The sequence below is a fragment of the Pseudopodoces humilis genome, chromosome 6 (assembly GCF_049639895.1).
Source record: "Pseudopodoces humilis isolate 2021_Gansu_Grassland_sample_001 chromosome 6, ASM4963989v1, whole genome shotgun sequence".
Lineage (NCBI taxonomy): Eukaryota > Metazoa > Chordata > Aves > Passeriformes > Paridae > Pseudopodoces > Pseudopodoces humilis.
The window spans coordinates 56522190-56659848 of record NC_142205.1 but is presented as its reverse complement, the minus strand read 5'-3'; the positions used below and the strand labels follow the sequence as shown (position 1 = coordinate 56659848).

At 37.6% G+C, this 137659-nt stretch overlaps 1 protein-coding gene across 1 annotated transcript; it reads right to left on the bottom strand.

Moving 5' to 3' along the window:
* Positions 1-21286: 21286 nt before the first annotated feature.
* HHIP (hedgehog interacting protein) lies at positions 21287-90421 on the bottom strand. The gene is made up of 13 exons (XM_005525607.3): positions 90155-90421; positions 83073-83268; positions 75754-75910; positions 74756-74957; positions 41496-41647; positions 40896-41069; positions 39951-40094; positions 38953-39074; positions 36774-36897; positions 36283-36413; positions 35611-35692; positions 24850-24998; positions 21287-22514 (listed from the first exon to the last, which is right to left on the bottom strand). Exons 1-13 carry the CDS (start codon positions 90419-90421, stop codon positions 22321-22323), a joined length of 2094 nt encoding a protein of 697 aa, XP_005525664.2. The 3' UTR covers positions 21287-22320.
* Positions 90422-137659: the final 47238 nt, after the last annotated feature.

The window sequence follows — 137659 nt, the reverse complement described above, 5'->3', positions numbered from 1 at the left end:
ATATGGATCGATATGGATAAGAGAATCTCAGTATGTGAATGTATTTCATATTTCTCTGGATGTTCTTTCTACTTGTATTGAAATTTCTTATGCTTATTGCCTTATTTCTTATTGTTTATTGTTTATGTTTACTGTACCTTCCACTACATGAAGAAAAGATCCTCAGAAAATTCCATGCAAAAGAAAAGTGTACAGTGAAACTTCATAAAAAAAAATAAAAATCCACTCTTTAAGTATAACATAAGATTGAAAGAATCTACATATTTTGGTATTCAAATTCAAGGAAAAAGAATCAATTAGTTTTTGGTGAAGGATGGAGGTGATTTGGTTTGTGCTATGAATTTATAGGAACAATTATCGTATTGCCTTCAGAAGTCCTTGGGATCTTTAGAAAATAAAGTCATCCTGTGGAAAATTGCATACTAATGTAGAATTTAGACTCAGAAGATTCCCTCTTCTAGGTAGCTGAAATTGGCTGTTATTTGGTCTCATCTGCTTTCTTCAGTCCCCAGCTTAATTTTCCCAGCTGTTTCCTCAGGCATGTAAGTTATGTGTGTGTCTGTCTTCCTGTTTAGCAGTGAAAAGCTCTTTTCTCATCATCTCAGTCCTTTACTTATGGTTAGGGGAAAAGGAATATCTGATATTGGAAAAATGTTCTTATACTGGAATAATGTCTCATGCAGGTTCCACTCTTAGGCAGACAGCAGAGAAAGTGCTGCATTTGACTTTTCCTGTTTGCACATTTTTCTGTACTCAACTAATTTTGGAATTAGTTCAGGGTTTATTTAAATGTTTTTAGTCATGAATAGTAGATATTCTAGAAATCTTCTGGTTAAATTGTAAGCAGAGCAAGTTTTGCAGGGAGGGCAGAGGAGGATGGGTGGTTTGCAGTGAGAGGAATGGAGAATGCAGAGCAGTTCTCCCAGGCAAGGTAGCAGAAGGTACCAGAGCAGGTCTGGCTGCACCTGGATTGCAGGACATGGGTACAGGCTCCACTAGGTGTCACGTTTCTGGGGACTTGGTGACATGGTGTTGACAACACATCAATGAAACTAGATGGACCTTTTTTTTCTTTAATCAATATATAGCCTGTGTTTTGTGCTTTTACATGTGGTCAATTCTGCTCTCGGAGTGAACATTATTAATCCCATATTTCCTTCCCTACAACGGAGGTGCATTTCCAGAGCAGCCATGCATTCAGAGTGTGTTCCTATGATTTGGACTGTAGTGTGCTGTTCAGATGGAAAAGTCAGCTATTTTAATATCTGTAATGCAAACCTCCTTTGCTTTACAATCTTCGGAGGCTCCATAGAACTTTAGCAACGCTCCATTTTAGCTTTCCTTCATTTAGAATCTGTTTGAAACAAATGGCATATGCAATATAGGATAAAGAGATAGCACAATGGTTCTTGGTTTGTTTTTCCCTCAGAGTTTTTAAAAATAGAATAATGGAACCATTTGAATTGGAAAGAACCCTTAAGATCATCAAGTCCAAACATTAACATTAACACTACTGAGTCCTCCACAAATAGTTCTTTCATTCTCTTTTACCTTTAGGTCATTCAGTAAATCTTGCATATTGCATAGGAATTATTTTTATATCACTCAAGTTTTCAAAATTTAAAGAGGATTTTTTTTTTTTTTTACTAAGTTCTAATGGTAAGAAATTTGGGGCTTACAATTTGCAAACTAATCCAAGTAGAACTACTTGGCTTTAAGTATCTTGTTGAATCAAATCTCAGTGCTAAAGTGTCCTACTGTCTTAAATATGAACCTATATCCACTATATTGTTTTGAATATTTAGATTAAAAAAAAAAAATCAAATTGAATGATCCATGATATAAGAATGTAATTAAATAATTACCTTATGCATCTTTTTAGGGAATTCTGCCTCACTGCAATTGTTGATCAGATAACTGGGCAGTAAGTTTTGTTAAGCAGGTTAGCTGATGGGTGGTCTCAAGGATATTAATATTAAAAGATAAAATCAAAGAATAGAAGCAGATAGAGTGAAATCAGTTAACCTCCCACTCTGTTTAGAGAAGGATTCTGTTTCAGTAGAGGCTGACTTTTTAAAGACCGTGACAGCTTTTGGATAGCTCAATGGGCAAATAGTTCGTGGGCATAGGTATGACAGACTCCCACAGATGTTTAGAAAAGCCTCCTGCTTCACCTGGGGTTTTGTATTAAACTTACTGAGAAGTGTGGTCAGGTGTGCCAGCACAAATGAATAAATATCTCAAACTTTTTCCCGTAAGTCATGCATTTGTGCTCTGGGGAATCTGCAGAGTGGCGTGGGACAGGCTTCTGCAAAGAACAGGGTTTGTTTACAGGTAAAGAGAGGTTGTTACATAAAATATGTCTGTGAGTGGTGGATGTTCCTACAGAGCTGAGGATGGAGTAATGGCTGAGATAATGCAGAAAAAGAAGTAGCTATTGGATAATACCAGCCATGTTTTTCCACACCTGCCGAGCGCTATTTTAGTGTATCTTTTTCAAACCTAGTGGTTGTTATTCAGAATCTATATTCATAGTCTTCCAGTAATAGAAATGGTTTGTTTCTGGACTTCAGACTAGTCAGTGTTAAAAATCAGATTCAGATTCATTGTGCCAGCTTTATTTTTGCTTCCTTTTCTGCAAGATGTAGCTAATATTAATGATATATTTAGAGAATTAATTGGCCCTTTCGAAGTTATCTGAAACTTTGGGTAGAAGGTGACATAAAGGTATAAATTTTGAGTGCCAAGATTTAATTTTAGAACATAAAATTTGGCCCAGAACTTTTAGCCAAGTACCAAGAAGAAAAAGAAGAGAGACAGAATAGTTTTGATGTCAATACTCTTAGAGAATATTGCTTATTTCTGGTATTAACAGCAGATTTTCCGTGTAGAAGGCAGTGTAGACTTGCTATTAATTTATCTGAATAAAGCATCTGTACAACAGCTCTAGGAGCTATTGAAAGGTAATTAGTTAAAGCTTAATTTCCTTCTGTGGCTGAGATTTAGGTTTGTTGGCCAATGACACTGGAAACGCTGTCGCATTGGAAGGATTTTTGAAAACTCTCTTGCTCTTGCAAGAGACCTGGAATTTACAGAGGTTTTGTCTTGCTTCTGGAATCTGGAATAACAGTCGCATTTTGAAGTGATGAAGGGTATTTCTGACAGTCTCCAAGAGCATCCAGTGTGAATCCATTTCCTGACTAGTAGCCTAAATTGTTACAATAATTGGTTGTATTCTGAGATATTGTCTAATTATTTAATTTAAGATGATGTTAAATACACAATTGTCAGAAAGTTATTTTGCTTCAGGGAAGTATAAAGGCTGTGGAAATACAAAATATCAGTTGTAGATATTCTCCATGTATCAGTGAACTTTTGAGAGGAAAACCTGGCTCAGAGTAACTCTTGCATTATTTCTTATGTAATTTGATAACTTTCTCAAAAAACATACAAATCTTAATGTTTTCAAAACATTAAAAAGAATCTAAGCATTCAAATTCCTTCAGTATCATTTGGAATGGAATGGAATAATAGAATCAATCACAGAATGGCTTGGATAGGAAGAGACCTCAGAGATCATCCAGGTCAGCCCCCTGCCATGGGCAGGGACACCTCCCACTAGACCAGGTTGTTCAAAGCCCCATCCAACCTGGCCTTGGACACTGCCAGGGATGGGGCAGCCACAGCTTATCTGGGCAATCTGATCCAGTGCCTCACCACCCTCACAGTCAATAATGTTTTCATAATATCTAATCTAAACCTGATATCTCTTTCAGCTTGAAACCATAAATGGCTCATGATTTGCAAGGCTAAGGCTGCAGCCAGTTTCTGTAGTTGTCATTCTTGTGGACAAAATTTTCAGTTTAAAGTTTTCCTGAAGTATGAGTAGGTATTCTTGATTTGTTCTACCAGTTGTTTTCATGGTGGATCCAAGTTTTTACACAGCCTGGGATTAAGTAACTAATTCACTAATGGCTTTGGGTCCACCTTTACCTGAAATGATTGACCACAGATGTACCATCATGCTTGGGTCTAGTGATTTTTTTTAATGAATGTAGCGTTAGTACAGAAAGAGGCCTAGAGGGTTCAGTATTTTAGTGAAGATTGTGAGCCAGGCATCAAGAGAATTTAAATTTTATTCTTAGTCTTGGAATGTGATAAATCTGGCTATTGCTGGGGAAAAAACCCGTCCAAATGTGGTGAATATTGTGTCAGTTTTGGAGTACTTTGTTTCACAATTATTGCTTTCTTAAATATTTATCTAACAAGAAACATTTCTTGCTTTGCCAAATGCCTTTCCTGCAATAGAAAACAGTCTGGAACGGCTGAGACAGATCAGGATAAAGCGTTGGTAGCACACCTCTAGCAAAAGCAAGTACTCTTGTGTCAAATTATCTTGCAAGGCAGGAATTGATCCAGAGTTGATGTAATGTTAACTCAGGGCAGGAATGCAAAGTTAACTGAGGAAGTTGCAACATACCTTGACCGTTGCTAAATTAATTCTTCTTGTGGGATATTTAATTTGATGTGCATCACCTTTTCTTCTCTTTGTGAGCGAGTTCAAAGTAATTCTGAAGATTTAAGATACTCTCAAGTGGTTGGAGTGAGTAATTTAATATTTTTATATGTTTAATTCAATTAATGTAGTTAAACAAGAGATATATATTTAAAGTAATGGTAAGAGCTGGGGCTATTCAGCCTGGAGAAGGGAGGGCTCAAGAGAGACCTGAGAGCAGCTTCCAACACCTAAAGGGGGCTGAAAAAGAGCTGGAGAAGGACTTTTCACCAGGGCATGGAATGACAGGGAGAGGGGGAATGGCTTCAAACTGAGATAGGGCAGGTTTAGATTAGATAATAGGAAGAAATCATTTGCTGTGAGGGTGGTGAGGGACTGGAACAGGTTTCCCAGGAGTGTTGTGGATTTCCAATCCCTGGAGGTCTTCAAGGCCAGGCTGGATGGGTCTCTGAACACTGTGGTCTAGGGGAAGGTGTCCCTGCCCACGGCAGGGGGTTGGAACTGGATGATGTTTAAGGTCTCTTCCAACACAAGCCAGTCTATGATTCTGTGATAATCAACCAACTAATCAGGGCAGTACTTATTTGATATCGTACTAAAACTTAGCTTGATAGGTAACGTAGCCAAAAGAGAAATTTCTAATGCATGAATGCAATTCTAAAAATCTGGTTTCTCGTTAAATACATGATTCACTTTCTGGGAGTGTCCATCAGTATCTGCCTAAATCAGTTCTGAAAGCAAATTGCCAGAATATTTGCAAAAAATATTTGAATGTCCTGAGCATAAATACAGTAAAATCCTTTAGACACTTAAGGTTTTAGGTACAATATTTTTCTGCAGACTAATCCCAGTGTATTCCTATCTATTTACTGATGTAATTTCTCTTCTAAAAGTTGTGTTCAGTGACTGGGGCTGTGCATGTTAGGATAGAAATCCAGGCTATCTTCTGTCTGTTTCCAGTTCCACAATCTTTTTTACTATTCTATCCTGTGTTTTTCACTTTGTCCATGATGAGGAGGTCAGAAAGAGCTAGGAAGAATCTCTTCTGAAATAAACAGGAGAGAATTTAATACAGTATTAATAACAATAATTACAAAAAAAAAATTAGAAAGACAAGTTAAAAAGAGGAGCCTTCTCTTCATAACTTTTCCATGGTCAGAAGAAAATGCAAGGCTAGTCTTGTTCTGCATTCTTTCCTAGAAGTTTCAAAAGGTAGTACAAAGGTTGCCCAAATTCTTTTACTTCTGAGAAGGCCTGTCTTTTGTTTCTGGGGTAGATATAGTAGGAATTATCTTTGTTCCCAAAATTTATCTTTGTAGCTGCCTAAAATGAATCAAATCAAGTAACCTGTGAAAATCAATCAGATTTGCTCTGCTGCAATAACTAACTTGGTTATGATTTGCAGAGAGCAAATCTACTTAGTGGCCTAATATGTTTTAGGATGTGGACTTCAATGTTTCATGGATGCAAAATGCTGAATTATGGACTCTATATAAACTTATTTTCACAGTTTCTTTCCATATTTAAAGAACACCTCTGTTTGTTTTTCAGCTCAGGAATATGAATTTCATTCACAAAGTTTCTTCTGTCACCATGATCGGGATGAGTTTCAAAGTCTTATTTTTACTCAATGTATATTCCCCATGTGCTGTTAATGAAGTAAAATTGGGTAATAACATGTATCAATTTATTTTGAGATTTGAATTAATGATGTGGAAATGTTGAGCTTTTCCCTATATTTGCTCTGTTTTTACCCTTTTTTGTTTTGAAAGGATGCAATTATTCATTTAAAAAAAAAAAGAGTAAATTGTCACAACTAGTTAAAGCCTTGTTTTGATTAAACAATTTGTGTAAATTGTAGCACTTGCTGCTCTGTGTTCTGAGCCTGCTGTTGCTTTCACTGCTAGCTGAGACTCCAATATTTAAAATGCTCCTTTTCTTTTTTTCATACATAAAAATGTACCTCCAGCCCATCAAACCATTTCCTTGGGAAGTTGTGGTTCATGACAGCATGACCAAGTTAGTGTTCTAACCTGGAAATGGAAGGAAAGCAGAAGCTGAGCTGTTAGAGAAGCACTGGCACAGCGAGAGATTACCCCGTCTCATTTTCCCCAAACCACATTTTTCTGGAATTACACTTCCAGGAGAGTCCCCACCCAGGCAGTCCTTCTCCCAGATGAGGTAAAGGAAGCCACCATCAAGCTGAGCTGGGAGCTGTGTTAGGCTTCTCTGAGCTGGAAGCCTCTCTTCATTACATCACACCTGGCTGTATTTCAGAGATTAATGAACGGCATCTTGTCAGGTTTAATATATCGCAGTGCTTGGGTTCACATTGAAGATGTAATCATAAATTCCCTGAGCTGTGAACTACACCTTAAGGACTCGCAGGGAGTTCTAAGAAGGCAAGAAAAAGAAATGACTATAAACTACAGAGTGTGCCAGTTTTGAGAGAAACCTGCAGATTTTCTAGGACATTAAGTTTCAAAAGAAGGATTACACACAGACTAAACAGAGTAGAAGTCATAAAAATTTAAAGACATCACAAAAATAAGATCCTTTTTAGGTATGACAGAATACTAAAGGAAATTTATACTGAATTATACCACCCAAGCAGACCCATTAATTAACGTAATGAGAAAATATGTTCCATTTCCATGGACCCAAGCATGTCAGGAAGCATTTGACACTTTTAAAAGGGGGAGAGGTGAAAGCATGCACTGCACTGCTCTTGAAATTTTCAGGTTTTAGCTTATCTATCCACATTCATGTTTGGGCTGCTGAGGCATTAGGATATGTACTAATCAAGAGAGAGAAAGAAAAAACTACTGCAAGTGACTGATATGCCTAAAAAAATGTAAACACATTTATGCTGAATAACTCAGGATACTCTTGTATCCTGAACGTTGGAGAGGTTGTCACGTAATATCACGGGAAGGCAGGAATGAAAAGAATCTTTTTATTGTCAAGATATGATTCTGAAAATATTATATATGTGAAATTTAAAAATCCATAAGCAGATGCTCTGTGCTCATTCCAATGGCTTATACTTGTAAAGCTGACAAGTAGGGCAATTTGCAGGATCAGGAAATAAAAGCCAGACATTCAAGTTTGTTCAGACATCATTTTTCTATGAGAAGGATTTTAAAAATCAGGTTCTAATTCCTTTTCTCAGCGTTTTATTCCATTCCTCTTATTCAAATATTCTCCTGTATATTGCTTGGAAATTCTTATGGTCATTCCTTGATAGAAACAAGCTGAAAAAATCAGTTTGAGCTTTAGTGTTTTTTTAGGATGTGAAACCCCTTGGTCCATGTTCTTTAATTTCTTATCTGTGGTGTAATGGCCAGTTGATGCTGAGAACGGGACATTGCAGGTAGCATCTTCTGCAACATGTCTTGTAATTTTTTCAGTTTGAAAGCAGCTCCCAGATGTTCTCACACCTATTTAGTTTTTGATAGATGGGACTACCCCTTCCAGATGTATTCTTAGACTTAATATGCTGAACCATCTACATTTTTGAGGCATCACTTTAATATATCTTAATAAATACGTGTTTTGTAGACATATAGGTGATGCTTAAGGATCCTCTAATTTACAAATAAGTATAATTTTTATGCATGCAAAATTTTAAGAGTTAAACACACTAGTGTATGTAAGTGTGCACATCTGATACAGCACATCATTGATTTTTGGGATTCAACTTCATTCCCTTTCACTTGGTGGCAGGATTTGGGCCTGCAGATCCCTTTTCTCTTTTGTGCTGAGCAGCTTACATGCTGTGTGTGCAAAACTGTGCTGCAGCCAAAATAATACTTGAAATATTTGGTCACCAAGAATCAACAGAAAGAAGGCCAAACCTTATGCTTTTGTGACCAGATAAAAAGCAGGAGGTAAGTAATAATAGCTAACCTATCTGTGTGGTTGAAGTGCAATGTAGCTGCTGTTTTATAACAGCAGGAAATAGAGGCAGAAGATGCAGGAGAATTGTACATTTAATTGAAATAGGTGAAAATATTTTACATGGGCAAAATCCAGTTTATTTACTTCAAACATTATCCTATAGTGCACTGGCATTTTATAGGAGTGCTGATCACTGCTCTGATTATGTTAATCAGAATATTTGCAATGCAGAGAATATTAGTTTGTTTAAAATTGCTTGTATTTTATAGTTGTTGTGGAAAGTTTATCAGCATTGTCTATTTCTGGGGAGAAATTTACTGAGGACAATGTGCTAATAATCCCATTACATATAATTGAAAGAAAGCTCTTCCTGAGCAGGCAGTTTTCAAAGCAGTCAGAGCACAGAATCTCATTTGCTTCTTTTTACTCTTTATAAAAAGGTTAATATGAATTATTAATTCATCTCTATTAATTTGAGACATCGTTTTCTGATCTCTGGAAGATTCTGCTTAAATGAGTAACGATAGTGAAGATGAGCCTTCTGCTGTGTCTGTGCTGCAGTTAACAGTGACTGCAGCAGAATACATTTCCAAATGAGGGGTCTGTAAGCACTTTAGGATACAGCTCGCAGGTAAAACAGTCCTTCAGAGCTTCACATGCTTACCTGGGATGTCTCTTTGCTGCCCCAGACTTCCTGATGCCACCACTGGGCTACTGCTCATACTCCAGCTGACTCAAAGCTGTCTCCGAGGCCTCTGTTCAACTCAGTAGTCACTCAAAACTTCAGCAAAGACTTGTCTTCACTTTCATTTCCTTTTATAATACAGAAAACACTTCAACACTTTCTGTTACCTGTTCAAAAGATGTATGAAAGTATTCACATAATCCAGCGGGGTGTTAATGTTTCATTTCCATAATCTGGCAAATCTTTTGTTTTGAGCTTTCCATTGGAGTGTTTATTTGTCAGGGGACTGAAGCTGAAAGCTCACGGTGATAATCACGCTCCACTGAAGCCCATTGCCGTCTGAACTTGTCTTCCTGAAGTCGCTGTTCAGCTTCACCAGGTTTTAATCTCATGGCTTGGTGTGCTGGCGTCTCTGAAAGGACAGGCAGAGCTCCTGTGGATGTCAACAGATCTGGATCTACTCTGAGACCTTCTTCTGGCAGGTGGATTTTGAAAACCAAAAATTTGTAGCTCTCAGGTGGTAATTTTTGTGTTGGCACTGTTTTCTTAGCGGTTCATGTGGTGGCTTTGTGTTTTTTTTGTTTAGTCTTCTCTGCTCTGTAGATCATAGAGTCACAGAATAGTCTGGGTTAGGAGAGACCTTTGAAGGCCATCCAGTCCAACCACTCTGCAATGAGCAGTCAATGAATGTCTTCAGCTGCATCAGGCTGCTCAGAGCTCTGTCCAGCCTTGAGTATTCCTAAGGATAGGGCATTCACAATTTCTCCAGGCAACCTGTGCCAGTGTTTTACCACCCTCTTTGTGAGAAAACTTCTTCCTCATGTCTCATCTAAATTGACCCTCCTTTAGTTTGAAACCAGTGCCCCTTGTCCTGTCACAACAGGCCCTGCTCAACAGTTTGCTCCCATCTTTCTTACAAGTCCCCTTCAAGAACTCAGACTCCAGCAGGGTCTCATCAGAGCCTTTCCTTTTCCAGTTGGATCAACCCCAGCTCTCTCATCCTTTCCTCACAGGAGAATCATCCCCCCTGTCATGTTTGAATCCCTCCTCTGTCTTTTCTGCCCTGGGGTCCCCAGAGCTGGATGCAGCACTGCAGGTGGGCTCTTACCAGAGGGGAGGAGATGCTCTGCCCGTGCTATGAAATGGGGCTTTTATAATTTGTGAAATAGTAATAATTGTAAAAATCCCTGATTATTCCCTGTAAAAAATACTTTGGGTTTTCCCCTTAATTCTTTTACAAAACTTATTGGAGATTTCAGAGCTGCTGTGCCCCAGAGAGGACCAAGTGAAGAAGTGTGGAAGAGGCAGAATTGTCAGCGCTTCCTGCTGCAAACAGGCCAGTTGTAAAAGCAGAGCATAGAGGCAGAAAAGGGAGTTTGACTCACCTGGAAGGAGGCACTGGGGCACTCAGTCTTCCTTCCTCAAGTATGTATATCTAAATTGCTTAGCAGGACTAATTCAGTGGGCTAATTTAAACTTTTCAAATAAGCTTTCTAGGCCAGAAGATTCTGACTGTGCTCTTCCCTCTCTTCTTTTGATCCGCTGCTTTTTATCACCTCTGGCTTTACTGTACCTTGGATTCAACCAAAAAGACTGCAGTCAAAACAATTTCTTGGGAAGTAACCAGAAGTCAGATCCACCTCTTTGAGAATCATAGTGGTGTTCTTATCGTTAAACTGGCACCACCACCCATGAAGTTAATTGAGGTGCTGGCTAGGACTAACTTTTCAAGATTCTCCAAGGTCTCAAGCAAGCTTTGGCAGTTTTATGTCTTATCCTGCATTGCTTTTAGAAGGAGATAATTATCTATTGCCATGCTGTTTGGGTACTTCTCAGAATGTGTGCCAGCTAGAAAAAAAATTTAGCCGTATTAAAAGAAACACAGTGAGATCAGGTGCCAGGAGATTTAAGTGGTACTGGAAGTTGGGTAGATAAAATTGTTCTTTGGGGCTCAGAAGGGTTTACAGGCCTGGGACACACTTTGGGTAGACATCAGCTTGAAAACTGCTGTCTTCTTGGAGGAAAAAGTATTCCTGAACACAGCAAAACAACCAAACCAATCCTGTCTAATCTGTGTTTGATACAAATCAACACCAAGGCTGTGGGCTCAATCCCTGTATGGGCCTTTTCCTGGAGAGCTGGACTCAGTGAGCCTTGTGGGTCCAATTCAGAATATTCTGTGAATATTCAGTGCTCCATCTGGGGTATTTTTGGGTGAATCTGCAGCACTGCTGCCTGAGTATTAAGTGAGAGATTTCATTTCCAGGCTAATAGGAGATGTGAAGAATTTGCAAGACAATAAGCTTAAAAATATTAAAATGCAGTTTATCTGCATACTGAAAATCTGGTAATTCCATAGAAGTTCCATCAGTAACAAAAAGCTGTAATTATAAATGCAAAGTAAAAATGATTCTAGTAATTTATAGGGGCCTCCTAGACATGAATTCATCTTACTACTAAGGTATTTAAATAAGAAACCTGAGAGAATGCCAGACAGCTGTATTTTTTGGAATAATTTTAATAAGTTAACATGGTAATGAGTTTACTGGTTCCATCCTATTGCCCATACTGAAGTCTGTGCAACTCAGTCACTTCCGTATAATTTTTTCTTGCAGAACCATCTTAAAAACTGCCTATTGTTTTATCTTTTCACTGCTTGTTTGCACTGATCTAGAACCAAATAGCTCTGAGTAAGTGCAGAAATGATGCATGAGGTTTTAGCATGCGTGTGTGGCTGCAGGTTTGTGTTACAGATTTAATAAGCAAGATATACATATATATATACAGATAGAATAAGCTATATATATATATATATATATATATATATATATATATGCAGGCTGTACAGCTATGCATCTTGGAAACCTCAGGGTTAGGCTGACATAAGTGCCTCTGATGGCTTGCTAGCTAAGATCTATCATGAGGCTCTCTGGGGACGAATTTCTTAAAAAAATAAAAGTGGGTTTGGCCACATTTATTTGATATTACATTCATAGGTGTAAAATAGCAGTTTATAGTTTCACTTGTCCATTTCCCTTGCTCTGGACCTGCCTCCCTGATCAAGAAATTCAATAGCTATTAAAAGCTGCAGCTGTACTAACAGTCTTATGCTTTATAGGAGGCATTTTGCAGCTATTACTTTAGAACAGGCGTTCTGTGCCAGTACAGATGTTACGTCCACCTTTTTCATAAGCGCTTTATCTGCACCATGGGCATTGCATTTCTAATGTTTGCTTGAAATTGCTGAACATGCTCTGTAGCTGTAATTTATTTGGGCTGGTGTAGTTTAAAGGCCTGAAAGCTGTGTCTGCACCTGTTCTATTCATCCGACCAGGAAAGCACGAATTCCACTGCAGGAGAGTTTGTGCAGGTTGGATCTCTTCTTTATAAATCTCCTGAGCCAAAGGCAGCCATTTGATTCACGTGTATGCTCCCTTTCCCTGAAGTGGAAATAGCTTGCATATATATCACAGAATCCCAGTTTTCTAACACTGAAAGGAGAACACACCTCCTACTCTAATGAAGGACAGGCATGCAACTCCTACATTCCCTCCCTCGGTCTATCTCTGAGTAATCAGATGTGCATGGTGAAAGGGAAAATGTGTAGAAGCTGCTCCAGTGTGTACAACTGGAGCAAACTGTGCTAGGTTAAGGACACCAGTTTCACTGTGGGAAATGTGACTGACACTTCTGAGTGAAATGCGTTTAAAGTGATGTAAGATGAGTGAAAAGGAAAAGCCGCTGCTTAGCCCGATTCACCTCCTGACAACGCTGATATCAGTGAATTCGTGCTAATGGAAGATAAGCAACAGTTGAAGATGACTGAAGCACTGACAATGTCTGAAATTTTGACTATTGAATGTTGAATCAGTGTAAGAGCCATTCATTCAACTGTTTTAGCCCAAAATTCTGAAATTCATGCAAAATCCAGGAGTAGTCCTAGCTCTGAAAGACAAAAAAATAAACAAAAAAAGAACTTAAAAAGCCCTCAGAAACCACCCCAAAACAAGCAAACAAGGAAGCCACTGTTGAGTGAGGTTTTCCGAACCAAAGCTATGTCCCACTTTGCCCAGTTCTGCCAGAGACGTATGTCATCTGTAGACATGTCATCAAATATGACTCAAACCAACCCTTCCCCCAAAGTAAATAAATCCAACCACATAGACCGAAATGACTCCTTGGCATCCTAGAGATTCTACCCTACTTACTTGTGGTGCATTTTTAATTCACAGTTAAGCCAGGGGCTGATCCATTACTTAGTGTTTTCATTAAAGTAAAACAGAAAAAAATGCACTTGTGCTATAGTCAGTCTCATGAAACACTTGTAAATAGTGCAACAGAAGGGAGAAGTAGCATAGCTGTAAGAAAAATAAAGAACCAAGGACTTAAGGAACAGATCTGTATGGGGAAATAAAAAAAAAGGCAATAAAAAGACAGAAGATTGTTCAAAGTATATATTTTGGGAATAGTTATTAAGTACTTAATCAAATATATGAGTAGTAACTTTATTTTTAACATTATATGTTCCTGAATTGTGCATTCAGGCTTTGGATTCCTTTTGAAAGTTCTGATGGCTTTTGGCAAACCACACAAGCCTTGTTCAAGAGGCCAAGGATACCTCCTTTGGTAAATCCAAAAGCAAATTCAGAATTTGGCCCTTCAGGTTTAGGATACCATCAGAAGCTCTAGGTAGAATTACAGTCCTGCTGTACACAGCTGAGTGTATATAATTCTCTAAGTAAAATTCATGTCTTATGTGTTGTAAAAGGAATGAAAGGTAGCTGTTAATTCCAACGCTTGTAAATATGTCAGTGGGTTTTCATAATGTCTTAATAAATTACAAGAACAAACCCAGTGACTCATGATGTCACCAGAACTACATGCTGCACTGTATTTATTGTAATTATGTACAAAACTCACAGAATTCTTTTTACTCTCTACGTTAATATATAGGTCCCACTGAAAATCAGAACAATCCTCATGGATTTCTTCATTGTTTATTTGCCATCTTTCAGCTGTTTTCTCATTTTGAGCACTTCTTCAAATGAAGAAAATTTTCAAGACAGTATGTTTAAAAGAACATTTCTGCAACTGCTGTATTTATTCATTGAAAAGCTGAAGTAAAATACAGTTTCCAAATATCCTCAAATTTGGGTGAAGTTCAAATTTTCCTTGGATCCTAGTTCTCTGGCTGGCCACCAGCCCATATCACTAATGCTATAGCTAGCTAAAAAATGGAAAAACAATTTCATGAAAATTTCAAGATTATTTTGGCTTCAATCTGAAACACAGAGATAGCATCAATATTGTAGAGTTGGTAATGCTTCATTCTCTAGTTTAAGAAATAAACACAGGACAGCCTAAAGGCTTTAGGTAAGTTAAATGTGTAAGACTAATTCAACAGCATTTCACACCACCAAAGTAAACTTGGTGTGTGAAGAAACCCTTGGCTCTTTAGTGCTCCCTATCCCAACTGTTTTTTTCTGTCCCAGATGGAAGTGTAGTTTGCATTTAAGTGTTGTGATGATTAATTGTTCTCTTGTGTGATAAAACACAGGGGGTTGGATGTGTGGAGCTGGCCCTGCTCCCATGTGCACACTCAGGTGTTGAGCTCAATGGAACAGAACCTGGATGGGGAGAAAAGGACAGAATTCCACACTGCATCCATGTTTTATGGCCCTCATTTAAACCACTGGAAACGGTGCCTCTGGAAATAACATACATTGATTTGATGATGTGCTCCTCTGAAGATACAAAATAAACAACAAATAAATGACTCCAATGCTTCTCCCACTGTTGTTGAACTAATTCTCTGAGATAGATGTACTTCCAAAGCCTGTGCATGAAATCCCCTTGTTCCAGCTGCACGTCTGCCCACATACTGCTTGCCAGGCAACAGGTATCTTTTCAATATGGATGTCATAATTTTCTGTCCAGGAAACGCCGTTCCAAACTTCCCATTCCAAAAATAATAGCAGGGTTCACTCACATTTTATGAAAGCATCTTAGAATTTATATAAATAAAACTAGAGTACATTTCAAAGAATATATAAAATGCTGGCGTTTTGCTTTTACTGCAAAGATCAAAGAGCCGATTAAAATTAAAATTTCATGAACATTAAATTATGCATTTAGTCATAAAAAATATGAAAACAAAAAAAAATTAAAGCAGCAGGTGTACCTTATATAGTAAGATAAAGTTTAATATATTTTATTAGCTTAAGGGACACAGAATAACTATCTAATCAGAACTTCAGGCATGCATTTACATAAATATATTAAATTAAGAAAAGAAATTATACACTTAAACATCCTTTTGTCTAAAAAAAATCATTAAATCCACAGATTAACAATAAATCCAGCTCTATGTATTTATCACTTCCAGATACAACTGTTCCATTTCTCAGATATTACACAAATACATTTGTTAGAATTTATATGCATTATACATATATTATATATTACATAATAGTGTGTATACATACATGGTGTTCAATAATATAATAATAATTTGTATTTTTTATAGCACTTTTCATTTGAAGAGCTCAAAGCGCTTTACAAGGATTGATTTCACTAATTTTTGGATGGGAAGTGGAGGCACAAAGATGCGATTATTTCAGGTTATATAGAATTTGTGACAGACAGCAACTGAATTCTCTTGTTGGGAACTTCAGTCCTGCTGTCTCCCTAAAAAGAAATGCACATATAGCATATGGAGTCTGTGTAGGTAGACTTGCAAGGTCTCAGACCAAGAAAGCACTTAATTATATTAATAATGTTAAGCACATGACTTCAGTGAGGATCATATGCTTAAAATTACTCCTGTGCTCCCAGCTAGATCGGTGCCTGTATATGCTTAGTAGTATAATTCAGCTTACTGAAGATGCTTAAACCCAATTTGAGTGATATTTTCTAAGCTATTTTCCCATATATTACATGTACATATAGTACCTGACAGCTACTATGAAATAAAACTAGTTGAACAGGGGAATGCCACTACAGTAATGTTCTCAAGTGACAGAAGTTTGTTACTTCCTTTTCTGCTTGGCTCCCATTACAACTTAATTGTTCTCAAAGGGGAATTGAAGTTTTAATTCTGCAGTATATTTTGTGGGGGGCAGCTAATAGCATTTCTGGATAATTCACAGGGTAGGGTTACTGCTTCTGGTACTAATGGAGAGCACTACAAGCTACAGCTGGTGACTTAATACCAGGTGGTTTCTGGTCTCAGTATGTCTTGATATGAATTAAGTTCATTCTGCACACCAGTTTTGACTGCCTAGAGCATTTTCTTTTTAGCAGCTCCTCCTAGGAACACTCAGAAAATGGGGTTGTTTGTTACTGCCTTGTGATGCAAAACACCCTTTTGTCCTACTGTAAAATGTATCCTACATAAAAAAAAAACCCTGTCTCCAAATCAGCCAACTCTCTCTGCCTTTTTTCCAAGAATACTGTGAGCACAGCCATTGTGTATATTCACATGCTTTAGCTGATGCTGCCTTTCTGAAATTTCCTGGGAATTTAAGCAGTTTTTCACTTAAAATATTTTTTTACTTCATCACAAAATGAAAATAAATAGGACAATCTCACAGACCACAGAAGGACCTTTACTATACGATGCACTGGACCCTCTTGATAATGTGTTGATGGAAATGAGGGAAAGTTGTTTTTTATCAGTAGAAATAAAACTCTGCTCCGGTAATGCAGCTTGCTGTCTATGCAAGAATGTCTGAATGTCAATTTTGTTTATGAAAGCCTGTCTGTGTGCAGTAGAGAATAGATAAAGACACACATTATTTGTATATAAGCCAGAATATTAAATGTTTGTGAATGTCTGTAACATAGAATAATCTTTTTCATTACTTTTTCATGACTGAGGGCTCAGGGGAGCAGGTGAGTCACTGTGAGCTTTCACATCAGCTGATTGCTGGACATTTAAAAAGTATCAAGAAGTGAGGTAGATTTTGTGTAAATGCTGGCAATACCTATAAGGAAACCCAGGAGGATTGGAAAGCTCTGCTGGGCTTTCTGCAGGGCTGGGTCTGCACTCTTAGTCCACAAAACATTGGTCTAATGCTGCAGATGCAGACACAGAGAGGTCATGTGTGCTCTGATGTCTGAAGTTAAGATCTTCTGCCAGCTAAGTGGATATCTTTTAAGGACTTAATCCTACAACTAATGAAGTCAATAGGAGATTATCAGTTGACATCAATGGGCTTGGAGTCAGGCCCTGAAAGATTAAAGTAATCCTGTACTAAGCTTTCAGGTGGCTTCTGCTGTTTCACACCTATATCCCAAAAAGTACGTGCCTTATTTCACTGAATTATTCTGTTGTTGAAAAGAACAAATTTTTCAGCAAAACAGTCTTAAATTTTTTTCAATGTTTCTGAAACATTTTGTCCCAAAACTACTTAGGGAAATATTTATTTATCAGGTTTCTGTAGCCAGAACCCAAATTATTTGGTACAAATTTTCTGCAAATTTGAATTGAAATAAATTTAAAGGGTTGGCTGCATTTTTTATGAGAATGTTACTTTATTTTTTTTTAATATTGCAAAATGAATATAATTAGTTTTTATTTACCACTTGCCTTCTTCCTATTTTTTGCAAGACAAAGGACAACTTTTAAGTTGGACAGAAGATCAAAGTGGTATAACTCCTAAATGAACTGATACATAGATAATCTCAAGGATAGTAAATTAAAATGCATTAATATCTTTTAAGAATTTACATAATTATGGAGAAATTAGCAGAACAGGCTATCCTTGGACTTGTTTTTTCCATGTAGAACTAATCTTACAAATGCCTATTTCATGGATGCAATTAGAGTTACATGTATGAATACTCACTTTCACCATAGTGCAACTTTACACCTGTGGAATTGCTTGTTCATATTTTTAGTGTCTCCATTTTGCATAATTTTACAGGAAAAGGTCCTTGTTTCTCAACCCAAATTAGAGAAAATGTGTACTGAAAAGCTACATTTCATCATGCCAGGGACATCATTCTGGTTTTCAGCTAAGCCGTCTGATCACTGGTCACTGCAATGGGTAACTTTGTGATAAGCACAATAACTGAAGTGATTTCTGCCTTCCTCCAGCTTCAGTCTGTCTGTGTCTGAGCTGTGTGAGGCTGGTACACCTGAATTGTAAATGCACAGCTAAGACACAGTACTTGAAGTCACTATAAAATAACAAAATTCTGTGGAATGACCAAAAGATAAAAGCCTCAGCCTGCTTGGAAGATTTTGATGCACACATTTGTCAGGCACTTTCAAAAATAATAAGCCCCTGCAGCAACCAGGGATTTCTGATGTTTGCTGTGGGTCTAGAAAGGAAGGAGCTGCAAAACCAAATATGGACAAGTGAGTGAAAGAGGGAGATAGATACACAGAGGTGTCATACCAGTGATACAGAATTTATATTCTTATTTATACCTGACTTCCACTTCGTTTAAAATGAAATAGAATAAAGTGCGAGGACTTAAAGGTAAAAAGGGTTTGGATCTGTGTCCCTGTCTGTTAAGAGAAGAAATTTATTCCCAGAGGGGGAGGCTTTGAGTTAGTATTTCTTATTGGGCACAGCAGAAAAATGAGTTTACTGTTTTTCTGAAATGGAGTGAAACAATTTGGAGCTGATTTTGCATAACATCTTTTTATCTATGGAGTAAAGATGTTTCTCCTTATATTCCAATAATACGCCTTCTTTCTGATCAGCAGCACTTAAAAAGAGAGAGATGAGTTTTCTGTCCCAAAATAATGAAGCAGGGGTTTAACACTAGCAGGCATCAGGGAGAGTCATGTTTCTTGCAACAGGTACATTTGTTCTCCTTTAGCAGCAGAAAGGCTGAAAGAATGCTTGAAATGTACAATGTGTTGGGAACAGAGAGGCAGTATCTCCGAATAAAGGAAGAAATGAATGGAATAAAAGATTAGGAGAGAGACACACAGAGACAGAGACAACTCAAACACATACATAAAATCCCTTCTGGAGGCCCTTATCTAATTGCCTCATTTATCTAGTTTCATTTATAAGCTCAGTTTTATTCTGGGACACTCTTGGAGGTTGTGTGAGAATGGCTGCAGAATGACCTAACTGGCAACAGGCTTTCTACAGACCCTTTTTTTTTTTTTTTTTTTTGTATGCCAATTCTCAGGGCAATTACTGCAGTTGCCCTTTTTATATCAGCATCTTGGGTGGCTAGGCCTGGGGTTTGCTCACTCTTTTTAATAGTATAATTTTCTTTTGATAAATAAGCAACTAGGATTTTTTGTGTCTTTTTTTGGTTTGGTTTTTTTTTTATGAGAATACTTCTTTTCCACTGGGAATTCCTATGAAGAAGGATGCCTGCTTTCACACAATATAAAAGATGATTTAAAAATGAACCAAAACAGTTTCACAAAGTATCTCCCCTCTCCCCCTAACCTTCACTTAGATTATATCTTAGTTCTGAAGTTTTTATGGAATGACTCAGAGCAGATTTTTCTTTTTTTTTAAATAAATCAAACTGAAGAATTTTGCTTAAATTTTGTTTAATTTTGAAAGTGATTTTCTGGAGGCAGCACAGTCAATGTGAGTTTTTATCATTGATTTGAATGAGGCCTGGATTTAGTTCTTAGCTCTTACTGGAGTTTTATTTTTGGATTTCCCTAGTAAACTAAATTGTATTTATTATTAAGATCAAAACTCCGAGATCATTGCTTTCTGTTCTCTGCATGACTGTGGCATATATATAGTATTGTGAATCTTCAATTTAGGTGCCATCTGTGGTATGTTTTAAGGCATTAAGCAGTGAGAAAAAGAACTATCACATCTTCCCAGCTGGTTGTTGAAAATAGCATGTCACAGTGGAGTAAAAGTTGGGTTTATTTTTAAATATATTTCATTGAAGAAAGTGTTAAAGATGTTATCTCTGTCAGATATTTAAACTGAAAGTAAAATACTTCAGCGGCTTTCTTGCCTTGCTGATTATGAAGAGTGTAATAAAACCGTGCTGTGTGACAGATTTAGACAGCTGGCTCATTCATGAGAAGTTCACATTTTTGTCACCCACGTTGAATAAGGAAAGATTAGATGCTAAGGTCAATTTACAAAAATGGTTGTCAGGACATTTTTTAATTGTAAAACTTTTTGTGATGGAATTCAGGGGGAAGACTAAAGGCAGAAAGCAGAGGAGACAAAGAGCTGCTATTAACCTACAGATGCTACCACAGGGTTCATTTTAAGATTGGTCACACTGCTTAGCCAATGAAGTGTTCGTGTGACTATAAGGGACCACCCTTTTCTGGGGTGAGAGGGCAATTTGGTCTTCATGCTCATTTAATCCCAAGATGTCTTTCAATGGACTGTCAGTTGAATCTACATTGTGCAAAATTATGCATGCACTTTTTAATGCAGACCATTGTTCTCTGAGCACTTAACCAAGATTTCTCAACCAATTTCCATTTGGCATGAGGTCACTCGAAACCCAGGCAAACATATATGGAAGGCGAATGTAATTGTTCCTCGGAGCTGGAATGTGTGAGACACAGAAATGCAAGTATCAGATATGTTGTAATTTCAGATTTAATACTCACTAAATGAACACCGATAAATTTCTATAAGGGAAAATTTGCTGCATGTTGCTGGCCTGGAGAGATGATTTTACTACTGGAGATTGACACGGTAAAAGTCTTTTAGATATGTTTGGCTAAAGTGTTGTCAATCTTTGATGCATGAGCAGCTACTTCTAAGGACCACAGGATGTGCACACTGGGGCTGCTCTGCTTTCTTTTCTTCGGCAAGATTTTGTAAAAGCTGCAGTAGGTAGTTTTCAGGTAGTGCAAATAAACCTGATAGTTGGTAAGCAGTGAACGAAGAAACTGCAATTAGAGCTGGAGATGAGGACACCAGTTCTGCAGATACACATAATTAATTTATACCTTAGAAAACCTGACTACAGCATGTACACCACATTTATTGATATATTTACAAAGACTGGGTTTACTGTTGGCTCTCCAAGGAACATTTAGAGCTGTGTTTGGCAGGAACTGCTGTAGGTTTTGTACAAGTGACACTGTGCACAGGCAGCACGCGCTTGTGGGAGCTCTCGCTCCGGGACGCCCCATTCCATGTGGCATTGGCAGAGTCTGCCTGTGTATCACCTCCTACATTGTCCTGCTACAGTGGAAATCACTTTATGGACACTTTTAACACATGCTGTAATTTTATTATGGTTGCTGGGCGTCTGCTTTTTTTCTCATCCTGTGTAAATGAACACAAGATGACACAAAGGTACATTTCTAGATTAGATCCACAACACGGTGAAGTGTGTGTTTGCTCTCTCTTTCCCAGTCTTTCCAATTAAGTTGGTGAAAAATGTAACTTTAGTATTTTACAGGACATGGTAAAGCTGTCTCATCTAGGTGATTTCTATATTATAAAAATAAAATAAAATAATATAAATATGTAACATGAACCCAGTGCCCATCGTTAAATAAAAAATATGATAAAAAGCAGACCTTCTAGGATGACTGGTTTTGAAATATGCGAATATAATTTAATTTTTAAACACTTGAAACAATCTTGATATTAAGCTGCGATAACCAGATTTTTGCATCTATGCTAGATAAAGAAATAACATTCTGTAATAGAGTTACATTGATGAAAGTGAAGGTTACAGTCTTACAATGAATTGCCTAGATAGGAATGCATTAAGCAGTTCTGAAATATTGTCTCATGATGGAGTTCAGTTTACCTTAGAAACTGTTACAACTGGATTTTATTAAGTCCAGCAGTTTATACAGCGATGTTTGGAAACTGCTTTCTCACTGCTATAATCAGATAGGTACGGGAACGAGATTTCTGGGATGTCAAAGAATCCATTAAGACATCAGGAATAGTCCTTTGACGAAAATGTGTTTTACAGTGGAATTGCTTCGTAAACTATTTCTCATGAAGAAATAAATATTAAAAAAAGATTCCACTCTCTGCAAAACCGTATTTGTGATAGCGGCTGCGTGTGTATGTGTGCGCGTGTTGGATATCGGGACGTCTGTGGAGACGTGCAGGAATATTTACACACATACAAGGGATTTTTCTGCACAGTGGTGGGTATTACACTTAAATTAATAAAGTAAATCAAATCACCGGTGTTTGTTGCAGGATAACAGTCTTTCAAAAATGACAGGATTCGAAACAAATGCCCGTTGAAAGTGGAGTTTCCAAATAGTCCCAAGAAACTATACAATATAGCTGGTTAGATCCAGCAAATAAGATGTCATGTCTAGGATCTGATCAAGAATACCTGCCCTTGTCACTCTTCGGATGTTTCTATCCACTTGTTCACACTGGGGGCCCAGATAGCCTTTTTTACATAAGCATTTATTGGGCCTTACACAGACACCTCCATGTCGACAGGCTGGGTCACATTTTGCTGTGGGTGAAAAAAACAGTGATTTTCTAATTTGTTTAGAACATCACAAACAACAAAAAAAATTATATAGCACACATTCATTTAGAGCTTTTTTAACCTTATCATGATAAAGTATATAAATTAAAAACAATGTAGAAAAGGTGAAATTTTAGGAGTGTTGAAAGCATATTTTTTTAAGTTTTAGAATATTAGGGGGAAGAAGTAATTTTGTTTATCTGAGAATGACAGCCAGGAAAGACTGATAAAATCAAATAACAGATTTTTTTGAAATGCTCAATTTCCATATTCAGGTTTCATTTAGGACTCTCAGGCAAACTCCTTTGTATACTCAAAGTTCTGCACTACACATGAGACTTAGCAAAGCAAAGCACTCCTTTGGCTCTTGAATCACTTAGTGCTGGGACCAAAATTGAATTCCTGTTGGAGGAAAAAGAGCCAGTGCATTTTTTCAACCTTTTTTATCAGTTATATAAGTTTCAAAGTTTTCCTCTCTCTTTAGCAGATGATTTATCAGTAGAGTTCTAGATTAATCAGCTTGCTTCAGTTTTTCAAATATAGCTCCTGTTCTAAATTGTAGCCAGTGTCAGCAAAATTAATAATAAATAACTTTAGTTGTGGAAGTATTTTCTTCTGAGGTAGTCACAGGACTGTGATATATATAATGTATATGATATATCTTTCTGCAGGTGTTATGCTACTTAATGTTATCTATTGCAATGAACTTTAATATGGATTTATGGATATTTATAATACACTATAGAAACACAGGTTTTCTTGATTTTATCCAAGAGTTTCTTAGCTACATGAAAAGGAAACTCATACCTCATAAGGTAAATGTCCTTATTTAAACTATAATAGTAGCCTGAGATTCAACTTGGAACATCCCTATTAATTTTTGTGCGGGATACAGGGATGGAAGTTCCTTAGTCTACATATTTTCTGTGGCTTTCTTGCTCATTGTGTCCATCAATTCATCTATCATAAAGCTGTGATTTTTGAAACAAAACAGGTTATTCAAGACCCATTTATGTTCATGTTGGAGGCATTATTTATTTTTAAGTTCCCTTTGGACAAAGGTTGTAGAATGGGCCTCATCTCTAAGTGCAGGAAGGCTCTGACAAGTGAGAACAATTGAGATATTGGGCCACATTACCTCATCCATTTCTCTAACCTGCCTTCATTGCTGGGTTGTAGATGGTCAGCTCATGAATCTTTGCCAGCAAGATACTTTATTAGTGATTAATTAATTTAATTTCATTCCAAAGTCACTCCTGCTCATCACTAAAAACCTGGAGGTTGCTGAAATTTACACTCCAGCCTATAAGGATTTCAAAGCTGACCCTGCTTCACCAGGGTCCTTCTAAGTACCTTTCCAACCTGAATTATCCGTAATCCACCATGGGATCCTTGTTTTCCCTTAGTCCTTGCTATTTCTTTGAGTTCTACTGCCACAATATTAAACATCTCTTTTTGTGGGCATCTGGTCAAACTTGCTGACTAAATACACCCAGTCAGAGGACTCTGCTGATGCTGAGGAACAAAATCTTTGTCATAACATTTCCTGCTTCCCAGGCTGGCTCTGGAACATCTGCCCTGGCCAAAATGACGCAGCTCAGACAGAGCCACAGCTTCTGAGACAGTCATGGCACAGGTGTGGCACTCCAGGCTCATTCACCTCATCCCATGGCTGGCACACCCATCATCTTAGTTTGATCACAGTCACTTTTCCAAGTCCCTTTTAAAAGCTAAAGCAACAAGATAGGACTTGATGAAATCACTGTAATAATGGATCACAATAACGTTGATTATTAGCTGTTTTGTGATGTGTTGTACATAGAATTCTCTTTAACAAACTGGAGCCATTTCATTTGGTAGGATCAAAAGCAAGAATGTACCAAAACTAAAAAATCTGCATTAAATTAGTGAAGTGCGAAAGATGCAATGGGGACCTGCAGTTCTGATCTACCATCTTTCCTGACAAGTCACCTCTCTTTGACACTGACAGCGATAATACTGCAAGTGGAAGGACATGTATTGACTGCATCTCCTTTCATTTGAAAATCCTGGTGGAAAAAAAAAGAACACTGTTGTCATGTTTATGCTGTCAATTGCATTCTGCACTGCCTCACAATGCATTAGATGTTTTAGCAGTTGAATTCATCTAAAGACTTATTGTTCTCCTGCAGCTCATGAAATCAGTATTTTCTAATGTCTTAGAACTGAAGGCCAATATGTTGGTCAATATATACTGGAAATTTCTCTGAGCAAATAATTAAAAGCCAATTATGACACGTCACTGCTTTTTTCACTTGTTGCTATGAATCTGTATACAAACCAGTTCTGCAGAACTCTCCTTCCCAGCCTTGATTACAGCAGCATTTTCCTGTGGGAGTGCAGTGCCCGTTCCGACAATGCCTTGAGCATTCAGATGTCAGTATCTGTGCAGGCTGAGCTGTTCTTTTGCATTCTTCAGGGACTAAAGGCCTGAATTAAACCATACAAACCAAGCAAAGAGTTAAAAGTTGGGATCAAGAAGAAAAATTCTGATTTTTTTATTGAAGGCCTAATTCTCTGCTGTAGTATTATCGGTGGGAGAAATCATAAGATTTCTTTTTTCCTCAGAAAAAGCAGTAAGCCCAGAGATGATATGCTACAGTGCAGAAAAATACAGTGCAATTTGCTATTATTTCATGTCACTGCCTTCAGAGATCTTCCACAATATTAAGCAATAGTCCTTGAGAATACTTGAAGCATGAATCTGCCAAAACCAGCTTGCTGAAGGTTTATCTTCATAAAGCTGCCAGTTTATCGCAGGCAGCATCTAATGGTGTTTTTTGTTTGCATTTCTAGCTGGTCTAGATTTCCTCTAAGAAAGGGGAAAGAGTAACCTGAACAAGTTTTATGTCACGCATTATGACTTGTAATAATTTTGCAGAAGTGTTTCCTCTGTCTACAAATTCAGTTTTAAACTGCCAGCTTTTTTTTTATCTTTATTTTTATTTTTATTTTTATTTTTATTATTTTTATTTTTATTTTTATTTTTATTTTTATTTTTACTTTTATTTTTATTTTTATTTTTATTTATTAATATGATGATATTCCATCATATCCATGGAATGATACTTGGATTGTGCATTCTGGATGCTTCTTAAAGCACCTGAGCATCAGAAAAGACTTTTTCACTCTGAGAGTGACCAAGCACTAGCACAGGTTGCTCAGAGAGTTGTGGAGTCTCCATCACTGGAGATACCCAGAAGTTGTCTGGATATGGTCCTGGGAAATTGGCTGTGGGAGTCCCTGTTTGAGCAGGGGGGTTGGACCAGGTGCCCTCCAGAGGTGCCTTCTAAACTCATCAGGTGATTTTGTGGAATGTATGCATGAAGGAAATTCTAGTTCAGATGACTTAAAAAATTTCTGACACCGGATGTTTTGGTTAGGATGATAGAATCATCTGAAGGCTACAGGTTCCCAGTAGAGGTACCATGTTTTATCTCTGCTGTAGGTTAGTTGCACAGGTACAAGTTTGGAAAAGAATGTCATGATCTCCCAAGTGATCTAATCAAGTAATTGAATAGGAGCATCATGGAAAATTAAGTTAATTAGTGGCAAATACAAAATTACTCATTCCCAAGAAAATTGTCTTAACTACTACCATACATACTAAGCTTGAAATGAGCAAGGAAAAAATTCTAACAGTTTTGTGGAGAGCTTAGAGAAACCTTGTCTAAGAGTCCAGCTAGAATCCAAACAAACCAAAACAAAATTCTATGAAATTCTACGAAATTCTATGAAATTCTATGAAATGAAATGAAATGAAATGAAATTAAATGAATAGAATAGAATAAAACATTGTTCATTATACTGACATCAGTATTACCACCCCAAATATATGCAAACAGCTGGAGTAGCAGCTTGTGCATGGATTACTCCGTCACATATTACATTCCCAGACTGACACTCCTGTGCAAGAGGAAAGGATAGTTTTTGGGTTCTGAGAAAGAATGGGTATGACGGAGGTGTGGAAAATGGTGACAGAAGAAAAAGAGGAGAAAAATTTGGCATTCTTGTTTATCTCCCATTTCAACATCAGAAGAAACATCAGGGAAAAAAAAAAATAAGCTAAAGAAAATACAAGTTACTAGCTGAACTCATGGCTACTGAGATATCAAAAGATATCCGAAGCCCATGTTCTGCTAGGATTTTAAGTTTTTGTGCAGAATGAGACCATTCAAAGTAATATTAGATAGGGTAAAAATATTTTTTTTAAAAGATAAGCATTCATACCTTAGTTCCTCATTAGCTGACTGGGCTTACATTTCCCCCTCCCATTTTGGCATGCATCTTGTTAATGGTCCACTACAGGGTTTCTTGCATTTTCCTTGAAACTGAGTGATACAGTACAGGCCCAGAGGTTTGTTTCAGCATAGCACTTTCTCTGCCCAGTCTTAATTACTACCATGATTATTTAAACATCCACACACAAGAACTGGTTCCCCAAAGATGTTAAGGACAGAAGGAATGTGTAGATGCTTCTTTAGCGTAGCATCAACCCCTGATTTCCAAAGCATTTCTGAGAATCAGACTGAAGGTCCTGTATTATTTAAGGGCTTCAAAACATGTTTTGACACCTTTGGTGCAGCATATTTGAAACCCTTTCAGTTTCACTGTTTACATATTTCCACAGCTGTCTTTTAAGTAGAACACATTATTTTTTTCACCTGTAAAAGGAATTCCAGTTCTGTAATGAGCAATGAGTGTATTACATATGATCTGGTTAAGAAAGTTCCTACACTTAAAAAATCATAAGCAATATTCACATGCAATGCTGTTTTGGAAATGGTTCTAGAAAATAATATGATTTTCAGTGGAGACTTGTTCAGATGTAAAGTAAAAAGATCTGTCTTCTAAGTCCTACATCTGGAAAAAAAAAATCTACATTTGAAATTATTTCTGTATAGCCAACTGCATAGGATGCAACATTTTCTTTCTATCTATCTATCTATCTATCTATCTATCTATCTATCTATCTATCTATCTATCTATCTATCTATCTATCTATCTATCTACCTATCCATCCATCCATCTATCCATCCATCCATCTATCCATCTATCCATCTATCCATCTATCTCATTATTTAAAGCTAATTAATTTCAAGTTACTTTAAATGGGAGACTTGTCTTTCTCTTGCTCAAACACAAGTACAGTACAGTGTTTAGCAGGAAGCATAACCTCAGGCTCCTGGAGCATCTCTTGGAAAAGAGCTCCAGTGCCATATCTTCAGCAAAGAATGACCTCGTAAGTCACAAAGGTATTTTATTTGGGAAGATAATGATTTATTTTATTCATAGATGTGAAGTATTTGTCTATGATAGTGCTATAATATATCTCTTTGTATGCAATTAGGAAGGCAGAAGTCACACTTCTTTGTATCCAGCTGAGCATGGCTGGTCACTTTTATGATTTAAAGTTTTCTGCCACTCTCAGTACTTGTGAATATAACCTTGCCTTTTATTCTACCATCAATCAAGAACTTGCACTCATCAGCCTTGGATAATATTTATTAATGGTGGGGTGGAGTAGCAACAAAGATGGAAAAAATTTTGGTTGGCAGAGTTCCTTAGGAGAAGAGGAATACAAATGCAGCTGTAGCGGAATCCTCGCGTGTGAGAACCGCCGGTTTTCCTTAGCTGTGCTCTGGGAAAAGCCACACTTCTTTCTCAGGATTCGAGCACTGCTCTGGGACCAACACGTATTGAGAGAAAGCCTCTGCCCCACAGTGCTCATACTTTGCATTCTTAGGGCGTGGAAGGAGTGGAAATCTTCAGGCTCAGCACAAGTTGAAGTGACTCTCACAAAGATAACCTGAAACTGACTGTTGGGAGTTGATCTCTCCCGCACTTAGACAGGACCATGACTTTGTTTATATAACCAGTGCTTCGCTGTGTCTCCTGACATGGAAAATGGAGGGGAATAGATGGAGCCACACTCTGGGCTGGAGGAAACTTTTTTCCTTGTATCCCTCAATCTATAAAACTCTAAAGAGTACAGCTTGATTGCTCTTACAGTAAGCACTATTTGGTTCGCAGAGAGTCAGCCAAAAATGTAGCTGATAATGACTATTTATATGGTCCGTACAATTCTAGTTATCTTAAAGAGCTGTTCATATATACAGTACAGTACAGTATATCTTGCTTGTTAAAACAGGCTTTCATGAAACTGTATAACAACTTTAAATGTATGGAACATGGAGGAAAAGTTGTACTGGGGGCTGGGGCCTCGCTGGATCCCTTTGCTGACGTGTGCAGTGAGCTGGGAATTCTTGACTGTGCAATGCGTAAAATAATTTTTGCTGCCTTACCATAGCTAGTAGAAGAAAGCAACCTCTACTGTTTAGAGGCATATAAAAGTCCAACATGCTTTAATAGATTAAAACTCATCCTGGCATAGCTCAGGACTTCATGCTTTCTTTATGGCATCTCTTTGCAGCTCCACTAAACACATAGAGAGATTTAGTTGCTGTATGTGCTATCTGTAACTCGGACATGCATAAATCAACACAAATGGAGGGCCAAACTCAGCAGTAAAATAATGGTACTGAAGAGAAAACAATTCCTCAACCAGGAGTTTGACACAATATCAAAAATTTCTACTTCCCTACTAAAGTGAGGGGGAAAAAAAAAAGGCAGACAAAATTCCTGGATGTTCAGATTCAAACAAGAGATGTTGCTGTAGAAATCCTGACACAAAATAAATGGAATGTTATGCTTCAGCTTTCTGCACATAATATTTAGGTATTGGAAATATATATTCTATATATATATATATTTGTGTATATATATGTATATATGTATATTTACATATACTATATTTGTATCTATATAAATATATATAAAAGATACACTTAAGTATGTCACTAACATTTGTGCATTAGTTGTTGAGGTTTTTTCCTTTATAAGGGAACATGTCAAGAAAAAAAAATTTTGTTTCACTCCTTGTCATAACCTAAATTTACTACTTGTCATAGAATAAATATAGCATCTCTTCAGGTACAGCTTCTAAAATTAAAAAAGTATACCTTCAGTCCTGGGAGAGATGCCAAAAGCTCGTTACTTGTCTCCAGATTTACTACATGGGAATAATGTGGAAAAAACTCACGGCTTTTAAGATTTAAACTCAGCAGCATATCAAATTTATTCTTATATGGTATACTTGTTCATGACCTCTAGTCTTAAGAAATTCTGTCATGTTTGAAAACTAGTCCCTAGTGAAGCCTGTATCAATGTTAATAGCTAAGAGGTCAATGCAACTGCTAAACAGTTTGTATTACTGTCAGGGTGGTCATGAAAACAACACCTGCTGCATGAGCACTTGGCAGCTGGGTCAACAGGCACTGTGGGAATTTATCAATTTAGGGGGCCACTTGCATAACACTTTGACTGATGAATTGGGAACGACTGGCTTACTGGGCTAAAGCTGCTCTATTATGTGTGACTTTCTTTAGGATGGCAGAGGCTTCCTACAGGCTCCAGAAAATAAGCAAAAGATAAACTGAGCTGTTTTTTTCCTTATAAAGTGATAAAAAGTGAGAACTCCTTAATAGCCAATGCTAGAAAGACTTTAAGAAAAGGGAGAAAAAAATATGAAACCAAAACAAAAACTTTTACAGTCAGTGAGCTGTGATGTGATTGAAAAAAATCCTTAGGTTTTTCCATCGTGGTTACAAAGGAGTTTTTGTGAAGTGCTTCTGTAAAGTGAAACTCTCTAGACTGGTATTTGCAAAAAGCTCTAATTTCTCTTTAGTGTCTCTCGTGGGAATAGTAACTACATGTGGGTAGGTAAATGAGATAAGAATTTTGCATGCTCCGGCTAAACTAAACAAAATTAGACATTAATTCTGGCTTTCCATTCCCCCAAATGACTAAGGGATAGTAACTTTCTGAACAGAAAGAAATCATATGGCCCACCTGGGTTGGTGAGGGCATTCACCAACAAAATTGGCTCCTTCTACAGAGTTTCCAGTAGGAGCTTTGGAGTTTATCTACAACCCATCAGAACTGAGTATATTGATGCAGATTACTTTAAAATTGTGTGTTTCCATTTCCACAGGAATTAAAGTCTCAAACAGAGCTTCACTTTCATAAATACTTTTCTTCTGTCATACCACCAAACACTCCTGACTCATATTAAAAAAATCAAATCACTAATGGTTTTCTAAAGAGCCTGAACAGCGTCAAAATGAGGTATGACCTAGATACTGTCCCTTCGTGTCTGAAATCAGTCTGTTTGGAAATGCTCTCCGACAGCGGAAATCCCGGAAGGTGATGATGGAAAGGATGATAAGTGGAATTATATACTCTGGAGGGGCATGAAAGAGGAGTGAGATGGTTTGAATCAAGTTCAAGTTTCAATCCAAGGGGAAGCAGCTATTCCGGCTGTTGATATGAAACACATTGAAATCCAGATCTATAAGGTGTTACAAGGAGAGGAAGAGGAAATCTTCTTCTGTGTGCCGGAACACTTAATGAGGCTCTGCCCTCTTCCATAAAAATCACCTGCTGGCTTCAGAGAGCCATCCTGCTCAGAACAATTACTCATGCCCTTTGGAATCACTGTATGGATGGTGGCAAACTCTTAAAGATTCACGCTTAAATCTTCACAGCACATCTTTTAAAAGGAAAGCTTTCGCATTGTCTGTCATTTCCAGACTCTTCTCTGGGTATCTTTCCTTTTATCTGTAATTTCCTTAGAAATTAAAGTGATCATATTATAAGCACTCTAAAAGAAGACTTACAAAGCCTCTTTATGGCTGTTTTTCCAACACCCAAAGTTTATTTTCTTACTTTTTGGCCTAGTTATAATGTTTAAATTACAGACTGTGTGGACCTATCAACAGATCTTACTTATTTAAATATCCATTTTCACACCTGGTTTTCTCCTCTCATCATGCTAGAAAAATGATTACTTTTCCTTTTCTAATGTTTTTTTCTCCTATTTTCTCTGTTGTCAACTAACTGGAATCTTTTGACTTCTATACATTTTCTACAGCACTGCTTACTCGGTTGTTTTTTCTTTTCAATTCATCAATACTTTTGTGATTGATATTATTGTGTATTTTTAGAAACAGAAAACATGACAGAAAAGTTATGAAACAAAGTAGAAAACTAGAAAATAAAAATGTTTTGGTTTTTGGCCACAAAAACAATTTATAAAATCTTAGTATTTGCATTGACCTTCAGGATGTCTGGCTAGCCCTACATTTTAGCTGTGAAGAACATAAGTATTTCTCCCTTTATTTTCTCACTAGTTCCAATCCCTGGAAAGTAGTGGTAACGGGTTTTTTTTAAATAATCATCAAACAATGGATAAATTTTTCAGAGACAGTTTTAACTTAAGAACTTCTTAACTGCCAGTTTAACTAATGTGCTCAGTGTTAGGTTTATGTGCTTGTAATTTTTAATGTTTCTCACATGTCCTCCATCCTCAAAGCTAAAGATGCCATTGGCTATACTCATTTCTCTATGGGATTTTTGGTAATATGTAGAATACTTATATTTTGCAGCACTTCACATACTTAGGGCTTTTTTTTTAATCATGTCACTGTCTGTGAGCTCTCAGGCACTAATGTATCATTGTAACAACCTTTTTACAAAGAGAAGGATTGTTTCTCTCCATGCTTTCAGTGGGAGTCTATTTAGTTATTGATACAAAGTATTTGGAAGAACCAAACAAAAGTTTTGCTGTGGTCCCTGGAATTCTGTATTTCAAACTGCTTTGATAATTGTGGGATTCAGAACTTCTGTGTTGATCATGTTCATCAATTTGTCATGTATCACCTCAGTTTAACACCTCATTTCTGTTACACTTGAAGGATTGTTTTAGGATGGGACTTTCCCATTGCTGAGCATTGAAGACCAATCCAAAGAGTTCTCTGGATTGCCCTCATCTTCTGATCACCTAATGTTTTAACCTGCCCACTTAATTTGATTTTTTTCTATATCCAAGTAATAGATTTCTGTCTTAAGCCATATTTGAGACAAGAAAAATAGGAGTCATGGTTATGTTTGATTATGCAGTGCTTTTCTACAGGACGAAAGGACGTGGCCTCAGGCTGAGCCAGGGAAAGTTCAGGTTGGACATCAGGAAGTATTTTTTCACTGAAAGGGTTTTTAAGCATTAGAATGGACTTCCCAAGGAAGTGGTGGAATCACCATCCCTGGAGGTGCTCAAGAAACACCTGGACATGGCACTCAGCGCTCTGGTTTAGTTGACAAGGTGGTGATCTGTCAAAGGTTGGACTTGATGATCTTAGAGGTATTTTCCAACCTTAATGTTTCTATGATTCTGAAAAGATCAAAAGAAATAAAATCCTTCACCTTCATATAATGTGTATTTTTTAAAATGAAAGAATAGTTTTGTAAGCTTGCAGCAGCTTACAAATGACCACTAAAAGAAGAAGGATGGGTTTGCATGGAATTGTTAATTTCCAGCAAGGGGCTTCTGCAAGGTATGATAATTTTGTTTTTCTACGCTGCCTCAGGCATAGAAGATTCTCTTTAGAGACCTTAGAGACCTCTTTAGACCTTAACAGGTCCTCCAGGGGCCACCTCTCACAGGGGTTTTTTAATGAGTAATGAATTTCTAAGATATGACAAATCAATAGTTTCATGATTTTATTTTTACCTGCTACTCGTAGTTCACCTGTAGCATCTTTACTTTGTGTTCTACAAAGCTTAGTGTGGTAGGGTTTATGTGAATATTCATTGTATTGGTATGGTGCACACCACAAGGAAAAGGAACAAACTATTAACATGGAAAAGAATGTTATTATCTTGTAAATAACAATATTTTGTTACTAAAACTTCACATAAGCATTTGTCAAAGCCATGGAATTTTTAAGTTGTTTACATGGGTGGTATGAACTTAGCATGGAAGGGTAAATACATCTGCAGTGTGCTATTGTGGAAGTCACTCATTATCCTTCCCTTAAAAGCTGCAATGGTGTGAGACTGAAAAACAAGAAAACTCAAAACTTTGCCTGAATGAAAATTATCCCATGTTTCTGAGAAGTGTTACCAAAAACTATATCCCTTTGCCACAGTCTGTTTAATTTCAACAGTGTGCCAATTTACAAAAGTATTTTATAGTTTTCTGGTTACTTTCACCAGTAACCAAACACAGTCTTGACCCTTTTCCATGCATGAGAACAGCCAACCGTGAGGCAGCAATGGGAGGTCTGGCCTTTCAGGTATGTCAGCTGAAGACCACCCTACTGGAAGAGGTAACAAGAACAAAAACCTGAGGTCAAACAAGGCAGCCCCATGTAATTAGATACTAATAGTGGATTTAGGGTGTAAAATTCACTTAAAACCATACACCAACAGACTAAACAATCCCAGGAAGAATGGCAAGTTTTGTTCTAAAAAAATGTTTTCAATACCAGAAAGCATAAATAAAACATACATAATAACCTTGACTGACAGACTGCTCCAACCTGCAGTAACATCTGCTTACGAGCTATTTGCTGTAGTTTTGGGATAGTACAATTATAAAACACTAAAACTCTGCTACCACTGAAATTCTACTGTAACTTATAGTACAGTGTGCATCCAATGTCATGATTTTCTTGTTGTATTCCCTTGTTATCCCACTAACAATGTTTAGAATTTTTGTTTGACAAGAACATAAATTCCTCCCTTAACAGCAAAGCCAAAAATAGAAGTTTGACTGTATCTGATACTCGTGGAGGAACATGCTGAAGTAGATGCTGAACAAATAGGCAGCTCCTTTTGTAGGGTATGATGGGGTCAAAGTAATTATACAAGAAACTTCATTTCTGTTGGCTGTCTCATTTTGTGTTGACTTCTGATACTTTTGCAGGATGGATGTGCTACTTTTACATGTCACAACTTGGTCTGATAGAGCAGCAAGATCCATCATGAAGAACATGGTATTCCCCCAGCTAAAGTGAGTATCTCTCTGCTAGTCATCAGCTCTTATTGCTGCTGGGGCCCCTGAGTCATACTGGAAACTGGTTCTTTGCAGTCCTTCCAGATTCCTTAATATTTTCATACCTCCAGCTGCTCTGCACAGATCATGTCTTGAGGAACTTTGGTTTGATAATTTTCATTTGTCCTCATTTTACAAATGGTAAATTAGTCTAATTTATTAGAACAGTCCTATCAATTCCATGTCTTATAAATCACTTGAGTGGGATTTATAAGCTTTGGAAGCAGTTCTTTAAGAACTGTTAAAGAATTTCTTGTATTTCTGGCACAGAGTCCAAGGACAGAGGATTTTCCTCCTTGGTGCTCCAAGGGAGAGACAGGTGATGGAAGGGGTATGGAAGGATGTTGAAAACTAGTAAGCAGTGACAACTCACACCCTCTGAGAACTGAGTCCTCTCTATTATTGTCCATTGGTGGTATCTCCTGTACAACAGAAGAAATGTTTGGGAAAGACTGAACCTTAGAGTACCTTACAGCTTACTTATGGCCAAACTGACACTGGCTAGGACTGCCAAGTTATTTTCTGGATTTGCTTTTTAGTACACAGAGCAGGTACTGTCACACAGTGCTGATTTTTGGAGCCAGCTGCTGTTGTGCACTGTCCCACCACAGCAGCAGGTGAGGAAGCAGCAGCACTGAGGAGAATTCCAGCATCTGCCTTCCACTGATGCTGCAAAACTTTTTGTTGTACTTACAAATCATTTGGCTTCAGAACTACCAGAAGCATCTTTTACCAGTCCATATGGTCCCACATTAAGTAAGTCTACTTCTCTATGAAAACATGTTAAAAATATACATCGAGGTGGGAAAGTGGGCAGCTTTCAGCACAATGTCAACCTGTAAAAATTCCCAGAAGTTAGTGCTGGTTACCCCTCTGTTGTTATGACATTCACTTCCTATGAGACAGTGAATCTATTCTGCTTGCTTCTGCTGGAATATTTACTTTTAGGGAGCCCCCTGCATAGAGAATTTTCCTTTTTATTGAATGTCAGTATTGCATAATTCAGCCACATGAAGAGAACTGCAGTTACCTTCTGGTTTTTAACCTACTGAAGGAAAGGCTGATCCCAAAGAGAAGTGCAGTACTCACCTTTTTGGGTCAACAATCTTGTAGAGTTTTCCACTGTGAGGCTGTGTCATACTTTTACTGCTTGATAATATGTAAATCTCACCTGTTAGGGAAAACAGTGCCAAAAATTACTTCTCCTTTCCTAAGATGTTAAATACAAGACTTTTGTGAGCTGGTTGTATTTGCAAAATGAGATTAAAAAAAGTTCAGAAGAAACACTGAAATATACAACAGAATCATTTGCTAATTGAAAATTTATATAAGTACTTTCCCCAAATTGATGCTAAAATGTGAAAAATATTCTATCATAAGAGGTTTTTTTTTCCATGTAGTATAAAATTGCTTAACAAAATTAAATTGGTGTGGAAAGGAGAAGAGGGGTAAGTCTGCTCAAGCAATATCTTTGCCCCTTAATTCTGTAATGCTGGAAATAAAAGCAAGTATTTTAGACATTGTGTCATAGTGAGTGCCACAGTTCACAGCATGTGAGTACACACTAAGGACTTTTGCCCCTTCCAGCAGCACATTCTCTTCTCAATTCTTCCTACATGGCTTCTGAGGTATAGCTGAGAGCAGTGTAGACAGCTTTGTCAAAGACAGCCTTCTTTTTAAACATTTACTATAGTTATGAACAATTCAGCAGGAATTACTGATAAGCCTCTTTAATTTAAGAACAATTCTTTTAGTATTTACCTAATTCATCTTCTCCAAATCCCAAGACAGGGCCTGAAAAGAAACCTCTACATGAGCCGGTGTTGCCAAGACAGAGGGGTTTCTCTTGCCACTGTTTGGTTGCAGGACTCTGTTGCAGTGTTAAAAAATTTCTACATTCAAAAACACATAAAAAAAAGAAAAGTTATATTACATTTTGAGCAGAGAGTTTTCATTGTCCAGATAAATAAGTAAACACTCGCTGCAAGTAGCTTCATGGATACATCTGTGCAGCTCCTTGTCTTAAGACTTCCTGTACTTTTTTTCCAAGGATTAGGTTTGTCTGTATGTCACCATTCATTAGAATGCTGTGCTATTTTATTCCCAGATCTAGAATCTAATCTGCATTACCACACTGCTAAACTGGCAAAGTGACACAATACACAAGACTGTTGGTGTGGCTTTTTACAGGCAGCTGGGTGACTAAATACACTTCACATGCATTTTTAAGAGTGAGTCTGTACAAAACCTACCCATTGCGGTCTCCAAACACATAACTTCCATAGAGCCTCTCCGACTGGCAGCCCCGATACACAAATCCACCAACCAGGGACCCACTGCTAAACGGTTTGAATTCTAGAAGTGAGGGCTCACTCTCTGAAAAGGAACTACCATAGCATTAGATCATATGCATTTTCACATTGATGAACATTTAGGAAAATCTTACTGCTTCAAGAAAAGAGATTAATTCCATTTAGATACTCCTCAGAATTCAAGATGTGCTGCCAAAAATGAGACGTTAAAAAGAAAATCAGAAAATTACAACAAAGTCTGTTTGTGAAACAATCCATTAGAGATTTCAGAAGGAGAGACTATTATTGCTTTCTTCCATGTGCACAAGCTGGGAGAATAAAACTACATAAAGATTATGCTTATTATTTCCATTGAAATCCATGAGATTACTGCTATTAATTTCTACATGTCAATCCAGTCTGCAGACTGGATCTCCTAAACTTAAGGAACAAAATAACCCCCATTCACTGTAGAGTCCAATGCAGAAATTCCAGTGATTTTCAGTAGAATTAGTTTTGAGATCCTTTCAGTGGTTTGAGAAACTTTCCTAATCACAGTTTTAAACATGGTATGTGTGTTATATCCCACAAAACACTACTATTACTGGCTGTATCTTCTCATGGTAATTTATTTTATGCTGCTGTAGTAGTTGCAACTACTACATGTTTTTTCCCTTTTTTATTTCACAAAACCACAGAGTTTAGTCCTATCAAACAATTCTTCAAGGAAGTTTCAGTTTACATGTTCCTATTCATGCAATCAAATACTGCTTAGGGTACAAGCTGGCTATATTTGACATCCTAGCTGCATAATTTTAAAAAAAGCCAAGGCTAGGAGACTGTTTTTAATAGGATTTTTTTTTTCAGTCAGGGGGATATCTGCAAGTCTTTGATAAATGCATTTCCCAAACTGTTTTACATGAGTTAGAGCTGAAATTTAATGGGGGAGAAAAGGATGGTGAACTCTTTTTATTGAAGCCATTGACCCACAGCCTAGTATTAATATTGGCAAGCTGCTATGGATAGACACAATATTGCTTAGTTTACTCTGCAATAAGGATGCAGTCAAAATTCCATTGGAGCAGTGGTTAACCAAATATTATTCTTTGGTTTGGCTTTTATAAAAAGGACTCAGAAAATCCATGCAATAACTGAAGTAGTACAATTGCATTATGCTGTTGTGTACTGTTGTGCCAGCCAGCACAGCTGCTTTGCTTTTAGGGGAAGTACAGGTGGGAGAACCTAGGGATGTGAATTAGAAAGGGAAATGCTACATATTCCAGGTAACAGGCCAGTTCTCAATGCCTTTACACACCGTTGGCATTTATCACATGTTACCATCAGGAATTTACAAGCTGGTAAATGGGCAGTCAAGACAGGTGATAGCCCAGAGGAAGTGTCACCTGGCTTGCTTGAACTAGGAAGGGATCTTGGTGAGCATCAGTTAAACATCAAACTAAAATTGTGACTAGCAATTGCATCAATTCAGAGTGAGCATGAAGCATGTTAATATTTTTAAGTCCCTAATTGAGGGTATTTATCTTTTTGTAATCTAATCTAAACTAGCCATTTATTATGAAGTAGTAGCATAGTGCCTTTTTCTAAGTTTTTTATTTTTAGTAATATTTAAACAGAGCTCAGTCATTTCCCTGTTTGGTTGTGGTCTGTTGTTGTCTATCTCACTTTTTCCATTATAAGAGGCACATTACATGAGGTTTCCATTCTCTGTCTTAAAAGGTTATTTGTGAAAGACTAAGAATACATTTTCACCATTTCCTGATATTCCAAAATATTCTCTTTATGAGCCAAAATATGCAGCAACAGTGAGATCTTTGACAGACTAGCAACTGTCAAATTTGTTAAATCTTATTTACATGATATTCTACACCAACAAGAACAAAGTTGAGTCATTTCAATTTGGTTTTGCCCTGCATCTTTTATCCACTTCTACATCTAAGTTTTCTCTTGAAAAGACAGAACTTTTCACTTCTATCTCAGATAAGTTATCTATCCTATCTATGCAGTAAGTTTCCTATCATGGCTATACAGGTATTTACTTATTCTCTTCTGCTTTCTGTTTATTATTCCATGGACATAGAACCTGACTGTTGCCAGCAGCTTTACACTGGATAGAACTTACCATAGTCTTTGCCCTTTATTATTTGTAAGATCCTTGCTGAAGATCTGTTCTTTCCATTTGAATCTGAACAAAGTATAGTTAAATTGATGTTTACATCTGTTGGGTGCCGGTCCACAGCACACCTTTAAAACAAGAGAAAAAAAGAGAAAATCCATGAGGAAGTTGAGTTCATAACTTATAATTATTAATATATTTTAAAGTGCCATTGTTTCTTTGTGGTGCCTACTCATTTGAGGGACCAACTTCATGCTGAGCCAAAATACCTGAGAAATGTGTTAGATTTATGTACAGGAGACAATACAACTTTCCCACTCCTACACCATTCCTAGGTAATGTAAAATCAAACTATTTTTCCCTAGTAATAGACTGTAGTCTGTACTATAGTGCCTGAAAAGAATAGTGCCTTAAGCTAAATGAACTTATATAGTGTAGGAATTTTGGACTGTTAAAAAGTCCAAGAATCAAATCCTTATCTGAACAACTTGACTTTCCGATGTTTTTCAAACCATGACTTTAAATGTCACTTCAGTACTACCAGCCACCTAATTTGCTGAATTATGTGTTGTTTAGTTAAAGCATTTTTCTCCTCCTTGCTATTGTTTAGATATCACCAGATGTTCTCATTTGTTTTCCACGTGCCTTTCTTTCCCAGTCAAGATTCCCATCTCAGCTGCACTTTACCAACTCTCTGCTTTAAGCTCTTTTCTTTCACCAAGGTAGTAATTTATTACTAATTAAAACTAAAAATCCTGTACTTTGTTTCTGTCATTTTGGGCTTGACTTGTAGTAGCTGTGCATGCTCTTCTCCTTCCCCTTTGCCAATGTACATTTGTTTCTAACTGTGACATATGTGTGGAAGTGGAGGAGTGGAAGATTCATAAAGTTCACGAGTGCTTTTGTTATTGAAATATTGCTGCCTGACTGTATAAAAAAAAAAAAACCTGGTTGAAAACAGTGTCTGCTCCAGAGTAATTTCAGTTTGATTGAAACTTACTTACCGGCCTGGATTGTGGAGTCCATGTGCAAAAATCTCAGGAGGTTGGTTTGTGCTATTGAAGTGTGGGTTGCTCCGTGGGATGGAATAAGGCACATTGCACAGGTCAGTATTGACATCGAGGCGCAGTACAGAACCTGTAAAATCACTGAGAGAGTTGGAGGGTAAAATAGTTGGGTTTTTAAATGCATTTTACTGGTAGATTTAATCCATATAATAGCAGAGTGAACCAGCAAAATAAATGACCCACTTTACTGATTAATCATGTAGAGATTGATTTCATGGTGGATGCAAGTCCAAAGAAGAGCAGCAGAGCCTTTCAAAGATTTAGTTGGGTGAATATCTTGCCAACTAAAATGCCTCTGACCATGTTGTTGGAAAGCAACTTGATCATAAGAACAACTTTCCAAACATCAAAATTGTTTAGCCCCTCAAGTATAAGGCTATTAACTCTTTTATACTGTGTCATCTAGAGTAACTATGAATATAATTACTTTGTAATTACGAAGCGCTTTTTGCTCATGTTTTTGATCCTACTCTTGAATTCAATGATTTCTAGTGACAATACAATGCAAGGACTAATTATATAGAAAGCAAGTGAGAAAAAAATTGCATTGTTTGAATGGAGATGTCGATACCTTTTTGTAAGGATTCAGAACTTTCTCATTATATGAAACATGAGAAACTAAAATGTTTTAGCTTACATTTGTGGTTATGATGGAGGAAAGGAGAAGAAGAGCACCAAAACTCTTTTCATAAACATGTGATATTTAAATTAATTCCATTCCATTAATTTAAAACCAAGTACTACAAATGCCCTCTGGTCTGGGTTTTGAGAATATCCTTATACTTAAAGAAATTAAAAACCACAGGAGCACCTGCATTTCTGCTGAGTCAAAGAGGCCTTTGAGCACAATAATAGAAGTCTCTCCACTGGTAGTTTTTGTACCTTAAACCATCCATCTCCTCCATGTCATCTAGAGTGATCATGCCATCTCCAAGAAAAATGTACAGGAAACCATCTGGGCCAAACAACAGCTGTCCTCCTAGATGTTTTCGATGTAGTTCTGCTACTTCTAAAAACACTCTTGCTGTCCTCATGTCAACTTGGTGTGGATTTTTCCTGCAAGTTAAAGATATGAACACAGTTTTCCCAGTTCACTATCATTCTTCTTTTTGAAAATACAGTTGGCTCATTCAAATAATACTTTGAGACGTGGATGTTGTAACTTGGTGGAAAAATGCCTAAGAGTTATTTCTGAGAAATTTCAATTTTCTAGCATTCACAATTTGCTGCCTATACACAATAAGTAAGAAGTAATTATAATTAAAAAATTACAGAATAACTGAAAAGAAGTCTTAATAAGAAAAAAACAGCATACGTACTTTAATTCCAAAACTACTATTTGAAATAAAATCCACAATAGTTTTTCTGCAGGTGCCCAAGTTTATACATTCTAAATCTCATATTCATTTTAGAAATCAGAAATACTAAAGTGCAGAGGTTGCTGAGAAATAGAGTTTGTTAATTTTAGATTTCTACTGATACCTGGATACTGTGTACTCCACGACCCTAAGGATGTGGTCATGAGGTCCAATAGCCCACCGTTCTTGGTTGGTGGTATAAGACACGTACAGCTTTCCATTTTTCTTGTAATTGGGGTGGAATGCAAGGCTTAACAGTCCTCTTTCATCTCCTCCCTGCAGTCAAATGAAAAACACAAAGAATTGTGAAGTTAATTATGTTCTTTATTGTGTTTCTGCTGGAACCAAAAAAAAAAAAAGTTTCTTTCTTGTGGATAATCTTTGCCCAAACTCTTTTATTTCTTTCCTGACTACTGCACAAAAAGGATTATAAAACATTTCACTTTGGGGAAGTCTTTAAGAGTTAGAACAAGACAATTGCCTTCTGTAGTTATCTATGCACAAGTCTGTTACGCCACTTTTGTGGAGTGATTTGTGTGTGTAATCTTTGGGAAGCCATGAAGACAAGTTTAAGTGCTGGGAAGGATTCTTTGCTGGGTTACTAGGTTGCTTGTAATTCGTAGAAGACGAATAAAAAGGTCTATAATCAGCAGTCACTTGTAATCCAAGTATCCAAAACCTAAAACATAGTGCTGGCTGCCAACTCCCACTGTCTTGGCAATATGTTTAGAAAACAGTTAAATTGCTTGTGTAATATGTAAACCTTTGTTTTACCCTGGAGGCAGCAATATCAGTTGTCACAACTATGGTGGTCTGTTCATCATAGCTGGTGTACTGTAGGTAATAAGCAGCCTTGGTCTGTGTGCAGAGAAACCATAGCTTTACATGTGGTCCCTCACTGGAAAAGTTTTTTGTTATTTTTTTAAAAAATAAAAATAGAAAAATCTCAGAACAACTTTCTTTTGTTATTACGTTTGCCATGAAGATTAGTACAGTTATATGTTAAGCATCCAATCCATTTAATGTACTGTGACAATGCAAATACCCAGTGAACTTAAATAGAAGGCTATTTTCTTTTTGGCTACTAAAAAGCTTCTAATAATGTGTGTACTATTATTATGCTTAAAACTGTGTTTGTATAAATGAAGAATAAAACTTAGATTCATTTGTTGCTCTTGAGGCAATAGAGAGAGTGAAGCTGAGGCACGGAAATAAACACAGCACATAGTTAACAATTCAAATTCAATTAATATATGTGATTATTCACAAGGTGATACATATTTCGGGGTTTGTCTCAGGACTTGCCAGCCCTTCAAAATTGGAACCAGTGACTCTCTTGTAGATTCAAGTGCTCCAGCTCTTGATAGCACCCATAAGGAGACGTTTTTCAACTCTAACCACACCCAAGACAACTAATTAAGAAATTTGAAATTATAAGAGAGAATGAAGCTTTTAAAATGTATTTGCACTTCAGAGTGATGGATGGGCCTGTCTTCCTGTTGAAAGTCATCCCACAAAGGGCCTAATTGGGAAAGAGCACAGCTTTAATTTATTTTAATTCAACATGATTGCTGTACTTCCTTTTTAATCACAACCACCAAAGAGAAACCTGAGTCAGAGATGTAAATAGGTCAAGAGATTTCCATACAAACAGATTTGTACAATGAAATCTGGATCCTGCTAATTTAGAGGCAGACAAAATTTGCTAGTTTGTTTGTTAGAAAAATTTAGTTTCTGGGGGTTATCAGAGAGGTTAGTTTTGAAAGTCTAGTTAGAGCTGCCAAATCAGTTGCAGTCATCATGGATGAAGGGACTGCCAATCCAGCTCTTTCTCCCTTATGAGCCAAAAATAATTCTGCAGCTGAGTCTGAACTGATTGTAGATATTATTGTTTGAGTTTCTAAGAGTTTTGACCAAGTTGCTCTGATAAAGTCTGAAGCAAAGGGAGGCAAGTCAGTTGCTTTGGGAACAGGAAGGCATATTTCAAAGATTCCTGATGAATGATTCTATCTGTTGTGCCCAGACAAAGACAGTCCTATTTCTTCTCCTGAGAGATGAGTTCAACTCATTTAAGGGCCCAGGAATGTCAGTGAGTCATACTAGGTCTGCCATGCAAGGTGAGTTATTGAAAGTATTAGTAAGAAAAGATCATTTTGTTACTGAGCTGAAGATTTTATTTAGTGCTCAATGCCATGGCAGCCGTCTCAGTGTGAAAGCGAAGTTGTTGAAAGCGTAAACAGGTGAAAATTAAATTAAGAGCTTTTAATGAAGTACACATGGAGCAAGAATTTGAAAAATGAACGAAACATGGGACCTGCAAGGTAGTAACTATGGCAAGTTGCATTTGTAGGATCAGGCCATGACTTTTACTCATTGCTGGCTTGCATGATTGTTAGAGAGCAGTGTACCACTTGTAGATTGTTTCTGTTACTTCTTGAAAAGCCACACTGCTGTTTTTCAAAGTCAGACACATTTTGTCCTAAAAAATCTATTCTGCAGTTAATAAAAGCTTTGTGAATAGCCCTCCAAGAGACTGAAATCAGTGCAGCATCAAGCCATTAGCTGGCTCATGTTCAACTAGAAATCCAGATGAGTTTTTCCATATTTAGCTTTCCTGGTTCTGGAAACTGATTCTTCATGTGTATTTTCAACTTTATCACTAACTGGCGAACCTGCTCTTCCCAACAAAATCACTGCCACAACGTCTATAGCTTTTGAAATGCCCTTTATGTGCCATAAAGTATATAGTTTTCTGTAGTGTTGTCTAATATGCTATGTGGTAGATGGAGAGATATCCAGCAAAATCCCTTAGGAATAGTAATTTTAGTATTATCAAACCAAGCAATTAGGTACAAAATCTCAGATTTTCTCTATGGAATATTCCTCACTGTTATTTTTTATTAATGGACTTTTGATGTGAAACCAGCATCCCAGGCTTTACAGCCTTTCTTGTGGATACCATGTGTCAAATATCTGTATCTTCTTGGCAGCTTAAAAGGTTATTGACATCCCTCTCTCTGGAAGTTTTCCTATAGATCAAAGCAGCACCAACAAACTGTAGATGACAAAGCAGCTTGTATGAGATTCTGCACTGCACTATTTGATGGAATAGCCATTAATGGTTGTCAGTTGTATAAGGAAGGGCAAGAATGAGACAAATCTTTGTATTCCATTGGGATGTCTGTTGAAGACAAAGAATGATGGTTGGCTGAAATGAGTATTAATTACTTAAACATACTGTGGACTGGGGCCAATGTGGAATTTGTGTCGTAACTAAATCAGGCAGCTCCCACTTTCGATGTCTGCCTGTGCTGCTCTGTAGTTTGAACGCTCCCCTCTCCTGTTCATAGCTGACACCTTCTGCACCAATACTACACTTTTTTCAAAACTGATTTCCTTTGGGCCAGGAACCTTGGACCTTTAAACCCCAGTTGGGTTTAGTGTAAGACCACAGCCACAAAAATAATTTAATCAGAATTCCGCAAAGTCAATACAAAGCCAAGTAAACATTAAAACAAAGTGTTTCTATATTTTTCATTTTTAAAGAGCTGTTTAGCTACATGATGTCAGTTCTGAAGGTATATTGCAGCAGTATGTGTTCTCAGCTGAAGGATATTTTTGGTACTTTTTGTGTTTTAATTTTTCTGATAATATATTTACACTTGTAAAAATGTTAAACAAGTGCACAAAATGATCCACTTTGTATCTTGACCTAACACTAAGAGAAGTAACTTGCATGTGAATACTGGATGTGAGGTATGTGAATACTGGAATTTTATAGAATGGTGCTATTTTCATGTAACCACTACTTAGAAGTGGGCTCTGCTTCCAATTTGTGTGCTTTCAAACGTACTCTGGTATACCTCTGATATTATAGACAGAAGTTTTATTATATTATTAAGATATTATGCTTCTTCTGTAATACAGAAACATATGCTGCACTTATTTTTAAGACATGCTGCCATTTAATTATGTCAATATATTTGTTATTACATATAATAAATACAGAGAAATACACAGGAATGCTTTAACTGGTATTTAAAATTATTTAATTTTAAATTGATCATATTGTAAGTATGACCCTTAATTACATATCCTTAGTAGTAATTAATGCTAGTAAGCAAAACCAGACATGACCATTTATTTCCATTACTCTGTGTGGCTTAATAGTAAACAATGTAGGTAGCATATGCCAAGTTTTCCTTTAAAATTGCTTTTGAAATGCACTCTTTATTCAATACTTATAAAACAACGGTATTTATACTTAGCAGTACTATGTATATATATATGGTATATAATGGTATTTATACTTGACTTTTTTATCTGGACAAACTCACTCTCATGTTAGAATGGAGTAACAACCTTTTTGAAAAGGGGTTGTGCTTAAAATACGCAAATTCAACACTGACTTAAGATTTTAACTGTAATATCTTTGTATCTTTTTTTTCGTCTATTTTTATAGTGCAAATGCTGGGTAAGTTGTTGAAGTAATATAATCACCTTTAATTTAGTTTATTTCCTGCTTAATAAATAGCATAAACAATATGCCTTACCAACTAATCTTATGGAGTATTATTTGTAAAAAACATGGGTGAAGGGTAAAATCTCTTATCAGGCAGAACCATCTGAACTCTTCAGAACAAGATTCAGGAGGGCTGAAAATCAGTGTCAGGTATTCTTCCCAGTGGGAAGTGTTTGCTTAATTGCCATGTTTTGGAAATTTGGCCCCAGCACAGGACAGAAACGTGACTCCAGCAGAAGCAGAAGCCTGCCAAGGTCTGCTGCAGGGGTACACCCTGCCCTTCGAACTGCACCACCTATTCTGAGCTCCCCAAGAGGGAATTGCCCAGACTGGTGGAAATAGAGCAAAGACAGAATGAAAGGAGCAGAAGTTGTCTGGGCTGCAGGCAGGCTGCAGGAGTGGAGCTCCTAGGAGACCTCTTGGGTGTTGAGGACTCCAGTGCTTTGCTATCTGTGGGGCCTGAGGCCTCTGGCAAGGGAAGGATTTGTAACATAAGACATTTACCTTAGGGGAAAATAATTACAGTGATGTCATGGCTCAGTATGGTCTACATACTAGACCCTATCTCCAAAGCATTTCCTTTTTCCTCTTGTGTTGCAGAGCTTCACTTTTTTCCTTGTTTATAAAGGGCTTTGCAGTTATCTAAAGATTTTTAAAAAAACATTTTAATTTTTTTTTACTAATTTCAACAAATGCATTATTTAATACTTGAAAATAACTTTAGGTACAGGAACGCTTTACAATTAAATTTATACATGAGAAATACTTAAAGGGCTGTACTCTGACTTGGAATTTAAGCACAAAACCTATTGAAGTTATAGATGCTTTCTATTCAGTTAGGTGCAGAGCAGGATTTAGCTGAAAATGGCCAAAGTGCATCCAAGTTTTCTGTTCTGATGTTTGATAGGACTAAAACTTAAAGCCTAATTTTTTTTTTCTTCTTACTTCTGTTGCAGCAAAGACAAAATTTTGACATAGGGGGATATTTTTTTTTCTTTTCCTTACCTTCACAGTCCTTTAAAGATACCAGTCACTAAATGCAGGACCTTTCACTTCTAGTCCTAGACCTCTGTACTTATTTTTTTTAATTCCTCAACTCCACATTTTGCTGTTCTGCTGGACAAGTCTTTAGCTTAGTCCAAATGATAATCCTCATCCCCTGACAATACAATTATTTCTTCCCATCCTCCTAAAGAAAGTACATGAAACTTATAAATGCAGATGCCAACCCAACACAAACCCACAGCTTGCCTCCTTCACACTTCTCTGGTACAACAGGAATCCTTCTTTCACAACTCTCCTAGTTATTGGTTGGGAGCAGCTGAAAGCTTTGAGACTGCCCAGAGCCAGCCAATAATTGAGAGGTTTTGTGCAGTGACATATGGCTGTGAGTGTGCTTACAAGGAGGTGGCCATGAGCCCATGTGAGGTCTGCATCTGGACTCAGAAACTTTATGTACTGCACTGCTTTAGGAGAATTGGAATAACAGAAGACAGTGGAAATCAGTCCCGGAAGAGGGAGATTCAAATAAAGACCAGATGATTATTGCATTCAGTAAAGCTGGCTCAGGAAGGTGTGAATTACACACTTTCCTGCACCACAGAGGCCTCTTGAGCTGTAAGCAGCATTTATCCTCTGGGAACACAGGTGGTGATTCCACCTCTGTCCCCAGCTGGATTTATTTTCAAGGAAGCTTTACATTCCACCAGCAACTCAGTGAGTGGTTCACCAGCGGAGGCCACTATGGGAAGGTAAAAAATAAGCATGCTCCTTCTCAGTTCCCTGGCAGGCCTCCACTTTCTGGTCTTTTATTTATTTATTTGGCATATCTGCTCTCCTACACTTTTCCTCTTCAGCATTCTTCCACTACAGACTGTCTTTCCCTGACAGGTTTTCTGCTGCATTGGTTTGAGGTCCATTGTGCTGCAGAATCAGCCTTCCAGGAAAGTGAGAAAGCATCCTTCCAGTGAAGGAGAACACAGTAAGTGTTTAGAAATTTACTGACCGTGAAAATCCATCATTAATAGGGGGGAATAGACTTGATGACCTTTGTATTTTTTCCTCCTCCTTTCTGCTGCTCTGAAGCTTTACCCACCTTTCCATGCCACTTCTATGATAAAGGCAAATTTTACAACTCTCTTTCAATGGGCAGTCCAATAAAATTGGCTCAGATGATGCCCCACAGAGAACAGACTACGTTCCATTAGTATTCACAAATACATGACATGATGACAAGACACTAATAAACCTTTCTCCCAGTCAACAAAACTGTGGCTTTATCTCTTCCAATCAAGAATGACTGTTTAAAACTTGCACCCTATTTTGATGCTATCTGACTTTATTTTTCTGTAAACACACAAACAATACAAATTAATCTTATTAGTGACTTGCTGTTCTACCAATGCTCTAATTTGACTATGGTTCTTTCAGCCATCTGTTCTGATTTTCTCCTGCTCTCCTTCCCTCACTATGTATATAAAACTTATCTTTATTTTTCAGTAGCACTTTCAATACAATTTTTCATTTTGTTTAAAATACAGATTATTAATGGCAGAGAGTTATCAAAAGACTCTAAGAATTACAATTCAATACATAAGTTGCTTTTTTTGTGGCATGGTATTTCAGCCAATCACCGCTGTCCCTTTTGTCCTTCCTATGGATAAAAATATGCTATGGAAAAATAAAAACCCTGCTACCATGCAGAGGTCTTCTTGAGATGCTAATTTTAATAAATGTCCACAAAAAAGTCTACAGCGCTTTAAATGAGCTATAAGACTTATTTTCTTTTCTGCTGAGAGAGGGAAAAAAAAGGATGTATGGTGACACAGAGCAAATTTGACAGTGCTTATGTAAAATGAACGAACCTACAACAAATTCTATACTCCGATAATCGAAAACAAATTCATGCTGTTTTACCGTGACCACTTTATATGGAAATTTAGGGATATAATTCAGAACAGAATAACAGTAATTATCATACTCTCTGCATTAAATTAAAACCAGAAATGTTGATCTGTCTAATTGTAGGCATTAAAATAACTAGTTTCAAAAAAAGAGGGATGCAAATGGGAATATGTCATGATGACATTATTCTTACAAACAATTCTGCCTTTCTCCTTTGGCTCTCAATGCTGAACTGTCACCTATTAGAGCAGATATTTGTTTTTTCTGCTTGCAAAAGGAATGGTACATTCACATGAGCTATGTAGTTCAATATTGTGGGGCTGGGGGAGAACAGAAAACCACAGCCAGCTTGAAAGGAAAAAAGCTTTAGATTTCTGCTTAGATTGGTCTCCATGTCCCTTAATGTTGTCTGCATGCTAATGGATATTAAAACTTGGTCAGCAAGTGCCAGAAGTTGCTAGCAGTTTGCATCTTGCAAAAGAAATGGTTAAAAGAACTTTGAAAAACACCCCTTCAACAGGTTACCTTTTGTCAGAGATTAATAAAGGGCTACAAGCACTTCATTCAGTCCACACCAGTTGTATTTCTTTGCCAAGTATTACCATGATAATCATTCATATTTGCAACACAGCCTGGATTAAACTGTGGCCTTTATGAGCTCTATCACTGTTTTGAGAGAAGAGTGAGTCCCATGGCTTATCAAATTGATGCTCATCTTCGCTGTAAATAAAAAGGTAATCTTCTTCATTGGAGGTTATTTCTTAAGCAAATTTCTGGCTTTAGTCACTAAGGCTCTGCAGGTATTTAGGAAAGGCTTTAAAGTGATTTCTGCAAGGTATTTCAAACCTCCTTCTTATTGTAAGAAACTGGAAAATTGCATTATCTGAATGGTTTTTAGTAGGGGATTGAGAGACAATTTGAAGGATAGAAGTTCAAGTAGCATAAAAACACAGGAGACAGGAAGGATAAAAAAAGGTTTATTGCAATTGATGCTTGTATTCCACCTATGATCTTGTCTGAGGTTCTCTCCTGAAGGCAGAGACCCCATATAGAATGTGAGGCTTTGCCTGCAGGCCCCGAAAGATGAGAACATATCACCATTTTTCAGACACCAAAAAAATGTGTGTGCAAATCCTAGTGATAAAACAAATGCTATTCTGCTCTCTAATATCCAAAGAACTTTTGGACTCTGAAATATGGATGCATGGAGAGGCATATTTCAGCCTATATTTAGTATCAGCATTCAGCATAGTTTTGATAATAACGTGTCATATCTTCAAAGCAATGCTGGTTGCACGTGCTGCTGGTTTTCTCAGTAATTATTAAGCAAAACATAATAGGCAAAGTCAGACTTTGTACTTGGAAGCTCTGTAGACATACAACAGCACTACTCGATGAAGGCTAGACCACTCTGCTATGTCTTCTTACTTCGGGATTGAGACTGTTTACACCTATGTTCTTTGGCCATTCGGCTGTTCCAGAAAGTAAACAGTACTTTTTTTTTTAAATGGCACAAACGCGAACATTTAGATGTCCAGCATCTGCTATTGAGCTTTAAGCTTCCACATATGAGTGTGAGCATTGGAACTGTATTTGTTATCTAAAATGAAACTCCTTGAAATATAATGACTGCATATTTTGGAGTCCTGGTACAAAGGCAGCCAGAAATAATCCAAAAAAGGCTATGATTGCATTTTTTTAACAAAAAGCATGCATGTGCATCATGTTTGTACCTGGGTCAGAAACACATTTTAAGCAATGAACCCTCACTTTTCTGAAAAGGTACTGGATGGGAGCTGGGAAGAAAAATGCATTTGAATTCTCTGATACTGCCCAAGGACTTTTCTCCCTGGTTCTTTGCCAATCCCATCAACTTCCCAGTGCCCCAGGAGATGAGCAGCCCAAGGGCAGAAAGGCCAGTGAGCAACTTACTTACACTGCTGCAGTTAAGCTTGGCTTTAAATACTGCCTTAAGCAACCAAATTATTTTAGTTCTTTCAGTAAGTCTTAAAAAATATATGTATTTTGCCAAATACCTGAAAATGAGTAAATAAATCCAGAGATATCCAGATTTTTTTCCACAGACATTTTGCGGACACCAGAGGAAGCTAAAATAATCAAGCATTTTTTGTGGATCCCTCATATAGGTCTTGTCTTTACCTCTCAACTAAAACAGTGAGAAAAATATTAATATTTTGAAGAGAGATGTGAATATTTTTATGAAATGTGCCAAGTGGAAAAACCAGGGTGGTGGAGGATATACGGTTTGCTCTCCATGACTAGAATCTGTATATAAGAGGAGAATGATGGCAATCCACAGCCGTGTTGACAATTCAGACATACAGGAAATACCCTTGTAGGAAACTAATACCATCTGGGTTTGGCCCAAGATGTGTGAATGAGAAATATGTTTCTTGTTGAGAATGCAAAGATAGTTTTGGACATTGCAAAGAAGGAATGTGTTAAGCATGCACAGTTATAAAAATGAAATAGGGTGAGGCACTGCATGCATATGGAATAATTGGAGGAGTATGTTTGTGTGCGTCAATAGCCGATGCAGACATAGAACTTCAGAACTCATTTGTCCTAAGACAACCATTAATTACTATGAAAAATGTCTTCAGTGCAAATGGCTGGAAGCTCTCTGAATAAAGACAGCGTTGGAAAATGTTGATTTGTCCAAGTCCCTGCTTTCCCTGATGGAAAGGGAGGTTTGCTTGTCACACATGTTCTATTTGGGGGGCAAAAAGTGAAATAATTCTGAAATTCTTGAAACATACTATGTTAATATGTGTAAAAGTGGGAATTTTGATTATTTCAGTGAGTTGTTTTCAGTTTAGAAAATAGTTTTAGTTAAAAGAATGTCAACAGTGAAATGAAATATTTCATTTGGCCCTTTCTGAGAACCTTTCAGTCCACACACTTGGTGAGAGTATGTTTTCAAAATCTCAGAATATTCTCACTGCTCTCTATCCTGTTCTTGCATTAACTGTCTGAGATTTTAGTGTCTGTTCTTGGCATAGGAAGGCTCTCTGGTTTCTAACGAAGCCATTGCCAGCATTCTGAGGTTCCTAAGACTCGCTGCCTGCGGGATGGATTTTTGCCTCTCCCTTGACACCCTCATCTACTTGTGAAAGCCCCAGAAGTGCTGATTTTTCTGTTATTTGTGAGAATAATGAATGCCTTGCATGGATAGGAAAAAGTTCCAGACTCTCTTTTGGGTGCACATTTGCCTTCTGCTCCAGACTAGCCTTGAGTACTATCACCCTCCTTCTAAGTTCAGGCTCTAAATGCTCTTTTTGAAGAAAATTATTGAGAAAATAAAAGAGAAAAAAAAAAACAACTCCGGATTAACCCTCTTCCAGGCTTAAAGACATTGATTTTACAAATTACCTGTTCCTTAGTTGAGCAATGCTCATCTGACAATAGTAAAATGGCTGTTGTTTTATCTTGGTCTAATTTGGTTTTCAGCAGATTTTTGACATATCCAATTTCTCACTGTTAAACACTCCTGGAGATATTTATTTAACATGTATTAATTGTTTTAGTGCTTATCCAGAAGACTGAATGCAAAAAAGAGAAAAAAATAATTTTCATTCTTTTATTTTCCATTCTTTTTTAGTAGTCATTGAACTTGCATAGCACCTGAGACCTTCAGACAGGATTACCAAAGTCTGTTGAACCAAATGTTATCGAGACACTGAAGGCACACCTTTGGGCGTCTTTGAGTGATGGGCAACCTATGCCCATCACCCTCACAGACAACCTGTGTCTCCTCACCCTCACAGTTAAGAATCTCTTCCTCATATCCAATCTAAAACTGCCCTCATCCTTTGCTAGGCTGGACACACAAAGCATTGCTTTCACTTGCACCTCCTGTGGAACGTGCACATCTGCCTTGCACATCTGCCTCTCAGGAGAGGATTTATGACTGTGCAGGGCTTGGATTTTTCCAAGCTGTTTATGCTTATGTGTCATGCACATTTTCACTACATACACTTGCATCCAGCATTTAGGTGAACACAGTTTTCCTTGGCCTCATAGGTTAAATTCTCATCAAATGTAATTGTTTTTGTAGCCTCAAAAGTGGAACATGAGTGGATATAAACAGTGTACACATGTTTGATTTGCATATCTTAAGGCTTAAATAAATGGTCTTTGAACTATCTAGAAGGATTTATTTTATAGTAAAGAGTAAACTAATGTTGTTATGCCTGCAAAATTCAATTCCACTGTTGGGGAAAAAGGGTTTTGAAAACTGCATTTCATGTACGTGCCCTGTATATTTTTAAAGAACTCATTAAATTATGGTTGTACTATGTATTTTAAATATTGACATTTCTGAGTGGGGTTTAATTTTTATTCTGCCAAGTGTTGTAAATTCCTGTTTTGGATTCTGAGGATTTCAGTGGAGGTGGAAAACCACTAATAATTTCTTCTTGTTCACGCAACTTATATTCACTTGCATGTTTTAACTTGAGGCAGACCTTTTCTATTGATGCTGATAACACTGCTCTGGGTGTAAACCAAACTCTTTTGGAGTTGGAAAGACTAAAATTTCCTCTAAGTAATGGCAATGATCATTACCTTAATATAAAATTTTGTTTCATAAGACCCTCATTCAGCAAGTACTTAGGCATATGCCCAAACTCCACTGACTTTTTTTCTAGTGCAAAACAGGATAACAAGAGGCAGCCAATTCTCTCCACTTCAGCGTTTACTTGATTTTTGGTGTCAGCAAATGAGATTTGATACAACGTTGATGAGAGGATTTATCAATCAAAAATGCTTCTGATTGAGGAGAAAAAAGGTACTGGAAAAAATGGAGAATTTTCTCTTAATTAATCTTACCCTGAGATTTCATAAAGATTATTTTGTGGTCTGTAACTAATGTGGTGGTTATGCAGCTAAAGGCATTATCTTCACATCATTATAATGAAACATAACACTGGTATCCTTGACTTTATTAGCCAGGCTTCATTGGTATCTGACATTATATATTTCCTATTATAAATCTAAATAAGAACTTACATTGACCTGCATTAGACCAAACATTAAACAATTTACTAAGATTAAAACTTTAGGGAAAAAAAAAAAAAAGAAAGAAGTCTTTTAGACCACCAAGAAACAACCATAAATTTAAGGAAATATGAGGTTTCCACCATGTGACTTCCCCTGCAGAGTTATGCAACAGACTGCTGTTACTTAAAGGTCATACATAAAAAATTTATGGTACATTTTTTAAGAGATTTATGGTGTTTCTATTTATACAACTTATATGTCAACAATTTAAAGGTATAGTATACTAAAATAACAAATGAAACTCTAATCACTTTGAATCCTTGATAAAACAGAATGCTTTAACGTAAGTAATATATAAAAGAGGTTTAATAAATGTATCTATATTAACTGATATGGTATGTGTGATGTAATGATTAGGTGTTTATTATCTATTACAGATCATTTGCTCATTTTTATCCTGAAAATCATTTGCAAATGGGGCTGGTTAGGGAAGCATTCCTTGGAGCATAGGCCCATTACATGGTGGTGTAGCTCTCTTCAGAATTGCTCTGCAAATCAGTCTCAGAACTAACTTTCCTTTTGTGCTAAGCTGAATGATGCCATTGATACAACCTAGACCTCTTGTTTTGGGATATCTCTGAACTCACATATACATCATTTACGGAAGATGTTGCTGGATTTTCTGGAAGTAAAATTTCGTAACGCTCTATGATGGTACCAAACCTTAGTTATTTGCTGAACTTTATTTTCTTTGCACTGGAATGAAGTAAGAGCAGTTAAGACACACACTCAGCATTGCTAAGGCAAGAGGGTGACAAAGACTTAGAGGGGGCAATTTCTCAAAAGCCTTACTTTGACTCAGACATGGGATTCACATTGTGAGCCTTCCCTTTGCTCACCTAATGTAAGTATATCTATGTGGGAGTTGGGACTGACAATACATCACTTTATGCCAGAAGTCAGAGCCAAATATGCAGATCTGGCAGGGATTATTGATGACAAATTCATCCTTGAATTTTGCATATTAAATTAATTCATGAATATGATGGCTCCACTGGGGCACAACATTTAAAGTACCCTTAAGTGTGTAAGCACTGTGGCACCATAAATATTAATTTCTCATGAAAACAACTCTTCACAGATAAAGGTCCTAATATATACAACATCTATGAACATGCTCAACCATAAACACATTGATAAGATGACTGCATTTGAGGTCAGCCAAAAACATGGTGCTGAACGGGGTAAGAGCATTTGGAGAAAGATACTAATAGTCATGGAGATTTGTGGTGTTGTGGTCCAATCTTATCCTCAGTAAAGAGCCCAGGAATGCAGTCTGGTGGTACTGACCTCCTGAAAAAAGGGAGGGGAATTCTCCACAATTCTCTGGCTTGCTGTGCCACCCACCAGGTTTCAGTTGTAGAGTCCCTACTGACTTGAATCATCATATCTCATCCCTTGATGACTCTCACAGTATTCCTATAGGGATGCCCTTTATCTGGGCTTGAAGAATGTTTCTTGCCTTGCCTTGGGAGACTCTGTTTTATTGGTGTCCTTGGCTGCTGCTGTCTCAGGATCTGAAGATAACAGAGTGCCTGAGCAGCCCTGCAGAGCTGGAGCTGATCCTATATAAGAGGTCCTCAGTAAAATTACCCAACAAACCTTTGCAAAAAGTACTTATGCAACCCTGCATTACTGGGTTTCTTCCTGTAAAATACAGCTCTGCGGGAACTGTGGATTTTGGATATTGCCAAGGTTGTGGCACCCTGTGATTTGTCTTTGCTGACTGCAGGAACATATCGCTATTCCTAAGCTGGTCATCACCCCTTCATCAGCGTAATTCACTCCCAGAGTAAGAAACTGTTATAAAGAAATTAGCTGCAACTCTTCCAGCAGAGTTTATAGGTTTTTTAGGCCAACCCAATAAGCAATTAATTTAAAAGAAGATGTGATCATTTCCTATCTTTTATGAGCATTAAATATTTTTTTTCTTTTTGACAAAAAATATTTGACCTGCCAAAGAAGTAGAATAAGAGCTGATAGTATCTATGGAATTTTAAAATATTAATATCTTTTATAAATAAGAAAATCACAAAGTGTTAGAAAAGAATAACAGATACGGCATTTTAAAAGATGTTTTTCTTTATAACTCTAAGTCTAGAGTTTCAGAGAGAAAACACTAATAAAAATTAGTCAGTCATCATTATGATGTCATTCTCATAATTTCCCTTGAAGTAAACTAGCAAGTACAAATAATATTTGTAATGTCTGACATCATCTATGTAGCTTTCCATATGCTCAGACTTTGGGTTAAATTTAGTGATGTTTCCCATTTGTTAGAGAGAACACCTTCTGGGTGGAATGGATTTCATTAAGAAAATTTCTCTGAAGTTAAGCCATCCTTGTAACTTGTTTGAAACAACAAAACCAAACCCCAAACAGTCCAGGAATGATAGGAGTACAGCAGTAGCAATTTGTCAAAAATGTGATTGTCTGTAAGAACCAAAGTTTCAGTCCCAGAGTCTCAGAGCTCAAATGAAGAAAGGAACCATGTTCTTTCTTGTTGCTCTCTTCTAAAAGAAATAAGCATCATCATCATAATTGTTTTATGTAGAAAACTATTTTCCCTTCCATGTGACAAATGCATATTTATCACAGTTGGTCTGCAAAGACTTCTTGGAATCAAACTTAAAAAATGCTTTAGAGGAGTCATGGACTCATTTTTTGTTGCTTCAGCATGACTGGCTCATCCTGTAAGCCTTATCTTTAGATAAATATCTACCAGTTGAGTCAATTTGCAATGGAATTATTGACTGGGATTATATCTTTCAAGTCATCTTTTAAAGGTATGCAGTACACAAATTATATCGACCAATTTAATCCAAAGACCCGTGACAGCTTTTTCAAACAGTCTGTTGCATTACTTAATATAAACTTGAAATTTAAGTAAATATTATTCATTATTCCTGATTTTGTTGTTGTTGTTGTAAGACTTGGGCATCTGTTTTAAATGATGTCATTATTTACACTTTTGCATTTGAATGGTCATTAGCTAAATGTGACAGTTATTCAAATTCAAAGTAGAAAAAATTACTGGTGTTGTCAGAATATTGTAATACACTGATCTATTATTCCTTGATAAATGCCAACATTTTCTATTACCCTCCCTCCCCACCAAAAAGGAATAGGAAATTCACACATTTGCAATCTATATTTAAGCACTGAACAGAACAATTCCTGAAAGAAAAATAGCTAACATAAACATAATTTCTTCTTTAGAAATATGAGGTATGTAAAAATTAGTAGAGCCTCACTAAAGCTACAGAAACCATATTCCCTTAGGAGAAAAAGAACAGTAACTTCTGAAAAAATCATAGTTTGCTATATCTGAGGAATAAAAATGTAACTGCTTAAACATATTTAAAAGTGCTAAATTCACTTCCTCTACAAATTCATAAACTCAGAAATATTTCCTTTGCAATTGTTCTTGGAACTGATAGAGGAAAATCTCCCAGGGACACACAAAATGTAATAAGTGTAATATGAAAATTGCCCTTTCTGCTCTGAAGATTGAAACAAAGCAGACATTCTCCAGAACACCAGCAGGTTCCCCTGCTCTCTGCCCATATGGGCTCTTCCCACAGTCTCACTGCATGAGGGACTTATGAGCCTCGTCAGAGCTGACTGTATGGAAGGAATGCGGGCTCAAACATTTGCAGGCATGCCACAGAACCTCAGCAATCCAGTCTCTTGTTAATTACGACTAATATTTCATTATGTTGTGGAATTTTCAGCTACACAGCCATGTGCACACATCTTAGTATGTTGTGTAGCCAATGCTTGCAATTAAATTACAAGTCTTGTGAAGTATAGGAGGTGTATCGAAAGCTGAAATTAGTAGAATAAAGCACTGCAAGTAGGTTTTCAGCTTTTTAATTTGAAACTGTCAGACTTTTTGATTGCAGGAAGAAGTCTGAGAACACAAATCAAACTAAAAAGTAAGGAGGCAGTGAATTTCCACTCCCCCTGTATTCAAATGGGCTTTGTAAGCATGTGGCTTCTAAGCCAATCTCATGATTTTGGAGTCTGCCTCATGCGTGTGTGAATGGACAGGATTGAAGGTACTTTACATGGCTTATTTAAAAATAACATCCTAACCCAAGCTATAAATCACAATAAGTATTTAATGCCTTACATATATAATAAATATTCAAGTCTAAGTATCTGGTTACAGCAGTGATTAAGAGTTCTGAAAATCAACCCCTTAAAGGACAGTCTTCAGTGGAAATAGGGTGAGTGGTGATGCTTCTTTCATACCCTTCAATGCACATCTGCAGTCCACAGCCATTAAGTCAACAGCATCACAGCATCTATTATTTCTGAATTCTGATGCACATCCATACGCTTGATAAATTTCATTTGAATACTGCTGTTTGAGGAATTTGAGCAATTCTTAAGACAGAGGGGAGCCAGCCCAATATGAAGTTCTAAACTGTACAGTGTTAAAAGCAGCTTGATGGGTTTTATGGTGGGAAGAGGGACTGGAGGATAAGAAAGATATCTCAGGGGGACTATCTCTAGATTCTAGTTTTTAAACAGAGACCTTGACCTTCATTGTGCTGGGGAAGAACTACCTCTGACTGGATAGCCCAGCCAGAAGGAATGGCTCAGAACTTCAGATAGAGATTCCTGCAGACTTTTTCTTTCCCAAATCCCATTACATTTTCAACAATGCAGGCAGGGAACTGATTGGCTGGGGACAGCTCTGCTGAAAGGGAGTGCAGGGTCTCAGCAGACAGCAAATTGAACATGAGCCAGCAGAGTGCCCTGGCAGCGGAGAAAACCAGCCACAGGCTGGGCTGTTTAACAAGAGCACAGGCAGCAGAGAAACCCATCATCCTCCCTTCTCTGTGCACTCAGGAGGCTGCAGAGAGAACACTGCACCTGTAGCTCTGAGTTCTACAGACCCTCAGCACCAGAGTGGTGTCACTACACCACAGTGAGTCCAGTGAAGGGGGCTGGGGATTGGAACATTTGCTCTCCTCTCTGGAGAGGCTGCCAGAGTGGGGCTTGTTCAGCCCAGGGAACAGAAGGCTTTGGGACGCTGTTCTGCAAGTGAGGTAGTTAAGTGTGGCAATGAAATTAGAGAATGACATCCCCAGTGTAATTGTTCTCTGTGAGAGTCTGTGACTCTTATGCTCTTAGGGTTTTTGGCAAAACATTTTTGTGGCAGGTATTGCTAGAAAACCCTAATTGGTGAATAAACAGCCAGTTCAGGCATCTAATCTAAAGATTTAACCTATCAAGCTACTTGTTATGTTGTTATAGACTTTTTTTCCTTTTCTTTTTCTGTTTTTACTAGAATTTCTAGTCTTGACCTGATAATGTCTTCCTAAGAATCAGGAAAGGAATTCTGCACTTGATTAATGAGAGGGACTACCATCTGTAATTTGCATATCCTGGATAATGTCCTTGATCTATATAAAGCAATGAGTCCCTTTTACCAAACAATATTTAATTTCATGCAGTAGCATAGCAGGTCTCTGTGAGCAAGGACCATTGACTTTATATGTGCCTTTGAAGCTGAATTGATTGTATTATTGTATATTGTGACCAATGTTTTGTAATTTTATAAGCTTCCACAGAAGCAGATCTTGACAATTCCTAGTTACTGTTGGAAATGCTTTCTATTGCATCCATCCCTGATACAAACCAGCCTGTACATGTGAGTCTGGTAGCCAAATTAGTTATTAAGTCACCAAGCTTTGCAGCATACCTCAAGTTTCACATAAAAGCTAATTTTGAGATGCTTGGCTTTGTCTCACACAGAAAACAAACACTAACACTACGTTATTTCTGGACAAGGAATCTGAAGCAAAGATTAAAGGTGGTTTTTCTATAGGCTACCACACCAGCAGACATAGGAGCTACCTGCACCCAGTTTTATTGACAGATGGCCCAATTCCCTATCAGGAAAGCTACACGTCTGCTGTATTTTTAGTAAACGATTGGATGATAAATTACAGTAGCAGAAAAGCTACAGGCGAATACTTCATTAATTGGTGCTGAATCAAAACTATCAAAGCAGCAGCATGTAACAGACAAGTGATTATGTTTCTCAAATGTCATTCCTTTCAAGTGTGACAATTCAATTTGTTAACTTTTTAATTTAAGAAGAAACAGAATGAAAAGGCAATATTGCCTTTTCTGAAATGTATTACTTCACCTATTTCTTCTAGATCTTGTTTTTTTCAAATTAAATATATTTTTAGATGCCATCAAACAAAACCCCTTTTCAATACTATTTCATTCAATTGTGTCTTGCTGTACTGCTGAGGATGCTGCTGAGTTAAATATGGACAGTGTTCATTACCCAAATATCTCTTTTAGATACTGCTCAATACTTGCTTTTTATAGTTGGATAGATTTTGGTCACTGACACTTCTTATATTTTTTCCAGGATAGAACAGAATAAGGTGAGAGAGCATTTTGTGTGTTGAAAGATTCTTTGTTATATTGAATTACTGCGGCATTTCATTACTTATATTAAAAAAAAATTCTTTAGACTTCCTTCCAAAACACTCAATCTTCTATCACCAGCACATTCTGACACTTAGTTATGAACTTTTCAAAGTAACAGCTGATTTTCTGGAAGCAATACAAGATTACACATTTTAAAATTATTTTAAAGATATGGATTATTTATTTCTTCTATTTGTTTTTCACTCCTAATTTAGAAGTGTACTAGAGATGTCCAGAGTCATCGGTATAGTGCAGTTCTTGCCTGAGTGCAGTCAGAACCACAACAGGGTGTTTTTATTGCATGAGCAGCAATTTCTCATACCACTTTCTTAAGAAACACCAAATAAAAACTTCTAGAAAAATAAACTACTTTTTCTTCATTATCTTACAGATTCTTTGACAGCGTTCTGTTTGTGGCAAGAAATTAACATATAAACAACATGCTTTTTTTGCCCTAATTTCACAATCGTCCTAATTTTTCATCTAGGATTTTTTGTTCTCCCTTTTCTGTTATTTACAGGATGACCTTCAGAGCCCTTTTAAAGCCAGACTCAAAAGATGAAATTTTGTATGAAGAAATAACACAGCTTCATTACCTTAACTAATCAAAATTTCACTTGCTTTAGAGCACTTATTTTCAGGGTAATTCATGTTGGTGCTTTCCATGATTTCTCTTCTCCCTCTTTTTATCTTCCCCCTTATCATCCTACAGGTGGGGAAGCAGCAGATGTTAAACACCAACTATAGGATTTGCTTTTCTCAGTTTCTCTTTCGGAAAGAAATCAAGTTATATCTTTTGCTTTTATACTTCATTGGTCCACCTAACCAGCCTCTGCCAAAGATCATCACCTAGCTTGAGGAAGTTCCTCTATCATGAAGTCTTTAAAAATTCTCTGTATTTTCCCCTATTTATCCTTTAAATTTCCTCTCAAACCTCAGAATGTTGTTCTACCATGAATATTTATGGGAAACTCCTACTTACTCTGTCAGTGAAACAATGGCAGGATATAACCCTTAACTCTGGTGTTCTGAATTTACACTCTGCTCTTAGTGGCGCTTGAGTTTGATTTCCATTTTATTATGGGATTATTATTTTTTGGGGGCCCGAACATTCCCTTGTAGCTTGTAATATTTCTCACCTTCTTGATTCCTGATTGTTCCAGTTATATACATATTTTTGCCGAGTCTAATAAAGTACTTTTAAAGAACCTCCATGTTGCTTCTATGGATTTTAATTTCCTAACTTTCTCCTTCAGGCTATTTCTAACTTCCTCAATATAAAAATCTTCCTTTTTTGAAAAGTACTGTGATATTATTACCTTATGGTAGGTTCCCACGGGAGGATGTTGAGCTTAATTATATTATAGTTGCTTTTATTTAGTGGCTTGACCACATTAACTTCCTGAATCAACTCATATATTTTGCTCAAGATCTGCATCAAGACTAGATTTGCCCTTTCAGAATTCCACAGAAATTGTGGTACATTACAATAGAAAGTCCATGATGATGCCCAGTAATGTGTCTCAAGTAATCAGTTGTTGTTGGGCTAAGATTCAGCTGAAAACAAACTTTATGGTAGTTCTGAAAAGCAGATTGAAATATGGCTTGTCTTTGAACTTGATCCACTGCTTCTCTGAACTTATAAACATGTCTTTGAAAGAATGTACACTGTTTTCCTGATTAGAAGTCCCTTCTCTTTTTTCTTTCCATTACTCATTTATTTCAGCCCTAGTTTTAAAATCTATCTCATTAGAAAAGCATTCTCAATAACAGAAGTTGAAACAAATATAGACACGTGTATCCTTGTTCAACACAGAGCTGTTACTATTACATGTTAAGAGAACACAATATTTGGTCTGTACTAGACTCAATTTCTTTATTATTTTAAATCCCAAACTGATAATCTTAAATCTAGCTTTTCTTAAATTTTCCAAGAAATAAATATTTGCTTCATTAACGTTATAATTTGTGGTTCACATTTTGAAAGAAAGCTAAAAATAATGTCTGAAATAGTGTGTCTTTCTGACATAAACACAGCTAACTTACATTTTTGCAGTTTCCAGGATTGTTTCACTTGTACAAAGCAGTAAAAGTATCCTGCTCTTTCCATTTTTCTTGTACTATAAGAACCAAGAAAGCAGGAATTTGTTTAGCTCATTGGCTCCATTTATCCTGAGCCAAGACCATGATCTTGGAAACCCTGTAACTTGGCTGAATACAGTACAAAGTTCTTTGCAAAAAAGCCAGTGCAATTAGAACAACACAGTGTATGTTCAGTCTCAAAATTAAGACGATAAAGTTTCAAACAGCTAGAACTGAAACAAAGTATCATGGACCCAGACCTTTAATAAGTTGAACACAAATCCTAATTCCACTAGTTTTTGATCAAATGAAGAATTGTGCGCTTGAGGACAGCATTAAGAAAACACTATTCTACCTTTTCGTAAATGGGCAGAATTCACACTGAAAACACTGAAACATAATGGAAGAAGTGCAAGTTTTGTGCAGTCCAGCCTTGGGAGCTTCTCTGAATACTGCAGACAGAGTGATACTTTAACACAGCAATCCCCTTTACACTTTCTGCTTTATCACTGCTTACTGCTCAGTGGCCATACACATTTGCTGACCAAATCAGCACATTGAAGATTCTGTCTTAAAACCTAGTGCTTCAGTTTTGAAGCTGGTTTTGGTTTTTTCCCCAAAACCTCCACTTTGCTGCATATTTAGAACTTCTAACACATGCATAAGACATTCCCTTCACTTTCATGAAATTATCTGTAATTTCTACTTTGATGAACTACAACTCTTAAGGAAATCAAATAAATAAAATTCAGTACCAAGGATTATAGTTCATTATGTTTCAATTCACCTAAACTATTCATGGGCTGTTGAAGGTTCATTTTTGTTTTATTGAATAAAGGAATTCCAGGCCTTATTAAAAGTAACTTTAGTTCTGCTCAGATTGAGAGTAGTTTTCTTCCATGCATTTTGTTTGGTTTTTTTTGACCATTCATATAAAGCAATTTCAGAAGTTACTAGGTTAGTAAGGAGCAAATTAAGTTCACTTCACTTAGACATTTGCTACCTTTTTTTCTGCAGAAAGAACACTTAGTCCTGGAAATTGAAATATTTATTCAGATGGCAAAATAAAATAAAATAAAATTTATATACATTGATGAGATGTATATGCATTTTATACAAAATAGGCAATTATGTGGATTGTATAGAACTATATTCCTTTTGGTTTTTTATTTGTACCATATAAGTTTAATATACTCTTTTAAAAGAAAAAAAAATTTAATGGACCATATAATTTGCAAGGAGAATGAATCTGTACAAGAAGTGTAAAATGTTGCAAGTTACAAAATGCTGACTTACTAAACTACAGAAAAACCACAGTTCTCAATGCTTCTACTTCAAGGATGACATTACTTTTAAATTAAGTAATACATTTCACATTTCTTTACCAAACATTTGTAAATAAAGGATTTGATCCAATTTTACCTGCAGCTTTCCCAGCCCCACAGGCCTTTGGAGAAACATGGATCCTGTCTGTGAAACAGTTTTGATTCTCCCCGGAAAGGGAGAACTAGTGGAGGGGTAGAATCCCACAGGGGCTGGTTTCTGTGAGGCAGTTCCCTAATATTCCCCACTTTTGGGTTTGTCTGCCACTTCAGACTGTGGACATGATGTTTGGAACTACCCTGGTTTTGGCAGGGCTGTGATCTGTAAGTCACTGTGGGGGCAAACTGGAGTAATCTTGTAGGTGGCTTGTTAAGGTTTATTTGATCTTCTGGCTTATTTGCACAAGCACACACCTGCTTGTTACATGAGAGCACCGACTTCTTGCTCTTTCCCTCAAAAAGTCACTGGAGCAATCCTGTCCTGATAATATTGTCCTGTCATATCTTGTAAGGCCATTACAGGGACGGAAAACAGCAGCAATGGAAGCTGTCACCATTTCACATCGCCTCTCTTCTGATCTGAGATTCTATTGATTTGATGAGATCTTTAAAGTGCTCAAGGTTTTAACAGCCCTAAACATGGTCTGCTGCTTGATAAAGAGAGTCAATAGTGCTTGGTCACGTCTTCAACCAGGCCTCTATGAGGTGTACAGTTTCATTTTACATTCATTACTAACAATTAAGCATCCAGTTTGCTATGGAGAGGTATCTATTTTCTTTAAGGAAGAGCTCAAGTAAGCACTTTTCTTATATGGTTTGATATTAAAAAAAACTCTTCTTATTTACACTACAGCATCACTCAAACCCATGCATCTACTACTACTTGTGTGTTGTCCCTGGGCTGCTATAGTGATTGAGAATCCAGCTGACGGAGATTCACCAAATTTTTAAGAATGCCAAAAACATAAAAGTTTTTTTGGGTGATTTACTCCCTCTTTTATTTCTTTTGAAGGCATTCAGTTAGCATAAAAATAATGATTATTACATAAATTAAAGTTGTTGCAATTCAGCTGTAGGGATTGCAGTCCAAAGCCAGTGAAGATAGCTCAAGGTTTTAAAAAGTATCTGCTGTAAATTGAAAACAAATGGTTGAAAGTATTTTTCAAACTTCTCTCCCACAGATTGTATATTCCATTTTCCAAATTAAATCTAAGAGAGAATATTACTTTATTGAGATTTATGGAATAATTTCTTTAAAAATTCCAGCAATATGAGAATGTAGGCAGACACTGACAATGAAGAAAAATAAGTGTCAGCTACTAAGTGGTTTCATCTTTTGGAGCTTTTTATGTTTTTGGTAATGGGAAAAATTAGTTCTGACTGCTTTTTAAAGCTAAAATTATATATAAACCATTAATTAGGGGCAGATCATTTGTCCAACTTTTACTGCAAAGGGGATAAAATGGGTGGAAAACATGATAATATACCAGTGCTCCTTGGAGGAAGTGTTCCTCCCTCAACCCAACTCGCTGATCCTGTCTAAGGAATAAGACTTAAGAGCTTGTGAGAAAGTGTGTGTAAGAGGATATAAAGGAAAATTGTTCTGTGGCATCTGGGAGAAATATATATATAAATAGCAGTTAGGCTGTATTAACTATGAAAGTAAATGTGTTACTCAATTTTTCACCTCTTTCAAGACAAACACAGGACCCTTTTTCTGTGTGGCACAGTACAAGGGATGTAACAAAAGGAAATCATAGCTCTGATGGACAGGAAAGCACAGAGAAGAAGTCCCAAGGACACAGGACTGGTTTTGAGAGCTCCAGTACGTCATGGATTCCCCGAAGGAGTCTTAGGACCTCATTACAGTTTTTGGGGTGTCCAAGAGCTTAAAGGGATGATGAATCCTGGAGCCTAAGTGGATTGTTAAACCTCCTCCCATTAAAGAAAAACATGTGGTTGAAACTATGTTGGCTAAAAACCATGGAATTTTCTGCGTAACTTTATTCCTTCTTTGCCATTTTGTGTTGGCTATCATGATCTGCCTGTTATATTTCAGCAAACGCAATAATTTCCTTTTAATTAGATAATTGCCATGTTATTCATTGGTTTTGATCACTTCTAAATTCAGCTTTTGGTTTTAACAAATGTAGTTTCAGAAGATGATGGATTTTTACATTTTTTAAACCGCTAAATGTTCAGAAAGGATTTGTACACATAACAAAATTAAAGTAGGGATTATCTAGCACTGTGTGTGGGATAGAGCTATAATCTATACAGAGCATGGAAAAGAAACTGGCATTCTCAATTGCACTGCACACATCTCAGTAATAACAGGGTATGAGGCATACAATTTCATGGAACACCCACAATGAAAATTATTCTTTCCAAACAGAGAATTGTTTTGGAATAAGTTAGGTTAATTGGCACCATGGGATTCCTCTCAAGGAAACACAGAACATTAAAATCTACACATGTGCATGTAAAATGATAAAGTATTATCTTCTTTCCCCTCTCAGCTCTTCAAATCTGAGACACGCTACCCAAAATCAACAGAAACTATTATGTTTTGTTGATTCAAATTTCCTCAGAATAAACTGGCAATTCTTCATCTGGTCAGTTTACAACCTGAGAGGCACGGCACTGCTCCACAATTGCTAGCTTGACTATGGCTATCTAGTGCAGTCTCTCACACAGAAATAGAGGCCTCTAGAGCTTTTGGCACATGCTTTTTAGATAGTAAGAAACTTTATTTTCAACAAAGCTATATGGCGCTAAGATACAATCTCTTTCAAAGGCCTGTTGTGCCCCTATTAGGATTAGAACCAAAATCTGCAAATGGTTAATGAGAAATCCAGGCACATTTCACTGTCATTATACAATCTTTCGTTAAAACGCAGTATCTTACAGCTTCTGAACACAGTTAAAGTACATTAAGTCCTCACAACAGTAATATCACCCTCTCTAAAAAAAAAAGCTACAAAGAACTTACCACTGATTAAGAAAAAGTCTTCCTTTTCATGAAGAGGGCTGAATTCTCATGCAGACTGTTGTGCTATGTGCATTGTGTCTGTTTTGTTACTGTTAAAGGCTACCAATGACAGTCTACATGGTTTATCTTTAAAATGTCCTGATTTTTTCACATTTGGCCATTTGCACACCTTAACCATTATTTCTTTCTGAGTTTTCTTCTTCAATTATGTCAAGACATTTCAAAGCAATTAATTGTGGTGCCTAGTGGGCAGGTCACAGGTGAGGTGTGGCCTCAAAAATTATGTCTGTTGTGCCACAGGTCTGACTGCTGGTCTTCTGACCTTTTGGATGAGTGAGAAACCCCCATGTCCTGTGACCTGACATCACTTCACCTGCAAGTCCTGTGCTGAAAAATAGTCTTCATCACTTCCCTCTGCAGTCTCCAGGAGAAACCTGAGGTCTGTCATTTTTGCAACACAGGCAATGTAGTGTTTCAGTTTCTCACATGCTAGAGTCCCCCTTTTCATACACTGAAAGAGGAGTTCAGGACACCCAAGAACACCCCAAAATGTATTACTGTTATATGTCAATGATTTTATTCACTTTTCCCCCCTACCTGGGCCTATGCACATATCTTACATGGATTTACCACTTCATTACTCATAGAAGTACAGGAGCAGGACAGCAAATGGAATGTTCAGTTTGCACTCAGCACTGGTGCAATTAATTGTAGAATGGAATTAAAATGAAATTTTGGTTTATTCATCATAGAATATATATCATAATTATGTTCTGCGCCCAAACATTGTTATTCTAGGGGACTATTCCTATTCTTCATATAGAGATAAGAACTTGGTCTGGTAGAACAATGAGGATATACTTTCCAGAGTTTTCATAGTTTGTTTCTGAATAACTGAAGAATTGCAGGCCCATTGGGTTGAACAACGAAGAACTTCAGATAGGATCTCTTAATTATCCTTCCAGTGCAGCCTGGAGAGAAATACAACTTTCCCCTGCTTCCCTTTCTCTCCACACATCAAAATAATCCCTTTTGGGACTAATTGGTCATGAACTTAGTAGCCACTGTAAATTCAGCTTTCAAGGGAGCAGAGAGCAAATAACCTTTGTGGAAGATACAAGCTACTGCTTAGTGGAGGAGAGCACAGCTTGTTGTGATGTCAGGGCAAAATGTTCAAGAAAGGTTCATTGATTTCAGCCTCATCAGAGGAAAATAAATTGAAATTGCTGGACTTGTATGGAAGGATTAGCATGAATTATGTGAATGGTAGGTATTCTGTTAGTAACATAAATCCTGTAGGTATCAGTGGACAGTGTATATGTTAACACAGATCTGCTCTGTGCATCAACAAATGCTAGAACAAATGTACACATCCAGTCAAGAGGAATATGTGAGAAGTTGTATCAGTGACAGAACTGAGCAATTCAGCAAATAACACAAACAATCTGATTCCCACCCTAAGTTTTAAATAGATTTTATCCCTGGCTTACTGTAGTTTTCTGTAGCCACTCCTCATTGCAAAGACAGCACAACCTCTTACAAGCTTCTTGGAGCAGGCTTTTGCAGTGCTGGAGGCAGTGGAAATTTAAAAAACAAAAAATATTTGATTATATGTTGAATGACCTGAGTAATACATATTCATGTGATTAAATGTTACAGAGTCATGGAATCATTAACTTTGGCCAAGACCTTTATGTTCATTAAATGCAACCATTAACCAGCACCACCATTTTTTACCACTAAACCACATCCCCAAGTGCCACATCCACCTGCCTTTTGAACACTTCGGGAGTGGTGATTCCACCACTTCCCTGGGCAGTCTGTTCCAGTATCGTGACACAAACATGAAGGCACATTAGATGTTTCACTAGATGATCACAGTAGATGATGCAGTAATCATGCATCAAAAGGATGCCTGTGGTGACCAGAGGCTCATTTGATCCTGAGAAACTCTGGAATAATTGGCTCAGAGCAGCACAGTTAACATATTTAACACCTGACAGTCTACTGCCATATTCTTATACTAAACATATGAATTGCTGTGTTCCACAGCAGTCTTCATGGCATCACAGAAAATTCCTACCTGAATCACTGGATCACTCATTAATTAAGATTCTGCAGGGCTGAAAGCACTTGTGCTCTGATATAAAAACTACCAAAACACAGTAAGAGAAATATCTAACTTTAACTCATCTAAAAGCTGAGCATACACTTAAAATAATTGTCAGATATTTCTGTGGAGGTTTTTTTCCCCCTGCAAAGATAATTGACTGCTAAAATATTTGTAAAGAATTAAATGGAATACAGCATTTAAAAAACTTTGGGAATTAAAAAACACACATAAAGTAGTCTTACTAATGTTAATTTGAAAGCAAGATGAACTAAAAAGGTGACTATGGCTTAATATTTAGGGGAGTTTCTGTTTAAGTGTTTCTGACAAGGAAAAGCAATCCTAGATCACAGAAGGTGACAGAGGTTGAGTTTAGCTCATATGTTTTCAACAGTGATCTCTGATACCATTTAACTAAGATTTTCTGTCCCTTTTCCCTTCACTCCCCTGTCCTGCCCTTTCCTTCCTCAGAGACTTTACCCTTTATCATGGCATCCCCATGAGATGCACGAGAAATATTTTATTACTAGCTAAAAATATATATATAAATAACTGAATCTCTACACAAGTGCAAGTTGTAATTGCATAATGGCAAATTTAAGGACACCCATTTTGCAGGGGTTTCTTCTCTCAGCACTGTGTGAGGCAAAGTGCAGCAGAGTGCAGCCGTTCTTGCTGGCTGCACAATTTATGACCCTGTAGCCAGCAGATACACACCAGAGCTGCACCAGAGCTTAGACACAATGAAAAAGAAAACAGAAAAAAAAAAAGAAAGCAATAAACTGGAAATAGCCTAAGGATCAGAGATGACAAGCAACTGAACATGAAGCCCTGCTGCAATTCCTACCTAAAGAGCTTGTTCAGTCAGTGGATTTATAAGTAGAAAACTACCTTCTAACTACAGGGACTTGATTTTACCACTGGCAGCAGTAAGATGTAAACTTGGCTACTTTGTACAGTTCTGAGGTCCTTCGTTTTAAAAGGATTTGGGGAAGTTGAATGATTATAGGGAAGGACCACAAAAATGATTTAAGGACTAACATTTGCAGCCCTAGAGCTACTTAGCTTTTCAGAAAGTATCATGAAAGGTGATTATAGCATTTAATTCCCAAGAGAAGTGGTAAGCTCCTAATTTTTTTGTTGTTGCCAAACCATACCTTGATGCCTTCCCTCCTGAACAATATATTTTAGACCAATATATTTTAGACCAATACAGGTTTCTGGGCTCAGGAGAGAAGCAAGTAAGTGAAAATTGATGTAATAGGTTGTGCTACATTTTATGGTGACTGCTGCTAACCTAAAAGTTTCCAAATCTTAGGAAATAATACAGTTAATAAGATAAAATACAGTCGCAGGAGTATGAAAAGTTGGAGAACTGCTACAACATTGACCAATTTTCTGTAAGTTAGATACAATCTTGAGTGCAAGGTGACTGGACTGATCTTGTAATAACAGCATATTCAGCATTGTTGCACCTCAAGAAGTCATTAAATCCATGTGCTTGGAATGTTTTGACACTTTTTTTTTCCCCCTGCTGAGTGCATTATGGGATGAAATCAGATTTGCATGATATTATTGGAGCCTTTAATTATTTTGACTAAATTTTGACAGTAGATTCAGACACATCAGGTCTAAATTTTCTAAATAATTTATTAAGGTCTGCTTAAATGCCACTTAAAGTGTTACCATTATTATTTCAATAGCTTCTCATTTCAACTTTCTACCTCTTTTCTACTTGGCAATAGTTTAAAACAGAAAGAAAATACCAGTAGTGAAAATCAGACTGAAAGAAAAAATGGGTTCTAATATTTTCATTAAAAGTTTGTCTTTGCAACATAATTTTGAAGGAAGAATGGTAAAATGTTGCTCTGCAACTAACAACTCTCTTCACCACAACATAATGGAGCAGTAAATAACCAAAACAGGGAAGCAGACTTTTAGTTTGGGTATTTTATGGGTTTTTTTTGTGGTTTTTTTGGTTTTTTTTTTTGGCAAAAGGTTCATTCTTTTCTTCTTCCTGAACTGCTCAGGAGAGTTCACAATATTAACGGGTACTTTAATGTATTAAGAGATGGAATGAGTATTTTCTCCATTACAGTGGGCTAGATATTCCTAAATAGTTGAGCCAGGTGCATGGCCTAGATTTGAGTTACAGGTCCATGTCTCACTCATGTCCTTGCTCAGCTTTGAGGCAAGACCAAGGTATGCAGCTTTTTCTTGTCACCACATTCCTGACATAGGGGAGGAGGTGACAGGAGGGGGTGGGCCAAGTACCTGATCCGTGCACACACACTACAATACTTATGTAGCCAGGGTGACATAAAATGCATTGAAGAAGGCCACAGATGTTGAACTAGCTAATTATTGATTTATCCATTCATGGCTTCCAACAACTAAGTCAAAAAATACAAGATCAAAAAAGCATTCCTGCTAACTGTGCTGTCAAAGAATTTTAGGAATTAGAAGATGTGCAAAGAAAAATTGGTTCTTAAGCTTTTTTTTTGTTGTTTTTTTTTTAAACCTTCAGGAATCCTGCATCTAATGTTCTCTTGAGTAGGGCCACCAAGAAGCACAAGTCACCATCATCCATTCATGGAATCTATCTCTGTTATGAAATACTTCTCCACACTTGTGCTAATTCCTTCTGAGATACTAGCAGTGGATAAAATTATCGCTGCTCCTTTTTAATTTGAACTCCTTAAAATTAAATAATGCAACTGTCAGTAATTGTGTTGCAGCAACAATTTTCAAGCAGAGAACCTCAGTGACTTCAATGAACATTAAAAGCCAATGGACCAATAAAACTTAGGCAAAGAATTGTACCACTTCTTACTTTCTATTTATATCCACAGACCTTCCCAGGAGTGATGGACAAGAAGCAAGTCCAAACATATTGATGTGCTTTGGGCAGCAGGGCCTGTGAAGAAACCCTACAGACTTGCTCACAGCAATGAATTTCATCAATACAGGGACCAGAAGATCCATTAGAGAAACAAAAAGGCATCTTTTTAGGAGGGAAACATGAATTATTGTTATACAATGCAATCACCTCTCTTCCTCTGGTTTTTGTATATTGTTTTCCTCCTTATCTGACTGCCAGTGCTGTAACGAGTGAAAGATGTTAGTGAGATCAAAACTAACCTCCAGGATTATTTTTATGAAGGAAATATATCACTTCAGTTTCTTGGTTATGGCAGCCTCAAGATAGTTGAAAGTTGATTCTTTGGAACAGATTTGCTACTTTTGACAATATAATGATTTTATCACTGCTAAATTTCCTCTTGACATTAAAAAAGGAAGACAAAATCAACCATCACTTTATTATTCCATCTATTTGCATTAAAAATATGTTACAGGGACAGCTGTCTAAAATTCTTCTCAGAGGCAGCAATTTATATTACCTTTGATTCAACCACAGCTGCATTATTAGCATTAGCATTGTCATTATCAATATTCTAATTATTTACTGCATACAACATATGTCTCTAAAAGTCTGAAAAAGTATTTTTGATGTTTCAACTATTGTTGGACTTAAGTATTTGTTTGTATTTCAGTACAGAGAGAAAATAGCAGAAGCTGCTGTTTTCAGACACTTGAGTATAAAAGAGAAAACTTTTACACTTCTTTTTAGGGAAAAAAAATGTTTCCCTTTTCTTTCTATTATTGCTCTGAGGCTGGAAAACAGGAGAGTGGTTTTTGTTTTCTTCAAAGCGTGTACATCCAAATTCTGGCACTATACATGTTTCCTGAGTGAGCACAGAGGACACATTCCATGATGTTTGCACTGTGCAAGTGGATGCAGTATTTTGTTGAGGTTTTTTTTAACTGTTGACTGTTCTTCACTGCCTGCTGGGAAATCATCTATCCACAGAGTATTCTCCATTACTGATTTCTAGTACTGAAGTGTGTAACAGATAAGTAAAATCAAATAATCCATCAAGTAGTGACAATTCTGCCATTGCCACAGTGATCTCCCATCCTTGTGGGTAAGAGACCATGAACAATGAACAAGGAATCAGACTGCAGAGGATAAACGTAAAAGTGTTTAAGAACCCTTGTTTTAAAACTACCATTTTGCTTATATGGATTTTGGGGTTTTTGATTTATTTATTATGTTATGTAATGTACTCATTCTACAAATTCTTTACTCTTTCTGTTTAAGAGCTGGAGTCTTCCTCCTAGGCACATTTCCTTTTTCCTTACCTGCAAAGTACATGAAGCCTCCGTTCTTGCCAGCCTGCATTAAACACTGCAATACAATTATCCTCAGTCACTGGACTGTTATCTCAGGGAATTGAATTAGACTTTCTAGCTTTGACACATCAAATTATTTACACAAAATGTTATAGTTGAAACAGATCCAGTGTAGAGCATTACATAATGGTTAGAACAGTATAGATTAAAAAGATCGTGTCACGGATTTAAAACAGAACTAAAAGTTGAATCTGATCCTGAGGGTACCTGTTGAGAGTCATATCAAGCAGGTTAGTGGCTGTTCAGAAGCATGGAAAATCAGTTTTCCATTTAGCCATGGGAAAGGTTGAAGGTGTAAAAGTTTCCTTGAGAAAGGTTTCTTTGGGACCAATAACAGTTCTGTGGAAATTTCACTGTCAGTTTTCCAAAAGTACAAGTGATCAGAACTTTTGTTTAAGAAATACGAAACAGCCTTAGATGATTGTTCAAAAATACCCCTGACAAGTCCCTTCTGTTTGGATATCTTGAATATAATGATTATCTGCAAGGGCAGAAAGGGAAGCATTCAGCGAAATACATAAAATGTTTTTTTTTCCTGAAAAAGGTGCAATAAGTTTCACTACTCTCTTTTTCAACACACACTAAAAACCTCTGAGATTTTCTCTCAGAAAAGTCTAACTGGCCTCTTGCTCTTCTAGCTGAAACAAAATTATCGTTACCACGTGCTATGCATTTCAAATTGATCTATTTTGTCACAGTTATTATTTAAGACCCCTCTGTCAAGAGTATGTCAATATAACTTTCATCCATGAAGACTTTTTGATACATGGTCCTCACTGCTCTAGGCATAACCTGATTACAGCTTAAAACTTCTTTATATATCTGAATTCTACTTGCATTACCACTCTGAATTGTGACAAGAAATCAACATGGAACAACACTTGACAGCATACCAGAAGTAAAATGTCTTTCAATAGACTTACAAGTTTTCCATTGGTACTTACCCCATAACCAGATGTAATTCCTCACCTCCACCTTCCAACATATTCCCATCAGTGTCCATTCCCCACTCACTGGCCTGACCATGAAAGTGTTCCCAGTGAACAGGATGGAAGCTGCTTGTCCCAGCAACCCTCATGTCTGAATTTAGAGGGTCGGTCACTTTTATGTGCCCCTCCAATACACGCAGTTTTAAAGCAGGCTCCCACGCAGGGCAGCTTGTGCTACATTTGGGGTCGAGCCAAGAGGTAATGAGCACCCCTGTTCCTCTCCAGGGCATCCCTGAGCATTCCCAGGACCCCTCCTGCATCCAGCTCCCTGGGCATCACCGAGTACCCAGAGGGCAGGGGAGGCCCTAAGTCAAACTTGCTCCCACTGGCACCACAGAAAAACTCATGAATTCAGTGGGATGGAAATGAGCCCAAAGGATGAAAATACAAAGATATTGCTGTGGAATGCTGGTGCTAAATAGTTTCATTTGAACCTAAAGTGAGGAAAAAAAATGAAGGGAAACAAAAAAGTTTGTTAAGAGTTACAAGATGCTGTTTTCCCTTCTGTTTACAAGTTTTCACTTCTTTGCCAGGAAGAACTGAGGTGTCTCTTGTCATTACTCCTTTTTGTTATTTAAATTTAATTAATTCCTAAAAATATTTTTCCCATTTCTCCCATATACATGCTAAAATATAAAAAGGTAGAGGTAAATATAAAATCCAACCTTTATTCCACTTTGAACAAGCTTGTGTATATCCAAAAAAGGCTCCTTGAGTATGTCTCCTTCCGGAGTAAAAATCTTCACGTATCCTTCTTTCTCAAGAATAAAGAGGCGATGGGATCCATCCCCACAATGTACTGCTCCAACAGGTTGCCTTAGTCCGCTCACAACCTCCTGAATACAGAAGCAGTTGTGCTTGTGTTTTCTAAAGAAATTTAAAGAAATAGTGAGACGTTTCTTCTTTCTCGTAACCATGACACAAAAATGCCCCTAAAAGATAAAATTATTGCTCTGCAATGATATTAAAAACAGGTTTATAATATTTTTTAATATATTAATGTGTATAAATTATTCCCTTGAATGTATGCAAGCACATAATACAGAAAATCACCTTGAACTTGAGGAAGATTTGGTCTGCATACAAAAAACAGAACATTAAATAAACTTAGATCCAAAATGTAGAGCAATGGGAGGGAAAAATTTTTGCAAAAAAGAGAATAATTTAGAAATACAGAATTTCTACTATAAAATAAACACAGTAAATTTCATCACTTGGATAAAATTTGGCTTCTAAAATCCATTTAAAAATAATTACTTATGGAATAATCCAATTATTTTCACAAAAAAAAAACCCACAAATGAAATAAATTGAAGATCATGGCATAAATATTTTACTAATAAACTTATCGTAGTTATTTAGTAATATTAAATTTAGGTACAGAACTACGAATGATCCACAGGCTGGATGATAACCAAGATCCACAGGGTGGATCAGAGCAGGATTCTAACACCTTTTCAGCCAGGCAAATATGAAATGGTACTGAAGTGCTGAAGCTTGTGTAACTTTCTCTTTTGACGTACACTAGCAGCAGCAAAAGAAAGTCACATCTGGAAAACACAGCTGCTCAGCATAAGCACACACTGAGCTGTTTCACTGGGAAAACCACAGGCTTTTCTAGGGCTTTTTTTTTTCAGATTAAACAGCATTTATCTTTATGAACCTGCTGATCTCTTCCTCTTTGTCATATTCTTCCATGTGGTCCAGGGAGTTAGAAGCCGGCCCTCGCACTTGTTTTCTTGGAAAATCTGGAAAGCACACACCACCATCTTTTCTTGCATAGTAATAGCAAAACTCATCAGCTGTAGTTTGGAGGAAACCTTTAAAATGCAAAAGAGCATACAAATATTTAGTGTGTTGTCATGTCTGCAGTTTTGTGTCATCAAACTCAGATTACAGTGGAAAAAGAGGTCATTTTAAACAAAGGGCTATCTGCAAAAAAAGAGTTTGCCCTGAGTAAACAGAAATGTATAAACACAAACTGAGCATTGCCTTTTCCAGTTTATTCATCTGTATTTGTATTAAACCTCATTTTCAGTGTGCTTAAGCTTCATTCAAAATGACACAACAGTTCTCTCACTAAAATATTAAGAGACATAGCTCAGAGTTGAGGCTGTGACACACTTCTCCCTAATTTTAACCCTATCAATCAAGTGCAGTATCTGCTGTAAAATAGCTTGAGCAGCTTCTGTTTAACTTTTTTAAAATAAGTGATTAGTTCAAAATATCAGTGAAGACTCTGGTAAAAGCCATGCAGTGAAGATTTTGTGGACTGCTGCCAGCAAAGGACATTGGCTGGAGAGGTGAGAAGTGGGAAGTAGTGCTGAAAACTGCACCGTGTTGACACCCAGCTGGCCTCTGGTTGACTCCCAGCATTAAAGTAGCTGAGCAGTGTCCCATGCTGGAGTCTACTTCCTCAACCCCATCCCCTGAAAAGGGGGATATGTCTCATGCAGCATTGGGTGAAAGGTGGTCCTTAGGTTTTAGGTTAAAATGGGAAGGACTTCGAAGACCCAGAGAAAAACAAAGTTGATGAAAGGAGAGCCTTTAAAGAAAAACCCTGCCACTATTGCTATTACTTTCTTGCATTATGTTTAAGGACATTAAAAGAATATGTATTTCTGTTCACAAACCTATTTCTAGTAGTTTCTATCCAGGTTTTAATCAGGAGTATTAAATCTAAGAAGACAGAGTCTGGCTGGTTATACACATAGTCTTTTACCAGAACATTGTTAAGATAATATGTCTTAAGTTACCTTAGTTCCTGTTTGCATTACTGGCAACTGTCTTAGGATGTACTATAGTCCAGGACATAACTCATAGGATACACAGAATTAGCACTTAATTGGAATTAGAGGCCTAATTTATGCATGGCTTTACCACTTGTGAATAATGCAGTAATCCACAGATCTTGGCCATAAAACCTCTGGCTTACAATGTACAGTAAGAACTGATCAGGGACAGCTGTGTTTCATTGGAAAATGCCAATTTCTTACAAGCAGAGCTTTTTCAGAAACATTATCAGTTTTGACAAAATTTTACTTAACATGATGTTTCTGGTCCAAGCTCAAACTTCTGGTCTAAATGAAAAAGACAGAACCAGACAGCAAACCTTGTATCACTATACTCCAATGTCTTGTAATTAGGGTGTTTCATTAGGAAGAGGAATATTCAGGTCAATGCCCCTCATCTGTCAGGCAAGAGTTTGACCCTAAGTCTCCCATTTCCCAAGTAAATGTCCTAACAACGACTTTATTAGCCATCCTGGGGTGGTCTCTCTGTGGCTTTCTCCATGGAAAATTTCAAAAGAGTTCAATTTCTTCCTTATGTGGAATAGGAAAATTTTTTGGATCCCAGAATTCTTGTGGAGTGAAAAGCCTTTCCCACCCAACTGTACTTCTTTTCATATACATCTTCCTTAAAAATATTGGAAAAATGACACGACAAAGCACATTTTGATTTCTATAAAATAATATCTGGAAACACAGGATAGTGTGTTGTGGTGTAAATGTTTAATTACTGTGATTTGAAGCTTCAGTAAATTTCATCTCTGAGGAGCTGCTTTTAATTTATAGTAGTTATTTTGAGAAAATGGGAGATGTAATTTCAAGTGGAACAACTGAAGAGAAACTCTGATATAATCATAGAGTAGTATTCCAAGGCTTGTAAATATAATGCCAAAATCAAAGGTAATCTAAATTCTTGCTGTTGAATTATTTAACTTAAGAATACAGGGGTTTGTCTTTAATAATTTATTTCTCTAGGCACAGTGGGTCATTTGAAAAATGCAATAGCAAATTGGAGGTGTACAATTACTAAGAATTTCTAGAATTTTCCAAGTATACCATTTACTATTTACTAAAGACAAACTTCTCTTGGCTTGAGTGTTATCTTTAGTCAGGGAAACCCAGAGCAGGTTGTGATCACCTGGTTCACTCGGTACACTTCCATTTCAAGTAATAATCAGATGCAAACTCACTTTACCTGTGCAATGCCTTTTCTTTTATGTAGGACTAATCCCTTTGCCTCATGAAATATTATATCATGCACTAAAATGCATGGTGCACTGCAGTTGCCTTTTACTGTTTAGCAAACCCATCAGCAGATTCTAAGAAAGGATAAGGATCATTATCCTGGTCCTAAAACACCTATAATAAACCTATCCACGTTATGAACCGTTTTCATTAGAAATGCTTGTAAAAAAGTGGAGTTAGAATTAAACTATGAGAAATGTTGCATTACTGGAAGGAATGTAACCTCTGTAAATACAGTTTCACCTGTGCATTAAGGGTGGAATTTGCTATTTTGTTCTATAAAAACCATAGTAATTTAGAAAATAAAAAAATCTCCATGTGTTATATATGCTCCATTTAACATACTAACAGCTTCAATGAGGACATTTAGAGAAACATTTGCTTCTACTCTCCTATCTGCTTGTAGCCATTTATTATCTTCTTTCTCATGCTTAGATTGTAAGGTCTTTAGTGTACAGTTTTCCATTTTGTTCAGAGTTTGTACAGTGTCCAGAAGAATGGTCCCTGACAAGTGCCCCTAAGCACTAGAATTGTTTGGAGAAAAGAAAAAAAAAAAAAAAAAAAAAAAAAAAAGTAATAGGGACTGCAAGCCTTGGTCCTGTGTGAATTTCTGTACTTACTAATTTATTTTAAAAGACTCATACATATTATTACAAATTTCCTACCAGCTGTGTACATGTTGACAGAGCAGTGCCTGTGTTAACAAAGAAAATTGAAATCACAAAGGATGATTAAACATCATGTTTAAGTGTCAGATTTTGCACAGGCTTGCATTTCTATGCTAAACTTTCTGTCTTGCAAACAAGAATCCAACGACAGGCTTTTCAGTTAAGGCAGCTACAGTGAAGGCTTTCTGTGTTCGCCTTTATAAAACACTGTGGGAATAAATTGCAAGATTAAAAGCCTTTTCAAAGGAAAACTGCTCCCAGCTGATCCCCACCTCCTCTCTCCACTTGTATTTGCAGCCAGTTGTTCCTCACACTCTATCTCCCTTCCTATCCTACCTTCACCAAATTCCACTTTGCTGGATTCCCTGATTACCCATTCCCTTGCCTCTTCTCTTTGACACACAACTCCAGTGCCATGGTAGCACATGTCTCAGTCTTTGCAGCAAGTCAAGTTTCTATTCACTCTCTCCTGCTTGCATTGCACACAGGATTGAGTATGATCCACTCATCTGAATAAACCTGCACTGCCTTTGAGGGCATCTGGAAGTCAGGCTCACCTGCTTTATTTCTCTGTGACCTTGAGCATACAGTTCAACATTGTGTCAAAGCACCCTTTACCTTTTGGGGTTTTTTTCTGATTTCCACCTTTGACAGCTAGATATGAATTTGCGCACAAAACCCCCACATTCTCCTCTCTTTTCAACTGCCAGCTGAGAACCAAAGACGTGATTTCAGACAGATTGTTTCAAAATGTAGTAAGTCCACTGATAGCTCTCATCATTTCCAACTGGTTTTCAAGTGACTGGTGACCCTCTTCTCCTGCTCAGACACTGCAGGTTCCTGCACACAGGCAGGGACAGAGTTGATCCCCTTCGTGCTCTTATTACCAGTAGCAAATTTACCAGCCACTACTATTTTTCTGGAGTTTGACTATGTTGACTGTGACTAATAATCAGCCATGTTGGAACTTCTGGAAGTGCTCTGTGAGCTGGAGAATCTCTTAGAATTCCAATGTTTTGGGCTAAAATTCCAACATTTTGGAACACTGTGTTTGGCGCTTGAAAAATCCTATCAGATGTCTGTTCTGGTAATGTCTGGATTCAGATCTGGGCCTGGATCTGAATTCACCCACAATCATCTGGAAGCCATTTCTTCAAATGAAAATAATGGAGGCCAGATAGCTCAAAATCTCTCCCACATCCTTGGATGGCACCGTGGCTGTGGCACAGGTTTGTTCCTTAGAATATGTCACTTCAAATGGCATGGATCAAGTTTCTGCTTATGTCTAAAGGCAGAATCAGCTGTGCCTCTCTTTACTAGCTATATTAGTAATAAATACTAGACAGTCTTCCCTTATGGAAAGGGAAAACTTAAAATTCATATTGACTGAAGACACTTCATTAAATCACTTAACTCCAGTGTCTCCATCAATAATCTCTTAAACTGAGGCTTGCAGTAAAGATTAGATGAGAAATAGTCAGAACAGTTATCTGGAATGAAGCAGAGCAGCTCTAATCTCAAAGTCTTTGTGAAACATTACACCTTCCTGCTCATCCATACAATCCTAACAGGTTCTGATATTATTCTGCTTGAATAAAGAATAGGGTCCACATTTTCTCTCAATATTCCAAAAGAAGTCAGTGGAAGTTCTGATATAGTCATAACTGGTGGGCAAACTGCTGTCTTCAAAAGAGTTAACCAAGGATCTGCTAGGATTTTCATCTTTGCAGCAGACAGAACAATAAATGAATTTTTGAAGCTAATTCATGACAAAACCTGATACATAATTGCTCAGCCTTCTTGGTTAAAATGTACTGTGAACATTTCAATCCCAGAAAAGGTGCTTGCTGTCTTAAAATGTTCATAATACTTCTCATTTGCACAGGACTTAAAGGATAAAATTATTTTTGTAGTCAGCAATTTCCTTAAACTCCGTTGTATTAGTGTTCAGAAACAATTAGCACTCCCTAATGGAGGAAGAATAATTATTTGACATATTAAAAAATGCACAGTGAATCATTGCCAGAGACCTTGGGTTTGGGGGACTGTTAATTTTCAACTCTTTGTAAAATCCTCCAGGCTAAGCTGAAAATATAGCTTCCACATTTTCTATTTTTTCTTCTTTCTTTTGCAATAAATATTATTATGGATATACAAGTCTCACAAGGAACACAGAACCCCCAAATAAGTTATTTTAATTACTTATATTTCAGAATGAACATTACTATGAAACTATATTAAAATCCTATAGGCCACCTTCTCAGAAAGAGGCAAGAAGAATCTTAATGAATACCTTTGGGCAATCCTAGAATAGGTATCAACAACCATGAGTACTAGTCAACTCACCAAATTAATCCTGTTGGTGGATGTAAGCATGCAACAAGTTTTTGTTAGTACAAGCTATGTTCAGGACAAGTATTTAGAACGATTATTAGCATCTGATTAATGTAGGAAAAATCCCATTTTAACTTATGCTGAAGTATGTAAGCGCTTTTCCTGCAAAGCACAGTGATCTGCCCAGTGCTAAAGTTATGCTTTCATCTGGTTATCTTTCAAGGCAACCTGGGTGGTCACAAAAAGCACTTGACATCTTGATGCACTTCAGCAGTTTTACATATACACAAACTTTGTAGAAAAATAAATTTGTCATTCGTCACCACATATGTTGATCTGAGGAGTGAGGTTCCTTGTGGCTGTAGCTCCTGTGCTGCTCAGCCCTTTCTCATACTCCCTCCCTTTCTCCACCTCCTCCTTCTTTCCCCCTTTTCCCTCTTTCACTTTTTTCAATTAAACTGTTTCCTCATAAACCCAGATTTTCACAAAACAACTCTGAAGGTCTTGCTCTGCAGAATATGAAAATAATTTTTGCTAGCTACAAACTCATGTCAAAAATGTCTTTGTGCTGACTTCTTATATGGGCCAAACATTTAGAATATCTAATCTGTTATCGCTCTTCAGCAGGCAGTCTTGGCAACCATGATCTATTCTGCTTTGCTTTGGGGAATGTGATAAAGAGCAAGAAACAGCTGGTTTAAGAAAGCCTTAGAAACATCTCTTAGTTTATAAAGACAATAATAATATTTTCATATTTGAATGGGTTGAGATACATGTTAAACCACAGTAAAGGGAAAAAGTAAGTAAATTCAAAATGTTTTCCCAAGTCAATAAAAGAACACTGCAAAAAAATCCCTTCACTCTTGGGGTTTCAGAGAAAACAAGTACACACTGTACACATGCAATTAAAGAACTGTCCTTCAAATCCCATCCACTTAAACTATCCCCTTTACTCAAATATGTTTATATTATATTACAAAGCTGTGTTCATATGTTAAAAGTGTCTATTCACAAATTCATTTTTCATCTCATTATCAAGTCCTTTTTTCCAGTCTGTGTTGCTAGTTTAAAGGAAAAAAAAAAAATCTTAACCAATTTAATTTTCTCCTGTGTGGCATTGTTTATAAGTAGTGTTTGGACAGGGAAAAAAGCATAGTTTAAAAATGACAGTCTTAAACATATAAATAATTTACTATTGGGAATACCAAAGATGTTATTTAACATAATAGTGTCTTAAGACAGTGTTTCTGTAAGAGCCATCTTCTGCGGTTATTTTGTTGATACAGTTACAAGTGATAGGACACATTTGGTGACTGCCTCAGACAACACAGGGCAAACTCTGCTTTTGGTTATGTCCAGCTGACTCCACTGACTACAGTGAGGAAGTGTTAGGTAAGTTAAGAATTTGGTTGTTAACAGCAGGCTGGAAGTGATTCAAAGATCACAGAAGTCTATCAAATAGGGCCCTTTGATTCCAATGGGCTTTAAACCCTGTGGAAAAAACATCAGTTTCTAGGGTAACAACACCAGAAGAAACATTTTACTCATCAGCTTTTAGAGGCTACAGCAAACAGCCAAGACCTTTTATTTCTTGCATTTTAAAGCAATCTATCATTTAGAAGAGCTTTCTGGATGGCTAGCTGCTTGTTTGCATGATTAGAATGAACACACTGATATTTCAGCAAAGGTAATAGTTTCAGGTGCCTTTGACAAAAATCAAACCATGTGTGTGTCATGGCGAGTTATACAGGAGGGTGTCAAGAAAGCCCCCAAAGTATATACCTCCCCACACAAGATCTGCTCTGAAAACATTCTGTCCCTGCTTGGGCAAATTCCCCTGGATATCAGTGGGGACTTTTCTTGGTTACAAGCTGGATTTGTAACTGCTCAGGCAATATCAACATATCAGGACATCCTTTAGCCCCATATTTTGTTAAGTGTTTTACCTGGTATATGACCTCTGCAGGTGTAATAGAATTCTTTACAATAGTCTTTGCACAGGTAGGGAAGCATTAGTTCTTTTTCAGGAGTTTCCCCTTTCTCAGGTGAGTGGAATAGGTTCTGAGCATGTGGTGAGCAGTGTGCACACTTGATTTCCTCCAGTAGCTTTCCACATTCTGTGTTGTTGGTAACAGAAAGGACCTGCAAGCCACAAACCAAAGACAAGTAAACCTGTGACCTGTGTCCCCATCTTACAGAAAGAAAGATTGCATGGCCTAATGCCATAAATAATGCTAGTGGAACCAATACAGTTACTCTCAATGCATTGAGTTTCATGTCACCATTCTGCAGATGCAAAAGTTGTTACTATGAAATGTGCAATATGCCATGGTACAGTGAGGTTTTAATTTCTCTGATTTCTTATAGAGGATTCTTACAGAAGCTTCAATAAGATTTCCTATCTCAGCTTGCTTCTCAGATAAGACTAAGAGTACTCAAGTTATTTTAAGGATCTGTGCCTGGCATCACATAGGCAATCTATGAACTAGAGGAATCATTTATATAAGAGAGAGTTATAGCAGCAGGTCTACCCACTTCTCTTACAAGAAATACCTAAAATCCTAACTTGTAAGGGGCCTACTCAAGTGTTTAGAGACTAAAATTTAAAATTCTCCCATCAGAACACATCAGGAAAACCATGTCTAGGTATTTGTAAAATAGGTGGATCTTGAACAACACCACAGGATGGCTGCTGAAATGACTGCTGTGGACTTCAGCAGGTGCCAGGGATTTTTCATGCTTTAAATGCTGCTCTGCCTTTTGCTCTCTCTAATGCACACTGCTTGGAGGTGGGAAACCGTGCATGTTTACAGAAGTATTTTTCTACTACAAGTGAAAAAGCAGAATTTGTAATGTCTTGTTTGTGTCAATATGGAAACTGTAAAAAAGCATGCATTATGTATGCAGAGTGCATAAAGAGGCATGAAACCACAACTGATGATGTGTTTAAGTAAACACAGGAGCCTAAGGAGTGCAATGTCATCAAATTGTGAAAAATAATGGAAAACAGCTTAGTTGTCTTTATTAGCTTTTGAATGCAGTGCACTTTGTTAATCTATTGTTAACCACACAGATTGTTTTTTGATCATTCATCCCAATGGTGGGCAGTGAGAAATGTGTTCTCTCCATTGAGAGGGTCTAAATCTGATTCAGTGTAAAAACAAAGCTCAGGTTCTTTCTGCTGTTTACATAAAACAGTTATAAACAGAGACTGTAAGACACTTATATTAAGAAATACCCATGTAGTAACTACATGTATTGTATGAAATATGTAAATATTTGCAAGTCACACATTTGAATAGATTGCTAATTTTTCTATAGTTTGTATCTCTGAGCTGCTTTGCAGGACTTTCCAATGTCATTCCCTTGCCATGTAACATTAAAGGGAATTATCTAAGTCACTTTTGATAAATAAGTTATTTAGTGTAGGAACATTCTGGATATGCTTGAGTCCACTGTCTCATAGATCAGCTCTCCTCTAGGATGCTGTACTTTGATAACAGAGGTCTGAACTCAACTTTTTATTTATGGGGCATAATTTCATAGACCTCAAGTGCTTGAGAGAAATGCACTTTCAGTTGTTTAAAACAGATATGTATGCAAACTTTTTCACAATATATGGCCCATACGTTTAAACAACATCCTATTTAAAATAACCTTAATTTTGAAGGCAAACTCTATCCAGGAAAATTTAGTCTTACCATGCATATATTGTCAAAAGACCATCTGAAATGCGCACTGAAGTTTAGTGTTGGAAACTCGACCGCTGATTAGAAGAACACCATTTGACTTCTACTCTTATTCTGGATATGCTGCCATTGGCTTCAAAAAGAGCTCCTCCAGGTTTGCCAGGATCACTAAATGCATTAAGTATTCTATTCTTCAGACTATCTCCTGTCAAACTATCCTCAGCTTCACAGCACTTGCAGGCAATTAACATCTGCCACACATAGTATATTATCTCTCTTCAAACCTTTCTTGAGAATATAACTGTCTCACATATTTTGTAAAGTGTTTGTCTTTTTTTTTTTTTTTAAGCTTTAAGACAGTAACCAATTAATTGCAGGTTGCAATTATGGCAAAAGGTTTGCATTAGTCCTGAATTCTTTTTGGAATTTTTTCCATGGCTGCAGGCTCTTCTTTTCTGAAAAAGTTTAGATTCCTTTTGCTAGATTGCCCATTTGGGCCATAGCAGCAGAATTCTTAACCTTAGTCTTCTTTCTTAAGTTCCAGATGTTGTTCTAATACAGTAAATCTTGAAGACAAGAACTAAAAATATAATGATAACTACCATAAACTAACAAAATACATAAGAACTAAAACTTTGAATTTGAATACTGCCTAGGATTGCAGTCCAGGTAGTAGAAACTGGGCATGCTTGCAGCAATCTATGCTGTTGAGACAATATTCTGCACTAGGCTGGACTTTCCTAAGGGATGCTGCGATTTTGATACAGGGAAGGGGCCTATATAATTCCATCAGGTCATTGGCTGCCAAACAGGACAGAGTCTGAAGCCAAGAGGGGATAAGCAAAACCACTAAATGCTACTTTTTAAGAACATCATGTCACTTGTCTCTTAAAGTAAGGATGAAATGACCCATTTTGGTGCTTCCATGAAAGGAATGCGAGTACAGACCCCGCAAAGTACTCGCCTACATGAAGTAGCACCACCTGGTTTGCAGAAGTCTCAGAAGTTTTCATCAGGGAGTTCATCTCAGGCTTTCTTGTGGTAACAGTGTGATGGTGTGTTTAGAAATGCAAGTAAACACAAGGTATTACTAGGTAAATATTCAGTGTGTTTATTGAATTAACTCCACAGAGATGCAGATATAAAACTGTACTTCTACTGGAAGACTCCAGAACACATTGTGAACATGGGCGGGAAAAATAAATTACAGGATGGCAAAGCTAATTTACTGTTTCTTGTGGAAAACGTAATTGACGTTGCCTGGTGATACAGGCTTGCCAACATTTCAGTCCTCAAAGTTAAGACAAAAGGATCCTAATCCCCCTGAGCAGCTGCTATCCAGGAATTAACCACAGGAATTCACCCCCTCATGTCATTTCTGGAATGAATCTTGGTCATATAATAGCTAATCGGAAGATTAAGGAATGAGAGTCAATCAATTATCTGAAAATCAAGTACAATGTTACTTAACTTTTAGAATGCTCAAGTAAAATCGGGTGGTAACATTTGCTCTGTGTGAGGTCTGATGTGTAACTCTGTACTGGCTTGGAGATAGGACAAGCCTCTATTCTGAATTTCAGTAAATCGATAATGTATTTATCCTGGAGTATACTAAACCAGTTCTAAGCAGATTCTGAAATACTTATTTAAATGAAGCTTTTTCTGTTGGATGTCTGCTTTGAAAATGACCTTAAAGTTGACAATGGCTTTGGTCTTTTGAAGAAATGTAAACTAATTTCCTGCTTCAATTTTTAAAACACCATCAAACTGCAGTGGTTTAAACTAACTGTGCTCTGGAAAATATGTAAAACTTCCAAACATTTATTGCATTTATTGCAACATGCCTAATAATGATTATGCCTACTGCTGACTAATTTACAACATCTGTAAGATCATCCTTTAATCTCTAGCCACATGAAAGTAAAACGGGTAGACTAAAGGTAAGATAAATCCTGGAATGCACAGGAAAGCACAGCATACTAAATTGGTTTATCAACAGAAGGAAGAACGCAAAGAAGAAGAAACAGAAGATGACACAATAGACAGAAATTCTTTATGACTAATATTGCCATCTATCTTGTGTATTCTATCATATCTAGTTAGAGAAAGGCAGTAGGATTTTGATGCTAACAGAAGGGAAAAAACAGTGAAATAAGTCATTACATTTAGCCATATTTGATATACAAGCATTTATGTCTAAAAATCATGTGCTGACGAGATTGTTCAGCTGTTGAGTTGAACATATGCCTCTTCTGTATTATAGTGCTGGATTATGTCATTAAAGAGTTCAGTTTCAATTTTAGGGTAATATTTAAATAGATCATTGTACTAAGGCAGCTGTTAAAGGGACCCCAAGATGAGTTATTTGTTTAGTTGGATGTGTTCAACAATAGCCTTTGTTCATGAAAGAGCCAGAGCAAACAAATGATTGTAAAAGGGCACACTTGAAAACAATTACTTTTCACCCATTCCTTGACAGCCTTGGCTGTGAAACCATCCAAGGTAGAGAGGACTTCTTTGCCTGTCAGGCTGTAAGCAAACTTTTAGAAAAACTGATATTACAATATTTGGCTGGGATGCAGTAGCCCTTCATAAACAAGAGGATATTGCCAGAAAAAGAGTTAAATGTCAACAACAGGACACAAATTTTTCACATGAGCCAGTGCAATGTTGTATCTGCTCTTTACAGTAGCTCCATTATTGTTCCCAAAACTGCAGGTGGTGTTTGAATTTATAAGCACAGATAAATAATTTGGTCAAAAATTCTCACAGACCCAGCACCTTAACCAAGAAGCTCTTATTAGAATGTATACTGAGCATGCTCAATTAATTTTTAGATTTTTTTTTTAAAGATGGCAGTGCTCACATTTCTGTTAATGGCATGGCCACTCCATCATGCAAGTAGATGATGGAGTTTAAAAAAGGTGGTTTGGGAACTGTAGTAAAACACAGTTTTAAAAAAATGAGCTTTTAGAAAAGTTACATTCAAAGGTATACCATAATACTTTGCCATGTCTTTTACAGAATGATCACCCCATTCTGTCAAGTATAAATGACGTATATTTTGAATTTTTTTTTTTAAACTTATATGTTTGTCAGATAATGGTAAAGCAGATTTGTGAGTTTCATAAAAAACAATCTTCAGTGAAAAAAGTCTGATTTTACAACCCTGTAAAATAACTTTCCTTGAAAAATGTAATTTATATTTTAAAGAAAATACAAAATGGGTTCACCAGCTCAGAAATAGGTACTGTGGCATATATGGTCACCTCCTCACATTTACATCAGGTTTTAGTACCCTCAGTAAGAAAAAAAAACCACACTGAAAAGGAATTAAAAGATCTTTTAAAGTAATAGTAAGAAAAGAATAAACACTTCAACTGCCTGGGGATGGAAAACTAACCAAAATTGAACTTCCAGTTTACTGCCTTCAACCAATTACCACAAGGGTCTCCAAGCACTGAGTATTCTCAGTAGCATATATGCCACTGAGACATTGCAAACAGGGTGAATTAAGGACATATTTTCCAGTCCCTTTATATTTTTCCTTCCCCCCCTCCTTTTTTTTTTCCAGCTAGATCTTTCAGGTTATCTGTGTGTGGTTATAGTTTAATTCAATCATCACACAGGAGCCTAATGACACTGTCTCTAGACAACATGAAGAAATATATCTGCCTTGAATCTCAAACTGCTGCTGCATATGGTATGAATAAAGAGAGATCTGCAGCTGAAAACCTGCAGTAAGACAGTTCTCAATCATCTGGGAATAGAGGGGGTAGGACAAATGCTCCCTCAAAAGGCATGAACATTTGGACAGAGCTGGGGACTGAAGGAGAATGATGTTCTCCAGTTTCACCCATTAGTGAACCAACTAACAAACACAATGGTGTTGTTGTTATTCTTTTGCCATAAGCAACAGGACTCTGTGTGTGGGCAGCAGTTTAGTGGGGAGGAGGATAAGTCGACCCCTTTTTGTCCTATTGATTTTTTCCTATTTGCATGACTTGAGCAAATTAAATGATGCAATATGGCTTTTTGTTACAAAACAAAGTGAGAGATACCACCCAGACACATATGTTGATTCGTAGAAGCTGTTTACATGAGAATGGAGTGAAATCTACCGTGAACTGAGCATAAAAATTCGATTCAGGCTGGGTATTTTTTTTTATTATGCTTGGGCCAGCAAGACTGAAACACAAGTTTTCCAAGAGTCTCTCAGACCTTGACAACTAGAGAGTTGTAACTGAGGAATTCTTAATTAAACCTAAAGGAGGATGAAATGTTCTAAAAAAAAGAAAAGAAAAAGTAATAATAATTAAAAAAAAAAAAAGACAAAAAAGATACCTAATTGTTTGTTTCATGCACAGTGATTCTTAATGACATTATTCAGCAACTTCCCTGTGCGTACCCCCGGATGCAGCACTGGCCAGCACAGCACAGCTTATCAAACACGGTCCTGCCTGGTTAGGTACCCACGCGCTTGAAAATGTAAGCAACAGGCTGATAAACAGAATTTAACTTGCTAAAGGATGCAGAGAACTTGACAATTTTAAGAAATCAGTGAGCAGACAAGGTGCTTCCCTTCACATGACCGCAGCTTGAAATTGGGCAGAGAGGCTGCCAGGTAATGTGGAAAAGCATTCAGCAGAGTATCCCACGGCACCTGGTGAGACACCGGCCCTGGCCAAGAGCCGGGAGACCGGGGTTCCACAGCGGACACTGCGGGGGCCTTTCGGCGCTGATACACGGAACCGTGAGTAGCATCACGGAATGTTGGTACACCGGCATCAAGCCACTATCCAGACCCCCTCCTGAAGTAAGCGTGTGGAGGAAACTGGACACGATTTTTCACCCCAAGAAAAACCCAACCCGGATGGCACCGCCGGGCGAGGGCACATCCCCATCGCTGCCGCTGCCGGGAGCCAGCCCGGCTCCTTCGCCCTTCCCCGCAGCCGCGCCTGGGCAGCGGCGGTACCTGCGGGCGGCCCGGCACCGCTGCACGGGGACGGGACCGGCGCCGGGGCCGCCGCCAGAAACTCGGGCGCTGCGGACTAAAAGTAGCTCGGAGGCAGAGCCGGCCGTGTCCCCTCCGGGCGCGGACCTGCGCCGGCTCCCCGTGCCTCTCGAGGCAGCGCCAGACCCGAACCCGGATCCCGCTCCCGCCGCGCCCTCGCCCCCCTGGCAGGAGCGGCCGCGCCCCGCCGCGGCATCGCCCCCACCCGCGTGGGAACGCGGCAGGTTCGCGGCCGGTGCGTGGCTCGGCGCAAAAATAATAAAAAAAACCCCCACAACACCAAAAACCTCCCCCAAAGTCCGGCGCAGCCCCAGGTAGTGCCTACCTTGGCCTCGCCGTGCGGCAGTCCCTGCGCCTCGGAGCGGGAGCAGCAGGACAGGCGGGGGTAGAGGCCGCGGCACATCGCCTCCCCGCCGCCCGGGGCCTCCGGGGACAGCACCCGCCGGTCCCGCTTCTTCAGCCGCCGCGGCGGGGTCCCGTTGAGGCACCTTCTCCTCCGGGCGCCGCTCTCCCCAAACTTGGCATCCCCCTCGAAGAAGCACAGAACCACGGCCACCAGCAGCAGCTTAAACGGCAGCATCTTGAGCATCATGCCTGAGGGAGCGTGTGAATGCACCCAAACCGGGGGTGGGGGGGGGAGGGTGGGGGGAGAAGGAAGGAGGGGAATCCCACTGACTTTTCTTTGCACTTCAGATCAGGAAACCACCTCCCTCCCCCAGAAGGGGAAAGTCTGGAGGAGAATAAATCTGGAGGCGGTTAAAGCGCCGACGGAGGAATAGCACCTCGGCCACCCCCGCTTCTTCCAAAAAGGCGGACGCGAAGAGGCAGCAACGGGGGGGAACCGAGCCCCCGAGCCCCGGCGGGAGGATGCTCGAAGCCGGCGAAGTTGTGCGAGCGGCACAGGTTTTAGCAGCTGCCGCTGCCGCGCCGAAGCGCCGAGGCTCGGGGGGGGCCGGGCAGCGGGCGGCGGCAGCAGCCCTTCACTTGTCGCCCCATAGGAAGGGTGCCCCCGCGGCGGGACTGCGGCGGCGGCCGGGCCGGGCGATGCCCCCTCCGCTGCTGCTGCTGCTGCCGGCGGCGGCGGCGGCTGCGGCTCGTCCGGGCTCTCATGTTTCGCTCCCTCTTTTCTTCTTCTTTTTAAGCGGCGCGCGGGGAGGTGCTGCCACCGCGCGCCCTGCACGTCACCCGGCGGCATCCACCGGCCGCGCGTGCCGCCCGTGGGGGCCCGCCGGGAAGCGGGAGCGGCGCGGGGGCCGCGCCCGGCGGGAGGGAGCGGCGGCGGGCCCCGCCCCGAGGAGATTCCCCCGCCAGGGGATCCGGCTGCCCCTTTCCCCGCGGGGGAGCGGGAGCCGGGCCTCCTGGAGGGCCGGCGGAGAGAGGGAGGGAGGGGACGAGCGGCTTCCCGCTGCCCTGTGTCGGCGGGAAGCGATGGGATCGCGGCGGTGCCCGGCGGAAGGCGAGTGCCGTAGGTGGGTCCTGCGCCCCCGACGGCCGCGGCGCCCGAGGCAGGGCTCCGTCGGCTTTCGGCTCGGCCGCGACCGCCCATTGCCCCCACAGCTCATCCCCAACGCCACGGAAGGTTCCAGAGGCGTGGGGCCAAACGCGGGGCGGGCGTCGAAGGCGAGAGCTGCCCTCAGCTCCCGCTGGCTTTTTCCAGCTGAGCTTCGGCACCGTGGCTGCCCCGAAGGTGCCGCGAGCTGGCCGACCCTTGGTGTGTGCGGGTGCGGTGACCCAAGTATAACCTGCTGGTGAGGCCGGGACGGCGGTCATCTCCAAAGGTGTGAGGGAGTGGCATGTGGGGGGTGAGCGTCCTCCCGGTGGGCCGAGAACGGGAGACCTGAGAGTGGGAAGAGCAGGAAGATCCAAGTACCTGGCTCTTGGTGGCAAGAAAGCGCCTGTGAGGCCAGAAGCCATCCAGAAAGGGAAGGCCAACAGAGGTGAAATGGAGGAAAAAGATGGAAGCCCAGAGAACTCCAGCCTAGGGTAAGCCCTCAGAGGGGGCTGTGGTGCAGGTGCAGCTACAGCTGCTGACTTGGAGGCAAAGGACAGACCAGAGTCAGAGGTATGTTTACCAGGGACTGGCTACTCATCCCAGAAACTGAGGAAAAATTGGGGTGTACCCAAAGGTCCCCCTTAGGAGGGAGAAAGGGAAACAAATATTGCATCAAGTTCCTCACCTGCACAGGTATCTTTAAACCAACTAGGCCCTGTTCCTGTTCCTGTTTTTCATCAAACAAAGTGAGTCTCTTCATATTTACACTTGAGCTCTTAAACAGCCACACTGAGCAAAATAGGAGTTTGGCATGGATAAATGCACATCAGATAAATTACTGAGTAAACACAAAGACTCTTTCCTCTCCCTTCAAGTGCATTTTTGAAGGCAACTCACGACTACCCCTTGTCTTGCCACTGACTCTCATTTGACTGAAGGTTTTCCTAACCCAGGCTTGAGCCATATCCCCATGAGTAGGGAAGGCCTGTGGTGCAGCTTGGGCTTCATCACTTGTGTTATTTCATGACTGAAATGAGAGTGTGTTCCTGAGAAACAGTATCCTTGCTTTGTAGTTTTAGAAAAGAGTTCTGCTTTGCAATACACAGACTTGTTCCGTGAGCAACCTGACATGGCAGAGCTGTAGCAGTGCAGTTCTACAACAGCAGCTGTGCCCTTTCCATTACTCTGGGGTACTGCGTAGATTATTCTGAAATGAGTGTGATTCTGGTATACAGCACAATAACATATCATAATAAAGTCACTCTTATTCCCAAGCAAATCCCTTACAGGGGGTTACACTGTGAACTGTGGCAGAACTGTGGTGGCCTAAGGATAGAGCAGGAGGTCTGTGTGTCTCCTTCCCTGTATAGGCATAAATATCCATACCAGTTCTCAGAGGAGGTGAGTTTGAGGTGTATTAATTAAATAAAGATTTTCCAAAATGGGCTTTAGACCAAGCTGCCAAACTAAGGAAGAACTTAGTTTTCTTAATTTGTGTAGAGCTGTTCCTAGACAGAAATTTTACATTCATGCATGACAGAGACATTTCCCAGAGATTCTGTGGAATGTGCTGTTGAACTTGTATAATATAAAGTGCTCAAAACTTCAAGCTCTACAGTGATGGGGTGATCATGTATGTATCATCAACAATGTAAAGATGTAAAAGCAAAATTTGAAGAAGGTTTAAGGCTCTTTAAAACCTCTAAATAGAAATTGCTGATTCTCGGGATTTTGTGCAAGAAGACCTGACTTAATCTAATGTTCCTTTCCACTCTTTAAAAGTACAAGTTCTTTTCTAATGAAGCATTTTTCTTGGTTGGTACAGAATTTAATTTTAATTTTAATAATGCAAAGTTAAGATGAATGTTAATATATGCCGGTTGAGAGTGTTAACTTCAGGTGACTTCCAGTCTCTGATAAACAGAGATAAGGGAATGCTTACAAAGTAAAAACATACACATAAGAAATATGGATAATAAACACGTCAGTTTTTTAAGGCGACCTGGATCTGTCACATGAAGTTCATTACTAGAAATAATTAAACATGGTGATGCCATATGTGAGTTGAATAAATTCTGTTATTTCTTCAGATGTAGACGAGAATTTTTGTAGGTTATGAATAAGAATCTTTGGGTTACAGTGCAATTATGTGTGAAAGGATTAGAAAGTTTTAAAAAGGGAATCTGTTTCTGCCACACTGTTTGAAAGTAGCTAGATTTTCTTCTATTTTTGCCTGGGAGATGGACTGTGCTTGGTTACACCATTGCTTTAATTAATGGGTATTATTATGTATCTAATGATATATCCTTGGCTACCAGTATCATGTGGATTGAATGTGTCAGTGTAAGGCTGATGGTAGCATGCACTTGAACTTACTGTTTCTCAAATTATTTTATGTTATACATATTTGGCAAAGGAATTCAGCTTTCAGGTTTGAAGACCTGTTGGACACCAGGAAGAATTTTTTCAGTGAAAGGATGGTTAAAGCATTGGAACAGACTGTCCAGGGAGGGGTGAAATCACTGTCTGTGGAGTGTTCAAAAAACAACCGGACATGGCATATAGTACTGTGGTTTAGTTGGTGTTGTGGTACTCAGTCAAAGGTTGGACTTAGTGATCTTGGAGGCCTTTGCCAGCCTTGATGATTCTAGGTCCATGAACTCCCCAGCAGTTTGAACAAAAGAGGAAATGTGTAATTACATGTAGCAGCTAGAGTCAGTTTTGGGAAATACAGCTATCCCAGGAGTTTGCAGATAGGAGCAGAAGCTGGGCAAAGTGATTTCATGGCACCAGGTTTGATAGAAGCAAACAGTAGCATCAGATCATCCCTAAACTACCAACAGATGCTGTTTGATGACACAGATTTATGTATTGTTGTGATTCACAGGGAAACTTTCCATGTGGTCACCTCACTTGTGAAAAGCTAAGCCCATGTAGTGTGAATTGTCTTCAGCAGGGCTAAATTCCAGCCTTCCACACTGGTGGCAAATACCGAGCATATATTGAAGATGAATATTGCGGTGTTGGAGCAGGCTTGGAAAGGATAATGTTATGAAATTACAATATTCTGAGAAATTATGGTATTTCAGATACTAGTAGGGGGGCATCATGCCTGTATATCAAGAACACAACTAGATAAAGCAGGTGTACTTCAGTCCTTGGGAGAGTGACTCTGCTCTTGTTTTAGCTGGAATTTGAGTTGAACTCCTGAAACACATTTATTTTGTAAAGACAAAAAAGCTTTTTTCTTTTTTTTTTAAGAACCACTTATTTGAGGGTGAGATCTCTCCATATGTCATTACCATTACACTTTTCATTGAGTCCTTGTATAAACTGTAGGATGTCTTGTGAAGCCAATGATTCCTTGTCAGTCTAGGTAGTTCTATGAAGAGCAGGGAGTAAGTAGGGCTTGATGATCCCTATGGGTCCCTTCCAACTTAAAATATTCTAAAAGTCTGTGGCCTTATTGTGATTACTCTGTATCATAGACTAGTAGGAAACACTCAGTCATGGATTCTGTGCTGTAGATGCTCAAAAGTAGAGTTCCATTTCCAGATTAAATTATTTAAAAAAAAAAGCCTTTAATTTGAAATTTTGTCTGTTTCATTTAGAGGGGAAAGCAGAAAAACCTTTCAAAAGGTCACATAGTTTGTTTAAATTACTTTGAAACAACACCAAGCTTGAGAGCCCAAGTTCTGAGGCTTCTGCCTTAGCTGCAGTAGACTTCAAGTTCCCATCTCCCTGGTTTCTGTCAGCTAGATGGACAGAGACACAGGAATCTGGAAATTTGGAATGAGGACATGGGCAGGAGTTTCAAGGTTTGGCAGTCTGGGCTCCTGTGCTTTTGGGTTTTTTTTGGTGAAAGCCTAACTGTCCTGAGAGTCCCATTAGAAGTGGAGAGTTTTTTCTGATTCTGGGCTGCATCACTGGGGCTGGGGTTCCTGTGGCCTCAGGGCAGAGAGCTGAAATACCAGGAAACTGACTCTGGGACAGTCTTAATGGCAGGAGTTCCCCACAGCTGTGAACTCCACAAGTGCACTCCCTGTAGCACTCCTCTGGTAATGAAGAAGGAAAACTGCTGGAATGGTTTCATTAAAGTGTCTTGTGGTTAGTCAGAAGGTTATAAAACCATTATATTTTTGCTTATATTTCTGTTTGTGATGTAACAGAATTTTTTCAGTTTGTCAGAACATTTCTGGTTGGTTCTCCCCACCCTATATTATAGCCCACATAATTTCATGGGGTTGAGAATAACATGTTGCTTGTCTTTGCATACCAGAAATACAAGGTGTGAAAGCTGGTGTAGCATGAATGAACAGGACTTGTTAGGATATTTTTTATGGGAAAATAGGTGCTCAGACAGTCACAGAAAGGTTTTTTATGGTATGCCTTTACCACGGATTTCCCCACGGCTCTTAGAAATCTTCTAACCCAGCTGAAACCACCTGGACCATTTGAGTGTGTAAACTAATGCGTCTCCTCTCTACACAAGACTTCAAAAAACCCTGATTCCTGTCTGTGTACAAAAGCAGTATTGGACTGACGTTAACTCCACTTGATTGGCTCATTGGGGATTAAGACCTGCAGATTGTTTTAGCACATCACATCAGCTGCTAACACAAACCTTCAATTACGTGTGTTGAGTTTTGCAATGAGGGCTGGTCTAACTAGGAGGCAGATAAAGCAAGGCATTTTGTGAGGGAATGAAGACTCAAGAGGCCCTCTTGCCTATAGCCTGCATACTTTCACTACCTGCTGTAATTCACCTCAACAGCGGGTCTCTATTTATGTGTGCTACAAAGAGACAAAGGAAGCTGCTGTGGGAAAAATCTTTCTTTCCTGGCAGGGACTGTGGTAATCCCACTCCATGCTGCAGTTTACAAGCCACGTGTTTGCTGTGCCTTGCTCCAGTGTTTGAAGTATCCATAACTTGCTGTAGGAATGATTTGCATAAGATGTCAACAGGGAACTCTGAAATGCTTCTAATACCTACCAAAGGTCTTTCTGAATAAGTGATATTGTGCATGCCAGAAATAAATAATGGACTTAAATATTTGTGCCTAGTATTCTTTGTGGCCTGCTGAGCATGGGGACAGAAATTTTTTTCCTGGCAGTGTTAGAAGTAAATGGTTACGAGGCTCTGCTGTGAGCTGCCCAATGACTGGGATGTCAGACAGGATCCCACAGGTTTTCCCTGTGTTGATATGGTGCATGTGCATTTCCCTTTGTTCCATTGATCAGTGTGAGTCAATTCCTATTTGATATGGAAGCTTGGGGAAGTTCTTGGTAGTAGCTTTTTTATAATACACGCTAAGGCACTGTGTACAGCGTTGCTGCATACCAGGCATATATGCTACGTTAACTTGAGGCCGCTTTACAAACAATAAAAAACTTTTCTCACACAAATGGAAAATAAGAGTGGAGTCAGCAAACATTGCCACATATTTTTCTGGAACAGCATGTGTCCAATTCATATGTGTGATGCAGCTTTCAGAAAGATGTCTTGAGTTCAGTACCATAATTTATCTCTTGGAAAGTAAGGAGTTCAGCTGTATTACAATTGCTCTTCGGTGCATTGTTCACACTGCTACCCAGGGCCCTGGCACATGGGGGAAACACTGAACCTGACACACATCCTCAGCCCCGTGCTAGCAACCTGGCCCAAATCAGTCATTCTGCCATGTTAAGCAATTCTGAGCGGTGCCGAACACTGCCTCATGTTTCTGGCATCACACGTGAGCTCTGCAGGCTAGTGTGCACTTCTGTGCAGTGTCATACATACAGCAGGCAATCGTTTCCAAGTGCCTGTCTTGGAAACTTGTCACCACTGACCTATAGTTGCAAATTTTAACCTTTCTTTCCTTTACTTTTTCCATCTTGTTTCACTGAAGGGGCATTGGGAACATTGTGTTACCAGCCTGAATACTGACTGGATGAGATCAGTCTGGAGAGGATTAAAGCTGTAGCCTGAGTCCCAGTCATGTAAAGAAAAAAGCTGGTGGAAGAAGGAGATTTTGTAAAAAGCTAATTTTTACAGAGGGTGTTCTTTGGGAATCCATCACTGAAGTCACTCAGTTTGGCCTGCTTGCCCCCCTGCCCCCAAACTCCTGTGATGCACGGCAAATTTCAAGCATATGGATCTTAGATTATGTACGATAGTGAACCTTTAACCAAAAGCCATGCTCAGGTTCACAGTAATTAAAAGGGAATGCCAGCACTTGTTTGGCCAGTAGCTTAGGATATGGCCATAAAGCTGCTTCAGCCACACAGAGTACTGTCAAACCATTAGGTTTTGGGACTCCCTGCTTCTGCAGCCTGATACTATTCTGCCAGGAATGCGGTCTTCAAAGACAGATTGGACTATCTAAATTCTTCAAACCTTGAGGTAAAGAGCCCATTAACTTTGGTGAGAAATAAATCTAAGTAGGTGGTGGGTTCACACACAGGTGGCAATGTGTGAGTAATTTCTTTCATTTGACTGTAAGATGCATGAACAAAGAAGATCTTTGGATAAAGATGTAAACTGATGTGGATGCCAGATGAACTTTGACTGAACTTAAGGCCGAACCACATTTTAAAAAATAAATAAATTACCCAGGATAAGGAGAGACAATAGCAGATGCTGGAACCATCTGTTCCTGGACAGCTCTAATAGAAAACTCCTTCTAGTCTATTGCATGTTTCTTTCTCCACTGGATAGTAGTGTTCTCCCTATGAATGTGGTCTGCCTGTGGTAGGATATGAACAATGATAGCCTTGATTTCCAGGTGAGTTGTCCTCAATCACAGAACTTCCATATGCAGCCTTGTTTCTGCAGCATTTGAAATCTTCGTATAATCTAGTGGTTGAGTTAAGCACTTCATCCTAACCTTAAGGCATGTATTACAATCACTATCAAATGAACTTTAAGGATGAGCTGTACTGCTCCATGTAATTTGTTACAGATGTGAGGGAATCCCTAATTTCCCAAGGAATGGTCACTGCAGACTAGATGTTGTCTGAATGAGGTAAACAGACTGCACTTAACCCTTACAGCAGAGATTTGGTTTTAATTTGGGCAAAAACATGATTTAAAGTCATCATTTTTCCAGCTTTTTAACTTTTTCTGCTCCCCATATAATTTTTTAGAATAAAAAATTTTAGAACAGAATCATAGCATTCCAGGGACTATACAAAGTTACAGACTACTTTCTGTGCTTGGGACAAGATTAGTAGGTATAGGTCACCATTCAGACTTTCATGAAGGATCAATTTTTTGAGATCCATCCAGTGGAATAATGATATTTAGTGATTTTTAATATGGAAATACATTGTTTGCAGGACAATGTCTATGACATGGATGAGTTGTTGAATCTTGCTAGCAAATCAGTCAAGTATCAGCGGGAGTCAGATGAGTTCCTATTGCCACTCAACATTTTGTGGAAACTCAGGGGTCAGCTGGATGTTCAGGAGGGAATTCTTTGTTCCAGCACGCATTTTTTTTCTAATGTAGAGTCTGAGATGCACTCCTGTGGAACTGTTTATGATAAACTTATCTGAATATATGTAAGGAAGAAAGGCTCTGAGGACATTTGAATCCTGTGCCTCTGGCAGCTTGAAGGACCAGAGGGACTATGTGGGTTGTTCTCTCTGGACCTGTGTTTTTTTTAGTAGAACCTCACACCAAACATTCAGTTCTTTTGGGAGGCTTGTGTATCGCTCCACCAAGCATGGCTTTCCAAAGGGTTTGAACTTTAACACCAGGGGCACTTGCATGTCTCAGGAGGAGGTAATCTGTATAGACAAAACTTTGGGAAACACTTCTAAGTGACAGCTGCATGTTCCCTGAGAGTGCTGTTGCACCAAGAAATCAGTGAACTAGTCTGGAAGTCTGCACAATCAAATTGTTTTGACAGAGCTGAGTGGGCAGGTAATAATTCTAAATTTTCCAGTATTTTTGGATACAAGACAGAGTTTTAGAGTTTTAGTACTGATTTGAACACAATGCTAAAAATGTAATTTCAAGCAGATAGCATAATAATTGTCTTTCTGCTTTCCTACAGGGAGGGAGTCATATAGGACATAAATAAGACACCTCTAGAAAAATAACTTAATGGGGAAACAGTCCTGTGCTTCCTTCTTACCAGTCCTTAATTTAGAGATTTCTGGAACAGGATTCCACACTTTATCTTGAGATCCACCCAGTAGCATGAGAGAATTCTGAAAAGGTGTAACATTTAAATGGGTTAATTAGGATTTTATTTTTTTTTTTACATCCTTTCTCAATGCAGGCATCAGTTCACTCACTGATGGGTAGAACTAGGTAATCTTTTATTTGAAGAATGTTAAGATTTATGAATAATAATAAAATGAGACTATAACTGAAAAAACACTGAAGCAAAAAGGAAAAGAACAACAATTAGAGATAAAATAGAGAAGAAAAAGTGAGTAATGAAATTAACGTTCCTTTACATAGCATTATCCTCTCCATTCTGGCTCAATCCAGAGCCCATTCAGCAGGTTCCCCTTAATTTCATATTGTATAATCATGGAATGGTTTAGGCTGGGAGGTCCTTGAAGGTCATCCAGTTCTAGTCTCCTGCCATGGGCGGGGATACCTTTCACCAGACCAGATTGCTCGGAGCCCCATCCAGCCTGGCTTTGAACACTTCCAGGGATGGGGCAGCCACAGCTTCTCTGGGCAACCTGTGCCAGTGCCTCTCCACCATCACAGTAAGGAATTTCTTCCTAATCCAACCTAAACCTGTCCTCTGTCAGTTTAAAGTCATTACCCCTTGTTCTCTCTTGATCCTCCCCTCACTGTGGAGATTCTTCTCTTCTGGACCTGAACTTCAGCTGATCCTTTATGTCTTGTGAGTGCAAAGATGTTAGTTAGCTATCTGTACAGTATTTGTTTCATACATACTTATGTTTATTTTTATACTCATTAATGTTACATTAATATGAAATATTTTCAGTCATGCATTGATAGGACAATAAAATTGTTTCATGCACCGCTTAACTTTTGAGCCATGAATTTTGGTTAGCTCTGAAACAGAAACCATTGCAGTGTATGCTGATTCTTACTTGAGAAAACAGTTCTTTTAAAATCTTTCTTAGAGAAAGATGCCCATTTCAGTGACCTTACTTGTACAATGCTCACAATCCTTACTTACTTGTTTGAGGAGCCTTGTGGAAACGCAAGGCACTTCTTAAGTGCTAAGTACTGTTTATAATAGGAAATTTTTCTTCCACTCCCAAGCCTAAGCTCTTCCCAGAAAATTATTTAGCCAGGCTGTGCTGTAACTTTCTGTAGTGTTTAATGAGAATAATGTTTCATTGCTTCATTTGGCATGTAAGATACAGTCTTTGTGTATGGCAACCCACAAAATAGAAGGGAACACTGCAGTTTGTGTTATTAAATTGCAACATGTAATAAACATCCATTTTTTAATTGGTATCAAGGACTCTGAGAAGCTGTTTTGACATAAAGCAACAAAAATTGAGAGATTTTGTGCTTTGTCATACAGGTTTGATGCTTTGTGAGTCACAATTTATAAACATTGTGGAATATTTATTACTGTCCTATTAGAAAAGAACTGAGGATCTGTTGTAGCAATATATGTCAGAAGCACATGAATACTCAAATATTCCTGTTCAAATGAATAATAAAGATTCCTTTTTTTTCACAGTTACAATTTTACATTTTCAAATTAAAATACTGTAGAGATGCAATTTCTTGAATTTGCTTTGTTTATGGAAACGCAGCTTTCCAAAGAGCCGTATTGGTTGATGCTCTGATTTGTTTACATATCTCTAGAAAGGAGATAATTGGAAATGATGAAATCACTGCTTTACAGGTAGCCAACACCCTTGGCTGTGTGTATTTTGGCTGAGATGGTGAGGAATGCTGCAACCCAAGTGTGATTCCACCGCCAACTCCATCGATGCTTCATACTGAGAATGGGTAATTTGTTTTCATTAAACACTTTAGCTGACACTAAAAAATATTAGTATTGCTACTGAACACTATTTGCAGGACCTATATTGACATTTTCATACAATGTGTGGCAAAATTAACTTTGTTTTCACTTGGTGTCATGGGTAAAAGAGCATCTGAATCACCTGCTTTTGGAAATTTACTTATTGCAGTCATGGTACTGGAATAAGACACAATGTAAGAGAAAACTGAATGCAATTATTTTAAAAATCTTCATTATGTAAGTTAGTTCAATATAACTCTAGTCTTTTGTTTTAAGCCTGTTGGAAATTAGTTTTCTGTTAGTATTTTAAATGTATTTGTATGTTGCCCTGCACAGTGACAATCTGAATTTGATTTTGTCATTTAGTTCGTATTACAGTAATCTATAGAGTAACATTAGAGTAAATTTTAAGTAAACTAAGGAAATATGGAGATTGTAGAAGGAACATTTATTAAGGTACTGTTGTATACGGAGAAAATGCATGCTTCCTTCTATTATTGAATTAAACATCTCTGGGCAGTAATGGAGAGTTATTGAACTCTGGTGTGAACTCTTATAGTTAATATTCTAAATGGTGATTTCCTGCTTTTGTCTTATGAATAGTTCTAAGTAAATTAGTAAAGATTTAGTCTTATTTTTTTTCCAAAAGAAAATGTTTAATTAATAGGTTGATTCATTTACTTATTAGTTGTTTGTGTCTTAATGTAAATTTTAACTTTGTGAAAGAAAAACATAAGCCATTACTCTCTATGAGATTGAAAATTCCTAAATTACTGAAAATTTTCAAAATTCTTAGCTTTTAAAGTGTCTGCGCTCTAAGAGTTAAAAACAAAAAAGCTTCATTAAAACCTGCAGCAGAGTCCAACTTTTTTCCTTGATTCTGAGGCATGAAATTCTGTGCTGGGACTTCTTATGATCCTTTTATGGCCACATTCAAGTCCCAGTTGTAAAAGAGAAGAGGAGGCCCATCGGCTGTTTGAAACTGTCACATCTCTGTTGATTTCAGTTTGAATAATTTCTAACTACAAATTTGCCCCAGGGACTTTCTGTACAGACCCTTCTGTGTTATTTTCTTTGGGAGACAAAAAATACCCAGAAAACTGCAACAAAATGCTTTGTGCTCCATCTTGTACATTATCATTTTAGGATATTAAAGTGTAGTGGCACTTTGGAAGCAAAAGAAAGGAAGGTGGCCTGCCAACTAAAGTAGGATGCAATTTCCTTTCACCCTCTTAAATGATCTTTTGATGTCATCTTTGTTAGCTAGCCTCTGTTGTATTGAATTTGTCTTCTACACATTAAATTCCAAAAATAGAAATACTATAGGTTCTCATAAGGCAGGGTGAACCAGAAAAAGATTACACCTATAGCCATGGGACTTAAAATAATAATAATAAAAAAGAAACCTTGCACTGTTTCACCTGTTAACTTAAGACATTTGGAAGACAAGCATGACCACTGAGAGGTCTTTCCTTTTGTGACACTTCAGAGACAGCCACCTTGAAGAGTGGTGACAAGGATGGTATGGAAACACTTGAGATTCTGACTCTGTTGCTGACCTTAACTGTAGGGAGAGTGTACCAAATCCAAAGAACTCTGAAGTGATTATTCAGTTTGCTGTCCTGGATGCTTCTCATTCCCTATGTCCTGCAGGAAAGGAGTGTCTCTTTTTTGTTGTTCCCCTGTTGTTGTTTCCCTCCCCTACTCCCCACCTACCCCAGAGAACCAAGTGTTACTCAGTGGAATTCACCTTGCTGAAGAGCAAGACTTTTCAAGGCTCCTGGCCTGCTGCACAAACACAGGCTGCTTGTGCTGTTTTGGCTAACAGTTCAAGTATCCCAGCAAGTCCTACTTAATAGGCTATCTGATAAGGCTTGGTTGTGCTTCACAGTGTTTAAATTTCTTGGGGAACTGTTTAGATGATGAAAGTGCTCCAGTGCCTGCATTTGTGTAAAACTCCAAAATTATAAAACACAGCCTTTAGTGTCTCAAGGTCTCAGATGACTGAAATACCAAAAGGATTTGCATATTGAAGTATTTTGCTCAGTATCTCAATATTGGCATAGACAATATGTTATGTAAATTATATCTGTTTATGCTTTGCGTTCTGTGTTACTTTTTGTTGGTGTGTCTGTTGAATAGAATAGTCAGAAAGCAATTTCACAGCTCCTTGCAGTACCAGAACCTAAAGAAGGAAAAGGTCATGTGCATATCATCTAGTTTTTATCTCAGCAACAAAGGATTGTACCTTGTATTTTTGAGAGATTCTTCTGATTTGTTGAGCTTTAAACAGTATTATCAAATTGTAGGTGGTGCTGTTTCTCTTTGGCATTATATTTCCATTAAATAATGTCTTTTGAAAGTGGTGTGTCCTCACAGACCGACAGTGTCTTAACATTCACGTGGAAAAAAATCTGCAATAAATTTTAACTGATCCTGGGTAAGTAGTGAAGTATTCTTGCTGGTATAATTGTTCATCCTTACAAATTATATATAATACAAGCTTCCATTATATACTTGGCCTGAGCTTTAATTTTTCAGAGCTATTACTTAAAGAAAAAAAAATAAAAATTCAAGCAACAGAACATAGTCTGTGACAAATAAGGAATTCCAAAGGAGGTTACAGGAGACTTGCTGAAGTTAACGTATTTCAGACCTTCAAAATGCCATACTTCTGCACACATTACTTTACATCTCATTGAAGATGTCCAGGTTCTAGTGATGGCATTGTTGTAGCTGTGTTTGTTTAGCTTTTTTGTTTAAATATAGCTCTTCCTTTCCCTGCTGCCCTGGCATTATTTTCACAGTATTTTTGCTTAAATCAATAATTTTGATAATTCTAACTGGACAATTCTGTTTCATTTACTTATGGCACTTCATGTGAAACAGTTCTGCCTTCATTTCCTGTTTATTTTTAGTTGCTAATTTTCAGACTTTTTCCATCCCCTTGGGTTTTTTAAAATCCTGTTTGGTACAAACCAGGGTGGTCCAACTGGCAGCCCAAGGAACAGTTCCATCTGGCCCACTGCATTTGCCAAGGAGGAGCTAGGAAATGCCTGTAAGAGCATGCACTGCCCTCACAAGCACATGTTACCTATTACTCAGATACATAACCATGCTTGAAGCCCAACTGTTGTGCCATGTCCACCTGGAAAAGGAGATGGGAAATTGAGATTTCCTGGCATAGCTACTTGTCTAGGAGGCTAGTTGTCCTTTCAACAATCTTCAAAGAGGATGCTACAAGTGGGAGCTACCACCTGTTGTAGAAGAACTAGGCCACTGTCATTTTTCCTGATTAGATTGATAAATTAATAGACAAACTGACAGGAAAACTGTGCTTAAGCCCTGGGACAGTAGGAGCTAGTTAGAATTTTAGTATCAACTTCAACAAAACTGATTTTTCCAATTCATGGGATTATTTCAGGCTTTGCATCTGTCAAGTGCTCTCTGTTAAGTCACTCTTTTTTCCTTAGGCAAGATGAGCTGATGGTAATAACCAAGCACTGCATTGAAAGCACCTTAAGAACCAAGTACATTTTGTCAAACTGACAATATAATTTCAAGGTGTTTAATTTGGTTACTTTGCAGGTTTCTTTTGTTGGACAATCTTGTGCCTTCAGATGCAGATGGGTGCCTTAGTTGAAATCAGTGCATCTGCCAACATGCAATCTCCTAAAAAATTATCTCAAAAGCTGAACTGATCCCATGTACTCCATTATGTTGTACAATAATTGCCTTTTTGCAGCAAAACTAAGCCTAACTAAGCCTGAAGTCTAACCAATGCCTCATAAAACAATTATATCTCATCTTTTGATGTGTATTCCATTTCCATTAAAAATATTTAAAATGTTGGGAAAGAATGGGGCAGACTACAGCTTGGCAAAAAGCTGAAATAAGCAATCAGGAGCAGTATACCCCAATGTAAAATGTACATTTACTGTTATCATGTATCATTGTGTGAAGACAGCAGAGTTCTGTCGTTTTATTATCCTTATTCAATATTCTGAAGTACATAAAGGTATCAAGAAGATATAGCAAAAAAACCCTCCATAACATTCAATCTTAATTTTATACTTATTCCTTTTAGCATCCTGCTTTCCTTCTCAGTTGTAGAGAAACACCAGATTAATGCTCATAACTTACCTCTTTCCAGTTTAGAGTGTACAGCAGCACAACTGCTCTAGTCACTCTGTGCTCATTTATTTTAAAATACTTATTCTGTTTATTGTCCTGCTCTGGTCTGTAGTGTTCCCCATTATACCAAGCATCTCCAATTTTGGTTAAAAACACCCCTTATTTCTGATACAGATCATCTCCCCAGGGCATTTTTTTTTTCTGGTCTTGATTAATCTCCTTTGTTTTCTGTCTCCTCTTTGCATGTTCTTTCTTATTGTCTAATCTTTATGCTGTCTATGGCTATAGTGTTTTCCCCAAGTCTTTCTTTCCTTTGTCTTCTTTTCTCCTTTGTCTTCTTTTTTCCTTTCATGCTCAGCTCTCTTTTTCACACTGATTCACCTGTCTTCCTTTGGTGTTCACCCCCTCCTCTCTTTTCTTCTCATGTCTTCAGTCTGATGGTTCTGTTCTGTTTCTGCTCTGTTCACTTTACTGCACTGTCCTACAGCCTTCTTGGTTTTCCTTTGCCTTCTCTAACGTTGTCTTGTATTTGGGAGATGACTGATGATGACAGAAAAGTGGAAGGGAAGACAAGAGCTGAAGTAATTTCAACATATGCCAACTTTCAGAGAAAAGTTTTGTTCAGGAATAAATAACTGAATTGAAACATCTAACAGGAACAGCAACAAACTCCCTGATTTCTTATGGGTAATTATTCATTAGTGAAACTGAATTTTACTTGATGATTACAGTTAGCAATATCGTAGAAGGACTACACAATGGCATACTTAAAAAGAGATAAATTTAAGTGAGGCCAAACATAGAGTAATTAAATATATTTAGTGAATAGTTGCAGGGTTCATGTCTCTAGAAGTTTCATGGACAGAAAAATGGAGAATAAGGCACTGGAGGATAAAAGAGGCTGGCTCAAGAAATAGATACATAAATTAGATGAGGAAACTACAAATTATGTATGAAAAGATGGTGAATCAGAGGCAATAAAGACTTGCAACAAGTCTTTGGAGCTGGTTGAAAACCAGAAAAAATAGCACAGAACTGAGAACAAGTGGTGATAATTCTGTTACACATGATGGAAAAAACAGGAGCAGTGGAAATGGCAGCAGAACCAGTTTAGTGGGTACCAGACACACACAATTAAAGCAATTTCAAGAGGGTGCAAAGCTTTATGGATAAAACAATGAAGTCCTGGGAAGCCAATGGGTTTGAAAAGGGGTATATTTCATACTGGTAAATTCTTCCTTGTTTTGCTTGCAGAAAGTATTCAGCTAGAGGAATTTAGGTCATAGTTACCCATTGAACAGTGGTTTGTCAAAATTTTTGCATCTTACTGTGATACAAAGGTTGGGTCTAGAGTTTTCTATTTGTATTCATGTTTTCTAACAGAAATTTATTCTCAGAGTTGTTACCCTGATTTAATGAAATCACGACCACAGGCGGCATATAGTCAGTCAATGGCATTGCTGGAGTAACTGTCCTATAAAAGAATCACAAGCTTTTCAATTGTGATATGTGCAAGGACTCAATTTCCAAAATAAAATATCATTTTTGCAGTTTTGTCAGCAACTCCAAAATTCTGGCCACCCCTCATTGGCTCCCAAAGATTATAACTGGGTGGTATTACAACAGTCTGCTGCTTGCTGCAAACCAATGAATCCTCTTTCATATCTCACATTATTTGCAGTGAACAATCAGGTAGCATAACCTTTGTTGCTGGAACATTTTTCTGCTTGAAAGCCACATTGCCTGGAAGTCTTATGTTAAAAAATGGTATCACACATCTGAGTACCATGAGTTTTGTTAAATTAAAATGACAGAGGCACATTCTTAACTAAAACACCAACAAGGTGTGTGTAGTTAAACCACATTCTGCAACATTTAACAGGAGTTACATTAAGGGTGGCCAGCATGGCTTCACCAAGGGCCAATTGTACACGACTGATCCTGCAGCCTTCAAGGGTGGATTAACTGCTTCAGTGAACAAGGGAAGAGCTATTGATGTCATCTCTCTGGACTTCTGCAACATTCTTGCCTCTAAATTGTGGAAGACATTAATTTTGTGGAAGGACTGTTAGGCAGACGCGAGTCAGTCAATGGCTCAGTGTCCAAATGGAAACCAGCAATGAGTGGTGTATTGGTCTCTACTGGCACAAATAGTGTTTAATATGTTCACTGTGTCCATGGTGTTTGCATATAAGGAACAAAGAGCAAGAAATGTTGTGTCTGTTAACTGTTCTCAACTGTTGTCTGAACAAAGAAAAAAATAAAAGAGATGAAAATATTTTCTTGTTTCAAAACCAAAGGAACATTTTATGTGGGACTAGATTGTATGTTACAGGTTCATTACAGGAGTGTTATTTTGACATGTGAATTATTAATTTTTATAGCAATTTAGAGACAATAAGGGAGAAAGAACAGGCAACACTGTACTTTGAATAGCTCTGGGCACTCAGTCTCCCATCTTACCAATTGCAGTAGGCATCAGTTGTCTCAGTATCAGAGTGAACCATGTATGTATATCCCTTATTAACATAATGCATATACCTAAACAATTTGCATGACAGCTTAATCTGTTCAAGTCAATAGCCACTTAGTAGAAAAGAAAAAACTTTCCTTAGCTTCTAAGCCATGAAGTGTTTGGGGCAAGTCGGAATGCGAGTGGTTATAACAGCCCTTTGATTTCCATGTTATTCTGTCCCCTTACTTGCTGTGAATTAACTTTTCCTTGAGAGCATATAGTGAGTGAAATCTGCTCTAGCATAGTGTTATAATCTTTTTTTGCAAATAATGAAGTCAGAGAAAATGAGCACAATGTGGACTTGTCCTTTTTGTTTAAAGTTCCATCTGAGATTTTGTTCTTTGTAAGGAAGCAGAGGGAATGCCTATTTATGGTATTTTGCAGCTACACTGAAGGAAATGTTCTCTTCAGATTATGTTGAGTGGCTCCATAGTATACAACGTTTGTGGTCCGTCTGTTGAGGCGAGAGCCATGTAAGCAACATTTACGCAGACTGGACCTTAAGCATCTGATCCTCGGACATGAAGATGGTCTTTCATGAGTTTAATATTCTGGGAATTCAGAACTCTGCGATATTTTCTTTTGTCTGAGTCATGTAGGTCACTAAATCAGTTACTGTTTGTGCTTTCCAGGTTAAGTTCTGTGAGGAAATGACATGTAATTGCAGCTGTCCAAAAGAGATAGGGTTGGAATCTATCCTGTATCTCCAAAATTATTCAAGGTGAAAGCAAAACATGTTTAGTTTTATGTTCTGGCGCAATAGATGGAGGGTAAAGACTTAAGGATTCATCTGCTTCCCAACTAAACGTGCAGAAAAGCAGACCCTTTTCTGGCTACTTCTGAACTGACATGAAAACTGGGGGTATATCAGTCCTTTTGGGTTCTTGTAGCCCTACATCCTAGTTCCTAGCATACACCTGTTGTTTACAGGAATATCAGCAAGTTCTGGGCAATAACTTCATTTTAATTAATTCAGGAATCCTTTATCTTACTAGCCCTGTTGGGCAGTAGGGTGTTTTGTCCCAGAGGGCACAGTGTCTGTTGTTCAGGCAAGCCTGTCTATCCGTATATGGAGCTGTGTTGCTCCAGTTAAATATACCTCAGTTGAGCTGACAACACAGCATAGCTTTGTGGTTGCATAATCAATGTTTTCCCCTTTTGCTTTGTTGGTGACCTCTAGCCAAACCCTGCTTTGAGTAACTAATTTCCATGTGGGATTTTCTGTGCAATTGCTGCTATATTAAATGAGTTTCCTGCAAGCAATAAATAATTTATTTTGTGAAATGAGCTCCTTTCTATGCCCCCACAGAAATAGCTGTGTACTTGAAAGACTGAGAGCAAATCCTGTTTTGTTACGAATGTCTATTCCTCAGAATGCAGGAGACTTTAGGCCTGATTGCTCATATGGTTTCGAGGTGCTAATAGAGCTTGAAGTGTGAAGAGCAGAGACCTTCTTGACTTATGTCACTGTTGAGAGAATTCAGGTCTTCTGGCAGACTTCAGAAGCAGAACAGTTCCAACAGAGCAGTCTTCCATTGCATGACTGAGATCTTGCTTTCTCTTCCCTCACCTTTCTCCTGACATAAGCTGCTCCCTCAAGGGCTAGAGTGCTGTTCCTTCCCTCAGGATCTCTTCTTACTCAACTCAATAGGAACTTTTAAATTCACATTCAGAAGAGAAGACCAATATTTGATTTTGCTTAATTTCAGGATACCGTCTGCCTTTTGGAGGAAATGAGGCAGAAGTCTAATGACAATGTCCTTATTCAAAGCCTAGGCCTTAGTTGTTCCCTATACACTGTACTTCCTGACTATCAAATGAAGCAGGGATCCCAAATATATTAATATAAAAAACAAAAAAAAAAGGTAGCCTCTTTATGCACACAGGAAGCAATTAAAAATTGTACAGTTGAAGTTAATGTTGATCTGTTTTAAACACCGAGTAGGACTTGCAGCATGTGTCACATTTTATCTAGATTTTAATGTATCATCCTATCTGACAAGGTAGAATGTAGTAAAGGAAATAAGACCTTCCTAAGAAACAGAATTGCTCTTGGGTGGAGGTACACAGGCTGCTATCTTGGTATTAAACAGAGATTTTATTGACCTGTGCCAGAGGTTTTTGCATGTCTTCAAATGAAGTATTTGGCAACAGCTGTAAGCTGTCATCTCCTTTGTGGGTTGACCACAGTGTGGAGAAGACTCATGCAGTTCAGCAGTGACTTTCCCAACAGGATACCTACAGCAGAGGAATCTTAAAAATTGAGAACTGTGTGTTCTGTTCCAGGTTCCTGTGGGAAGTAGTTGTACTTAGTAGTACTAAGTTGGAATTAGTAGTACTAATTAATATTTTTTCACACTTTTCCCAGTAGTTTGCCCCTTCTGCTTTTCTCCTGTTAAGTCTCCCCATGCACTTTTCACTCACTTTTTTTATGAGCACTGTGTCTTCCAAACCAAGTGATTCTTTTTCTGAGCTGTGTGTATAACAAGACGAACATTGAGAACACAGGAAGACTGTTTGCCTCTTTTCTGTTCCAGTGCCCAGTGCCATAATTGTTTCTGGCAGCCATGAAGAGCTGTTGCAAGGAAAAAGCTCTGTTCAGTCTGGAAGACAAAATGTGAAAACAGGCTCTGTAAAGAATGTTGCTTGATACCCTCTAGCAAGCTTTCATCGAGCACGTGCAAACTCCTGATTTTTCTCAGTAGTTTAGAGCATGTCTGTGCAGGGTGAGACTGCATAGTGACAGTGAAAAGGATCCTGCCAAATTTCAAGTACTTTCTTCAAAGAAGGAAGATTGGAAACCCTCTCAGTGACACAGCTGTAAGAATTTTTTAACACAGGCAGAAGTGTATAATGAAGCTACTTTATTGGTTCTTTGAAAGAAATAGGGTTAAATCCATTAAATTGAAGTGTGCAACCACACACAGATTTAGAAGACTCCTAGAGGCAGCATTATTTGCCGAACATCGCAGAAAGTTCCAGATTCACCTGCAGAACAGAACAGGACTTACTAGGAAAAAAAACAACCTTTTTGGAGGAGCCAGAGTTGTCACTGGGAGTTTTTAACGCATGTATCTGACAGTATGCATGAAATAAAGATTGTAAGACAAGCCAAAGCCTAGCTGACACTTGGTCTCATTTTAGGAAAGAAATCAAAAAGGAATGTTTTTCCCTGCTGTTCATTAAATACAACTATAAATGAATGCTTGCATAGCAATGGAATCACTTTGCATTCCTTAAAACCTCGTTGGCAATGCATAGTGTGGTCAGCTTCAGTATCTGCAGAGAATGTGTTCGATCTTGAGTATAAAGCCCATCTTTCCTCAAGTAATCAGGTAGCACTTAAATGATTTGTTAATCCCTTCCATGGCTGGCGACTGCTCTGAAAGCTACTTTTGATAGCCAAGTTTATTGACAAATGGTACAGGAGAATTTCAGAGGGAACAGAAGAGCAAGCCCCTGCCTATCTGATTAATGGCTGGGAAGAATGAAAGGACAAATTAACAACCTAACATCTTCTGCTGGCCATTCTGAAACCACACTGTCATTCAAAAAGAGACAACAAACAAGAGCCCTGCCTAAGGCAGGCTGAATTGTCAAGACCACTACCTCATCCTCTGTTTCTTCTGGGAACAGTGCTGCACTACAGTAGTCCTAAAATGTATGAAGGGTGGGAAGCGGAAACTATTGAACTCTTCGCCACATCATGACCCAGTTTTTTTCCTCACACCCATACAAATTGCATCCAAGTGTTTATTGTAACCTCCTTTGGCTCAGACTGTTCCTTTTCCCTATAGTGTCTTATTCTTTGCTCTCTGGACTCCAGGTTCCGTCAGCTCAGTGTGCAAATGTTTCAGGAAGTAATTAGAAAGCTATGTGCTCATTACTACCATGTAAATTAGATCACAGCTCACTCTCCAGATAATTCATATAATCAGGCACCTCCCTTTCTCAGGTCCTAAAGGAAAGGTATCATTTTAAATTGTCTGTAATTAGTAAGTTTACTTACTTTCTGTTTGATTTAGATATATTTTTAGTGAATTAAACACTCTTAATATGAAAAGAGATTTAAACTGTGGAATTAAAGCCAGATTCTGGTGACTAGAAGCAGCAATCTGAATTACTGACGTATATGTTTAATATCTCCTTTGAGAGTAGGAAAGTTCTTCAGATGTTGAAACTGGCTTAAATAATTTAAATTCATATGAGTGGTGAAAATTCTTTGGCTAATAATGTTAGCCTTATCTCTTCACTTCCAATTTAATGTGGAATATTTGGAATAGTTGTTAATAGTATGTTGATTTATTTTAATATTTATTCAACAGAATGGTTTGCATCCTTACACATTAGAACTGACTAGATTAATATTCTCAACCTGATGTAAAAAAATATATTTTCATCAAGCAAATTATTATGTTCCTTCACATACCTGGTTTTGCTTGTTGCACTAAACTAGCAAAAAACTAGCAAAAACTATTTTTCTTCTCTGTTTCTATAAAAGCGGTTAAGGAAGGATAATATTTGTTTTCCCTGAAAATGCTACTTCATGATCACTTTTAATAGGAATGAAGAAGAAAGAAGATAATGAATGAAAAATATGAAAAATAAAAGGAATGCTGGGATTGGGTTGCAGAAAGCTGAGTTTCAAGTTCCCGCTTTGACATTAAAATAAGGACACTGACAACTGATGCCTTTTGGCTGTTCTGGACTCTGTCTTCCCTGCTTTTATGTGGGGAAACTTTGAAACTTCTGGGGTTAACTCTAATGTGGGGAAGAAATATTTTCGAGATTTCAGAATTTCAGAGGAAAAGAACTGTTTACAACCCAGATACAATGTCAAGAAATAGCATAAAGCAAAACAATTGTCAGCATCAACCATTCAAAGTAATTTCTTGTTCAGGTTTGAAACTTCAAGTTTTTACCCACAAAATAGGTTATTGATAGGATGGTCCTTCTCATTCCTTTAAAGAAATTGAGCTATTTGATTTAATGGTAATAGAGTCTTTAGGAATAATAAATTGAATTTAACATGAAAACTGTTAGGTAGTGCAGCCAGTAGATTAGGCTTTCATCTCCTTATTTTTTCCTAAGAACCATCTATTTTCTTTCTGTGTAATTTGAAGACCTGATATCTCTGTGTACCTATGTGTTGAACGTGTCTGCTTATCTCTCTTTGCAGAGAGAAATAAGCAGCACTGCTCTCTCAGCCATTTGATTCTGGTGGTTTATATTAATGTCAAGGCCTACAAGAGTCTCTTATCCTCCTGCCATTTTCTTACGCAGCCAAATGCAACTTCTCCTTTTCTTGCAAAGTAATTGTTCACCTTTCTTACAGACACAATCACATTTAATATTTAGTGTCATGAAACCTTTGAATTGTATTTTGAAATTTTGTATTTCCTTGTACTTTACTGTCCAAAGGAAAAATATTGTGATACCTGCTCCAATTTTGATGAAATAACCCAACAATGAACTGGTGTTAGGTATAGTAAGGGAAAAGTAATACTTAGTGTGTTTATAAACCTTAATTGTGTATGTGATCAGGATTATGTGCTAGGGCGATATCAAGATTTCATACTAGCTGTCTCCAAGGGAAAAATAAATACACTTTTCAAGTTTATAGTAGCAGCAATAGGGCAAATGCTGCCAAGTCAAGAAGTCTTGTTAAATTCAGACAGGACCAGAGATATGTAAATGAAACCTGCACATCTAGCACAATGTAAAAGTACCCAAATACCTGTATAAATAAGCAAGTTTAACCACTGGCAGGAATCTTGCTGGGGAAACATGCATGTTTTCCAGACTAAATAAGCTGATATGTTTGGCCATGGTCATGCAGCAGGATATCTTCTTGTAGGTGGCTTAAAGTGAGCTTGGACACCTCTGCACTTCAGTCTTTTGTACAGTCCTTTCTGTAATGTAAATTAGCAGTGGCATACTGCCCTTAAATGTTACGCTATTGCTGTGCAAGAATAATGCATTAGAAGATTACGTTCAGAAAAGGTATAGTAAATAAGTACTGCTAAAACAAAGTATAATTTATTGTGCATTTTGGTCAGCAGTTGGGAACACTTTAAAAAAACAGAGTTAATGAGGTGCAGAAACTGTTGGATAAAACTATTCTCATGAGCCCCTGAAAAGGCATAGCTATCAGAAAGCTTCTAGCTTTCAGGGGTCTGTACCTTTTCAGTTACCAGAGAGAGGCAAAATCAAATTTAACTGCTGAGATTGATGGCTTTTGACATTCAAAAGTTTTGAAGCTTCTGCCCTGTAAGACAACATTTTTCTGATAATTTTGTTTGCTAAAAATATTTTATAGTGGGGTCACTCATTGCTAACTACTTTGAGAACCATTTTTGTGTGTCTTATAATGCCATACATGATTTATGTCACAATCTTTAGTTTAGTTCCAAAATGCCTCTTAATAAATATGACAGAGACTATCACCTTCTGACAGGCAGCATGTGTCATTTGAAATAGAGGCAGTAATGCAATAGCTTTAAAAGAGGAGTGCCACAGCTGAACAAGCAGCTTTTATGTTCTTTTTCTGTTGGACCCCCTCTGGGTGTAAGGGGTAAGTTTGGTTTATTGCCTTAGTTTAGCTTTCAGTTTAGTGCTAAACTAAATTTTTCTGGAAGCAAGCTTGAATAGGATCTTAGTAAGACAATCTTCCTGAAAACAAATGCAGTCAGATATGGCCATACACAAAATGTAATGGACATAAAATGCTTTGTACACTCTCTTTGTTTTAATATTTGAGTGTGCAGGTACCATTACCTATATGACTGCATGTATAAAACCTGATTTATGTGTAGGGGTAGTCAGGTACCAATAATTCACTGGCAGATTAATAAGCAGCAGAAATAACTACACTGAAATCAAAGTAGTGTAAAGCAGTGTGAGAAGTGAATCACACCTCTTCTAGGTCAAGAGCATTGATTAAATTTGGTTTTACTGTGAAATGCATTGTGTACAAGCACAGGCACATACACACACAGCCTGTATTAAAAGAACAGTGTTAGAGTTCTCAGATCCAGAAGCCAAATCATAGGATTTAATGTATTAGCATGACCTGTGCAGCTTGGTTTGAGCTTCTGTGTATGCACCATGTTTAATTACATGACCTCCAGCTTTTTGTTCAACAGTGCCTGAAGGAGACCAACACATCCTAAGTTATGACCTTGCTGCTGTAGGCAGGCTCACAGGATTGCATGTTACAGAAGTTCCGCCTGTGACAAAATCACATTTTCAGCTGTGTTCTTCTTTAGATACAATAACCTTGAACTGAACTCCTCCTTTGTACACATGTATTCCTGCACTATTTGAAACTGGATTGGATCTAGGTCCAGTCATTGGAACAAACAAGTGAGGCTCTTTTTTCTTTTTGCTGTTTTGGACCCCAATGGAAACACAGAGGAGGAGTTGCCTTGGTGGAATGCAGGCCAGGAAAAGACAGACATATATAAATAAATGTAAGGAATTGGGACAAGAACAAGAGAGGCATGGACAGTGGGCATAACAGAGCTTCAATAAGGGATAAGGAATGAGAAAAAGCCTGGGAGGTTTTGATGGAGTAAACTTGGTCCCTCATGTCTTTAAATTTAATTATGAGATTACACTATTTTTCCACATCCTACCTCATGCAGGATGCACTTAATAAGCAGCTATTAAATACATTGCTTTGCCCTTATCATGCATGGCTCAAAGCCCTACTTGTTACAGACATTTCAAATACTTGGTCAGGGGTAGAATCTCATTTTTTTCTGAGATTTTTGTGAGGGCCCTGTCACTCTTAGCTTTTAAAGTGGGGTTGTACCAACAACACTAATTCCAGTATTTTCTACATTTTCAGTGCTTCAAGTCATAGTCTCAAGATATAAATTTTTCTTGTGTATAATTATACATATGCATTTATATATATATTTATGATATATATATATATATATATCATATAGTGTGAGCAAACAGACTGATATGTAAGTGTTTCTGAAGGACAAAATGCTGCTTTAATTTTCATTTTATAAGGACAGAAAGTTACATGAGGGCACGAAGAACTCCGGAAATGACTGGCAATAAAAGAAAGCAAAGCTATTCCTTACTATTTTTAACCATTGTGTTACATCATGTAGTTCTGCAGCAGATTAGTCATCACACTGAAAGGTTGATGGAAATAATAGTGAAAAGCACTTGGCGGACTTTGAACATCTATGAGGTAATCCAGTAGAAGTGACAAATGACTTCTGGCATTTAAAGGTGAAATGGAAAAACTACAGCCAGAAAATCTGACATTTCTGACTCTTTTCTGGTTTTTGTTTGTTTTTTTTGTTTTTTTGGGGGTTTTTATGCTTGGCTTTTTTTTTTCAATTCTTGATTGCAATATGATGATAACATTGCAGGTTCTAGGGGTCTGATCAGAAATTAGGTAGAGTAGAAGGATATCAGTTATAGTAGAGTAGTTCTGTGTTTAATTATTTTTAGGTAGTGTAGTCTAGAGAGTCCAAGGGAGAAATAAGCAAGATGAAGTTCTCGCTGGAATGGCTAGGAATGCGATATTTGAGGGAAGAAAGCGGGTTATTTCTAAATCTCAGCGGTATATGGGGACAGACTTCCCCTTAGAAGTATATAATATCTGACAATCGTCTTTACAATTCCTTGAGAAAACTTACACTGATTTTTCAGCAGAGCTGTGCAACAGAGCTGCGTTTTGCAAGGCTGACTTAAAATTATTGACTGGCTCAAATTGGTGTTATCCATGTTGAGTATCATATAGTTAAGAAGAAAGGGATAAAGAAGAGTGTTTGTACCTACTTTTTTTCTGTTAGAAACAAAATCATTTCAACAGATATTGATAGTACATTTCTAGAAAATTACTGCTATGTGTCCTAGGCAGTTACATTGCTTGATATGTCTTTATTTTTTCACATATGCAACACCCATTTAGGTTTACCTGTTGGGACTTTCAATGGGGTTAAAAATTACAGTAACAAATAAAACAAAGCATATGAGCAGTGAGGAATAGATGAAACTTGAACATACTAATTATTGCTGGACTGATCAAAATACTGTATCTCAAATTTTTTCAAAAATTGGTATATGTATAGTGAAAGGAGCAATTATTTTTAAAGGACTTGATATAAAATGAGGATAAAATTAATTTAACATTTTTGCAGCTTGATGAAATGGCAATACAGGCATTTTTTTATTAGGTAAGGTTTAATAACAAGTTATAAATGTTAATGTTTATGAAACAGAAAAAATAGATGAGGCACAAAAATTTATCTAAAAGGTCCCTTTTTCAGTAAGATGCAAAGGTAAAGATCAATATAGAATAGTATGCATCTTAATAAACAGGTGATTCAGTGCTTGATAATGTGATACATTAATTCCTTGTTCGTACATATTAACCATGTCACATCAACAACTATTTACTTGACTATTTAGTATTCAAAGTGCTGTGCTGTTGAATATGGTGATCTGTATGTTCAGCAGAGTTCCATGTGATTTTAGGGCTGCAGTTTCACAGTTGGTGTAAACCAGTTTAAGTCTATTCTGCTACTGTCCTACCCCTTTTCCACTCCAGGCAATGGGTTATAATGCCTTTCTTCTGCTGGCACCAACATTCAGGCGGCTATGTAATTAGTTAGATCAAAAAGCTGATCTGCCTGAAAACTAATTAATTAATTTTTATAGTTTTCAGCTTGTCCTGGGGTGACTCCTGAATAGAGTCAATCCATCTGATCCAGTGCTGGCACAAAAGAGGGGCCAAAGGCTTAATGAAATAGGGAGAACTTTCCCTTTTGGTGGCGACATGGCCATGAATTGTGAAAGAAACTAGCTGTGAAACTGCCTGAATTGTGATCAACAACATGGTCTACAGAGGATGGAGAAATAAAAAATGAACTAACAAGTTTTAAATGGGTACATCATAATCAGTGGAAGTGTTGTAGGAAAGCTCTGTTTTGAACTTCATGCACTGTATCATGGAGTGAGGAGGGACTATTTCTTATCTGTGGGCCTACTCCAGTTCTCTTATGAGTCCCTAGAAGAACTATCATGTTTTTAATATAAGATGGGTCAATTTTATGTCTAAATATGAGTCGAATGGCTGAAAGAAAAATAGAAGTGACAAGTTTTTTTCAAAGAAAGAAGACCTTCACTGAATATCCATAAAACAGGGAAATAATTAAATACAGTTATTTGAAACTTAATGTATTAGCAAAACATTTCATTCATTTGGAATGTAGTATGGCTTGCTGTTTGAAAAAAAAAATATTTAAAAGTTTATTTAATTGGTTACTAATGATCACAAAAGCTACACGGTATTACTGTTGGAGTCTGGAATGCAACAATTACTACTGGGTCCTGGTCAAATACATGCTGTAATTCTCTTAAATTCCGATTTCTGATGCAAATGCTTGATTTTGTTTTTCATTGATACTTGCTTTAAAATTAGTTCCTTAGTCATAATAGAAGTACTTGTTGAGATGAATACAAATGGTATCACAGGTAGTTAAATTCTACATTGAATATAGTTTCATGGGTGTAAAGAGATTATAGTATTTATTTATCCCAGAAAATTGTAGCCTGCTTCTAGCCATCAAATTTCCAGGAACCTTGGAGAGGGCAGTAAAGAGATGAGGTTACCTCCATGTTTTAAAAAATAAGGTATATATTTTTTTCAATGTTGTATTTTCAGCATAGCTTTCAGTATATATTCAGTATAGCTGGGTGAGTAATTTGTTTTCCTGGAAAAGATTCTTGAAATTAATATTAGGATTCTCTCTTTAGGTGGTTAGGTGAAGGTTAGTAGTTAAATCTTGCTTTTTTCCTTCTCTTGACCTTAATCCCATTTCCCAAGGATGCAGTATTCATCTAATTCAGATAGCCCTCTAGAATTAGATTTACAAAGTCCTCTGGCCTTCTAAGTTGCTTTTCTCACATTCATTTGACTCTCCCCTGCCAACTTAGCCTTCTGTCCTCCACCCATCCCTGTTTTGATTCATTTCCCTCATGCCGTGTGCCTAAATATTGCCCAACCCATGTGGAAAGTCCTTAATTCTTGTCAAGACAGGGTCATGACTAGCCCACCCAGGAAGATCAGAACCATGGCTCTGAAACTGGGAACAAGGCTTGCCCACTTTATAATATAAAGGCCATTATTCCCTCATGCTCATCCAGGCCTTTGGGTTAGCAGACATTTGGAGCAGAGGCACAGAAGGCATGTGTTAGGAGAGATGGGATACACTGGGAAACAGCAACAGATTTATCAGGGATATGCAGGGGATGATGCAAGGGTTAATGGGGTATTGAGACTGACCGCGAGACTGTACACAAGCACAGTAAACTGATGTTGGAGGAATGGGACAGGAACGGTCAGTGGTTGAACCATGCAGGAGAAAGAGGTCTTGGTAAGTTGGCCAGTATGTTTTCCTTTAGTTAAGTCTGGGCATTTGTAGGAGCTGGGGAAACAAGTTTGGCAGAGGACCAGCAGGCAACCTACTCCAGCTTTCTTACCCCATGGGGGAGGCATGAATTAAAAAGAATTACTGGGCAGACTGAGGCTATGCAGGGCTTAGTTGTGGAACAGGCCCACCCTCAGTTCTGTGATGCCTTTGGCCACCTCCATCCAAGTCTTTGATGAGTGTTGCCCTTGGTCCACTGGATTCTTTAACTGCACAGCCTAATAGTCCATTGACCAATCCATGGCCTGTAGGATTCTTGGAGGATTTAAAAGGCTAGCGAATAATAAGAGGAACAAATCAAGTGCCTTGGGGATTTGAAAAACTGAAAACTGACCACACAAGAATTTTGAGAAAAGGCAGTGTTTTGAGCATGGTATTGACAAGCAGCAGGACTTGAATAAATATTAGAAAACTCCATTAATCCCAGCTGTGCCTTCACCAGATGACAGTGGACATAGGGTATGAATATAATTACCATCTGTAATATCAACCTCTTTTTTGCATACCTGGGTCAAGTTTCTGGGATCTGTGTAGAATCTCTTTCAGCCCAGCCTTGATATATGCTTGAGACAAGCACATTTCTCTAATAGGTGACATCTTTTTTAGTGTTCTCCAGGCAGCAGCCATTTCTGAATATTCTGCTACTCCATTTATCTGCTCTCAGGTAGCAAAAGTATGTTGTTCACAGCAGGATTATTTCTTAGGCATGTTTTACTAGACAACAACTTCTGTAGCTTATTGTCATTAGAGCCTGAAAATGCCATCCACCAAGTACGATTGTTCACAGCACTTGATGGACCTGATGTTCTCAGAGATCTTTTCCAGCCTGATTGATTCTGTGATTATGTCCCTCCCAACCCAAACTGTTCTGTTATCCTATGTCTTACGGTAAGCTGCTAAACACCTGTTTTCTGGAGAAGAATAGGAGAGGCAATGGTCATGCTGAGGAAGCTGTCATGATTTGTTAACTTAAATGTCTTTGGATTAACTTTGCAGTTACCTACATGTATGTACCTACATGTTTACAGATATTTCTGTTTTTGCCTGAGAGAAGGCATATAAAGCATGGGAAACACTCAGATCTGTGTCCTCAATTGTTTTCTTAGGTGGGCTTCATTTCTGTGGGATGAGAAGTCTCATTTCTGAAGTCTGGTCATCACGGTGGGCTTTACACAGAGCTAATTCAAAAGCAGTTATCTCATTCCAGTCAGGCTCTGCTGTTTATTCCTTTCCTGAGTATTGTGTCCTGTGGTGTCTAGCCAAGTAGTGTAAGTTCCTGTGACACCCTTTGAAGTCTTTAGTCTTTCTAATGATTGCCATGAAGTGTAGAATTAACTGGACCACCTGGCCCTAAATATTTGGCTCTCCTACATGATATTTGTGACCTGGAATAATCAGAAAAGTGGCTTATTTGGCTATGAAGTGACTATCCTAATTTTGCTTCCACTGTTATTCAACAGACTCCCTTATAGACTTTAATTTTGGTCATCTTATCTGTGCTTTGTGTGGAGGATGTTCTTAGGCGTTCATTAGAGGTCTATTTCAAGAAACATCTTAGGAGAATGATGCCATGTACATCAGAGATCTTGTTGTTTCCTCTCAGAGTTCGCTATCTAATCCACAGAGTTGATACAGATTTACTACAGGGAATGACCAGCAGGAACCAGAGGATGACAGGGATGTACACAGGAACTGTACATTGCACAGATGTAAAGAAAGGCTAGGGAGAAAAGAGAGTGTTCACAGCTCTGCTCACAAGTAGAGTACATGAAAGATGAACATATCAAAGGAAAAATAAAATGCTTTCAAGGAGCCTATAGAATAAATTTCCTTACTAATTAGGAGAAATCCTGTTTCTTCAATCTACTTGTGATAGAGGATAAGTGAAAGGCGCAAAGCACTTCTGAATGGACAAGAGCTGGATGAGGTGACCTTATAATTCTGCCAGCTGTAATAGCACACACAGTGCAGCACTATTACTGGTAGGAATTGAAGTAGGAAGAAAGCTCACTACAACTATTCACGGCTGGCTCATCGCTGTTAAAAGTTAGAACAGAATCACTTGTAGAGTGAAGGTAGCTTACTTGACCAGTGTTTGTGGCACGCTCACTGAAAGTACCAAAAAAATGTTGCTGTCCTCCATTGCAGCTACTTGTAGTACATTTGGGTTTTTTACTGCCTGATGTATTGAATTTCCCATTTGATTTATTTGGATGTAAGGTGTTAAAAAATATTTTTAGTTCTATTTTAGGCATGATGGTTCTCCCAGTTTGACTAGGAAAATTGATTTCAGTCCCTTTAAGCTATGCTCCAGGATGGGAGGTAGAACTGTAAAGGGCTTACTTTTTACAGAATTAGTTTTGAGACATGAATTTAATATCTTCCATTCTTTGGCATTGTCCTGGATCTCCTCTGTTAATATCATAGAATACACTGGTACTGTTTTAATTTTTGTCAGGAAAAGTAATTCTTGTCTCTTTTAATATTGATTTTGATACTGAATTTTGATATTGAACTGATGGAAATTATGGCTTATAAAGTCATGCAATTATTAATTACTGGTATAGATAATGGGATAGTGTGTCTCCAATTTTTAGAAGTTTTGGGTATAGTCATGTCAAACAGTAATAATATACAGCTGAAGTAAGTAATACATCTTGAAGCCTGTTTCTCTGTTCATGACTAGGCTTGATCATTTTCAGTAAGACACTTGCTAAGGCAATAGCACTGCAACATCCAGGATTTTTTGATAATGTACTCTAAATCTTCATGTTATTTTTTCAAGTAAATTGAAGTTAGAGAAAGTGCCTTAAAGTTCCTGTTTTCTTCATATCACTAGGAATGCTGTTTTAGTGTGAATGCTAAAAGTTTTAATACTTGTTTTCAGAAGTATTATGTGACAAACCAAACTATTTAATATAGTTTGAGACACTATTTCTATGGACAAAAATTAAGATAAATGTTTATTTGGCTCCATTATAAACAAATGTTTTTTGCTTATAAGAGGTATCAGTGAAAGAAACTATTTCAGAAAAAAAATTAGAGGTTATGTCAGTTGTACCATTTCTTACAGCCATATTTAAAGTTTTTTTTAATAGGCTGTTGGAAACACAGAACTAAAATACATAAACAATTAATAAAATATGGAACATACCATGAACACACATCAGTGAAACTCTGTAAAATGTTAGAATGAATTATTTTTTTGCAACTTGGTGTGGCTTTTGCTTTGGAGATCATGCATCAATTTTCTAGTTTTGACTGAAATAAGGACCACCCAGAAGCCAAGCTTAATTGAAATAAATACCTTAGGAGGCTCTATTTATCACTTTGTTGTAAATTTGGCAGCTAAAAAGACATAACAAAATATGCAAATTAGAGATAAAATAAATTTTACATTAAACAAACATTTAATTTGGAATATTGAATTAATTCATCATTGACAACTGATTCTTTGAGGAGACAGAAAATTACTTTAAAATAGTTCTGAAAAACTCTCAGGGAACGTGGTAATAGAAGGTGCAGAGTTTCTCCACACCAAGTGGTTTAGTATTTTTTTCATAACAAAACACTTCTGGAGAGACAAATACTGTTAGTAACTTAAACCCGTTAATATTACTAACAAGCATGACTCTCTTAATCTGTTTCTTTGTGTTGATAAAGGAGAGCCTCTATGAATAATTATCATGTAGGGAAAAAATTATCTCAGCATGTTTACTGTCCTCTATTCAGCAGTTTTGAAATCTGAGCCAATCATTGTTGGGCTGTCTTTAGATTATCACTTGATAGAGAATGTGGTGTTAATCTCTGTTGTATGGCTTTATAACCAATAATTGGAGTTTGGAAAAATATTATTAAAAGTATGACATCACTCTGACTAAACATCATGGAGATGCTGGTAATAAGTTGTTCCACTTTTGTATCAGTTTATCACTGTGAAAAAAGGGTTCTTTGGTTGCTGCTACATACTGTTGTTCCATAAAAAAAGAAGCAAATTGTGAAAGCATTAAATGTTAACAGTAAAGTGCTTTTTAAATGAAACTTTACATATTGTTTACTTTCCAGCACAATTTGGTAGATCTAAATATCTTTTACTGATCATATATGCATTTAGTTTTTTGTCATGCCAAGGAGATGAAACAAGGTTTTCCCTCATTTTTACTGCTTACAAAGCAGTTATGTAGCAGGAAACTTGAAAGAAAGCATGAAAATGAGGAAAAACACTCAGTTTAGGTGACTGACTCTTGTTTTGATCCTCAGAAATGTCCAGAAGATGCAGAAACTCTTGTTCTTTGTTGTTCAGTAGCAAGAGAGCATTCTGCATCCAGGCTGCTTTCAGTTTCCAGTGTGGACTTCGTCTTCTTCCTTCCCTTGCTCATCTTTCAAAAGTGTATCACAGTTCATGGCAGCATTCTTGCCTGTTATTTGGCAGTTCAGAGTTAGAATAATTTTCCTTTGATTGTCCACCAACCCCTTTCCAAGAACCTGTGTGAAATATTTAAATGGATGTTCCATGTAGAAGTACTTAAGGTAGATATTTCAGAATACTTTCAGTATTTTTTGGCTCTGGCCAAATTTGGCCTGCACATTTGCTTCCTTGCAAGTGCAAGTTTTGTTTACATTTTCGATCTGTCTCCCACATGGTCACCAAGGAAAAAAACAGATTCTCTTCATTACTCTTGAGTACTTGATTACTCCTATTAACTATTAAAAGGATTTAGTAGTTCAAGAGGTAAGAAGAAATACAGTTGGAAGAAACAAAGACAATTGTATTTACGTGTTGTCACATACACATCTGAAATAACTGCATTATAAATATTTTTTTGATTAAATACCTCTTGAAGTGCCAGACATGGTAAGAATGGTCCTAGGAAAAGGCTGCTGGAACAGATACAGTCCTGGTCAGTGTGGTCCTGGGTGTGAAGAGTGATAACTGTTTAGGTTCTAGGCCTACAAAGTGACAAGTTGCTGCCTACTTGTCAGAGACATATAGACAGTGGTGGCCAGCTTTAATGTCCCTAAGAGACAGACATGGCCCAGTTTAGGAGTCTGGATTATAAAACCCTCCTGAATTCTCTGATTAGTACTTTCAGTACAGGAACCTTTTGAAGCAAACCCTCCTGTTTAGTGGCTTCCCATTCAAGTATAGGACTATCTAATTCCAAATCACCTCACAGAAAGAAATCACAACTGCAGTCAATCAGACATTGCTCTGGAGGAAGGTGTAATGTAAGGATGTTGTACTACTAGGGAGAGGCGATTGTGACAATAAATGCATCTCCTGAGATGTGTGGTAAAGCATATGCTGAAATAACAGGCATTTTACAACCTACTGTTACAACAGCTTGCAGTCATAACTTTTGTGATATTTCATGCCCTTAATAAAACGACAGGATTAAGCTCTTAACCAGGTTTTGATCTGTGTTTAAAAACAAAGTGATACACACAGTGATATGTTCAAATTCACAGAGATGTTCAAATTACTTATAAGAACATTAGCCCCATTAAGTTAAAATGAAATAACAACCATAACTCCTGTCTATTTTTAATGTGTAAGAGCATGAGAACTGATAATTATTTATTCTTTTGTATAAATTTATATTTGGGGAAAAAGGAGTTATAATTATACTGGAGTGATTTAAAAATTGTTACAATGTTTATGTTCACTGAAATTACAGGAGCATTTTCAGGCAAGTCATTAGATTTTAGAATTTGCAGTCAGTTCATCCCTGGAGTACCCTGCATATGTCTCTTTTTATTCTGTGACAAGATATTATTTGGTAGATTATGACAGCAATAAGTTAAGTTCCTGTCTATTTGCACTGCACTGACTGGGAGCTGTTGTCCAAATAAACCAAACAAAGGTATGAGGATGAACTCTGCTCCTTAGCCAACTTAAAACTGAAGTCAGTTTACTTGCCATTCCTACAGCTCCACTAGAACTTTAATGTATTAAAATGTAGACTTAGAAATAAAACATAATTCAGTGAATTTATCATTTGGACTTGAGGATTTCAGAGGATTTTTCCAGCTTAAATTATTCCATGATTCTATGAATCCTTTTGTTACCGGCTTCCTATCATGATTGTACTTCATTGCCAAAAACAAGGCACTGAGATTAGTCAGATCAAGCAAGTATTAAAATATCATCTTGCTACAGTTCAGATGAGTAAAAACTGCCATTGAGGTAGACCAAGATTCTCAGAGGAAGAGTACAACTCAAGAAGCAGTGTGAGGAAGCCTGAAGCATTTCTGTGCATTGCACCATGTAACATACAGTCTACTTCAGCTCCAGGCTTCTAATTCAGCTGGGCTCCCTGAGTTTGGACTTGCATGATCAGACCAAGAAGAATGCAATGGTATTTCACTGAGGTAGAACATAAAAGCAGAGGATTTATTCTAATATGTAAAGAGAATTAGATGAAAAAAAAATAAAAATAATAAATAAATATATATATACCTCCATGCTTAGCCACCTGCACCTGCACTTGTGACTCTGAGCACTGGAAGCTTCACAGCTTCTGTTTATTTCATTCTATTTTAAAACTTCACCTGGATAGACTATTTTCATATTCCACTATTTTTTGGTAAAGTGAATGAAATCACAGACTAAGAAATATTGATTTAGAAAAGTCATTAACCGTTGGATCCATGTCAGTTAGTGGACTTGTATTTATTGGGAAGTGATTACATGAACAATCCCATTATTTATTATTTCTGCATCTTTAAAATGCCGACTAGCCTGCAGTCTGCCTTCTTGGAAATCCTAATTATACAGTAATTCAGTCTCTTTATAACATGTTCTCAGTTTTCACTACATATTCTACTGTCAGAAACATATGACATTTGGTTTTATGGAAATATTTAAATCATAACAGCAAGCTATTGCACTGGAACTCTGGCTTTTGGACACAGGGATGGGCTGGTGAAATTGTTTGCTCATAAATGGGACATGCAGAAGAAATCCCGATTGATTTCCATAACACATTAGTTAAGTCAATGTGGAGAGGATCTGAAATTGCATTGTATTTAACAACACTTGTAAATGGAAGCAACTTCTAAAATGCTGATGAGCAGTGTTCAAACGCTAATCTAAATATACATTTTGATTTATTCATTTATAAATTAAATATATCTGTGTGACTCAGAATTTATCAAACTATTTTAACAGATGCACTTTTCAAATACGTGTTATCAGATCAATTTTGGGAGTAATTTTTATAAGGCTAATTTTTGTCCACATTAATTTTCAGTGGAAATACCTAAAGAATTCCTATTGCTTTGTATTATAAGAGAGTCTATTTTTTATAATGGTGTATGGTTTCTTACAAACCTCGTGATAGCTAATAAATTAGCATGGGTAGCAACAGCAGGCAATATTGGCAGCATCATTAAAACAAGGCCTTAAAAATAGGTACCTGTAGACAAGGGCCAGGCTTGACTACTCTCCCCAAATCCCATCAGTTTTTGTCACTGTTGAAAACAGAACAGTGGCCTGGATGGAACTTTTCCCTCACCCAGTGAGGCATTTATTTCCTTATGGTCTTACGGCGTTATTTGCTCACTTTTATTGCAACAAATACACTGTGCAGTGTATTTTACTTCAAACATAGACAAATACAATTGTAATTTGAGATACTGCTTGAGTGGACTTGCAATATCAGAGAATTTGAAAATGAAATGTCAGAAAGTGATTAATTAGCTTCTCATGACAAATAAGGTATCTTCCTGAATCTGCAGCTTTTTGTGTGAATTTTTCCACTTAATTAAATTTACACTCTTCACATGCTCTTCTTGTACATAGTGATGCTGACTCTATAACTCTTCAGAAATTTCCAGTTTGCTGTTTTAAACCTACTATGGAAGTTGGACAACAAAGCTCCTTTTTGAACTTAGGACATACTTTCCATCCCATGTTTATTGTACAGCAATGCAAAATGTTACATTGCTGCCATGTGAACTATTACCACTTGTTTTGCTATTACCTAGCCAGGAAACTATGTGGTAGGTTGCTGTTGTACAACATTGGGAGACTCCAGCCAAAATTCTTAGAACCCATTCTTTGTGGATCTGACAATAGTGATTTTCCTTAGGACATTCAGTCATTAGTCCATGCAAAGAGCTCATCGTCTCAACTGGTACTTAGTTCCGTGGGGGGTGTAGCGCTGTCTCAGGGGCAAGATTTACTTTGCCAGATTTTTCTTCTGAGATTTCCACAACTGGGAATCATGAGGTGATAGGGACAATGGAAATTCTCTGATGGACAAGCAGGTATCTCTGTCTAAAATCCTGTTTTCATGGTATGTATTCCTTTCTTTCTCTCACATTTTAATGCTTACAGTTAATCTCACAGTCCTGAAGTCCCTGCCACAAAAATTTCCCTCTGCCAGGTTTTACTTCCTGACAGTATTCAGATAAATACATTTAAAAGACTTACACCTGTAAAAAAACAAACAAACCCACCCAGATTTTATATTTGTGGTAGCCTCATTAGTCCCATTTTAATCTGATTTTCTAAAAGCCATTTGTTTCCAAATTTTTTTTTCTTCAAATCTCTTAAAACATCAAAAATTTACTTTACACCGATGATGTGACAGGCTATTGTTTAAAATCTCACTGACAGTTCACAGAGTATTTTGGAGTAAATTTTCTTGATCCAAATAATTTACCTGATCGGAGTTTACAACTTTCCACATCTGAAACATGTCCTTTTCTTGCAGAGACATCACACACCAAGTTTTCTTGTCACATTAAATTTAAAATCAATATAGAGAAATGTAGGGAGAGAGCTGAACTGAAGTTACAATGAAAACCAAGAGTTCACAACATCATGCTAAAATATTTCTAGAAATATTGCCTTCTATCAATGGACGTTTTAAGACTTTTCTCTAGATTCTACCTTTTTCAAGTAATAAATAGGAATTACATCCACTAAAAAGAGGCTTCTGGCATTCAGTTTAATATAACAGGGGATAGTGACTTTATTGTCATACTTTTTAGGACATTATCAAATTCATTTTCTGAAAAAAATTATTTATGGAATGTCTAAGAAGCTCAGAAATCTCTAAATCAGGAAGCTAATTCAGATGATTCTATGTGATCTCAGAAGAGTACAAGTTTTCAATGTGATAATGGTGACATGTAGAATCTTTGCAGAAACAGGATTTAAACCGTTTTTTAAACATTGTAAAACGTTTTCCCATAGTAAGGGTGTAACTCTGTTTACAGCTCCAGACTCGGTGAACTCCAGTTCAGCTTCTAGATGTAGCCAAAGCAGATGGGGAACTTCTGCCCCCACCCCAAGACTAATGAGAATCCACACTCATCCAACAAGAAGCTCTTTGCTGCTAATGCCACTCTCTTCCCAAGACAATAAAGAAATAGTACATAATTTTCAAACACAAAATCTGTCTCTCCAGGCTGCCCTCACACATAAAAGTTTTAATTTCTGATGTCTTAGCTGAATCAATACCAAAGTAAGTCCCCTAATGCCGTGCTTTTGGACATAGAAGGCCATATTCAGTTTTCAAATTAAAATGTGTGGAACTGCATCCCTTTAGAAAACTGCTGATTTGGATTTCATCAGACCTGCAAACTGGTGATGTTCATCATATGCAGTTACTAACTTGTACCTACAAAAGCACATGTTAATAGAGACCAAGCTCCATGTTCGATTTGCCTGTCTGCGTCTCCTTTCAAGTTTCTCTCGAGTTTGGTTCTTTACTTTGCTGCTTGTCTGCATTTTTAAGTCTTTTTGAAGCTAGCCACTGTTTAACAATTGCCACATTTCCTCCCACAGGCAGTTATGTTTCACTTGTGGTTTAACTAATCCATAACATGGCTACTATGAGTTTGTCAAAGCATTAATATTTGACTTACTAATATTGAGAGACAAAGAAATTCTCATTCATTTCCAAAACCCAGTGCTACTGCCATAGAAATTGCCTAAATATTAGTAGTTTATCTATGGCAGGGGACTATTGAAAGAGAAGGATCAAGGAAGGGAAATACTGTTCTGGAGTGAGATGTCATACTGCATCACTGCTGTGGTATACCATGAGAGAGAAACACAGCTAAAATGCAAACAGAGACAGATGGGTTTTTTGTTTGGTTGTTTGTTTTTGTGGGTTTTTGGTTGTTTGGTTTATTTTTTAGAAATTTTGGCCACAATAAATTTGGGGTTGGAACTAAAAAAAAAGTAAAGAGAAGACATGCATGCCTAATACTGAAGTAGAACTTGTTTGCATCTAACATATTGGAGAAATTGTTTGAGAACAGTTCATTCTAGTGAAAATATTACTTTTGTAATGCTGCCAAGATCAGTGTTTTTTCATTCATGAATCAGAGTTCTTTGCTCATTTGTGGTTGCTTTCTTCTCATCCTCTTTCTTTGCCTACTGTCCTTTTACAGCAAAAAGCCATCCACAGTTGCCTAGATAAGCACTTGCTCAAGTGTCGGTGGTGAGGGTTCTACAGAAGAAGTCAGTTAGGTCTGATGTGCTCTTTTTATTTATGTAGTCCGCACAACTCTTATTTTGTGTGGACACGCTGGGGTTCTTTTGGAGTTATTTAGTTCTATTGCAGAAGAACTTGTCTGTCTCCTGGTAAAAAGTGTGGAAAAGGTGTTGAAAGGCTGGGCCTTGCTGGAGATGTGGGCGGTCCAGCAAAAGCAAAAGCACAGTGTGGGCTTTAATTCCTGCCACCAACTGCAAATTACGTGTGGGATCAAAGACCAAATGAATGTGTGCTTTAAAATATGGAGGTGCAGGGCAAAAATATGGAGGTAACACAGGTAAAAAAAGGTAAGACAGTAGGTGTCTCCCTCCTAGAAACTGTTATGTAATGACTAGATATCATTTGGATTATGAAAATACTGGTCTGTCATTACAGCTACCCAGGGGTTACTTTGTGAGATGGATTTACTGGTTCTACCTAATTCTGTTCATATGAAACCTGAAGACTCCCAACAATTACATAGCTGTGGATGTTCTGTGCAGGAGAATATTGGCCATTTCATTATAACAAATCCAAGTAAAACAAAATGATAGCTGGGGAAGGAGGGAGGGAGGTAGGGGAAAGGAAGGCATTATTTCTTACCACAAAATGTTCTTCTCTTTCTCTTCCTCCCCTAAGCAAATTAACAGAGTAGACTCTTTATGCATGCAGACCTGTGCAGGAAAGTTACTGAAGCACTGAAACAGAAGGAAATCATACAAGATACTGTACCTGGTTCCAGTAAAATTTGAGTGTGTGGGTGGCAGGGAGCTTAGTTCCATGTGCTTTCCACCCCACAGGCAGCTTCACAACTTCCTGTTGTGAAGGTTTCTCCTCTTTCCTATGTGGCTTTGTGCAGTAGGCTTGCCTTTCCCTTGGTTGACGTTATTTGCAGCCTGTGTACAGTAAGTAGCCTTGTGCAGTTTGCTCATCCAAAAAAGCTGCATATAAATTTGACTTATGAACTCTGTAGGGTGGCGTTTTGAAGAATTATCTCAACTAGGAATAATTTTTCATTAGTTAAACAGGAGATGACATAGTCACTGACTTTTCTCCCCTGGACTTTTTAGTATGTCCCATTCAGGAATCAGGACCAATGACAATGTTATTTTAGTTCTTTTTGGAATATATTTACTCACTCTGAATGTGTCCTGTTCTTCTTAAAGTGACACATGTTTACTCAGAAAGGAATATACCAATCACTAAAATTGTATATTTTCTCCTTTTATGTGAAGAGTTTTTTGGCAGCCTGAAGGAAAATTTGGAGACTAAAATCTGATCTCACACTCTAAGTAATAGGTCCTGGCTTTAATGATTTACAAACAGAATTACATACCTACTCCCTTTGCTTCTGAGTTTTCAAACTGAGGGTCATCATGAGGGCAAGCTGTATCTTGCTGAAACATAGACAAGTGTGACTGAACTGTTAAATTTATACTTTTTTTTTTTTTTTTAATCCTCTTGATTTATTAAGGGAGAAGACAGCAGAATGAATGAAAGTGTAGATTAGAGGCAAAGGCTTTCATCTTTAATGTGTATCAGATCTGGATAGCAAGGTGAATGTTTTGTGGTTGAATGACTGTCAGGGAGTAGCAAGAGCGATTAAGTAGTTCAATGTAATGCAGATATAAGTAATTTTTTTAATGATTGGAAGCTTTAAGTGTTTTGACCACTAACAGGGAGAGGTGCAAAAGCCTGTTTGATGATACAGGATGTGGATAAAGAGGATGAGGGGTTACAACATTTTATATATATTTATCTTTATCTGTCAGTCATCATCAACAAGCATTCAGATTCTGTTGACACAGCAGTATTAAAGTTGTTCCAGCTTCAGTAACATGAGTTTGTTTTAAATTTCAAGGGGTTTAACTAAAAATTGGTAACGAAAACATAATACATATTTCCATTTACCATTTTAGTTTGACTAGTAAAGGTCAAACAGCTTTGTATTTTATTGCCTTGAAAATGCAGAGTATATTACAGTTGAATATTTCATGGTTAAAGCAAACTAATGTTTTTCAAATTTAAGGCAATCACAATAAATTTTTATAAAGTAAGTAGCATCAATAACTCTTGAATAGGCACAGATGTCAGTTGCTTCATTTACCAGATAGTTTAGCCCAGGATACTCAAGTTAAATAACAATTTGGCTGACTTTGAGGAAACTATTTCATAATAGTTCTAAAGAACAAGTGTACAGTCTTCCTGGACAAACTATAGATATGATTTGAACATGTAAACAATATAGATTAAATACCCTTCTGCCATTTATTTTACTAGCAGAATTTTTACTTACTGTCTAACTAGAATCCCAATTTAAATACAGAATAATAAAAATATCAGCCTCTGGTTTAATGGTGATAGTCTAGCTACTCTAGACTATTTTTTTAGCCCATTAAGCCTTTATACAGTTTAAACAGGCTTTATACTAAATACTTTCGAAATAATGAGAAAGTTTACAGATTTTGATCTTCTGCAAATCTGCTTGAGCATTTTGTTTAGTCACAAAATAGAGTGCATTTGGTTGGTCCAAGTACCAGGTACATGAATCCCAACTGGACAATTTGTGTGGGAGTGTGGGTCTTTCATCTACATACCTCATTTCTGGCTACTTTTTTTTGCCATTATCCAATCCTCAATGACCTGCTGAACACACATTAATTACCCTGAGGAGACAAGAAACCTTTTCTGTTTCTACCATAAATGCCACTCAATGAACCAGCCACTAGGTCATGCTCAAGTGCAATGGAATCTTGTTTTTCCCTCCCAAACATCTAGCATCACCTCCACCCTGACTTCAGCTTCTGTGAGGCCAATGAAATCTTTTCACAAATACTCTTAGTGTGCTTGGTATAAAGAAAATGTTTGCAGATCAAAATATATTGAAACTGTAAACATTTGCAGGAGCAGGATGTAGAAGTAATTGTCAAATTTATCTCTTTTTTTTCCCTAAAACTTCTCTCATATTTTAAAAATCACTTATTTTATCACTGTGGAATTTAACAATACTGTAAAAGGCCTCCTAAGATTCAGCCTTTCTGAAACCACCTTAGGGGTTGTATCACTAATATTTTCTCCTTCATGAGGACAACAGCAATTGAAATACAAAATTCTTTGTCTTTCTTCATATACTTTTATCAATAGATCGTTATCTATCTTCAAACTTTGTTTAATTGAATCTTTTTTAGGAGTGTCTTTAAGAGAAAAATTCAATAATAATGAAGATTTTTTTCTGTGAAAACAGGTTAAAATGTTCATCTTCACACTTCTAATGTCAACACATTAGTGTCCAACAACATGGAAAAAATAATCAATGAAACAAGTTACTAAAATGCTGCAAAACAAATAGCAGAAGCTTCTGGGAGATCTTCATGCAGAAGAAACTGCAGATTTTTTAGGTGCACTTTTTGAATTACTACTGTGAAACGAGTCTTTTAGATGGAGAAGACCATCAGACATAAAGCCATTAATTTCATGTGTGGTTTTTAGCTTTTTCTACAGCCTTGATGAAAACTAAAGAAGACTAATTTGCTTTTACATAAGATTCTGATAGAAGACTGTTAAATTAGCATAACGATGCCTTAGCATTTTAAGCTTATTTGAAGTATGTTGCACATCTGAAATGACTGAGAATCATTGGCTTGAACAGACATTACCTAACCCTGCAAAGCCTGTGTTTGTGGAATTTGATGAATATATGGAGAAATACATTGAGTGCAGCACTCTTTCCACTGGCTAAAGCAGTCCTATTTGGAATTACCTCACCCTGATGGTGAGGTTCTTCCTCTATCAGCTTCCCTTTGAGAAATTTCCTTGCCTTCAGGCAATAGATCAATTATACCAACCTCTTCCAGTGACTGCTGCCTCACTTTGTAGCTTATGCCACTCATTTTTGTGGCCTTTTTACACTATGTGACTTGGGAAACAGGCTTGGGCACAGTAGAACAGCTGCAAAGCTGCTTAATCTGATGTTCTTTGTTTAAGGCATGGTACAGAACTCTAAACAAGTTACGAAAGAGGGAGCCAAGAAACAAGGACCATCAAGCAAATCAGGTATAAAGCTAGGATAGGATTTTAAGTCTGCTGCATCATGATTTTAGGTTCTTTTTACTGTATAATCCTTTTTTTTCAGAGTTCTGGCTAATCTTTATCAAACCATGTTACTAACATGCAGCTCCTGGACCAATACATTGCAGAGTATCTGGAATTAAACCAAAGTACGTTAGAAAGCAAGGTGAGAAGACTTAGGTAAAGTGGTGACTTAGTCATATTTTTTATAGAGGATTGTGGAAAATTAAGCTTGTTGGTATTTATTTTCAAAAAATTCCATAAAGGCCCTGTTGGTTGCCAGGAATCACTGTGGAATGAGTTTTTTTCTGACTGAATATTTGGTTGAGGAATGTCTGTGCAGAGTTGCTACTCACAGGGACATTTTACTGGTGTGCATTGGAGGCTGCAGGAAAGGACTTTAAGAACATTCGAGACTCACCCATTAAGGATGCTAGACACAGGACTACTGGGAAGGTGATGCTGAGGAAAAGATTAAAGTGCTTAAAACCCAGTGGCTTCTGAGAAGGATTAAACTGAGACTTGCAATAAACCTTTTCGCTGCCTGAGAGTTTTAAAAGGAGATCTGCTGTGACATTAATTTAGTTGTTACTTCTTAGGTGTGAATAATAATCAAAAATTTATGAAATAACTCTAAAATGACAAACTGTGGCTGGAGACTATGTCTTGAAAGAAGGTACAGAATAACCTCAAAACTCCTAAACCCAGCAAATATTCCATAGGCATTCTTTCTATTCTCAGTTACACTGATTTAATTCCGCTTAAGTTGGGGTCAGGTTGAATCAAAATTTTGCCTGTGTTTTAAGTTTAATTATAGTCTTATCTAGGATCTCAAACTGGGGTGAGATAAATCATAGTGTGTAAGTGCCTGTCTATCTGAATCTACTAGAAATGAAGCTTTGCTTGTTCATTTAGACCAGATGCAGTTATTAGAATTAGGTGAGTTGAATGCCATTCATAATGCAGTAACACGTTTGTAAAGGCTATCAAAGGCTTTTGTTATCACTTATTGGATTACAGTAGACCAGATCTGACACCTTAGAGGCAGGATATTTTGTGTTTCATGGTATGCTTGGTACTGAATGTGTATATATGTGGTATTTGGTAAACACTTTCTGAGTTTGGTATCACAGTAAACTGCTACTGCGTTACTAAGTCCTTCAGGTTTAAGTGTGAGTAAATTCAGATTGGAAAAAACATGTGCTTTATTTGCTCTTTCTACAGCCTTTCCTTGGGCAAATTACTGTAAACATATCAAATTCAGTATTTAATTAATAATGCCATTATTTTAAGAGCCTTGCTTAATGTGCTTTTTCACATCCTAGCAGCATCAAGGTTAATTATGGTAATTTTTTTCAGTGCTCTCAAGCAACATGCAATAGGTTCTCCAGAAACAACAGATGTGTAGAGTTAAATCTTTTCACCACCTTACAAGTACAACAGGGTCCTCTAAATGCTTTTGCAATGAACATGAAAGAAAAAAAAAATAGCTGATCTTGAAAATACCATTACTATTATTTATTTTGAAATTGACACTGCACAGTTTTCAGGCTAACACCCAGATTTAGCTGTGTATCTGAGATAATCCAACACATACACAAATCAGCCTAAAATGTGTTTTCCTTCATCTCTGTTATATCCATTTAATTTCTTGAAAAGGTGAAGAAAACATAGATCGAGAAAAATAAATCAGCTAAGGAATTTTGTTTATTATGATTGGACAGCTGCAGTTGGTCCACTAAGGATCACTTTATGTTTTATTTTGATTAAGGAGATACCAGTCTGCCAACCATAATTTGTACAATGCTGCTATTGCAGTTGAAAATAGATGACCTTTTGCAGCTGACAGTGGTACTAATTAAGGTGTCATTGCTGGGCAAAATTTTCCATCTGTGACATAATCAGTAGTGGGATTTTTGTTTTTATTTCTGCATATTGGTATGTTGCCAATTTAATCACTTGTTTTTCACCGAGATTTGTAGTGTCCCCCACTAACATGATTAACATGAGATTTAATTCTAGTCATATATTCAGATCTTCACATATTTAGTAAATGTTGATGAATTATTTGTACACTCTTTCAAAGTTAACAATTTTGCTGAATCAGGGTTAAAATTTAATTTTTTCACCACCTGACTTAGTTGGAGAATGAATGAATATTTGTCCAAAGAATATTTGTTTCTATTTTGTTAGGAAAATAAGTGTTCTCTTTTTTTTCAAATTTCCATCTTCCTATTCTTGTATCTGCATTCTTTGTCCATGTGGCCCATGTGTACCTTTCCTAGCCTTTGCACTGTCTTTTCATCCTGTAGGAAGTCACAGACATCATAGTAGTCTTCAGTTTCTTTCTCAGTTTTACTTCTCAGAAGAGAGATACAGAACAAAATTATGCAGTCCTGCTAAAATCATGGCTACTGAATACAGTGATTTCCTTTTTTTTGCCTGTGGTTCTACCCCTGAGTTTAAGTATGAAAGGGAAAAGCAAAGTTCCATTCTATAGCCATCATGTAGATTATGTCAAGTCTCTAGATTATGCAAATTATGTTGTACTGGGGAATACTTTCACTCAAATGAATGCCCATACATCTATTGAATTAAAGAAAAAAGCAAGCAATGCACTACTGGGCTTCAAATAAGAAAGTAATATACTGGGCTTAATTTACAAAGGCCATGTTTGCTGTTCCAGCACCTCTTACCCTTTGCTGGCTTTCTCCAAATAACAGGAGCTTGTGAGCCAGAAGTGTTTCAATGCCCATTTTTATTTATGAAACGAAACTGAGCAGAAAAAAGAGCAGCACCTAGCCTGTCATGAAGGAGAAACATGTAGCAACTTGAAGGATTCTGGTTCTAAAGTTTCCCAGATGGAGTTCAGGTTTATTAATTTTTGGGCCATGCTCTGAAAAGCCATTTAAACATACATTGAACATATGAAAAGGAATTGTTTTGGGGGAAAAAGGACATTATGACAGGATATGCCAGGCATGGTGTGAGACACTCTGATGGTCTTTGCTAGTTGTCAGCTCTAAGGTAATATTCTGTTACTATAAAACAATTGTTTGAAAAAAAGGCTCTAAAACATTTATAGAACAGAGGTGTAGTGTTAATGCAATTCTATATCCAGGCCAATTGAGAGATAAAGAAAAAATACTCTCAGAAATAAAGTTTCTGGATTGCTGCATACCATATCATATTTCTCAGGAAAATATACTTAAAATAGCCATTTTTAAGGTACAAGTAAAGCCCAATCATTTGACTTTTACAGAACTACTGAATTAAATGGAAGTTTTTCTTTTTTTTTAAGTTTTTAGACTTTACTGTTTCATCAATAATTATTTCTTTTTAACTAATTTTTTTAATACTTCTCAGTTTGTTTATTTTTTAAATTCCTGATTTTAGCAAAATTCACACTAAGAACTATGAGTTTTATAGCACTGAACACTTAGAAAAGTAATAAAATAAAAAAATATTATTTAAAAAAATAATAGCATGGGCTTCTGCTTCTATGTATAGGATGCTATTTTTTTTTTTCAAACTGCTAGACATATTCTTTACCTGAGACATTTCCAATCAAATATAAAACAGGGATGTATGTATTGGTGAATGAAACAGGAAAGAAACACATGATTTGCAAATCCCGTAATACTTTTATTTCTAGAATTTAATGTATCAGACATTGGACTACATGGATTTCAACAGTGGATTTT

Bases quoted from the DNA above. Each gene is read 5' to 3' on its own strand.
- HHIP (XM_005525607.3), bottom strand. From the start codon at position 90,421: ATGATGCTCAAGATGCTGCCGTTTAAGCTGCTGCTGGTGGCCGTGGTT. The intron at 41,648-74,755 runs GTTGGATTTTAT...ATTTGACTGCAG, and splicing joins TTGTTCAAAGTGGAATAAAG to GGAGGAGATGAAAGAGGACT. The intron at 36,414-36,773 runs GTAGGTTTTGTA...TTTTGAATGTAG, and splicing joins GTGTTTGGAGACCGCAATGG to AAATTTTTTAACACTGCAAC.